General features: G+C 54.3%; 3 protein-coding genes across 8 annotated transcripts; 2 read left to right on the forward strand and 1 right to left on the reverse strand.

The window, feature by feature from the left end:
* Positions 1–35,356: 35,356 nt before the first annotated feature.
* Positions 35,357–100,410, forward strand: AGRN (agrin). 4 transcript variants are annotated; one of them, XM_058039218.1, is made up of 37 exons: positions 35,357–35,477; positions 41,744–42,005; positions 55,057–55,077; positions 63,664–63,711; positions 66,684–66,899; positions 67,529–67,753; positions 68,698–68,922; positions 69,770–69,976; positions 74,575–74,796; positions 76,680–76,874; positions 77,639–77,839; positions 79,507–79,652; positions 79,743–79,848; positions 80,381–80,494; positions 81,720–81,884; positions 82,582–82,725; positions 83,009–83,133; positions 83,371–83,476; positions 83,654–84,031; positions 84,210–84,344; positions 85,213–85,340; positions 85,826–85,940; positions 86,647–86,766; positions 87,086–87,430; positions 87,967–88,159; positions 88,853–89,068; positions 89,384–89,613; positions 90,074–90,208; positions 90,297–90,393; positions 90,824–90,988; positions 92,036–92,147; positions 94,091–94,207; positions 94,710–94,899; positions 95,161–95,248; positions 97,706–97,930; positions 98,606–98,709; positions 99,128–100,410. In XM_058039218.1, the coding sequence occupies exons 1-37, from the start codon at positions 35,439–35,441 to the stop codon at positions 99,283–99,285; spliced, it is 6,018 nt and encodes a 2,005-aa protein (XP_057895201.1). In that variant the 5' UTR covers positions 35,357–35,438; the 3' UTR covers positions 99,286–100,410. The 4 variants fall into 4 exon arrangements, with proteins under 4 accessions (XP_057895201.1, XP_057895204.1, XP_057895203.1 ...); XM_058039221.1 differs by lacking the exons at positions 35,357–35,477; positions 41,744–42,005 and adding exons at positions 42,099–42,155; positions 93,295–93,306; XM_058039220.1 differs by lacking the exons at positions 35,357–35,477; positions 41,744–42,005; positions 55,057–55,077 and adding exons at positions 60,282–62,094; positions 93,295–93,306.
* Positions 100,411–102,876: 2,466 nt separating this feature from the next.
* On the reverse strand, positions 102,877–104,622 carry RNF223 (ring finger protein 223). Its single transcript, XM_058039169.1, has 2 exons — positions 104,501–104,622; positions 102,877–103,721 (listed from the first exon to the last, which is right to left on the reverse strand). Exons 1-2 carry the CDS (start codon positions 104,553–104,555, stop codon positions 102,877–102,879), a joined length of 900 nt encoding a protein of 299 aa, XP_057895152.1. The 5' UTR covers positions 104,556–104,622.
* A 6,037-nt stretch (positions 104,623–110,659) lies between these two features.
* On the forward strand, positions 110,660–121,563 carry C22H1orf159 (chromosome 22 C1orf159 homolog). Of its 3 annotated transcripts, XR_009115505.1 has the most exons (12): positions 110,660–110,702; positions 112,255–112,330; positions 113,968–114,097; positions 114,478–114,568; positions 115,006–115,081; positions 115,771–115,875; positions 116,089–116,148; positions 116,646–116,780; positions 117,103–117,128; positions 117,426–117,456; positions 118,447–121,096; positions 121,342–121,563. XR_009115505.1 is itself a non-coding variant. In XM_058039319.1 (11 exons), the coding sequence occupies exons 4-11, from the start codon at positions 114,497–114,499 to the stop codon at positions 118,524–118,526; spliced, it is 585 nt and encodes a 194-aa protein (XP_057895302.1). In that variant the 5' UTR covers positions 110,660–110,702; positions 112,255–112,330; positions 113,968–114,097; positions 114,478–114,496; the 3' UTR covers positions 118,527–121,563. The 3 variants fall into 3 exon arrangements, 2 of the variants coding, with proteins under 2 accessions (XP_057895302.1, XP_057895303.1); XM_058039319.1 differs by having other exon boundaries at positions 118,447–121,563; XM_058039320.1 differs by having other exon boundaries at positions 116,658–116,780; positions 118,447–121,563.
* The last annotated feature ends 333 nt before the right edge of the window (positions 121,564–121,896 follow it).

The following is a 121,896-nucleotide window of genomic DNA, read 5'->3' on the forward strand; positions in this document are numbered from 1 at the left end:
GCGGGGGGTGCGGGCGGCCGCGCGGGCGCTCTGCGCTCCCATTGGCTGGCGCGGGCGCCGCTGTCAATCACGGCCGCGGCTCGCGCTCTCCCTCACGGTTCCCTCCGGTTCCCCCGTTCCCAGCGCGCTCCCCCCGTTCGTTCCCATCCCCATCCCCGCCGCTCCTCCCCACCGCCCCCCCGTTCTCCCGGCGGAGCACGTGCCGGAGCGCTCCCGGCTCCATGGGAAAACCCCGCCCCGCCGCCGCCCGCCAGCGGCAGCCGCCCCGCCGCCCCGCCCGCGGGGCTGCCGCCTTCCTGCGCTGCCTCCCGGCCCGCTTCCCGCTCCCCCCGCTCCCCCGGCCCCCGGCGAGCCGATCCCGGCCGTGGCGCAGCGGGAGGAAGCGGAATCAGCAACCCCCAGCGCCTTCCCGCACCCCCGGTGGTGCCCCCCGGTTTTACCGGTCAGGAAGGGTCAGCACCCCCCGAACTCTTCAGGGACCCCCGTTCTGCCCCCCTCGCCCTTATTTACCCCCTGTTCTCCCCACTCCCGGAGCAAATCTACAAGAATTTGGGAAACGCCAAAAGCTGTGGCGCTTCATGAAACCCCAAAAGCTGTGGGGCTTTGGGAAGCCCCAAAATCTGCAAGAATTTGGCAAACCCCAAAAGCTGTGTGTTTGTGCCGTGGCTGAGGGGTCACGGTGCCCACTGGGCTCAGTCCTGTTCCCATGACCCAAAAAATCCCTTTTAAGTGGGACCCCCCTCACGGAGCAGCCCCGAGCTCTGGCTCATTTCAAGCCCTGCCTGTCTGAGGCCTTGCTGGGAATGCAGCCCTGGTGTGAATCTCGCTGCTGCAGGCTTTAATCTTTTAATAATGATAATAATAATCTTTTAATCAGAAATTGGGAATTAGCTCCGCACAGGCTGATGGCTCAGAGTTGGGTTCCTGGCCTGGAAAAGCTCTGCTCCTTTCCCCCCCCTTTCCTCACCCATTCTGAGGGGGAAAAAAATGAGATCTTTTTTTCGTGGAGACTCTCAGCAAAACACGTCCGGTTTCTGCCGCTGAAAACCTGAGGGCGACCCGGCTGAGTTTGTGGGAATTCTTTGGGAGGAGAAGGGAACCACGCGTGGAATTTAATCCTCACTGTTGGCCTGAATCCTGCTCTGCTGTGAATTCACTGCAGGGAATCATTCCCAGAGGAAAGGGAATGGAAAGGGAATGGAAAGGGAATGGAAAGGGAATGGAAAGGGAAAGGAAAGGAATAGGGAGAGGAAGGAAGGAAGGAAGGAAGGAAGGAAGGAAGGAAGGAAGGAAGGAAGGAAGGAAGGAAGGAAGGAAGGAAGGAAGGAAGGAAGGAAGGAAGGAAGGAAGGAAGGAAGGAAGGAAGGAAGGAAGGAAGGAAGGAAGGAAGGAAGGAAGGAAGGAAGGAAGGAAGGAAGGAAGGAAGGAAGGAAGGAAGGAAGGAAGGAAGGAAGGAAGGAAGGAAGGAAGGAAGGAAGGAAGGAAGGAAGGAAGGAAGGAAGGAAGGAGAAGAAAACAAAAAGAAGAAAATAGCTGGGAAACCAGGATGGGAAAAGGGAAAGAGCAGCCCTTGGAAGCGTTCCCGTCCTGGCTGATCGCGCCCCGGCCCTTTCATCTCGGAGCACCCCAGGTGCTGTGCCACATGCCGGGAGCGCCCGGGCTCCATCCTCCCGCAGACATCAAAGGCTCCAGGGGAATTCATTCCTCTCAGGAGCCTTTTCCTCTCCCTCCCCAGGCACACGTGACCGCAGGAACAGCGATTCCGGGCTGAATTATGATTTTTGCCGTGTGGGAGGTGTTGTTTTTCTGGAGGAGTCCGAGCGGCAGCAAAGTGGAGCCCATTCCTCTGGAGGAAGGGTGCAGGTTGTGTCCCTGCGGAGGAATAAATGTTATTAAGGGGCGTTTTGAGTGTCATTGCAAAGGTTCAGGGCTCAGCTTCCTTCTGAGAGCAATAAACTGCACAACAACAGCCCCTTGTGCAATCTCCCTGAAAAATAAGGGAGGCTGTAAAAACCCTGGGAGGAAATAAGTCATGATAATAATAACAATAATAATAAAAAAAATAAAAAACGTGTCCCTCCTTCTGCAGCTCGCTCTGAGCGCATTAATTACATAATTACACTGAAGAAAAAAAAAAAAAAAAAGAAAAAAAGTCACGACTGGAGGATTTCAGCAGAATCCACACACAGTGATGCAATTCCCAGGCTGGGAGCAGCCCTTGCTGGCTGTGCTGCTCTCCGCAGGGAATTCCAGGGCAGAATTCGGGATCATCCCTGGGGCTCTGAGCCCCGGCATCGCCCCCAGCCCTCTCCTCCCCATCCCACCCCTGCCGGGATCCAAACCCCGGAGGAAATCCTCATTTCCTCCAATTCGGATGAAAGCAGAATTCTGTTCTCTGCCAGGACTGGCATTTGGGATTGGGGTTGTTATTTTGGTTTTGGGGTTTTTTGTTGTTTTATCCCCACCTAATCCACATTTGGATGCGCCCAGGGTCATTTCCCATCCCGCGAGGTTTTTCACCATTTAGTGACGATTGATGCCGCACCAAGGGGACAGCGTGGGGACACAAACACCCCCTGCCACCCGCCCAGCTGTGCCCAGCTGTGCCTGCCCAACTCCCACCCCTGCAGCTGGAAAACTCCCAGAAAGAGCCCGGAAATTTCCCTGTTGAAAGGATCCCGAGTGCCAGAATTTTGGGGGCTATCGGGGATGGCAGGGCGGGGAGCGCTGCTGAGCACAGCCTCCCCTCCCCGAGGCTTTTCCAACCCTCTAAGCCGCTTTTCTGCAGCCCAGCCCACATTTTCCATCTTTTCCATCGATTTCATCCCCCCGTGCAATGTCCGCGGGAGAGGCCAAGGAAATGCCAGGAGCGGCGGATCCGGGCTGGCAGCCCTGATCCCGCAGCTGGAATTGCATTTATTTCACCTTCCCCTCCTGCAATTCCCCCTGCTGGCTGCCCCAGCTCGGGGTAATTCGCGTTTCCCAGCTTGGGCTGGGCTGTGAAAGCCTTTAAACAACCTCTGGGATTTTCCTTCTTATGGCTTTGTGCGCAAAGTCCCTCTCTGGGCATGGCCTATATATTTAATCTTGATCCCTTAGAAAAAAAAAAAAAAAAAAAAAAAAAAAAAAAAAAAAAAAAAAAAAAGATAAAACCCCCTCGCGTTCACACTTGTTTTTAAATAAAAACAGCTTAAAAGCTTTGAGTTCTGGTGGTGTGAGCCGGGTTATTCATGCCCATACCGGGGCTGGGGACACGAGGAGGGGACAGGGCAGGGGACAAACGCTGGTGGCCGTCCCCGCTCGTCCCTTTGATCCCAAGCCCGTTTTATTGCATGCAGCCCGCTCCAAATCTGGAAGCGCCGCTGAAAAGCCTCGCGGCCCACGGGGAAGGGGCTCACAAAAGGCGCCGGGGCCGAGCGGGTCTGTGCGGCTGCCCCGGCCCCTCCCGGCGCTGTTTGCTCGCCCATTGTTGGGCACAGCTGCGGCTCTCGGCCTCTCCGGCGCTGTTTGCGCAGGGACGGGCTCTAATCCCCCGGGATTTCCCGGCCTTGATCCCATCCATCACCCCGGGATGTGGCACAGGGAACGCTGCGCCACAAATGAAGACATTACGGGCTGGCAGCTCGCGAGCAGCTTTTTTCCTTTTTTTTTTTTTCCTTTTTTTTTTTCTTTTTGGCCGCCCATAATGGGGAACAAATTACAGCGCAGCCTCCAGCCCCGAGCATCCTCCCGTGGCCTCTTTTGTCCCCGCGGAGTTTCCAGCTCTAATCAGCTGAAATTAATTAGCAGGGGTCATGCGGCCGCCAAAATCCCCCTCCAAACAAGCCCAGGGCCAGGAAAGGGTTTGGGGAAATTGTGGGGGAAGTTTTTGTGTCCTGATCTCTGTCCCGCTCCCGTCCCAGCCCTGCTGAGCTCTGCTTCTCCAGTGCCAGCTGAAATCATTCCCAACAGCAGCAGAGCAGGGAAAATCCCCAGGGATGGCTCCAGCTCGGCCAGCTCCCAAAATCCCATCCAAAACATGGATATTTCCAAAGCTCTGCAGCCAAGGATGGGTCTCATGGGCCAGAGGCTCTTCCATCTTTTATTTAGATCTGATATTGGCATGAAAAAAGTCATGGAGAGGGCTGTAAACATTGGGAATGGGCAATGGGGGAGCCCCAAATCCCTGGAATTGTTTGGGAATCCATGGAAAATCCCCAGGGATGGCTCCAGCTCAGCCAGCTCCCAAAATCCCATCCCAAACCTGGATGTTTCCAAAGCTCTGCAGTCGAGGCCGGGTCTCACGGGTCAGAGGCTCTTCCATCTTTTATTTAGATCTGATATTGGCATAAAAAAGTCATGGAGAGGGCTGTAAACATCAGGAATGGGCCCCAAAGCCCTGGAATTGTTCGGGAATCCGTGGATGCAGCTCAGGGACATCACAGGGTGGTGATGGTTGGGCCTCGAGGCCTTTTCCAACCTTTAAGACTCCAGGATTCCCTGATTCCAGGGATCCATAGCGGTGCCCCAAGGTGTGCCAGGGGCCTCCCTCATTGCTGAGTTTCTCCCTGGATTCCAGGAGCTTCCAGCCCAGCTGAAAGGGGAAATATTTCCAAGAAAATTCCTGTCTGCACCAATTAACTCCTCTTCATCCCACCCGCTCCTTTTGAGGGCTGGGAAGGAATCTCGCCCCATTAGAAATGGAGATTTTGGGGGTGTTTTTTCCCCTCTTTTTCACGAGGAAGCAAATGGGCTTTAATTTCTTTTCTCCCCTCCTTTCCTCCTTCCCCGCCCTTGGAAACTCTCCTAAAAGGAAATTGCGGCGGCGCAGACAAAACCCCTTTTTGGGAGGTTTTGCCCCGGTTTTGTGTCTCTCGGCGCTGAGAGCTGAGGAGGAGCCGGCGCACAGAATAGCCCAGCTGATTGAGACAGATGTTCCCTTCTTCTGCAAGTGCCAGGAACTCTGCCCAGGCGCGGATCTGCTGACTTTCCCTTCCCTGGAAAACATCTTGAAAAGGCGGCGGGGATGAAAAGAGGGATTGCAGCCCGCATTTTGCACAGCCCGGGGTCCCTTTCGGGGGCTCCTGTTCCTCTGGGGATGCAGAGAAGGGGCTGAGCCTCGGCCCTGGTGTGCAGGAGCAGAAAATAGAGTCACTGACAGCGCTGGGGCACAAAATCTCCCGCCACGCCTGGCACTGACATTGTTCTTGGTTATCTGAGGGGTTCCAGCCCAGCACAATCCCAGCTGCTCCCGAGGCAGAGCTGAAAATCTCTCCCAGGAGGTGGGGATGGGATGTTCTGGCGGGGCTTTAAGGAAGGTTTTTGGTTGGCACTCTATAAAATGTCCCCATGAGGTGGGGCGATGGTGGCACCGTCCCTTTTGTGCCTGGCACGGCTGCCCAAGGGATTCATTCGCGATGGTCCATTCCTCCTTGGGTGGGAGCTGCTGTTTCCAGAGCTTGGAAAAGCCCCGTTGTCGCTGGGAGCGGGGCGGTGGTGGCTCCTAAGGGACACAGCAGCATGAAAAACTCACAGAAATCCCTTTATCCCTCGGGTTTTCCCACAGAGCAGGTAAAGCCCACCCTGCTCTGCCATCCGCAGTCCCCCAGCCCCTTCCCTCTGAGCTCCCTCCATCCCTGTCCCCATACCTGGGCAAAAGCCACCACCTCTATTTGCTTTGCTTTGAGCAGATTTGTCATTTTGCCATCTGCAGGCGAGCGTGCTCCCCCACAATGGGATTTGTTTGACTTTCCTGCTAAAAGAGTCCCTGGTTTGGGGTTTTTTTTGGTTTTTTTTTTTTTTCCAGGCCCTGTCCAGGGCTTTTCCCGCCTCATTCCTTTCACCGGGGCTGTTGATGAGCTTGGCCTAATCAGATTAACTCAACCCAGACACAGCAGTGGCAGTTTATTCTCTTTTAAAAGGACTCCACGGCTTCCTCCAAACTTTTTGTAAGCTCTTCATCTCCGGCTCAGCTCCTTTGTCAGCTCGACCCAATGGGGCCTTTGAGAGCCGGGCAGTGAGGAGCTGTTAGAATGGGTCACTAATCCAGAAGAGGGGAGAAATTCCTTTAAAGCCGCGCACTGAGGCATCGGGAGCCCCCGCGGGAACGGGGATGGAGCCGGCACATTCCATTCCAGGCCCGAAATCGAATTTTTGGGGAAAATTTTGGGGAAGTCCAGCTTGTTTGCACACCTGGATGCGTCCCTGGGGGCTGGGACACGCTCTGGGCTCGGTCCTTTGCCCCCTCCCATCAAACAACCCTCGGGAGGAGCAAGGAGAGCAAAGCAACAGCTCCAGGGGGTTGGAATTTGGGGTCTTCATGATGTTCTTCTTCTGGCAGGCACCAGGAAAAATCTGTGTGGGACCTTCACAGAGCAGAATTCCGGATCCAATCCAGAATTCCGGATCCAATCCAGAATCCCAGTTGAGAACTTCACACAGCACAATTCTTGATCCAATCCAGAATCCCTTTTGGGACCTCTATACAGCAGAATTCCTGATGCAATCCAGAATCCCTTTTGGGACCTCTATACAGCACAATTCCTGATCCAATCCTGATCCGGAATCACCAAGGTTGGAGAAGCCTCCCAAGGCCACCAAGTCCAAGCTGGGCCCGGTTTGTCCCCACCTTGTCCCCATCCCCAGGCAGATGTTCCTTGGGATGGGATTCCAAACCTCCTTGGGTGGCACATTCCAAACTTGCATATTCCTCCTGATGTCCAGGAGAAATTCCTCTCATCCCATCGCTAAAACGAGGGTGGGGGCTCCTTGCTGGGATGTGTTTGGAGATGGATCCTGGAACCTGGGGTAGTGGGACATGGAATGGGAAGAGCTTTAAGGTCCCTTCCAACCCAGATCATCCCGTTCCCTCGGTTCCCCATTCCTCCACAGCCATTCCTCCTTGTAAAGAAAAATCAAAATTATTAAAGTTCCTTCTCTTTGCATCATTCCAGACTTTTCGCCCCAATATTTCCCTTCCGCGGCCGCCGTGACTTTGTGATTGGCACCTGGGGGCGGGCTGGCTGTGGCGAGCATTTCATGGCATTCAGGGCAGTTCCCACCTCTTTGGAGCAGATTAACGTTGTGACTTCATCCCGCTGCCATTGTCCCCGCGCCTTTGATAAACCCTGCCCCAGCCAGAACCCGGCTAAGAAAACCCCACAAAGCGCACAAAGGGCGCGACAACTCCCTGAAAAATCCCCCATTGTCTTGCCGGCGAAAAGATGCTCATTTTTCATGGTATCAGCTTTATATGAAAAATTCAATGGGATGGCAAAGAGAGTTGTCTGGGCTGGGAGGGACGGACAGGACACTGTCCCTGTGGTGACAGCGCTGTCCCTCCCTGGCTCCGGGGCTTGGATGGGGACAATGGCACTCGGCTTCTCCTGGAGGTTTCACTCTCCAGGCTTGGAACCTGAATGCCCCAAATGTCCTTGGAGAGGGGGAAATGTTCATTTTTGTTCGTGTTTCTCTTCCTGAAGAAATGATGGGTGAAAGCTGCTGGAAAATAAAACGGGAACAAGCGAGTGAAGGGTTTGGGTTTGGATTTTGGGTTGTTCTTAAACTGAGCTTGACGTGGCTGCTGGCTCCAAGGGACGTTGTGGAGTATGGGAGGAAGGAAAATGGGCAAATCCAGAGAGAAGTGGCCAAAATCCCGGCGCAGTTTAACTCATGAGGCCCCAAAAATCTGCCCATGGAGTGGTGGCATCAACCCAGCACCCCCAAACCGTGTCCCCAGCAGGGTTGGTGATTCCCACTCCCCTGAAAATGGAATTACTCCCACTGTGGAGGGGCTTCTCCAGCATGGAAAACTCAAGCAGCCCCTCTGGAGAACGCCAGGACCATTCAGCCAGCTCGAGGGGACACGGAATTCTCAATTTTCCCAATTTTTCAGGCTCTTCCCAAGTGTCCCAGCAGCTCCCTGGTCAGTCCTGACCCTGGATCCACAGCCTGGTTCTGAGCCCCGGGTTTGAACAACTGGAAACCTTTTGTTAAAACAAAAATAAATAAATAAAACAGGGAAAGAAAGGAAATTGTGGCTTGGGAAAGCCGGGACTTGTCCCTCATTATATGCTAATTGGGATTTTAACGAGGATTGCCCAGTGCCGAGCAGGTGGCCGGTGACAATCGGTGACAACGTGGCTGTGGCCGGGGAGGGAGCGGTGACATCAGGAGAGGCCGGGGATGCTCCGGGCTCCTCCCGGCCCGGCTCTGCCTGCCCGTCTGGCGCCCCATGAATAATTAATCCATTAATGAGACACCTCCGAGCTGGGCAAAAAACGGGAGCTGGGATGGCGCGGGAGTTCGGGGGAACGTTTGGGGATTAAACACCAGAAGTGGGGTCGGGATGGATATTTGGGATGGGGATACATGGAAACCATGGCCATGGAGAGGGAAAGGAGCTGGGAGAGAAATGCAGGAGGAGATGGATGGAAAATGCAGGAGGATATTGATGGGAAGTGCAGCAGGAACTGGATGGGAAATGCAGCAGGAGATGGGAGGGAAATGCAGCAGGAAATGGACTGGAAATGCAGCAGGAGATGGGTGGGAATGCAGCAGGAAATGGAAGGGAAATGCAGCAGGAAATGGAAGGGAAATGCAGCAGGAACTGGATGGGAAATGCAGCAGGAAATAGGAAATACAGCAGATGCATGGGAAATGCAGCAGATTCATGGGAAATGCAGCAGGAACTGGATGGAAATGCGGAACCAGCCCGTGGGGAGCAGAAGGAACCTCTCCTCCAGGCACTTCCACCCCTCCGAGCTCCCCGCAGGCTCCTCCCGCCCCGGGGCCGCCCAGCACGGAACGAATCCCGGCTCGGGCGCCGAGCTCTGGCCTTGCTCCAGCCTCAGACCCCGGGATGCTCCCAGCGCTGCCGATCCGAGACCCTGGCGAGGCCGCTCCGGGATGGAGAGGGCACCGGGGTCCGGGGATTCCCGGCAGGAATCGGGAGCTGCGAACAGAGGCTGCGGGCTCTGTGAAATCCTCCATCCTCCCCCGGCACATCGACGCCCCCCTGCCCGGCTCCGCGCTGCCTGGCAGGGGGAGAAAGGCTTTAATGAAAAATTTAAAGGCCGGCGTCTTAAAATAAATTCCAATCCCGGCTGAAATTTCACAGCGGCTGCTAAATGTCTCCGTCTCTCGCTCCAGGACTTGGAACGGGGGAGAGGAACAATTGCTGCGCTTGCAAGGGGGTGGAAATGGGCCGTGCTGGGCTGGGGGACCCGGAGCCGGCGGGTCCGGAGGGCTGGGGGGTGATGGATGTAATTAAAAGCCCTGGGGGAGGCAGAACGGGAGGAGGGAGAGACGGGAGAACAATGAATGGACGCCGCTTATCTGGCGGCTGGGAGCTGATCTTCCTGGACGTGGAACATATGGGATTTTCAATAATGGATAAACACTTCCAGGGGGACCTGCAAATGTGGGCTTTTAACGAGCTGCGCCTGAATCTCCCTCGCGAATTCACCTTTTCCCTGCTGCCCCAGCAGTGCCAGGTCCTGGCACGGCCGCCACAGACCCCCAGGGCTCCAGAGAGAAAATGAAATTCCCCCGAGGTGGAATTGGGCCAGGCCAGCAGGGCCAGCTCCCCTCCTGTGCTGGGGGGTTTAATTCCCCTGGAATTCCCAAAGCCTCCCCAGGACAGAGCTCCGGACTGTGCCTCTTTTCCCTCTGGAAAATGGATGGGATTGGGAAATGGCGTTGGGAAATGGGATTTTCCCCCCAGCAGGGCTCAGGTTTTGCAGAGCCCCGGAGGTGACAATCAGGAGGAAAAGTCCTGGAAATTGTCCTGGCGCTGCCCTTCTGCTGCCCCAGGATCTCCATCCCAGCTCCCAACACCCCTGGGCACCGGGGAATTCTCATCCCATTAAAAACGCGGCTCAGCCCCCCAAACCTGAGCAGCTGGAGCCCGGAATGCCACCAAAGCCATCCCCAGATCCCAAACCAGGGAGTGCCTGAGGAGCAGAGCGGGCCCCTGGCTCCACTGGCTCCTTCCCTGGGGCTTGTCCATGCGTGGTTTTCACCATTGAAACCCCAGGATTTTCCCATTCCCCCCAGAGGAAGCTGTGCCCACCTAGCAGAGCCCCTGGGAACGGGCACAGGGGGAGGGAATTCAGGAAGGGTTTCCCTCTCTCCCCACGGGGAAAATCCCACCCAAACCCTCCATCACAGGGGATCACCCAGCTGCTTTTCTTTGGAATTGCAAAAAGAAAGAGAATTTGGGGGTTTCAGCTCCAGAGGAGGAGGCGGCTGGCCGGGAGTGGGCACAGGGTGGGTTTGGGCACCTCCATCCCCAGCCCTGGCAGCTCTGGAGGAAAATCCACATTTTAATCATCTGGAGCAAGCGCAGGGGGAGGCAGCAGCGCCCAGCTCGTCTGCAGAGGGTTAAAGCAAATCCACTTTGGAGCTCAGCTTTGAGCTGGCACAAATCCCCCGGCGCCCCCACGCTCCCTTTTCATGCCCGGATCCCTCCCTGTGTGCTCGTGCCCGGCATTGTTGGGCATTTGTGCCTCTCCTCCTTCCCCTGGAGCCCACCTGGGCTCCCTCTGGGCTGAGCTGGGGGCTTGGGTTGGTTTGTGTGGGGTCGGCCTGGCGCCTGACAGCCCCTGGGGAAGGGAAAGCGAGCTGGAGCTCATCCAGGTTTTATCTGGGGGGTTTAAAGCTGGAAAGCTCCCAAACAGGGCTTGGAAAACTCTGGAGGTTATTCCATGGGGATTTAAATCTGGAGAGCTCCTGAGCTGAGCTTGGGGACCTCTGGAGCTCATTCCATGAGGATTTAAATTGAAGAGCTTCCAAAAAGGGCTTGGGGAGCTCGGGGGCTCATCCCACGAGGGTTTAAATCTGCAGAGCTCCTGAAATGAGTTTGGAGAACTCTGGAGCTTATTCCATGGGGATTTAAATTGGAGAGCTCCTGAGCTGAGCTTGAGGAGCCCTGGAGCTCATCTCATGTGGGTCTAAATCTGGAGAGCTCCTGAAATGAGTTTGGGAACCCCTGGAGCTCATCCCACGTGGGTCTAAATCTGGAGAGGTCCCGAATTGAGCTTGGGGAACTGTGGAGATCATCCCATGAGGATTTAATCTGGAGAGCTCCCGAATTGAGCTTGGGGAACGGTGGAGATCATCCAATGAGGATTTAAATCTGGAGAGCTCCCGAATTGAGCTTGGGGAACTGTGGAGATCATCCCATGAGGATTTAATCTGGAGAGCTCCTGAAATGAGTTTGGGAACCCCTGGAGCTCATCCCACGTGGGTCTAAATCTGGAGAGGTCCCGAATTGAGCTTGGGGAACTGTGGAGATCATCCCATGAGGATTTAATCCGGAGAGGTCCCAAACTGATCTTGGGGAACCCTGGAGCTCATGCCATGTGGGTTTAAATCTGGAGAGCTCCTGAGCTCATCTTGCGGAACTCTGGAGCTCATCCCACATGGGCTTAAAGCTGGAGACCTCCTGAGCTGGGCCTGTGGAACCCTGGAGCTCATCCCATGAGGATTTAAATCTGGAGAGGTCCCAAACTGATCTTGGGGAGCCCTGGAGCTCATCCCACAAGGATTTAAACTGGACATCTCCCGAGCTGGGCCTGGGGACCCCTGTAGCCGCTCAAACCCCCCATCCCCGGCCCCTCTGTCCCCCCAGGATCCCCCATCCCCGCCCGGGAGCCCGGGGCCGTCTGGAGCGACCCCCAAAGGTGCCCGTGGGGTTGGGGGCGCTGCCCCTTTGCGGCAGCTCGCGAGGGGCCAGGGGCGGCCCCTGCCCATCTGTCAGCCCCGGGCACCACGCTGGCACCGGCGCTGCCAAGGAGGCGCTGGAGGAGCCTTAATCCGCTCGGCTCCGCAATAATTACAGCCCGGTGACAGAGGCACTGACTGGAAATTGATGAATGTAATTAAAATCCCAGGGGGAGAGAGCGCGGAGATGGGGAGGGAGGGAGGAACCGGGGGAGGTGTGGGGAGGGAAACCTGGGCTGGTTTTTAATTAATGAAAAACAACAAAAAATACAACTTATTTTTGAAAAATTCTTTGATAAATAGGAACTCATTGTTGATAAATTCTTATATTTTATTCTCTTAAAAATTTAAAAAATCAGGGCCTGAAGGACAAACAGACCCAGCAGCTCTGAGCTGATGGGGGAAGCCAGGATTGCTCCAGCCCTTCCCTCCACAGAATCTGGGGTGCCCAAGGAAGGGGCTGCAAAGCCACGATCCTGATCTTTGGGGTGCCTCAGGCTCCCGGGCAGCCCTGACTGGGATCATTCCGAGCTCTCCCACAAATCCCAGAGGATCCCATGGAAATTCTGTGGGTCCTTGGCAGGGCTGAGCTTGGATTGCACTGACCAGGCCTGGTTGTTCTCCCTCTTCGTCCCTCTTCAAAATCCCCTTTTTTACCCTTTTAAGGACTTTTCCCCTCCTGTGCAGCCCCTCTGCAGAGATGGGGTGGGTTTTTTGCTGGCTTTGCCGTGGATGAGGCTGGTGCTGAACAGGTTTTTCCTGGAGAGAGATATCTCCGGGGGAAATCATGGAATACTCGGGAATGGGGCTGGGGTGGGAATTCCGAGGGGGATAAAGGAGCTGGCACGGAGCACTGCTGTGTCCCAAGCACCTCATTTCAGTGCCCGGGGGGCTCTGGGTTCCATAGGGAAGGAGGGAAAGGACGGGCAAGGGTTTGTGCCCTCACCTCCCGGAGAACTTTGCCGCCCCACGGATCGGGACGGGGATTAGCTGCCCCCCGCCCCTGTGCCCCTCCAGAGGGAGATGCTGTCCCCATCCCCCGCGCTGGGGACGGACGGGAAATGCGAGGAATGCTCAGATTTGGCTCATTAGCCCGAGCTCCCGCTGGCCCCGGTTTAAAACAACCGGCAGGGGCTTCCCTTGATCGGTGATGGATGCGGGCAGGGCAGACACCGAGCCTGGGGCCGGGCGGCCTCCGCTGCCCTCCCCGGCCCGGGGCTGGCACCATGGGGCTCCGGGCATCGGGGCTGGCACCGTGGGGCTCCGGGCATCGGGGCTGGCATTGCCGGGGCCAGCTCGGACCGTCCCGGCTGGTCCTGCCCGGGTCCCCTTTCCCTTTGCCCGGGGCTCTGGGATGGAAGGGGAGAGGCTGTCCAGAGAGAGGAGCACCCGACGGAGCAGGGAGGGCACTGGGTACTTGTCTGGGCACCCCAAAGACCAGGAAGAGTAGTTGGACCTTGTTTGAGCACGCCAAAGATCTGGGAGGGCAGTTGGACCTTTTTCGAGCACCCCAAAGATTTGGGAAAGCAGTGAGATCTTTCTGAGCGCCCCAAGATCAGAGAGGCCATGGAGCTGGCGTTCCACGAGAGCCCCGGCGCTCGTTGCTCAGCGCTCCAGCCCTTCACTTGGTTTCCTTGGGTTCCCTTCGATGCTTTTGCTGCGGCGCGCACGGGGAGCCGCTCTGCGCTCCACCTCCCCGGGGCTGCCCCGCTGTGATCTCCGAGCGCCTCCTGCCCCTGCCCGGGCATCCCTGCATGCCCTGCACGTCCTGGGCATCCCCTGCATCCCCTGCATCCCCTGCATCCCTGCATGCCCTGCACGTCCTGGGCATCCCCTGCATGCCCTGCATCCCCTGCATGCCCTGCATGTCCTGGGCATCTCCCTGCATCCCCTGCATCCCCTGCATTTCGGTGGTTCTGTGCCCTCTGTGCCCTCCAATATCCAGGGTTTCTGTGGCTCTGCGCCCCCAGGTATCCGGAATTTCTGCGTTTCCCTCTCCCTGCCAGCCCTTTCCGGAGCGCAGCCAGCCCTGGATGAGCTCCCCCGCTCCCAGCGGGGCTGTGCGGGAGCAGCGGGAGCGCCGGAGGTGTCGCGGAGCTGCCGCGCCTCCCCTCGGTGCCCAGTGTCACCCGGGGACACGCGCGGGCGGCGGCGGCTGCCGGGGCAATGCGGGCCGGGGTCCGTCAGCATCCATCGGGAACGGCTCCGGGATAAATCCCGCTCCAGCGGGGCCGGGACCCGCCCCAGAGCGGGGCTGCCGGGGAGCCGGGGCGGCGATAGCGGCGCTTATCAGCTGCGGCAGCGATAACGGCGCTTATCAGCTCCGGCAGCCGCTGAGGCAGCGCCGGCATCGCCCCCCGGCCCGGCGGGGGCTGCTGGGCGGGATCCGAGCCCATTCCCGCTGATCCAGCCCCCGGAACCCCCCGATTCAGCGGCACCCCCGATTCCCAGGGAATTTCTCCTTTCTGCCACCCCTCCCATTCCCACGGGAGCACGGGGAGCCGGTCCAGTGGGACCCCATTATTCCCATTGCTTTCCCATTGCTGGGAATGACCCGGGAGAGGCAGCTGGGAGGGCTCAGCGAGGTTGGGAATGCTCTGGGAGGCCTTGGGGTGTCTGATTTCCCTGCAATATTTCAATATTTACTGTCCCCACCTGGCACTGCTGGATGGGGTCGGGATGCTGCTTTCCCAGGGCCTGCAGTTCCCAAATTTCAGCTCCAGTTCCCATTTAAAGCCGTGACCCGCGGTGCTTTGGAGCTGCAGCAGCTCTGGAAAAGGCAGAGGTTTTGGTTTTATTGCAGAGCACAAACTCAGCTCCGTTTCCTTCCTGCTCATCTTTCAAACCTCCTCAGGTTCTCCTTCCCCAGCGAGCTTTGCTGCGAGCCTCCCCTTCCAATCCATCACAATTGCCGGGGTTTAGCAATGGGATGTGAGACAGATCCAGGCAGGAAAACCCCTGGAACAGAAGAACGTTCTCAGTGTCTCTGCAGCTGGGGCTGGGGGGGAGCAGAGAGGGTGGAAATTTCCCAGCACGAGAAAGAAAGGGAAAAAAAAAAAAAAAGAAAGAAATTTCAAATTGCGTGCTGTAAAACCCAGTGGGAAAAGCAGAAAGCAGCAGCATGCAGGGTGGTGAGAGGGGCTGGGGACTCGGAGCAGCTCATTCATGCCAGGGGATCCCAGCCAGCACCTGCACATCGTTCATCTTCCTTTATTGTCCTTTTAACGCAGAGCCCGACACCCCCTTTGCAAGGAGACATTTTCCAGGCCTTCCTGAGGCTTGGGAACGCTGCTGGTCCTGTCTCCCGGCCAGACAAACAGGCCAGGAGAGGGATTGGGGAGCAGGGAGGGGATTGAAGTGTTTTCCCCATCAGAACCTCCCTTGGGTTGTCCCTGGCAAAGCCTCTGTGATCCAAACCCAGATTCTCTGGAATTGCACCTTGGCACTGCCCAGCCCCGAGGAACCACTGGAGTTTGGTCTGAAAATCAGGATTTTCTTCCACTTCCAGGGTATTTTTGTCCTCACAGCCTTCACCCTGAGCTGGGGCAGGCAGTGCTGGGACTCCTGGTCCCCAGTGGGGCCATGCTGGGATCCAGTGCCCAGCACAGGGGCAGAGCCCCATGGAGGGCAGGACTGGCTCATCCCAGAGGCTGGAGGGGCTGGCATTGGGGATAATCCTGTCCCCAGCCCTGGGAGGGGGCAGCAGGTGTGCTGTGACACATTTGGGGCTAATCCCTTGTCCTTATTTTCTCCTCAGCATGGGAAAGCAAATCGCTGCTTTTAATCCCATTTCCAGCTCCTGCCCCAGGGGGGAGCAGCCCCAGGTGAGGAGGGGGCTCGGGGTGAACCCACAGGTGGGACTGGGGCACGCAGGGGATGGTGACAACGCTGGGGACATGGGGTGACACGGCAGGGAAGGGGAGGAACAGCCCCAGGGGCTCCTCTGGGATGGTGGGAGGGGAATGGGAATGGATGGGATGGGATGGGATGGGATGGGATGGGATGGGATGGGATGGGATGGGATGGGATGGGATGGGATGGGATGGGATGGGATGGGATGGGATGAGATGGGAATGGGATGGGATGGAATGGGATGGGATGGGATGGGAATGGATGGGAATGGATGGGAATGGATGGGATGGGATGGGATGGGATGGGATGGGATGGGATGGGATGGGATGGGATGGGATGGGAAGGGAATGGATGGGAATGGATAAGAAGAATGGATAGAATGGGAATGGATGGAATTTAAGGCCCTTCCACCCCAAACCACTGCATGACTCCACGATATGGAATGTGGCGAGGATTTTCTCTCACCTGTGCGTGCTGAACCTGAATTTTAGCACCGACAGAGGCTCCTGCACCTCTCACCCCTCCCTGGCCTCGACCCCAGCAGAGCCTGGATCCCCAAAATTGCCAGAATGGGGAGAAGATAAAAACGGGGAGCTACCCTTTGCCCGGCTCTCCCCTCTCATGTCCTTGTCCCCGGTGACCCCAGCGCCTTCCCCTCCCTCCGCAGCTCCTCCCGCAGCCGCGATTTGCAGCAGCAGCAGCTCCAGACGCATCCTGCGGCCACACGCAGAGCCAATAATCACTGCGAGTCTGGCCCCGGCGCTGCCACCAGCCTGGCTGGCTCCGGGCACGGGCGGTGTCACCTCTGCCACCCCCCCGGCAAGGCTCGGGGAGCAGCGGCATTGAGGAGCAGCGGGGATTGGGGAGCAGCAGGGATTGGGGACGGGGAATGGGGAGCAGAGGGGATTGGGGAGCAGAGGGGATTGGGGAGCAGAGGGGATTGGGGAGCAGCGGGACTGGGGAGCAGAGGGGCCCCTGCAGCCCCACACGGGCTGGAACGTGACTGCGCAGGGTGGGTGGGATGGGAGCGGCACGACCCGGAGCCAGCAGAGCGTGGGCAGCGTCCCGGGGATGATTAATGCGGGGAGAGGCGGAGAGAGCCCCAGCCCGAGGGAGGGAGGGATGGCAGCGACAGCGGCAGCGACAGCGAGGACCCGCCCGCAGGCACGGCCAGAGCTCCCCCCCTCGGGAGATGACAAATCGGGTTCGCCACCTGCTCCCACCTCTGCTGACTCACACATGGGGTACCTGCGCTCCCACGCCGAGATTTGCCGGGGTTTGTTTACTGGGGGATCGTAATTGACAGGAGAAAATGGAAAATCTCCCGTCGCAGCCGAGGGGGGCTCTGGCTCCCGCCGGGCGGGATTCCCGGGGGGCTCATTCCCGGTGGGCTCGGCAGCCGGCCCCTCCCCAGCGCGGCTGCGTTTGGAACAGAGGAACATCGGCGGCTCCTGAGGGTCCCGTCCGGGCCGGCTCGGGGGGAGCAGCGCTGGCAGGGACGGAGCTGTCCCGGAGCCGTCCCGGAGCCATCCCGGAGCCATTCCCGAGCCCCGGCCGGGCTGCGAGTGCCCCCGCGCGGTGCCGCGATCGGGATGGAGCCGGGAAAGGGGCGGAGATGGGAGGGATGGAGCTGGGATGGATGGATGGATGATGGATGGATGGATGGATGGATGGATGGATGGATGGATGGATGGATGGATGGATGGATGGATGGATGGATGATGGATGGATGGATGGATGGATGATGGATGGATGGATGATGGATGGATGGATGGATGGATGGATGGATGGATGGATGATGGATGGATGGATGGATGGATGGATGGATGGATGGATGGATGGATGATGGATGGATGGATGGATGGATGGATGGATGGATGGATGGATCCATGGATGGATGGATGGATGGATGGATGGATGGATGGAGGGATGGACGGATGGATGGATGGATGGATGGATGGATAGATGGATGGATAGATGGATGAGGGATGGATGGATGGATGGATGGATGGATGGATGGATGGATGAGGGATGGATGGATGAGGGATGGATAGATGGATGGATGGATGGATGAGGGATGGATGAGGGATGGATGGATGGATGGATGGATGGATGGATGGATGGATGGATGGATGGATGATGGATGGATGGATGATGGATGAGGGATGGATGGATGGATGGATGGATGGATGGATGGATGGATGATGGATGGATGGAGGGATGGATGGATGGATGATGGATGGATGGATGGATGATGGATGGATGGATGATGGATAGAGATGGGATTTTGGAGGTGTTTTACAGCCTTCCCTCCTCCAGGCTGTTCCAGCCAGAATTCCTGGTGGGGATCCCAGAAGCTCCTGCAGGGCAGGGGGAGCTGGGAATGCCCCATTGCCCCTTCCCTGCGGGCAAACCCAGCAGTTCCACCCCAGCCAGCAGGGACAGAGGGAATTCTGCAGGGAAGGGGCTGCGGTGCCTCCACCCCCAGGACTGGATTGAACCCGATCCTCATTAGCCTGAAACCCATTTCAATTCAGCCAGGCCGGGCTCCTCCTTTGTCTTTCCTTTAATTGGATGTTCCCGCTGCTAAATGGGCAGCTTGAGCACGGCCAAGGCCCTGAGAAAAGGGGTTGGGAAGTGCAGGGATAACAGAATTCCTGGTAAATAAGGGGAATAATCAGGCTCTTCCTCTTTGTGGCCACCCCCGATTCCCGGCGCTCACCTCCCATCCATTTCTCCCCCTCTGTGGGGTTTCGTGGGCCCTGTCCCCATTCCTGTCCCCATTCCTGTCCCCATTCCCCCATCCCCTGTTCCTATTCCCTGTCCCCATCCCCTGTCCCTTCTCCTTCTTCTCCTCCCTTTGGCCTTTGTGCCCGGCCTGGAAATTCCTCCCTAAAAGGAGAATATTGGGAATGCTCCGCTCTTTATCTCATGCACTGAGATAAATGTGTGATGCAACCGGGGACCCACACATCAATTAATTAATTAATTAATTGGGCTCTCACGCACAAATTAATTGGCTGACACCAATAAATTAATTAATTCTGCACCCATGCATAAATTAATCGGGCACCCATGCACGGAATAGCTGTGATGTAATCGGGCATTCATGCGTAAATTAATTGGGCACGCGTGCATGACGTCATTGGGCGCTCATGCATATGTTAATTGGGAAACCATGCATAAATTAATTGGGCGCCCAGGTGTGATGCCAAGGTGGTCCTAAGGAGTGCGGCCTAATTAAGCAATCAGACATGAATTAATTGCTGGAGCTCATCAGGTGCCCTGCCTGGACTAATTGGGCCCTCGTGCATAAATTAGCGAGGGTGGAGCTTTGGGGTACAGGGGGGTGTGGGGATGGGAAGGGTCTTCATCCCACATCCCACAGGGAATGGCCCAGCTGGAGCTGCTGGGAGCTGTGGTTCCCTTCCAGGAGGGGTTTGGGATCCCCCCCAGATTCCCATTTTGGGGTTTGGGCAGCAGGAGCTCCCAAGCATTCCCTTCTCCAGGTGCATTCCTGAGCTGTCTGTGATGGAGAGGTCAGGGCTCAGCTGGAAATTTGGGAGTCTTCATTAATCAATCCACAATTCTCATTTCAGGGCTCATCCGCAGCCCCTGGAGCCTCCCCTGTTTTCAGGAATCTGAGAAAAACCCACCCAGGCCTTCAAACCAACTCAGCGGCACTTGGGGAGGGAAAAGCTCAGTAAATTACACTTAATTAACATTTAATTAATGCGTTTGATGGCTTCCTGTGTTTCCACGCAGCACCCTGGATCGGCCTGCAGGAGAGGCTCCAGAAATTGTGGAGGTGGAAATTTGGAACATTTCTGTGTTTTCCAGGGGGTTGGGTCCCTTTTCCACCTTTGCCATGGGCTGGGAGTCCCGGGATGGTGGCGGCTGTCCCGCAAATAAATTATGAATAAAATTACGACATAATTTATAAAATAATTTATTTAAAATTCTTATACATTTATAAAATGATTTATAAATAAAATTATTAAAATGAAATTTATAATTTATAAATAAACATCTTGTATAATTTATAAAATAATTTTATAAATAAAATTCGGATAGAATTTATAAAATAATTTATAAACAAAATTAGTATAAAATTTATAACATAATTTATAAAGAGGGGGAACAGAGAGGGAACAGAGAGGGAACAGAGGGGAACAGAGAGGGAACAGAGGGGAACAGAGGGGGAACAGAGGGGAACAGAGAGGGAACAGAGGGGAACAGAGGGAACAGAGGGGCTTTTCCCCAGTAATGGAAGCACCCCTGGAGCTCCATGCAGCCCCATCCTTTCCCTGCTCCCTTTTTATCCTTCCCTCCTCTCTATTTTTCTTTTTTTTCTTTTTTTTTTTTTTTTTTTTTTTTTTTTAGTTATTCGAGAAATTAATTTTAAAACCCGGAATCACTTCTCCCTTCTGGCGGGATTAACCCCCTCACCATTCAGAGCAGGAAACAGAGCGGGTTTTATTTTAATTTTCTTTTTTTTATTTTTTTTATTTTTTTTAATTCCAGCTCGGAAAGGCCCCGGCTCTGAATGAGCCCTGAATGAGGAGCCTCTCAATTAAAAGTTTCCCATTGACGCCACCTCAATGAGAGCGCGCCGGGGAATTCTCCGCGCCTCAATGGCCCCGGCCCTCGGAGAGCGTCGAGGGGCCGATGGATTTCCCACAATGTTTGCACACCTTCCTTTGTGGGGGATTTTTCCCTCCGCTGAGCCAGAAACCTCGAACACATCCGCTCCCGCCGCGCCGCTCGTTGGGGACAGCGGGGACAGCGGTGCCACCGCCTCGGGATGATGGCGCCGAGCCGGGAATTCCATGGGAAAATTGAATTTTGGGGAGCGAGAGGAGCTCAGCGCCGCCCCAGGGCGAACCCCGGGGTCGGGGAAGGGTTTTGGTGGCGCTTTGGTGGCGCTTTGGTGGCGCTTTGGTGGCCCCAGGGAAAGCAGAGCCTCCCCTTCCACTCCTGCCCTCACAAAGGGGGCTCAATTCGGGCACAAAAAGCCCCCGGGACGCTTCAGCACGGCCCAGGGCCCGGCTGGCAGCTCTGATTGTCACGGTCTCATTAGCCATGCTAATTAGCGGGCTGCCGGGGGCGGGCCCTGCATAATTTATTCGGTTTAATCTCATTAAAAGCGGGACGGGGAGCGCGGGGAGGCACGGGAGGAGCCGCTCCCGCTCCTGGGGCGCGTCCCGGTGCTCCAGGGGGGACAGGAGGGATGCAGGAGGGAGCTGGGGGCGCTCAGCGGTTATGCCCATCGTAGGTGGGAAATAAAGGAGTTATTCCCATCACAGGTGGGAAATAAAGGAGTTATTCCCATCACGGGTGGGAAATAAAGGAGTTATTCCCATCACAGGTGGGAAATAAAGGAGTTTTTCCCACCCTAAGAGGAGAATCCAGGGGTTATGCCCATCCTAGGAGGGAAATCAAGGACTTATTCCCATCCTAGGAGGAAAATCATGGAGTTATTCCCATCCAGCCCAGTCTGAGGCTTCAAACCAGGGTTATAACCCCTGGATTTCCCTCCTAGGATGGGAATAACTCCTTGATTCCAGGCCTAGGATGGGAATAACCCTGCATTTCCCTCCTAGGATGGGAATAACCCTGAATTTCCCCCCAGACAAGCCTCTGCCCCCACTGAGTGAGGGGTGCAGCAGGTGCGCCCTGGATGAAATTTGGAGTTTAATCTGTTCCCAGAAAAAATCCCAGGCAATTCAGGCACAAATCAGGGTCGGAGCAAAGCAAGGTAAGGAAGTCCTATTTAATTTTTGTTTCATTTTTGCCTTGCTCTGAGAACCTTCCCTCTGTTCCACAGGGGCATCACTCCACGAGCTCGGCACCGGCCTTGGCAGCTGGAGCGTGAAGTGGAAAGGGAAGAGCTTCTCCCAGGGGCTCTGGGCAGAGAATTTCCTGCAGAAATCCCTGGAGAAGGGCAGGGAATGAAGGGCAGGAGCAGCAGCTGCTGCCTGACACCCCTGAGGTGTCTCTGCGGTGGGTGGCAGATCTCTAGCATCCATTCCAACCCGAATTTCCCCATTATTTTATTATTTTCTCTGGGTTTTTTTGTGCACTGCTTTTCTTCTGCCCTCTTTTGGGGAATGTGGGGACTGAATTTTCCCGTGATTTTATGATTTTCTCTATTTTTTTTTTCTTTTTTTTCTTTTTTTTTTTTTTGTTTTGTGCACTGCTTTTCTCCTGCCCCCCTTTGGGGAATGTGGGAACTGAATTTTCCCATGATTTTATGATTTTCTCTATTTTTTTTTTTGTTTTGTTTTTTTGTTTTGTGCACTGCTTTTCACCTGCCCTCCTTTGGGGAATGTGGGGACTGAATTTTCCCGTGATTTTATGATTTTCTCTAATTTTTTTTCTTTGTTTTTTTTTTTTTTTTTTTTTTTTTTGTTTTGTGCACTGCTTTTCTCCTGCCCCCCTTTGGGGAATGTGGGAACTGAATTTTCCCATGATTTTATGATTTTCTCTATTTTTTTTTTCTTTTTTTTTTTTTTTTGTGCACTGCTTTTCACCTACCCTCCTTTGGGGAATGTGGGAACTGAATTTTCCCATGATTTTATGATTTTCTCTATTTTTTTTTTGTTTTGTTTTTTTGTTTTGTGCACTGCTTTTCACCTGCCCTCCTTTGGGGAATGTGGGAACTGAATTTTCCCGTGATTTTATGATTTTCTCTATTTTTTTTTTCTTTTTTTTTTTTTTTTTTTTTTTTGTTTTGTGCACTGCTTTTCTCCTGCCCCCCTTTGGGGAATGTGGGAACTGAATTTTCCCATGATTTTATGATTTTCTCTATTTTTTTTTTGTTTTGTTTTTTTGTTTTGTGCACTGCTTTTCACCTGCCCTCCTTTGGGGAATGTGGGGACTGAATTTTCCCGTGATTTTATGATTTTCTCTAATTTTTTTTCTTTGTTTTTTTTTTTTTTTTTTTTTTTTTTTTTTTTTTTTTTTTTTTTTTTTTGTGCACTGCTTTTCTCCTGCCCCCCTTTGGGGAATGTGGGACCTTTCCCAGCTGGAATTTGTGCCTGCTCTCAGGGATGAGGAGGGGTCTCGGAGCCACCCAGCGCTCCCTGAATTTGCCTCCAGGGCCGTGCTGGGCGCTGGCAAAGCCACATCCTGTGGAGCAGAAGGAGCAGGAAATTGGGAGCACGTTCCTGCACCAGGCTGCTCCTTTTAGGGATGATCAGCCCTAACCCCGTGCTGATCCCACTGTGGGCCCCACGGGTGTGGGAGGATCTGGGAATCGGCTGGGATGGAGGAATGTCAGTCTGGGGTTGGGGAGCAGAGCCAGACCAGATCTGTTCCCACCCAGAACCAGGCTGGGATAACTGGGGGGGCTCCAGGGGGATTTTGGAGCCTCTCCTTGTGCTTAAAGGGGGCTTCAAACCAGAGGGAGCCCCTTTTTCCACGGGCTGGGGGAGACAGGATGTGGGGAAGGGGTTTGAACTAAAAGAGGAGAGGTTTAGGTGGGTTTTGGGAAGGAATTCTTCCCTGGGAGGGAGGGGAGGCCCTGGCACAGGTCATTCCATGGATTCCCCATCCCTGGAGGTTCAAGGAGTGTTTGAGGTCCCTTCCAACCCTTTGCCCACACACAGCTGGGATGAAGGAGCCAAACGGGAGCTGGGGATGGGAGCCAGGCACAATTTCAGGCTGGGGTCCCTGCTCAGGGGGTCCAACAGAAGCCCTGGCAGAGTCTGCAGGCCTGGGGAGCATCCATGTGGAATTGCCTGCTCCATGAGCTCTGCAGGCCTGCCCTGCCCTCCCTGGGGAGCATCCATGTGGAATTCCCTGCTCCATGTGCTCTGCAGATGGCTGCAGCACGTGCAGGGGGGGATTCCAAAGGCAGGGGACGCAAATGGAGAGAGAAATGGATTGAATTGAATTCACGCCCGTGTTGGAAAAGCTTTAATCAGCCCTCCCCCCGCCAGGCTTTGATGCCTCCCTCGGCCTTTGGAGTTTTGAGGGATGGGGCTTGGAGCGCCCCAGGGAGGTTTTGTGGAATTGGAAATCCCGGATCCTGCCGTGGGGGGAGTTGGGAAGGACGGGGAAACCCTGGAGTCTCCATCCCAGGGCGCGGTGGCACCCTCAGGGGTCTGCAGGTGCGACAGGGATCCACGGGGACCAATCCCACCCCTGCCAATGGCTGACACGTGGGGAACACGGGCTGCTGCAGCTCCGGGGAACAGTCCCGCTTTTCATGGGAACACACGCCCACAGCTGGAGCCAGGGGTTGCTGCAGCTCCGGGAAGGCTCCCGGGATCGGGAACAATCCCGCTTTTTGTGGGAACACACGGCTGACATCCGGGAGCCAGGGGCTGCTCCAGCTCTGGGAACAATCCCGCTTTTTGTGGGAACACACGGCTGGCAGCTGGGGGAGCAGGAAACAGGAAACTTCCCGGCAACGGCGTGGCCCTGCGACATGGGGATGTCACTGGAATGGCACGGGAATGCCATTGGGAATGGCACTGGGAATGCCACGGAGCTCAGGAATTCCAAGCCATGGGCCGGGCTCCGAGGGGAGGGTGGGGTCCCTCAGCGGGCCGGGGGCGCCCCATCGGTGTCACCGCCCCGTCGGTGTCGCCTCCCGGTCCCTCCCCGCGGCTGCCCCGGGCCGCTCGTGCCCTCTGCCGGCCCCTGCCCGGATGGAGCCCGGCTGGGAAATCCCTGCAGCAGCCCGGGAGAGCTCGGGAGGGCAGGGATGGGTTGGCATGCAGGAGGGCAGGGATGGTCCATCCCGGTCCCGGCCCGGTTGGGATGCAGGGAGGGCAGGGCTGGTCCATCCCGGTCCGGGCTCGATGGGCATGCAGGAGGGCAGGGATGGGTTGGGATGCAGGAGGGCAGGGATGGGTTGGCGTGCAGGGATGGTCCATCCCGGTCGGGGCTGGGTTGGCATGCAGGGAGGGCAGGGATGGGTTGGCATGCAGGGAGGGCAGGGATGGGTTGGCATGCAGGGATGATCCATCCCGGTCGGGGCTGGGTTGGGATGCAGGAGGGCAGGGATGGGTTGGGATGCAGGGATGGTCCATCCCGGTCCCGGCCCGGTTGGCATGCAGGAGGGCAGGGATGGGTTGGCATGCAGGGAGGGCAGGGATGGGTTGGCATGCAGGGATGGTCCATCCCGGTCCGGGCTGGGTTGGGATGCAGGGATGCGGCAGCCTGGGAGAGCGGAGTGACGGAATCCCAGAATGGTTGGGATGGAAGGCACCTTCAATCCCACCCCATTCCCTGGGCAGGGACTCCTCCCAGCACCCCAGGGCGCTCCAAACCCTGCCCTCGGACACTCCCAGGGATGGGACATTGCTGGGCAGCCCCTTCCTGTGTCCCACCGCCCTCACAGAGCAGAATCTCCTTTCCCTGCTGTCCCCACCCGCCTCTCTGCTGCTCCACAGCTTTTCCCCCCATTTTTCCTGCCCTTTTCCTGGAGCTGCAGCGCAGTTCCCATCCACGAGAGGCCACTTTCCTCTCGCGTTTGCTGCTGCGGCGCCAGGAAAGGCTGGAAGAGGAACCTGGATGTTTCTCCCGGTTCCTGTGGATGTTTCTCCCAGTTCGTGGCTTTTGGGGATTTCCTGCCCAGCTCCTTCCCAATTTTTCCTCGCTTCTTCTCGCCAGGAAGAGAGGAATTGGTGAGAAACTTCTCTGGAGTTTTTCCTTGGGCCCTGCTGAGATGGGCTCTGGGGTCCCTGCCGGGATTCTGCGGATCTGCAGGGCAGCAGAGGGAGGCTGGGCTGCTCTCACCCTCCCGGTTCCTTCTCCCCTCCTCTCCCCGTGCCAGCACCTTCCTCTCTCATCCCCAGTCCCCCATTCCCCTCTGCACTGCTGGATCCATTGATTTTCCAGTCACTGGGAGGGACACCTGCTCCCATCCTGGCTGTTCCCCACTTTATGGGATTTCACTGCGCTCAGCGCTGCTGCTGCCAGGGGCTCCAGCCAGCCCTTCCATTAAATCTCCTGTGCTGATCTCTAATTGAACGTTCCCTGCCTGCTGCTCATCCAGCCTTGGGAGCCTTCCAGGGCTGCGGGAAGGGAAGGGAAGGGAAGGATGGAGGTGGCACTGGCAGGGGGACCCGGCCTCAGTGGGGTGAGGAGTCAGGTGGGAACTTTCCCTCTGCTGCTGCATCTCCAGGGGATGGATGGAAATGGATGTGGCACGGGGAAATCCACTTGGATGGGATTAAAATGGAAATCTTCCTGACTAGAGGAGGGGAGTGAAGGGGAAAGTCCTGGGGAAAAGGGATCAGGTGTCAGCTCCTGATGGCACTGGACAGGTTTCCCAAACATGAGAGGAATAATAATAATAATAATAATAATAATAATAATAATAATAATAATAATAATAATAATAATAAATGAGGGAAAATGGATATCCTCCTGGCTGAAGGAGGGGGATGAAGGGAAAGGCCCTGAAGAAAACAGGATCAGGTGGCAGTTCCCGATGGCGCTGGACAGGTTTCCCACAAATGCTGTGGCTGCCCCTGGGTGTCCCCAGGGCAGGGCAGGCTGGAGCACCCCGGGACAGTGGAAGGTGTCCCTGGCAGGCAGGGCTGGACTGGGACGATCCTGAAGCTCTTCCACAGCCCAAACCATTCCCAGATCCCATGAAAACGAGGGAGGGGTTTCACCTGCAGAGAGCTCTGCCCACCCTGCTCTGGGGGCTCCCTCTGACCCCAAACCAGCCCAGCCCTGGGATTGGGCCCGTCCTGGAGCATCTCCCGGGCTCTGGCAGAGTTTTGGGAGAAGGGGAAGGGGCAGAGGTGCTGCTCCCACCCCCCTGCCCAGCTCCTGCTCTGGGCTGGGGGCCTGGACCCCCCAAACCGGGGCAAAACCAGTACAGGAAGGATGAGCCCAGCTTCAAACTGGTTTCTCACTGGGGTAGAGCAGGATCTCAGAGGAGGACAGGGTTCCAGCACCAGCCAGCCTGGTTTGGCCACGTTTGCCATAGAAAGCAGCAATTTAATGAATGTTTGTGCCCTGCCAGCCTGTCCCAGGCCCAGCATCCTCGCAGGAGCTGCCTGCCCCTTCCCGTGGAGATTCCCGGGGCACTCCTGGCCTCCAGCAGGGCTCGATTGACTCAATTACAGAGCCAGAGGAGAGAGGGAGCTGCTTGCAGCAAATCCTGCCTGACTGGACGGGGAGCCAGCCCTGGGCAAGGCTCTGGTCCCAGGCTGAGCTTTGATTTGAGCAGCTTTCCTTCCCTTTCATCAAAGCCTCTGCATTCAAACTCCTGCCTTTTCCATTTCGGGATATCCTCCTTTGTTTGGTTCCCGTGGAAGGGATGGGATCCAAAGCTCTGCAGGGCAGGATCCTGTTCCTGACCCCAGCCCGGTTTGGGGTGGAGGGGGCTTTGAAGATCACCCCATTGCCACGGCAGGGACACCCCCAGCACCCCAGCGGCCGTGGGCATTCCCGGCGATGGGGCAGCCACAGCTTATCAGGAAATCTGCTCCACCCTCACCTGCAGCTCCTGGAATGGGGGAAACCAGCCAGGAGCATTGCTTGGAGTGGGAGCCGGGCTGCAGTCAGCTCCTGCAGCCCCAGAGCCTCCCTGCTGCCCGAGTGCCACTGTGCCAGGTGCCAGGGCACTGACAGGGCACTGCCAGGGTGCCCCCAGCCCCCGGGGTCAGCCGTGCCACTGTCACTGCCCGAACCCCCCCTGTGCCAGGGCACTGCCAGGGTGACCCCAGCCCCACGGGATCAGTGCCACTGTCACTGCCCAATGCCCCCTGTGCCAGGGCACTGCCAGGGTGCCCCCAGCCCCGCGGCCGGCGGTGCCACCGTCGCTGCCCGCCGGGCACACGGGCGGGGCGGCGGCCGCTCCGCTCCAGCCCCGCTCTCCAGCCGGGATTATGTGTCTGGACAGGCCCTCGGCAGCTGTTTGCAGCTCTTGCCTAACAAAGAGCACTTTGATGGCTCCGGGGAAGGAGCAGCAGCGGGGTTTGCGGCTGAGCCAAGCGCGCAGGGGCTCGGGAACGCTCCCAAAGGGGGTGTGGGCACTCGGGGGGGCACCCAGGGGCTCTGTGCCCCTGGCACTGCCCTCCCGGCCCGCCCCAAAACACCCCCAAGCTTGGCTGGACGCTGCACCAGCCCCACTCGTGCTGCTGACACCCAGCCCAGCCAGCCTGGGGCTGAAAATTGGGGTTTTCCCGGTGGGCTCAGCTTTGCCCCCGCCGCCCCTGCTCGTCCCCCTTTTCTCGCCCACGGAGAGCTGCTCTGGAGTGCCTGAGTCAGAGCGGCGCTAATGGATGAGGCCGCAGCTCCGGGAGAGCACTTTGGGTGATTGGGAGGCCGTGCCAGGATCCCCAGCCGCTGGCACAGGAGCCGGAGGCTGCTTGGCTCCCCTCCCGCTCCCTGCAGCAAACGCCGTGGCCTTGGGGGGACAGGCTGGGCCCAGGTGGGTTCGGCTGAGATAAAGGCCCAGGGCAGCTCTGGGTCCTGCCAGGGCTCAGGGAGCTTCCCTTGGCTTCCCTTCTCCCCCACAGCCCAGCAAAGGAGATCTGGGGGGGAAAGGACCAGAGAATCGTGGAAGGGGCTGGGTTGGAAGGGCCCTTTAAGGTCAGCCAGCCCCACTGCCCTGCGCTGAGCTTTCCCCTGGATTTTCCCTTCCTCTCCTGCCCTGTTTTGTTGGGGCTCTAAACTTCGCATTCAGGGCTTTGCAGGGGATCCAAGAGGCAGATCCAGGGAAAGGAGCAGGCTGCTCTCCATCCGTCCATGGATCCCTCTATCCATTCATCCATGGATCCCTCTATCCATTCATCCATGGATCCTTCTATCCATCTCTCCATGGATCCATCCATCCATCCATCCATCCATCCATCCATCCATCCATCCATCCATCCATCCATCCATCCATCCATCCATCCATCCCTCCATGGATCCTTCCACCCATCCATCTATCCATGGATCCATCCATCCATGGATCCATCTCTCCATCCCTCCCTCCTCCTCCTCAGCCTCCAGCTGGCAATTCCTTGGCTCTCCCTGAGGCTGTTCCCTCCTTTCCTCCCCAGCCCCGCTCCCTGCCAGGCCGGCAGGTGCAGAGCACCCTCAGCTCCCCTCTCCCTGCTCCCCTGTCCCTGGGCTGAGCCAGGGAGTGATTCCCGTGGGGTTTGGTGTTTCAGCCTCTCTGGGACCGCATCCCCGGGGTTATCCCGGTTCCAAACCAGGCCGAAGCGGGCGGGGAGTGCTCAGTGCCGTGGGCAGGAAGAGGTTAAACCCGCTGCCCGTTCAGCTCGGTGTGTGTGTGTGTGTGCAGAATGAAGAATGCAGAGCCAGCTTCGGGCACATTCACATCCCAGCAGCGCTGCCTCCTCTCAGCGTGGCCCCGCAGGATGAAATATTCCCCGGTCATCCCCTCTGTGTGACTCACAAACTGATTCCGGAGAGGAGAAAGCTTTTCAAACCTCACACTTTCAATGTCTTTTTTATTCTTTCCCCCCCACACCCTTCTCTCTCTTTTATTTTTTTTTTATTTTTCTTTTGCCCACGCAGCAGCTGCAGGAAGGGTTTGGGATAAAATTCCACACAAAAGCCTCCATCTCCTGGAGAGCCCGGGCCAATAAATCCTGCCTGGAGGATGCGATGGGGTCGGGGCAGTGTGAAAGCACGGTTTGGGTCCCTCTGTGCCCAGCCCTGGGCACTCCAGCCCTGCTGGGAGAGGCTCCAGCAGCTCCCCAGGGTTGCCAAGGGCCCTCGGAGGGACGGGGAAAACCTTGGCTCCTTCAATCCTCCAAAAACACAAAGAGGGAGAAAGGGAAAAGCTGGATCCCTGCATGCTCTGAATGTTAATCTTCGCTCTTTCAGGTCGCTCTGCTTCCCAGCACCATCCGTGTTTTCCATCAGGGAAAGCCCTGGAAGGTTTGGGAGCCTTTGTGGGATGGGGCAGTGCCAGCCCTGGGCACCCAGGGACCCCTGGGATCCCCCCAGAGCACAGGGAATGTCGCTGGAGGGAGCGGGGACTGCCCTGGGTGTGGGATTTCCCTGATTCCCGTGGGTTACAATTCATGGCAGAGGGAAATAAGTGGGGTTTGCCAGGAGGAGCTGTGGGTTCACCCCTGGAATTGTCCAAGAAGCAGCCTGGGATGGTGGGAGATGTCCCTGGGACGCAGGGGGAGGGATGGGATTGGCTTTAGGTCCCTTCCCCCCTCAAACCATTCCAGGATTCCCCATTTCCCCAGGACAGGGCCGGGTTCTCACTCCTTGGCATAAATCTGAGCCAAATTTGACGTTCCAGAGATGGTGACATCCCCCAGATGTCCTTGGCATGGCGTGCCCAGCTGGGAAACCCAGATCCAAACAGCTGGGGACACACTGGGACAAGGCAGGGAATCCTGGAATTTAAAGCAGAAAGGTTTTTGGTGTTTGACTCGAAATATTCCCAATCTCTGCATCCACAGCTCCCACATCAAATCCTGGGAATTCTGGAGTGGGACGACAGGAGTGACTGGGGATGTCCAGTTCCAGCTGGACAGAATTCCCAATGCCCCATTCCACAGAAAATGGGCTCAGAAATTCTCTGGAATTTAAAGCAGGAAAGGTTTTTGGTGTTTGATTCCAAATATTCTTCATCTCTGCATCCACAGCTCCCACACTGAATCCGGTGGGTGGGGTAAGAGGAGCGATGTCTGAATCCCTGGACAAAATTCCCTTACACTGAACGCATGAACCCCTCTGGAATTTAAACCAGGAAAGGATTTTTGCGTTCCACTCCAGTATTCCTCAGCCCCCCTGATGCAACCACGTTCCCACCCCAATTCCCGCTCCACATCCCCCGAGCCTGCCGGGGCTGAATTTCCCCTCGCTGGCAGCGCAGAAACGCTGCGGCTGCACTTTCCCTGCCCAGCTAATCCCATTTGTCTCCTGGCTGCTCCCAAAACGCCTTTTAAGGGTTCCCAGCAATGCAGCAGAGAAATCCATTTGCAGGCGCGAGGCGGCCAGGAGGGGAATTTTGATTTCCCACTTATTAGAGGATGACAAGGTGAGGGAGCCGGGGGGAGATTGATCGCCCAGAGAAGCATTTCCACTCTCCCCAATTAATCCTGGCGCGGCTGTAATCAATCCAGGGGCGGGAGGAGTCAGGTGGGAGCGCTTCCCTGCCGTGGGGGGATGGATGGAGACGTTTTCTCCTGGATGCAGCGCGGGGAAATCCACTTAGGTTGGGATTTCTGGGAGGGAAATAATGGATATCAGGGGCCGGGGCTCTGCTTTCCCCGCAGGGGGAGCAGATTGAGGCCATCAATCCACATTAGGGAGGCTCGGTGGCCACACAGAATTCCAGCAGGAGGAATTGAATTCCAGCGGCCCCCCGGGCGTTCCTGAGGATGGGGTTTGGTCCTGGGGGATCCTTTGCCCTCAGGTTCACGCTGGGTTTTCCTTCTGCTCCTCTCCCTTTTCCCCTTTTGATTGTGGTTCCAAGAACCTCTCCCTTTCTCCCTTTTGATTTTGGCTCCTTGTGGTTCACTGGGTGCTTTTGCCCCCGAGCTGGGGTTGAGTTAAACCCTGCTGGAGACCCAGGGCTGCTAAACCCAGCCCTAACACACCTGTAGGGGTGTGGGGGGCTCTGATCCCCAGGATTTGGAGTAAAAATCCCAGAAATCCCACCCTTGACCCCATTCCAGGCTGAATTCCTGCCACCCTGTCATTAGAGCTCAGAACCCGCCCTGCTTTGGGGTTTTCTCTTGGAGTCCCAGGGATTTGGGCACATTCAGCACAATTCCCTGCTTTTCCTGCCTGTGGGGCTCCCAGAGGCTCCAGGAGATCAGCTGGGAATGTTTAACCCTATTTTCACCCAGTTTTTAACCCAGTTCAGGGCTGCCGGCCTGATTTGGGGAGGAAAACACCAAATTCTTTATTTTTTTATTCTCTTGGATGTGAATTTAAACCAGGAAAGGTTTTTGGTGCTCCACTCCAGATATTCTTCATCTCTGCATCCATCCCACATCAAATCCTGTGAATTCTGAGGTGGGATGAGAGGAGCAGCTGAGGATGTCCATTTCCACCTGGACAAAATTCCCAGTGCCCTTTACACTGAACACAGGAATTCCTTGGGAATTTGGGGAGGAAAAAGCCAATTTCTTGATTTTTTTTTCTCCAGGATGTGACAGCTCCCTGTGAGCTCCTTGATTTTTTGGGGGGAAAGGCCCAAGTTTTCCTGTGAGTTCCTCCTCGATTTTTTGGGGAAAGGCCCAAATTTTCCTGTGACTTCCTTAAGTGTGGGGCTGCTCCCAGCCCTCAGCCCCGCTCTAATTAACAGATTTAGTAATTTGGGTCTCATTATCCCGCAGCATCCCAGGGGCAGCTTGTTCCAGCTGCTCCTCAGTGACATCCAGAGGGTTTCTAACAGCACACAAAAGGAATTTGACAGTGGCAGGAAAGCACCGGGAGGGATTAAACTTGAAAGAGAAATAAGGGGGGAAAATCACATTAAATCATTTTAGAGCTTACGGAGATGGAGCAGGGATGGAAGCAGGGATGGGGAGGCTGGAAATGAGGGATGGGGACGCTGCTGTCACCTCTGGGGCTGGGTTTTCCTCACCAGGGCCTTTATTTGCTTTCCAGGCAAATATTTGGCTCCAAACCCTGAGGGGTTCCTGCCCGGACATGCGGGCAGTGCCAGGCCCTCCCTTCCCTTCTCTCTCCTCTCCTCCCCTTCCCTCCTCCATTTATTCCCCACTCCCTCCAAAAGCACCTTTGGAATTCCCACCCCAGATCAGGCAGCAGCGCGAGGAGCAAACCCTGCCCGGTTCCTCGCGGTTTTCCCGAGGTATTTTGATTTTCCAGGGGCAGACCCAGCCACCTCCAAAGGCGTTTCCAGAAGTTTTCCCGAGCACCAGGTTCACAAGGGAAAGCTGGGACAAACCCCGGTGTTTTGTGTATTTTTGGGAGCTGCTGTTTGTTTGTTTTGGGCGCTGATTTGCCGAGGAATTTGCCTCAGTTTTCCCACAGAAACATCCCAGGTTTTTTTTCTCCTGTTTCTCCTTTTATCAGCTTGAGGCTCAGCAATTCCCTGTGGGAACGTGCTGCTCCCTGCACACTGGCCCTAAAAAAGGTGATTTTATTGTTTTCCTGGCTTTTGGAAAATCCTTGTCCTTCTGAATGCCATGAAACCCCCACAAGCAGATTGAGATCCTCACATCTCACCTCCACCATAAAACCCCTCAAGGCCGAGCAATTCCACTCAAACCACACCAGATTGGGGCAAAAACATAAAAAAAAAAAAAAAGCTGTGAAATCCACTTTTCTCCTCACTCTGAAAACAGATGGAGGGGTGGGGCTAAAAGGAGACAAGTCAAACCCAGAAAATTGTCAAAATTCAGCAGAAATAATTCCTGCCCTTTCCTCCCCTGCCAGGTTCTGGAGCAGGGAGTCCCAGCTGGTTCCTTCCACCTCGAGCTCAGCTTCTTCCTGGGATTTCCACTCCAGCAGTGCTCGAGGAATACAATAAAAATTAATTATTAAAACAGCAGGATAAAAAAAAAAAAATCAGCTGCCAGGGCACTGAAATATTTTTAGCTGATTGCTGGAGTTTAGAACAACCACAGAAGCGGAGTAATGGAGCTCCTCTGTCAGGAGTTGTAGTTGGCTTTGAGGGATGGAGGCTTCCCAGTGCCCCTCGGCCAAAAAAATCCAGGGTTTTGGGGTGAGAAAATTGAATTATGTGGATTTTTTCAGGTCACTTCATCCTGGAACTTTTAGGGGGAATTTTTGAGTGGAAAGAGCTCTGGGATGTGAGGCCTGTGGGGCCTGGCCTTGGCTTTGAGGGACGGAGGTCTCCCAGTGTCCCTCAGCCAAAATCCAGAGGTTTTGGGGAAGTTTTTGGAGAGAAAATAAGAACTTTCTTCAGGTTATTCATCCTGCAGCTTTTTGGTGTTTTACAGCGCAGGGAAGTCTGGTGGATTTGGAAATTATTTACTAAGAGGTTTCCTGCAGGCCTGAAGAGGCTCTGGGCTATTTTCTTGGTGAGAATTATCTCCCTGAAGTCCTTTTTGATAAGGATTTTATCCCTGAGGTGATAAAACCCTGCCTGCTTTTGATCAGGCAGCCTTCCCTCAGTGCCGAGCTGGGAAATTCAGATTTTCAGGGGAGAAATGGAAGTTTTGAGTGGAAAGGGAGCTGGAAGAAGCTGTGGAGTTACACTGTGGGAATGGGTTAAGATATCAAACACCCAAGGTGCTTTCCCTGCCAATCCCACAGGATCTGGGATATTTCCAGTCAGATTTATGGGATCTCTGCTGCTCCATCCTCTTCAGGGACAAACTATGGAACACTCAGCCAGATTAATTTATTTCTACATATTAAACAAATGAGAGAAGGGGAGGAAAAGGAGTGTGGCACCCACAGGGGCAAACAGCACAGAGCGCTCGGGATTTAGGGAATAAATTATTTGAGAATTTCGGGAAGGACAGGAGCACACAGGGGAGGATGCTTACGTGGTCTGAAATTTGTTCATCGCAGGAGGACAGAGGACACCTCGCTTGTCACATCCTCACTGGCAGGTGGTTAAACTTCACCCTGGGACCAGGAGCTCGCCTGGGCCACACCAGGAGATTTTTTTAGGGCCATCAAGTGAAACAAGGAGATTTTTTTAGGGCCATCAAGTGAAACGAGGGGATTTTTTAGGGCCATCAAGCGAAACGGTCTCGTAAAACGCCCCTGGGGGCCGGCTGATTTATGGAGGGCACAAACAACATGCCTCCCCCGGTGCCACTTAACTTTTCATTTTCTGTGTGCCCTAATTGCTGGGACAGGTGGGGAAATCGCCCTGCAGCCCCCGGGGAGCCGGGCCTCGGGGTCAGGGGGCTGGGACAGCCTGGGACGGGAAAGGGTGCGATGAGATAGTTTTAAAGTTATTTTCCAGCCATTCCATGGCTCCACGGGCGGCTCACAGCTGGGGCACAGTGCGTTGACAGTGATGCCCCCAGTGCGGGCACAGGGATGGATCTGTGGGGTCCCAGCGGAGCAGGACCGGCCCTGCCTCAGTTTCCCTGTGGGGGAAACACGGGAGCCTCTTTGGGGTGGAATTGGGGGTGACAGGGAGGGACATGCCGGGGTGTCACCCATCTCTGAGCATCTCGGGGGTGCGGGATGGAGCGGGGACAGCCCAGAACAGGGCTGGGGACAGCTGCCACTCAGAGTGGGGGTGACAGGGAGGGACAAACCCCACTTTGGGCATCTCGGGGGTGCAGGATGGAGGGAAGAACACCCCGTGCCGGAGCCGGGGACAGCTGCCACTCACGGCGAGGGGGCGGCGGGGCCGGCTGCGGTCCCTACACCTTTAAAAGTCTCCTCACGTTGCGGCGCTGATTATCCATTAACCGCGGCTCCCTTTCCTGGGGGCGGCGTTCGCACCGAGCGCTGCCAGCAGGGCGGGCGGGCGGCCGCGCTGCCTTCCTCCCTTCCTTTCTCCCTCCTCCTCTCTCCCCCCTAACCCCCGCTCCCTCCTTATCAGCAATTCAGATTGCATGCAAATCTGCGCGCTTTCTTCCAGGGCCACGGCAGCGAGCGCCGAGCGCCTTCCAGATCTCCTCCTCCTCCTCCTCCTCCTCCTCCTCCTGGGATTTTCCTCCTTCTCCCCTCCCCTCGCCGCCTGCCTTTCCCTCCCTCCCTCCTCTTTCTTTCCTCCTTTTCACCTCCCTGGAACAAAAGTGGCCCTCTCGGCTGCGGCGCCAGCGCTGCCTGCGAGCGGGGCCGCTTTGTCTGCGGGGCCCGGGGCACGGCGGGCGGCCATGGGGACGCGGCTGGCACGGGCGCTGCTGGCGCTGCTGGCGCTGCTGGCACCGCTGGCGCTGCCCGCCCGGGCCAGCTGCCCCGAGCGGGAGCTGGAGCGCCGCGAGGAGGAGGCCAACGTGGTGCTGACGGGCACGGTGGAGGAGATCATGAACGTGGACCCGGTGCACCACACCTACTCGTGCAAGGTAGAACTTTCGCCCCGCGCGCGGTTTGGGCTGGGATCGGGGGTTTTTGAGAGCTGTGGAGAGGTTCCGGCTGTTCTGTGGCCGGGGGGGTGCGGGGGGGATCTCCAGAGGTTGCTTTTTATGGGCATTTCCCTCTCCGGCTGTGGCGAGATGCGGAGCTGCCTCCCAACTTTCCGCGAGCCTCTCCTGTTGACTGGAGCAGCATCTCGAGTTCTCCTGCGGCCCGGGCTATTGTTTAACCACCAACCTGGCCTCGGGCTCCGGGGTTTTCATCTCCCCCCGAAGCGCAGAGAGTCCCGAGCAACCTGAAATCCCATCCGCCCGCTTGACAGAAAACGTGCCGGATGCCTTAACCCTTGCCGGGGCAGGAATCTCGCTTGCAAGGACACGCTCCTCCCTCGCCTTTGCCTCTTCTCCCCGTTCCCCTTTTCCTCCTCAAAACCCTGATTTCGCTTAGTGCTGAGCGGGGCCGGGGGCGATGCTTTGGTGGCAGAGAAGAATTGGAACTTTCCCTTTGGGGAACTCTCCCTGCGGGGCTCTGGAGCATCCCCCGAGCATCCCCCAGCCCCTGCCCGCTGCCAGCGCCCCCCGACCCATCTGCAGCTCGCAGCCCCCCCGGCTCCGTCTGTTTGCGGAGTGTCTGGCACATCCTGGGTGCTCGGCCGAGCATTAATGAGCCGTGCCCGTGGTGGGGCACAGATGGATTGGATGTGGCCACCTGGGGCCGCGGCGAGGTGGCCACGGGAGGCGGCCCAGTGGCGCTGGTGGCCGCGCAGAAACGCCGGGGTGAGAAATAAATGAATGCATTTCCTCGCAGCGAGGTGTGGGCCTGGCAGGAAAATCATCCTGCAGCAGCAGGGCAGGAGGCTGGGATGGGGGAAAAGCCAGGATAAGGAAAAACTGGGATGGGGAAAATCCAGGATAAGGAAAAGCTGGGATGGGGGGAAAGCCAGGATAAGGAAAAGCTGGGCTGAGAGAAGCAGCTCTGTCTTTGCAAGGTGCAATCCAGCCCCAGCTGGAGCAGCCAGCAGTGGGATGGGGCTGCCCGTGGTGCCTTTCTGGGAAGCACAATCTGAATTCCTCGCACTGGGAGGGGAATCTCCTCCCTGCCTTTCCCTGAGCAGTGCCCGGGTGAGGTTTGTGCTGCCGGCTCTGGAGTTTGGGGTTTTGCTCCTGCCCGTTCCTGGTCTCCAAAGAGCACAGAAGGGCCAGGACAGGCTCCTGAGAGATCCTTCCAGCCTTGGAGTGGTGTGAAAGTGAAAGCAGGAAAGCTCCCATCCCATCCCATCCCATCCCATCCCATCCCATCCCATCCCATCCCATCCCGTTGTGGCAGTGCTGGGGCATTCGGGAATTGTCACAGGACAGCAGTTCCCTGTCCCTTTCCCTTTCCATCAGCCCTTCCTGTGTCGTTTTTAGTGGCATTCCACGGTGTCTCTGCAGGGAAAAGCAGCTTTGGGCTGGGATTTGGGGCGTCCCAAGGAGCTGGGAGCTGATGAATCTCCTGTCACTGCAGTGACTTGGGGATGTGCAGCTTTGCAGCAGCTCTTGGCTCGCTGCCCTCCTCACATCTTCCCAAGTCTTGGAACTGTGTGCATTTGCCGTGCCTGCAGTTTTTGTTTATTTTGTTTTGGTTTGTTTTTAACCTAAATTCCAGCAGCAAGCTCGGGATTAAGCCTGACCCCTGGCTCCTGCTGTCCTTGCACTGCCCTCGGGGGAGCTGGGAGAAAATCCAGGATCCTGTGCTGAGGAAATTCCTGCCCCAATTCCTCCTGTCCTGCCCTCGGACCCCCGCGCCGTTATCTCCTGTCAGCCTCTTCCTTATCTGCAGAGGAAAGGGAGCTCTCACACCCAAAATCCCGAGTTTTGCTGGAGCTCTCACACCCAAAATCCCGAGTTTTGCTGGAGCTCCCACACCCAAAAATCCCGAGTTTTGCTGGAGCTCCCACACGCAAAAATCCCGAGTTTTGCTGGATCTGGGTGGTCCGGGCACGTGGGGATCCGTGAATTCCGTGCTCGGGGCATTGTTCTTCCCAAACCCTCCCAGCTGAGCGCTCCGATAGAGGCAGATAAGCACCGGGAGGAGAAATGTGAATTAATGTTAGATAAACAGCCCGAAATAGCTGCCAGCCGTGCCCGGGCTGCCAGGGGAGTGGAGGAACAGCCTGACAGAATTCCCAAAAAGCGCTGCTGGGCCCTTTTCCCAAGGGGTTTGGCACTCCTGGGTGCAGTTTGTGACTTCTGCCCAAAGCTGCTGCTGCTGGCATTGTCCCTTCCTGCCCCCTGAAGTGCCTTTTCTGGGCTGTCCCCATGGTCAGCCAGGCACTGCTATTTATAGGGCAAATCCAGGTTCTGCGAGTGCCCTGGCAAGTGTGGAAGAGGATGTGGATCCTGTCCGGGACAATGGAGGGCAGGTTTTGGGGGGGTTTGTGGGAATTGCTGGGGAAGGGGCAGGGGAGAGGCACAGGGAGAGAAAAAAGGGGAAGCATTGGAAGCAGAGCTGAAACTGGCTTTTATCATCAACCAAATTTTCGTGGAAGCAGAGCTGGTTCTGGCTTTTATCCCCCCAAATTTCATGGAAGCAGAGTTGATCCTGGCTTTTATCCCCCCAAATTTCGTGGAAGCAGAGTTGATCCTGGCTTTTATCTCCCCAAATTTCGTGGAAGCAGAGTTGATCCTGGCTTTTATCTCCCCAAATTTCATGGAAGCAGAGCTGATCCTGGCTTTTATCCCCCCAAATTTCCGGGTGACCCCTTTCGGTGTTTCCCATCCCGAGTGACAGCTCCTCCAGAGGGGACTTTGCTCCAACTTCCCACCTGGCTTTACACAGCCAATCCTGGCATTTCCCGCGGCCTTTTCCTGCCAGGAATGTTCTGTACAGGTGGTCCCCTGCCATATTACAGCACGCACCCCCCTGGCATGTTGGAAACCCCTTTTATTTTGGTTTTTTTTTTTTTTTTTTACTTTTTCCCCCGCCTTTAAAACACCCCCGTGCCTGGATAAAGTTGTGCCTCCGCGGAGCTTTAAAACCCCCTTAAACCACGCAGCGTTTGGTGCTCTCCCTGGGCAAACAGCGCTCCCCAGGGCAGGGTCCTCCTGCAAACAGGTCCCAGCCCCATTCTCCCCGTCTCCCTTCCTTTGCTCGCTGTCGCCGGTGAGTCAGCGGTGACAAAGTCTTAATTGCGGCGCTGATGAATGGGATGAATGGGATGATGCCCCGCAGGTGATTGCCGGGCTGCGCGCCTCGCACATCCATTCATTAGGGTGGGAGGAGGCCGCCGGACTCTGATGTTGCCGTGCCCGGCTCCGAGCGCCCCAGCCACGCCAATTATCGCCAATCCCCATCTGCTGCGGAGCTGGGCAGAATTCAGCTTTTCCCCACCCAAAAAACACAAAAACCCAGACCCCGAGCTGTGAAAATGCCCCGCTCGCCGGAGCCAGCCCCGGGCTGTGTTTTCTGCTGCTGGAGAAGGGGTGGGTTGGTTTTTTTTTTTTTCCCCTATTTTCCCTGCTTTGTCTGGCTGGGGTTTTGCCCTGCTTTGCTGCTCACCTGCCCCGGGGCTGCGGGAGGTGCGGCTGGGGAAGGTGTCTGGGCTTGACTGCGGGGAGAGAGGCAGGAGGAGCGGCCGGGGAGGGAGCGGGGCTGGCTGGGAGCGGGGCCGGGGCCTGCACACCTTCCCCAGATCGGGGCTGTGCACTGCACACCTTCCCCACGCTCACCTGGGCTGGCTGGGAGCGGGGCCGGGGCCTGCACACCTTCCCTGGAGCTCACCTGGGCTGGCTGAGAACCGGGCTGTGCCCTGCACACCTTCCCCAGAGCGGGGCCGGGCCCTGCACACCTTCCCCAGGGCTGGGAGCGGGGCCGGGCCCTGCACACCTTCCCCACGCTCAGCTGGGCTGGCCCGTGGGGCCGGGGGTGCCGTGGTTCCTGTGGGGTCCCTCCTCCAGGCTCCTGCAGGGGGTCCTGGAATGGTTTTGGGGTCGGGGGGACCCGCAAGGAGGAGAGTCTGACTCTGATCCATGCAAGAATCTCACCTGGGCATCCCTGGGAGCAACGGGGGAAATTCCAGTGTCCCGGCAGCCTCTGGGGGAAGGAAATGTCCTGGTCTTCATCCTAAACCTCTCCATCCCAAACCTGAACTTCTCCATCCTAAACCTAAACCTAAATCTCTCCATCCTGAACCTCTCTCCATCCTGAACCTCTCTCCACCCAAGCCTCTCCTGGCACGTTCCTCCAGGTGTTCCCCAGGTGCTGTCCCTGCTCCCAGCCAGCAGAAACCAGAGCTGTCCCTCCTGGGGGAGCTGGAGCCTTTCAGGCCCCTCTCATTCCCAAATATCCGTGGAAAGGCAGGTCCTGCTCCTTCCTCGCTCCGAGGATGAGGAGGAGGATGAGTGCGAGTGGGGCTTTGTTGGGGTTAAACCTCAGCAAGTTTCGGGGGGATTTCTGCCCTCCCTGGTGGGATTTGGGGTTTCACCACTCCTTTCACCCTGCTGGGAGCTGGGCTTGTGCTGGGGAACCAAAAAGGAGAGAAAATCCCGTGGAGACCTCGGAGCAGCAGAACTTTGTCCCCGTCCCTGTTCCTTCCCATCAGCTTGGATCTGGGATGTGCAGGGAGGCACACATCCCACGTGGGAATTTTTCCATTATAATTTATTTTTATAGAAATACATTTTCATAAAAACATATTTTAATAATTCTATTTTTAATAATAATTCTATTTTTATAATTATATTTTTATAATTCTGGTTTTAAAGTCTATATTTATAATTCTATATTTATAATTCAATTCTTATAATCATTCTATTTTTGTATAATTATATTTTTTATAATTCTATTTTAATTCTATATTTATACTTCTATATTTATAATTATATTTATCATTCTATTTTAAAGTTGTATTTTTATACTTCTATTTTTAAATTCTAAATTTAATATTTTAAAATAGATTTCAAATATATTTAATTAAAATAGATTTAAAATATATTTTAAAATATATTTTAAATTTTATGTTTAAAATTCTATTTTTAAGTCCTATTTTAAAATTCTACACTTATGATTCTATTTTTAAATTATATTTTTATACCTCTTTTTTTAAATTCTATATTTAAAATACTAGTTTAAAATTCCATTTTTCAATTCTACTTTTATAACTCTATTTTTGCCATTCTGTGTTTTCCCATATTTTTAATTTCGGAGCCTCGGGGTGGCTCAGCCCCCGGGTTCCCCCCGCCTTTCCTGCCGGAGCACTGGTGAGCTCCGTGCCTGGGAGCAGCCGGGGCATGTGCGGCTGCCGAGGAGCTGTCACAGCCCCGTGCGCACCTGGGCTGCTCCTGCGGCTCAGGTATGCGGCCGGGCAGGGAAGCTGCGGTGCTTGGGAGGATGATTGGGGTAATTTATTGCTTTTTTTTGGATGGCTGCGCCACCTGGGAGGGATTTCAGACCCCCCAGGCCCGGGGTCCTGCTCCGAATATTTCACCAGCAGGAGAAAGTGTGAGGAGAGCAGGGAGAGATAAACTCCTAGACTGGGTTCCTCACCTTGATTTGTGCCTGCAGGCAGCGCTGAGTTTGTGCTGGATTTATTCCTTTTCCTGCTTGGCAGGTGAGGCCGAGCAGGAGGCGCTGCCTTGTGGCCGCGGGGAATGTGGGAATGGCCCCAGCCCCGTCCTCCCAGCCTGCCAGGGACACTCTGGGGGAGTTTGGCTCCAGCTCTGCGTGAGCTTTGAGGCCTTTTTCCATCAGGGCTGAAATTCTGCAGCTCAGGCTGCAAAAAAAAAAACCAACCAAACAAAAAAACCCCTCCAAACAAACAAACACCCCCCCCAAAAAATCAAAAAACAAACAAAAAAACCCAAACAAACCAAAACAACAACAAAAAAAACCAAAACAAAACCAACCAAAAAACCCCCAAAAAACAAAACAAAATATTTCTGAGGTTGATCAGGGATCACAGGATTTGTGTTCCCCGGGGCCCCCAGCGAGGTTTCAGCCCCTGGTTTGAACTCTGCAGCCTCAGATCCGGGAGGAATTTGGCACTGGGGAGAAATCTCTGTCTCTGAACATTCCCTTGGATCCGGGGTGACACCTGAAGGGCCAAAGGAGCACAGGCAGAAAATTGGGAATGGTTCCTTTTGCAAGGGGATAAAATCTGTCTGCCAGGAGCCCAGAGAGGGGGAAAACAGCTCAGGAAGGGAAAATGAGAGCCCAGGGAGCAGAACAGGATCCCCCAAAGCCGCCAAGGTCCTGACCTGTCCCCTCCCCGTGGCAGGTGCGGGTCTGGCGCTACCTGAAGGGCAAGGACATCGTCACCCACGAGATCCTGCTGGACGGGGGCAACAAGGTGGTGATCGGGGGCTTCGGGGACCCCCTGATCTGTGACAACCAGGTGGCCACGGGCGACACGCGCATCTTCTTCGTCAACCCCGCGCCGCAGGCGCTGTGGCCGGCGCACCGCAACGAGCTCATGCTCAACTCCAGCCTGATGCGCATCACCCTGCGCAACCTGGAGGAGGTGGAGCACTGCGTGGAAGGTGAGGACGTTCTGGGGTTTTTCTTGGGTTTTTTTGAGTTTTTTTTGGTAGAGGTTTTGAGGGGTTCACAGCCCCCGAATGGGCAGTTCAGCTCCAGCCTGATGCGCATCACCCTGCACAACCTCAAGGAGGTGGAGCACTGTGTGGAAGGTGAGGCTGTTCTGGATTGTTTTTTTGGGGTTTTTTGAGGTTTTTTTAGGGGCTTTTTTAGGGTTTTTGGGGTTTATTTGAGCTTTTTTTTGTGGGGTTCCCAGCCCCTGAATGGGCAGGGGTGTGTGGTTCAACTCCAGCCTGGTGCGCATCCACCTGGAGGAGGTGGAGCACTGTGTGGAAGGTGAGGCTGTTCTAGGGGGTTTTTTTGGGTTTTTGGGGTTTGGGTTTTTGGTTTGTTATTTTTTTCTTTTGGTTTTTGGGGTTTTTTTGTTTGTTTGTTTTTGGGGAGTTTTTTGGGGTTTTTTTGTGGGATTCCCAGCCCCTGAATGGGCAGGGGTGGTGATTGAGGGGTGTCGTGCTGGTTTGTGTGTGTTTGGGGTGGTAGCACTGATTTTGGGGTCAGTGGATGATGGGCAGGTGATGATTTAGGATCCCTGCCCTGCCCCAGGGTCCCTTCCCTCCCTCCCTGTGGCAGAAATGTGAAACAGCCCCGGGCTGGTGGCAGGAGCTGAGAGGCTCCGTTTGTTCCTGCGGAATTTTAATCTGGAGTGGGAGGCTGGGACGTCCTGCAGCACTTCCTGCAGGATGGGCTCCCGAGGCTGCCAGGCCGTTCCTCCTGCCCAGGAGCCCTGCTGTGGTCAGTCCCTGCCCAGTAGCCCTGGCCTGACCAGTTTCTCTTTTCCCAGTAGCCCTGACTTGTTTTTGCCCAGTGGCCCTGACAAGTTTCTCTCTGCCCAGCATCCCTGGACTGGCCAATCTTTTCCTGGTAACCCTGACCAGTTTCTCTCTGCCCAGTAGCCCTGGACTGGTCAGTTCTTTTCCCAGTAGCCCTGACCAGTCTCTGTCCAGTTTCCTCCTGCCCAGTAGCCCTGGACTGCCCACTTTCTCTCTGTCCAGTAGCCCTGGACTGGTCACTCTTTTTCCAGTAGCCCTGACCAGTCTCTGCCCAGTAGCTCTGGCCTAACCAGTTTCTCTCTGTCCAGCATCCCTGGACTGCCCAGCCCCTGCCCAGCCCCTGCCCAGCTCCCCCTGCCCGAGCTGTGTTCCCATGCCCTGTCCTGGCACGGCTCCTGCCCTACCAGCCTGGAATTCCAGCAATGCCTCCCCTTGGGGCCCTGCCAGCAGCTCCGGGCGCTTCCCGGGAATCTGGGCACTGCCAGGGCTGGGAGAAGCTCCAGGGAACCTGGGCACTTTCCAGCGGTGAGAGGGGAAATCTGGGGAGCCCCGCGGGCGCCTTGGTTCCAGGGAATCCGGGGAATTTCAAGGGGTGCAAAGGGAATTTTGGGGAGGTGCCACTGCTGCCTGCTGCAGGGAATTTGGGCAATTTCCAGGGGTGTGAGAGGATTAATAGGATTATCACTGGTGCCTCGATTCCAGGGAATTTGGGGAGTTTCCAGGGATGTGAGGGGAATATTGGGGAGCACCGCTGGTGCCTCTTCCAGGAAATTTGGGGAACTTCCAGGGGTGTGAGCGGGATATTGGGCAGGGCACCATTGGTACCTCATTTCCAGGGAATTTGGGGCAGTTTCAAGGGAAGCAAGAGGAATTTTGGGGAGGTGCCACTGTTGCCTGCTGCAGGGAATTTGGGCACTTTCCAGGGATGTCAGGAGAATATCAGGATTCTCAGTTCCAGGGAATTTGGGCAATGCCAGAGCTCACCAAGGGATACACAGGGAAAGTATTATTATTATTATTATTATTATTATTATTATTATTATTATTATTATTATTATTATTATTATTATTATTATGCCTCCCAATATATAATAATATATAATACATAACATATTATGCAGAATATATAATAGATAATGTATTATGTATTATATATTATATATTATGTATATTATATATTCTATATAATATATATATTATATTCTATATATTCTATATAGTGGAGGCACCTGCCTGCCCAGAGCAGCTTTCCCAGCTGGTTTTTCCCACCACGCTGGGTTTGGGGCCCTGCTGCCCTGCTGGGAGAGGAGAGCAGCTGTGCTGTGGTTTTTCCAGGGCGCTGGCGCAGCCGTGCCCTCCCTGGCCACGGAATTTTTCCCAGCCCATGTCCCGGACGTGTCCCGTGGCGAGGTTTGTTTGGTGTTTTTATCTCCCGTGGCCCAGCTTTGTTCTGGAGCCGCTCAGTGGAACATCAAAGGCTGCATTTCCCACCCACTCACTTGGGAAAACACTGCGGGCTGGGCTGGTTTTTTTGGGGGTCCAATGCTGTTTTTTGGGGGTCCAATGCTGTTTTTGTGGATGCAGAGCTGGTTTTTTGGGTCCAGGCCTTTTTTTATTTCGGTCCAGGGCTGTTCTTGTGGGTCCAGGGCTGTTCTTGTGGGTCCAGCACAGTTCTTGTTGGTCCAGGGCTGTTTTTTGTGTCCAGGGCTGTTCTTGTGGGTCCAGGGCTGGTTTTTGTGTCCAGGGCTGTTTTTTGTGTCCAGGGCTGGTTTTGTGGGTCCAAGGCTGTTTTTTGGGTCCAGATATACTTTTTTTGGTGCAGGGCTATTTTTCAGTCCAGAGCTACTTTAATCCAGCTCACATCCCAGTCCTGCTGCCTTCTTTTTCCTGCCCTGGACAGACAGACCCTGATCCTGCTCTGCTTCCCCACGATTTGCTCAGGGAAGGGAGCAGGAGCTGGAACTTCCCTGCTGCTGGAGTGGGATGGAGCCCTTTTTGGGATGCAGCACCAGGAACCTGTCAGGCTTTCGTGTCCAAATGGACACAACAGGATTGTTCTGCTTGGGAGTGATGGATAAAAACTGCTGGGAGGTTTGGGAGGGGTTTTGGTGTGCTTCACATTGGGCATCCCTGCCAAATTCCCTTTAAACTCTGCATCCCAAAGTTTCTCCTTCCATGCTGCTGTGGCCCATGGACGCCCCAGTTCCCAGGCACCGAAATCCCAGCTGGAATTGTTGTTCCGTTTCTCCCAGCCCTGCTCAGGCCCTGCATTTGTCCTTTCTGTGCCCAAGGGAGCCTTTTCCAGCCTTTCCTGGCAGTGCCAGGCTGCCCCAGCCGTGTCCCTGCTGTGGTTTGGGGGTTCAGGCTCTGGGATGTGCATGGTGGGGACATTCCCAGCCCAGACCCTCCTTTTCCAAGGAGGTTTGGTCCTTCAGGCTGGGCTTTTCCACCATGGGCAGAGGAGGAGAGGAGGAAGCCTTTAGGAGGGTGGGGGACATTCCTGCTGCTGCATTCTGTGCATTATCCCTCCTCATCCTCCTCCTCAGGAGCATCCCGTGGCGCCTCCCCGGGCACTGGGAGCACTGGGAGCACTGGGCTCTGGTGTTTCCGCAGCCTGTGCAGTGCTGACAGCCCTGCTCCATCCCCAGGGGCAGGATCTTGGCCATCCCAGCCGTGGGAACCCTTTGGAGGAGCTCTGGAATCCATCCCAGAGCAGGCAGAGGGTGGAAGGAAGGAGCAGAGGGGGCTGGAGCTGCTCTTTGGGGACCCTCTGGCCACTGCATCTGTCCTGATAAGAGTAGGGCCCAGCTGCAGATCCAGAATCCTGCGTTCCACACACACTCACACAGAGCCCGTGCCTTTTGCTCCATTTTCCAGCAGGGATTTTTTTCCCTGAGAGCTCAGAAGGCTGACCCCGTGCCCTGGGATCTGCAGGACAGACGCTTCCCAGCTGTCTGTCTGTCTGTCCGTCTGTCCATGGGGTGGCCCTGCCAGGAAAGGGCTGGAATGTGGCGCCAGGAGCTGTGACCTGGCAGTGATGGCCTGGGGGAGCTCGGGGTGCTGAGCCAGGCTGTGGGTGGGGGAAATCACATCTCAGCTCTGGAATGGGTGGAGAATGGGTAAAACATGGATAAAAATGGATAAAAATGGATAATTGGCTCTGCTGGGTCCTTCTGGCTGCACCATAATGAGGTCAGGCCTCAGTTCCTCAGGGAGCTCCTCGTTCCCTCCGGTGGGGAAATTCGGGTTGGATGTTGGGGGAAAGTGTTTTACGGAAAGGTGATAAAGGTTTCTATGGAAAGATGATTAAAGTTTTTTACAGAAAGGGTGATGAAGTTTTTCACAGAAGGGTGATAAATTCTGGAATGACTGCCCGGGGAGGTGATGCAGTCCCCATCCCTGGGTGTGTTTAACAAGGCCTGGATGTGGCACTGGGTGCCAGGGTTGAGTTGAGGTGTTGGGTCAGTGGTCTTGAAGGGCTCTTCCAACCTGGGGATTCTGAGAATCTGGGGGAATTTTGGGAATTCCCAGAGAGGTGGTGCAGTCACCATCCCTGGATGTGGCACTCGGGGTGCCAGGGTTGAGTTAAGTTGTTGGGGCTGGGTTGGACTTGATGGTCTTGAAGGGCTCTTCCAACCTGGGGATTCTGTGAATTCTCTGGGTTATGTGATTCTGTGGAGTCTGTGAATTCATTCTGTGGATTCTGTGAATTCATTCTGTGGATTCTGTGATTCTGTGAATTCATTTGGAGAATACTGTGGATTCTGTGAGTTCTATGAATTCTGTGGATTCTGGAATTCTGGGATTCTGCGGATTCTGTGAATTCTGTAAATTCTGTGACGCTGTGAATTCGTTCTGTAAATTCTGTGTATTCTGTGAATTCTCCGATTCGATGAATTCTGTGAGTTTTATGTTCCTGCTGGCCGTGCTGTGTGTCCCTGCCCAGGGGCTGTGCTCGGGATGCTCTGGGGAGCACCAGGTGCCTCTGCTGGCCCTGGGGTCCCCGTCCCCCCTCTCCTGGCATGGGGACATTCCTGGGCCCTGACTTCAAAGGCTGTTGGTGGATAACAGAGCGCGGCAGCCTTGGCAACCCTGGCACGGCCCTGGCACAGCTGCTGCCCCCTTGGCCTCCTGCTCCGGGACGGGAGCGCAGGAGCCCTGCCCTGCCCCTCTGGGGTCACCCCTGCTCCGGGGGTGAATCTTGGAGGAAACGTAGGATTTTAATGGTGAATCTCTGTGAGGAATTGCAGCTTACTGGGGTGAATCTCTGGGGGGAATTGCAGGATTTTTTGGGGTGAATCTCTGGGGCGAATTTTAGGATTTTTGGGACAAATCTCTCAAGGGAATTTCAGGATTTTGGGGGTGAATTTCAGGGGAAATGTAGGATTTTTGGGGGTGAATCTCTTGGGGGAATCACGGGGTTTTTTGGGTTAATGTCTGGCGGGAAATGCAGGTCTTTGGGGGTGAATCTCTGCGAGGAATCGCAAGGTTTTGGGGTGAATTTCTGGTGGGAAATTTAGGATTTTTGGGGTGAATCTCTAGGGAGAATTGCAGTTTTTTAGGGGTGAGTATCTGGAGGAAGCAGCTTTTGGGGGTGAATCTCTTCCCTAAGGAGCTGCAGCTTTTTAGGGTGAATCTCTGGGGGGAAAATGCAGGATTTTTGGGGTGAATTTTTAGGGGAAAATGCAGGGCTTTTGAGGTGAATCTTTGCCCTGGGGGGCTGCAAATGTATTGAGTGACCCCTTGATCTACGACACTGCAGATTTTTTGGGGTGAATCTCTGTGGGTGCAGCTTTTTTTGGGGGGGAAATTTCTGCAGGGTGGGCTGGAGCCTTTTTGGGGGGAAATCTCTTCCCTGAGGTTCTGCACCTTTTTTTAGGGCAATCTCTGCCCTAGAGGGAGGAGGGGGCTGCAGCATTGTTGGGGTGAGGGTCCAGCTGCTGCCCATGCCCAGGCAGGAGCAGGGCTGGGCCCTTTTCCTGAGCAGGATTTCCCCTGTTCTGATCCAGCTGTTTTTCCCTGTGTTTGTTTTTCTTTCCATGTGCTGCCCTGTCCCTGGTGGATTGTGGATTATTCATTAGGTAAGAACATCGTCGCTCTTCTCTTTGGGATGGAAAGTGGGGCAGGAAAAGCCACACGGGGATGGTTTGTGTGGTTCCTGAGGCTGTGAGATGGATTTCCCTGTTCCTTGGACAGGATGAAACCCCTCTGTCCCCATTACAGGGGCGTGGATATAAAACATTCCCTGGCAAAGGGAATCTCAGGGATGCTGAGGATGGAGTCCCTGTGCTGGAAAGGGAGGTGTGAACTCCTTGGCAATTCCCTCCAGGAAAACAAACCCCACGTGGCCCTGGATTTATGGAGCCTGTTCCAAATCCTCGGGGTCACTTGGTCAAGTGGGGTGAATTGGGAGGGCTTTGCCCAGGGCTGTGACAGTTAATTAACTCCAGCTTCCCTGGGAAACCCGAGCTGCCCTGCAGCCTCTGGAGGGCTGGCAAGCAGCTGGGAGGCACAGGGTGCTCCCAGAAAAGGGATTGGTGGCTTTGGTGGCGTTTTAACAGCGCTGAAAGCAGCTCTGGCCTTTATTTTTTACTGATTTTTTTAATGTTGCATGATGGTTTCCTGAGGTTATTCCTGAGGTTATTCCTGAGGTTATTCCTCAATTATTCCTTAGATTATTCCTTAAATTATTCCTCAGTTATTCCTCGGGGTCAGGGAAGAAGGGATGCACAACAGGACTAACTGGGGATGAGGGATTTTGGGAATCCCAGCCCACAATTCTTGTGAGGAAGGGGATGAGAGGCTGCAGTCCTGGATCAGAGCAGGATCCCGTTGTCCTGGGAATGCAGGGAAATTCAGGATCCCATTATCCCGGGAATGCAGGGAAATTCAGGATCCCATTATCTTGGGAATGCTGGGAAATTCAGGATATCATTATCCTGGGAATGCAGGAAAATTCAGGATCCATTATCCTGGGAATGCAGGGGAATGCAGGATCGTTAGGGGGCAGGAGGAGGCAGAGCTGCAGGATTGCTGCTGGGATCAGGAGGGATGGGATGAGCAGGCTGATGCTGATGGGATGCAGGATGCTGTTTTGGGGAGGGATGATGGGGAGGGGTGCAGGATGCTGTTTTGGGGAGGGATGCAGGATGCTGTTTCGGGGTCTCCATGGAATAATTCTGAGGGAATTTGCTCAGGAGGTAAATCCTGGGGAGGGAGGCAGCTGCCCTACATGGGACTCTGGCAGTGGCAATTCTCCAGAGGGGAAGGGAATGAATTTTAATGGGATCTTGAAAGAGTTTAAATTTTCATGTTCCTGTCAATTATTCAGGGCGGCGGAAAAGCGGCTTTAGAGCAGCGAAGGAAAAGGAGAGGCCGGTGGGATTCCTGGGGGGAGCTGGCATTTGGGGACACTGCAGGGAAATGGGGACGCTGGAGAGGCTCTGCTGCTGGGGAGGGGGGATTTGGGAAGCTGGGATGAGCTGCCTGGGGTGGGCAAAGGGGCTGGGTCTGTGCAGGGAGTGAGGGCTCAGAATTGCCAATGGGAGCTGATCCTGTCCAGTTTGGCATCCCCAGATCCGTGCCAGCAGCAGGAGGGATTTGGGGTGTCTGTGCTGGAATGGTGGGGACAGGGATCCATCCTGGACCCATCCCCAGCTCCTGCCCTGGCAAGGGAAGGGTTTTTAGGGATCCTGGAGCTGCCCATGCCCGTGGCACAGCCTTTCCTCAGCCCAGGCTGGCTCCTGTCCCCATCTGTGTGCAGGGCTGTGCCTGTCCCCATGTACCCATTCATGTGCAGGGCTGTGCCTGTCCCCATGTCCCCATGTACCCATTCATGTGCAGGGCTGTGCCTGTCCCCATGTCCCCATCCTGTCCCCATCTCTGTGCAGGGCTCTCCCCATCCTGTCCCCATCTGTGTGCAGGGCTGTGCCTGTTCCCATGTCCCCATCCTGTCCCCATCTGTGTGCAGGGCTGTGCCTGTCCCCATGTCCCCATCCTGTCCCCATCTGTGTGCAGGGCTCTCCCCATCCTGTCCCCATCTGTGTGCAGGGCTGTGCCTGTCCCCATGTCCCCATGTACCCATTCATGTGCAGGGCTGTGCCTGTCCCCATGTCCCCATCCTGTCCCCATCTGTGTGCAGGGCTCTCCCCATCCTGTCCCCATCTGTGTGCAGGGCTGTGCCTGTCCCCATGTACCCATCCTGTCCCCATCTGTGTGCAGGGCTGTCCCCATCCTGTCCCCATCTGTGTGCAGGGCTATGGCTGTCCCCATGTCCCCATCCCGTCCCCACCTGTGTGCAGGGCTCTCCCCATCCTGTCCCCATCTGTGTGCAGGGCTGTGCCTGTCCCCATGTCCCCATCCTGTCCCCATCTGTGTGCAGGGCTGTGCCTGTCCCCATGTCCCCATCCTGTCCCCATCTGTGTGCAGGCTGTCCCCTTGTCCCCATCTGTGTGCAGGCTGTCCCGGCAGGCTGCTGTGGCCTTGCCTCCCTGCGTGGGTGCCCCAGCCGTGCTCGGGGGGCTCTGCAGCACAAGCAGGGCTTTGATTGCTCTGCTGGAGCTGCCAGCCCTGGCTGCGTGCCCAGGGAGCAGCGCCAGGCTGCAACACAGGCGCCCTTTGTGCTGGGGACAGCGACGCCCCGGAGGAGCCCCACGGCTCTGCTGCTGGCCCCCCGTGCTGCTCCCACCAAAATCAGGGGCTGCAGCTCCTGCTCTGAGCCACCATCGCTCTGTCCCACCCGGGGCTGGTGACAGGCACGGGGTCCCAGCAAAGGGGACAACAGATGGGGACAAAATGGGGACACAGGGACAGGCACAGCCCTGCACACAGATGGGGACACTTCTGGTGGGGTTTGGGATTCAGGGAGCTGCTCCCTGGATTTTCCGTGATCCCCCCTCAGCAGGGCTGGGCACAGCTCAGCCCCATGGAAGGGATGGAGCCAGGGCTGGGGACAGCAGGGTGGCTCTGCTCTGCTCCCTGAGGGAGGACGGATCAAACCCAGCGCTGGTGGGGAGAGCTGTGGAGAGATCCGTGCCACAAATTGGGAATTCTGGTGGTTTCATGGGGATCCGTGCCATAAATTGGGAATTCTGGTGGTTTCATGGGGATCCGTGCCATAAATTGGGAATTCTGGTGGTTTCATGGGGATCCGTGCCATAAATTGGGAATTCTGGTGGTTTCATGGGTAGCAGTGGGAGCTCAGCCCAGGAACAAACAGGTGATCTAGGGAGCAGGTGGGAGGTCACACCTGGCGTGGGAAGCCTGTGCAGCACAGGGAGGGATTGGCCCTGGGTGCCACGGGGCCTTGGAAGGGCTTGGATCCCATCCAGACCCACAAACCCCGAACCCTGCCTGGGTTTGGGGGTCCCTACTCTGTTCCCTGCCAGGACCTGCCGGCTCTGAGAGCTTGGATCAGCCCTGGCACCCAAGGAGAAAACCAGGGATGGGTCAGGGACGCCTGGAGCTGCTCTGGAGTGTCCCAAACTTTGGGAAGGAGCTCCTGGCATGTCCCGTGCGTGCTTTCCCCCTCTGAAAGCCAGGAGGGTGCCAGGGCCTGAGCTCTGAGCCCATTTCACGGCTCATTTGGCCCTGCTGAGGCAGGAAAGTGGGATTTAGGCCGAGTTTTTCCAGCCAAAGTGGGATTTAGGCGGAGTTTTTCCAGCCTAATCTGCCGGGATGGTTTCAGATCCCTCAGCCTGCCGCCAGCCCCGGCTGGACAAACTTTGCCCAAACGTTTGTGCAGCACAAGCTCTGCCTCGAGGGGTTGTTTTTTCCCCTTGTCCCGCTCCTTCCAAGGGTTTTGGTGGTGGTGGCAGAGAGGGGAAACCTCAAATCCTCCCAAAGCAATTACAGCTAATGAGACGCTTCCGACACATCTGGTTCCAATCCTGGCAGCCCTTCGGGGACTTGCAGAGCTGGGGAAGGGAGGAAGGTGGGGCAGTGCCGGCCTCTTCCTCTCCCTCTGTCCTGATGGGGCTCTGGGGATGCTCCTGAGCTCCCTGGGATGCTCCTGAGCTCCCATCCCGGCTCTGGGGATGCTCCTGAGCTCCCATTCCAGCTCCCAATCCCAGAGCCTCCTCTCCCAATCCCACAATCCCAGCTCTACAAGGAGGCAGGGTCGGAGTTTGGTGCTGATGTGCTCTAACGTGCCTAATTAGTCTGTAATTAACAAAAGTGTGCCCCAAACTTCAGAAAATTCCTCAGTTCCTTGCCAGGCTCGAGGAGAACTCTCCGAGGGATTGCATGATGAAATCGCTGGAGCTGTTTGTGCCTGTCCTGGCTTTCCCAGCCCCTTGTGCTGGCTCTGGCTGTTCCCAGGTGCCCAATCCCATCCCTGCGAGGAGCAGCTTCCCCTCCTGGGATAATTGGGAGCAGGGCGCTTTCTAGGCCGAACAGGAGGAAGAGGATGGCTGCTAGAAGGAGTGGATTGAGAAGGAGAGTCGGGCAGATCCCAGGGGGTCGAATCCACGCTCGTATGGGGATGTTTTTTCTGAGTCTGGGGTTATTTGGGCGAGTCAAAAGTTCAGTGCAGTCAGGAGGCTACTTAGGGTTAGCAATAGGGTTAGTATGAATAAGGTTATGTTTATTACTGTTCTCTGGATTTAAACCAGATTCTAAGGATTGGAAGTAGATTGTAATTCATATACTAGAAGAGTAAGATCCTCACCAGTGGATAGAAATGTGGAGGAATAATCATAGGATCCCTACAAAGTGTCAGCATCAGGTGGCTGCTTCAAATCGCGAGCGGTGCCTGGATGTGTCCTGGCTTTCCCAGCCCCTTGTGCTGGCTCTGGCTGTTCCCAGCTGCCCAATCCCATCCCTGCAAGGAGCAGCTCCCCTCCTGGGATAACCGGGACAGTCACCCCTGCCCTGCCCGCGCGTGGGTTAAATCCATTCCAGATCCTCCTTTCCAGCTGGGATCCGTGCAGGCTTTGCCCGGCTGAGCTTTGCCCTGTCTGGGTTAAACCCTGGCAGTGACTCAGGAGCAGCCCCAGGGTGGCTTGGCCAGGCCACACGTGGCTTCCCAGCAGTGCCAGTGACTCATGGCACGGCCTGGACGGGCAGGGAAGGGCTGGGGATGGCCCAGCACCATCCTGCCCTGCCCTGCTCCCTGTGCCCAGGGTGGCTGTGACCGTATCGCAGGGTTTTCACATTGGGAAAGAGATGAGGATCTGACTCCATGCTTCAAACCCTTGATTTATTATTTTATGATATATATCACATTAAAACTATACTAAAAGAATAGAAGAAAATGTTTCAGAATGATAGCTAAGCTAAGAATAAGAATAGCAAAGAATGATAACAAAGCTTCTGTCTCTGACAGAGAGCCCGAGCCAGCTGGGCTGTGATTGGCCATTAATTACAAACATCCAACATGAGACCAATCACAGATGCACCTGCTGCATCCCACAGCAGCAGATAACCATTGTTTACATTTTGTTCCCGAGGCCTCTCAGCTCCTCAGCAGGAAAATCCCTAAGGAAAGGATTTTCCATAAAAGATGTCTGTGACAGGAAACTTCCCCCAACCTTGGCACGGAGCCTCCCGCCCTCCTTTCGGGTTTGGATTTATTTAACCTGGGCCAAAACAAACTTCTCTGCCTCTCCTCGATGCTCACAGCTGTCCCACGGAGCTGCAGCTCCAGCGAGGGGAAAATCAGAAATCTGGGGGAGTTTTGCAGGGGTTGGAAGGAGAGGCAGGCTGGGCTCAATGGCACTTTTGTTCTGGAAGTCAGAGGGGATGTGGGAGCCCTGCTGGGCTGGGGAGGGGTCTGGATGGGAATTGTGTGGGAAGGGGCTGGGATGTCTGTCTGGAGCTGTGGCTGAGCACAGAAATTGTCTGGAGTCATCCTTGTCCTGTGGCTGCGTGGGGTCAAGTGTCCAGTCTGGCTGAAGGGTCTCTGAAGGACAGGGGGCCGTGGAGAGGGCAGGAATTGTCTGGAAAGGGGCTGGAGTGTCCGTCTGCAGCTCTGGGTGGATTTGGCTGAGCACAGGAATTGTCTGGAGTCATCCTTGTCCTGTGGCTCCATGGGGTCAAGTGTCCAGTCTGGCTCGTGGTCAAGTGTCCAGTGTGGCTGTGGGGTCTCTGAAGGACAGGGGGCCGTGGAGAGGGCAGGAATTGTGTGGGATGGGGCTGGAGTGTCCATCTGCAGTTCTGGGTCAATGTGGCTGAGCACAGGAATGGTCTGGTGTCCCCACGGTGACCCTCAGCTCGTGGTCAATGCCCAGCGTGGCCGAGGGCCCCCCAAGGCCCTTTTAACCCTTGTGGGACCGCGTTCCCCACCCTGCAGCAGCCCCAGCAGCTCTCCCAGAGCCCCCTGACCCTTTTCCCCATTTCCCCCTCTCTCCATGGGCTCTGAGGGCAGGTTTGGGGTTTGTCCCTCCCGTCCCCTCCCGGTGCTCAGAGCTGCTGTTCCCATTCCCTGGGGGAATTCTGGGGGCTCCTGACCAGGCAGCTCCATCATTTCCCTGCCCTGATTTCCCTGGATCCTGGTGAGGAACATTCCCAGCTGTCCACACCGGGAGGTGGCACTGTCACTTTGTCACCAGCCCCGAGCCCTGGGGCCACCACAGCCCGGGGGGACGTGGCTGGGGAAGGTTGGGAATGCCCAGGAATAATGGGGCTGTGTGCCCTGGCCCTGCTCCTGCTTGCTGGCCTTGGGCACGTGTCACCTGTGCCGTGTCATTGTCCCCTGTCACTTGTCCCGTGTCATTGGCTCGTGTCATTGGCCCGTGTCACCTGTCCCGCATCACCTGTCCCATGTCACCTGTCCCGGGCACATCCGGGCTGCCCTCAGGGGTGTGGTGGCGTGCCAGGGGACACCAGGGAGTGCCAGGGGTGGTGACAACAGCTCCTGTGCCAGGCACAGCTCCGGGAGCGTGGCCCTGATGTGGCACCGGGCACTGTGCCACTGTGCCCAGGGTGACAGTCAGAGCTGACACCCCCCAGCAAACAGGAACGTCCCCAAAACCACAGCAACCAGCCCTGCTGTGTCCCCCTGGTGTCCCCTGAGGACAGTTCCTTCCTGTCATGGGAAATGTCCCCAGAACCACAGCAGCCAGCCCTGCTGTCCCCTCCTTGTCCCCTGGTGTCCCCTGGGGCACTTCCTCCCTGGCAGGTGGCAGAGGGGCTTGGGGAGGAGCAAAGCTTGGGGGCTGCTCCTGATTTTCCTGCTTCTAACCTGATTTCTTCTCTCCTTTTTCTCCTCCTCTGCTTTCTAAAGAACATAGGAAGCTTCTGGCCGGTAAGTGGTGGGGCTAAAAAATAAAAACCCAAAATTGCCATTTTCTCCATCCACCATCAGCCTGGCTGGCCTCGTCCCTGTCATCCTCATCCCTCGGGATGTGCTGGAGCAATGGGAGCTCCTCACCTGGTGCTTCCCTCATCCTCCTCTCCATCCTCACCTGGTGCTTCCCTCATCCTCCTCTCCATCCTCACCTGGTGCTTCCCTCATCTTCCTCGCCATCCTCGTGCTTGCCTCATCTTCCTCTCCATCCTCAGCCTCTCACCTCCACCAGCGGCCTGGGAGGGCGGGCACTGGGGCAAACTGGGAGCACTGGGCAAGGCTGGGGCATTGCTGAGATCCAGGGAATTCCTGTCCTGCTCCTGGCTGCGCTGGGGAGCTCCAGGTGTGCAGGAATTCCTTGGGAAATTTCAGGGAAAAGCAAAGAGAGGCAGGGATGGGTTCAAGCTGGAGGAGGGAGGGTTTAGATTTGATAGAATAAATAGAATAAATTTTAACAGTGAGGGTGGTTAACGCTGGCATAAATAGAAATATAAATAGAATAAATTTTAACAGTTAGGGTGGTAAACTCTGGCACTGGTGCCCAGAGGAGCTGGCACATCCCTGGAAGTGCCCAGGGCCAGGTTGGACAAGGTTTGGGTGCCAAAGGAGCTGAGGAGAAGGGATTGAACCAGGAGTACCCCAAATTTGGGGCTGGAGCTGCTCCCCTTCCCTTCTCTGCTCACCCCAGGACTTTTGGGACCATTTTTTGGAGTGGTGTGGGACAAAGCAGTGCCAGCTCTGCCCTTGGGTGCCAGAGGAACTGAGGAGAAGGGATTGAACCAGGACTGCCCCAAATTTGGGGCTGGAGCTGCTCCTCTTCCCTTCTCTGCTCACCCCGGGACCTTTGGGCTCACTGCCAGCCCAAAGCAGCTTTTTGGGGTGGTGCGGGGTGGGACGAGGCTGTGCCAGCCCGGCTGCCCCTCGTTGCCAGGGGAGCAGAGGGGATTGAAGCAGCCCCAGCTGTGGAGGGAGCTGATGAAGCCGGATTGCCTCGCTGACCCCGAGGGATGGGCTGGGAACGAGCCCCGCTGCCAGGGGTACACGGGGACCCGGGGAGGAGCACAGGGACATTTCCCGAGCCCACAGCATCCTCTGCTGGCTGCTGCTGCCCGATCCCCGCGGATCCCGGGAATCCCGGGTGCTTCCCGTGCCATTCCCGGTGCCAGGGGTGCCGCCGCGGTGGGAGCAGGGCAGCGGCCGGGGCTGGCTGTCCCGAGCTGGGCTGGCTGCTCGCGGCTCTGCCGAGCCGCTGGAAAAGGAGCTGGAGCGCTGGGAATGCCCTGCTGTGCCCCGTGCAGCCCCTCTGGGTGCGATGGGCAAGGGCTGGAAGGGTCCTGTGCGTCCCTCTGTGCGTCCCCCGGTTGTCCCCTCCTCCGTGCGGGTCTGTGGAGCTGCTCCGGGCTCTGCCCCGCTCCCTCTGGAGCTCCTGGCGGCGGGAGAGGCTCGGTAGCGGCGGCAGGTGGCGGTGCGAGCCCGCCGAGCAGCCCAGCTTCCCCTCCGGGCGGCGCCGGGCTGCGCTCCCGGAGCGCCGCGGGGGCACGGGGGACGGCACCGGGGGTGTCACGGTCACTGCTCTGTCCTGGCTGCTCTTGGGGACACCACCGGGGGTGTCACGGTCACTGCCCTGTCCTGGCTGCTCTTGGGGACAGGGGACAGCACCGGGGGTGTCACGGTCACTGCTCTGCTCTGTCCTGGCTGCTATGGTGCAGTGTTGGATCTGCTTGGCCAAAGTTCTTCAGTGGGGGAAAAAATCCTCTTTTTCAGAGGCAGCGCTCACCCGGCACTCTGGGAGTGGCAGCGTTTATTGGGAATGCGTTTTGGGAATGTTTCGTGGGGAAAATACCATTTTTCTGAAGAGGCAGCGCTTATCCAGCCCTCCAGGAGGGGCAGCGTTTATTGGGAGCGCGTCTTGGGAATGTTTCCTGGGAATGGTGTGAATTACCATCCCCACCCCTCCCCGCACACGCCAGCCCCGCTCCCTCCTCTCCCGCCGAGAGCCGCTAAAAGCTCTTTATTCCCCTAAAAGCTCTTTATTCCCCTAAAAGCTCTTTATTCCTTTAAAAGCTCTCTATTTCCAGGCGCTGCTCAGCGGGGAGTCAAGCTGGGTCCTGCCAAGTGTTAAATGAAATAATTAAAATCCCCGCTTCCCCCCCCCCTTTCCCCGCTCCTCTCTCCGGTAATTAGCCGGGAAAAACTGCGGGCGGGGATGGGGAAAGGGAGAAGGAGCGAGCGCCTTTCGCAGGCTCCCTCCTCCTCCTCCTCCTCCTCCTCCTGCTGCTGCCTCGGGGAGGAAGCGCGGAGCGCTCGGCAGGCCCTGGGCGCTGCCAGATAAATCCCAATTAGCTCCCTGCCAAACAGGATTAGCGGGAAGGCAGCCAGGTGGGGAATCAGCCTGGCAACAGCAGGAGCCGCGCCTCGGAGGGCGTGACTGACAGCTGTCAATCATCCTCCCGAGCAGCAGATCGGGGTTTTGGGAGCTGGGAGGAACGGGAGGGAATTTAAGCTCAAGCTCAGGCTGCTGCTCCCATGGAGCAGCATAAGTATTCTATATATAATATACATAGTCTCTATATATATTCTATATACAATAGACTATATATATTCTATTATATATAGAGTATACATATATAATATATAGTATTATATTATATATTCTATATATCAATTATACAATAGATATTTATAGATAATATATGCATTATATATATTACTACATATATAATATTATAGATATATAATAATATTCTATATCTATAATATTCTATATATTATATAGAATATATAATATTATATATATTCTATTATATATTCTATATATAATAGAATATATATAATGTATATTCCTGGCAGCTCAGGAATATATAGAATATATATTCTTTTTTATATATAGATAAATATAGAATCTGTATAGAATCTATATATCTGTATTTCAGGAATTTTGGGATAACCCCTCCCTGCTGTCCTCAGCCCCCCTGTCACCCTCTGGCCCGGCTGTGACACCTGAATTGGCTCTCCCAGCTGCCCCTTCTGGAGCCAAAGGTGGCTTTTACGTCCTTTGTTTTTGCTTTTATGGCCGCTTTTTGCTTCTATGGCTATTTTGACTTTTATGGCCATTTAGGCTTTTATGGCCATTTTGGTGTTTTTTTGTTTTTTTTTTTTCCTTTTTGCTCTCTTTACTTTTTTTTTACTTTCTGGCCTTTTTTGCTCGGCCATCTCTTGCTGGGTTCTCCTTCCTGGCCGAGGTGACAGGCCAGGAACACACCTGGCTGGGTGCCCCTGGCTGGCCAAGGGAGCAGGTGACACTGTCCTGTGCCTGCTGTCAGTGTCACCAGAGAGGTGGCAGCTCTGGGGCAGGGACACTGATGGACCCCAAAGTCACTCTCATTGTCACCAGAGAGGTGGCAGCTCTGGGACAGGGACACTGATGGACCCCAAAGTGACCCCACTGGGGTCACAGCAGGGCAAAGGGACCCGGAGAGTGTCAGATCCCATCCCAAACCCCACAGGGACGCAGTGTTTGGGATTCCCAGGAGGATGAGGAGCCAGCGTGTCCCTGCTGGGGCTGGGGACACAAAAGCTGCCCCTCAAAGTGGCCCCGCAGGGGACAGGGAGGGACGTGGCTGATTTGCATGTGAAAGCAGCTCGGGGAGGAGGCAAAGCTCGGTTCCCTCTGGGAACTGTTCACAGCCGGGGCTGGGCCCTACCCTGGATTGCTGGGCTGGCTCTGGAGCCCTGCCCTGGGGCTGTGGAGGGGACAGGGATGGGCACAGAGTGGTGACAGCAGGGCAGGAATTGGGCACCTGTGGCACAGGAAGGGTGGAGGGGCTGGGACGGGAAGGATGGAAGGGGAAAACATGGGAAGGATGCAGGAGAAGGCACTGGAAGGATGCAGGAGCAGCAGAAGGATGCAGGAGCTGGGATGGGAAGGATGCAGGAACAAACAGGAGAAGAATGCAGGAAAAGGCACTGAAGGATGCAGGAGCAGCAGAAGGATGCAAGGGAGCACGGCAGGTTTAAAGAGGAGCAATCTCCTGGATGTGACTTTGGGTTTTCCCCCTTTTTTCTCTGATTTTTTTCCTTGGATTTGCACCTCAGGATGCTCCCAGCCCTCGGAGAGGAGCAGGGGGGTTTGTGGGGTGGCTGGGGGGCAATTTGTGCCCATCCTGCAGGGGTACCCTGCCCTGCTGGGGACCACCCAGTGTCCCCCCGTGTCCCCGTGGGAGGGGAGGATTCTTTAATCTCCGTGTCCCTGGGGCTGCAGGTGCATTGCCAGGGTGAGGAGGGAAGGATTCTTGGGAGGGCTGGGAGCAGAACCTGCCCCTGGTGGAGGTTTTTGTCCCGAGTTGTTGCTTTTGGGAGGAGCAGCAGCCCCCAGAGCTGCCTCGATGGAGCCACAGCCCCCAGACCCCCAGGGGGAGAAGGGGAGGGAATGTTTGTGTTCTGCCATCCTGGCAGAGCCTCCACCCGAGGCAGGGCAGGGCGAGCTCCTGGGTTTGTGTTCGGGGCAGCAGCTCCCAGCCCATTGTTGGACCTTCACCTTCCTCTGGCTTCCACGCAGCCCTGCTGGTGAGGGATGCAGGAACAGCCCGCAGGGTTGGGGCAGTTCCATCCCTGCTCCTTTTTCCCGGCTGGTTTTGGGGAGCCTGTGCCGGTAACACCCTAAAAACAATAACCGGGTTTTTCCATGCTGCTCTTTCAGGCTGGTTTTGGGGAGCCTGTGCCGGTAACACCCTAAAAACAATAACCATGTTTTTCCATGCTGCTCTTTCAGGCTGGTTTTGGGGAGCCTGTGCCGGTAACACCCTAAAAACAATGACCGGGTTTTTCCATGCTGCTCTGCCATCCCCGGGGGTCTCTCGGGGGGCGATGCCGGCAGAGGTGCGCGCAGCCGGAGGCGCTGAGCCCCCTCTCCCCTATCGCACCCCTCCGTGCTGATCCCGGGGGTCCTGGGGAGGGTCCCCGCCCTTCCCTCGCCGCGCCCGGGTGGGGAGCGGCTCCTGCGCGACCCCCGCCGCCCCCGCCCTTTGTGTGCGCCGCGCCCCTGCGCCCCCGCGCCCCTTTGTTGGCTCGCCGGGGTCGGGCCGAGGGGCGGGCGGAGGGAGGGAGAGGAGGGTGGGGAGCGAAGGAGGGAGGGATGCGGGGCGGGGGCAGCTCCGGGCTCGCTCCGCGCTGCCGCTCCCTTGTCTGATGCTGCGCGGCCCCTTCCCCGCGCGGGGGGCGCACGGAGACCACCGGGAATAGGATCCACCCCCCACCCATCCATCCCACCCACCCATCCTCCCACCCATCCATCCCATCTCATCCGTCCCAGCCGCTCCATGCCGCCGAGCCGCGCTCCGCCCGGGAGGCACCGGCATGTCCGAGCGGCGCCAGGCGGGCACTGAGCCGAGCCGAACCGAGCCGGGCCCCCGCCCGCCGGGCCGAGCCTCGGCTGGGTCCTGGAGAGCCGGGCTGGCCTGGGGAGGCAGCGGGGATGGAGCTGAGAGGAGCCTCGGAGGGAGAGAGGGAGTGTCTGCCTCGGGCTGAGCGCGGCGCGGCTGAGCCGCAGCCCTGAATCCTCGGGCTGCTCCCGAATCCTCGGGCTGAGCCCGGAATCCTTGGGCTGCTCCTGAATGCTTGGGCTGAGCCCGGAATCCTTGGGCTGCTCCCGAATCCTCAGGCTGAGCCCGGAATCCTTGGGCTGATCCCGGAATCCTCGGGCTGATCCTGGAGTCCTTGGGCTGAGCCTGGAATCCTTGGGCTGCTCCTGGAATCCTCGGGCTGCTCCCAAATCCTTGGGCTGCTCCCGGAATCTTGGCTGCTCCCAGAATCCTTGGACTGATCCTGGAATTTTGAGATTCTCCTGGAACCCTTGGGCTGTTCCTGCAATCCTTGGGCTGCTCCTGGAATTTTGGGCTTCTCTGAGAATCCTTGTGATGCTCCTGGAATCCTTGGGCTGCTCCCGAATCTTGGCTGCTCCTGGAATTTTGGGTTTTCTCTGGAAATCCTTTGGGCTGCTCCTGGAAATTTGGCCACTCCCAGAATTTTGGGTTTCTCCCGGAATTTTGGCCGCTCCCAGCTGTGAGGACCTGCAGAGGGTCAGAGGCTGCCGGACAGCGGAGGGAGCTCCGTGTGCCCCGAGTGAGACTGGCGAGGATCTGAGAGGTGATCCTGGGGGATCCCAGAGATTATCCTGAAGGATCTGAGGGGATATCCCAGAGAATCTAAGAGGTGATCCTGGGGGACCTGAGAGGACATCGTGGAGGATCTCGGCAGTTATCCTTGAGGATCCTAGAAGATATCCCAGAGGATCTCAGCAGTTATCCCAGAAGATAGCCCAGAGGATCTGAGAGGTTATCCTGGGGGATCTCAGCCGTTATCCCAGAGAACAGCAATATTCCCAAGCCTGGGAGCACTCCTGTGCTGGCACTGTCCCTGTCCCCGCTCTGCTCCTGCTGTCACATTCCCACCGTTCCCAGCCCGGCGTGTCCTTGTCCTGCTGGGCTCAGCCACGGATTTGGAGCCCTCGGCGCCAGGATTTTGGTTTGCTTTCCGGGCATTTTGCTTTCCTTTCTGGGCATTTTGGCTTGCTGTCTGCGAGCACCCATGGATTGACGCCTCGGGGCTGGCTGAGTGTCCCTGTGCCTCCGGAGCTGTCCCCAAGCTGTCCCCAAGGCCACACCTCTGCCATGGCACCGCCGGGCACAGAGTCCTGAAGGTGCCCCCACCCTGCTGCCAGCCGAGATGGGAACCTCTGGGAAAACCTGAACTGCCAAAAGCACGCGGGGGCAAGGACAGGGATCCCTGCGAGCCTGGGGGTGCCCAGCATGACAGCGTGCCAGTACCCCATGGCGCCGGGGGCCCTGGAGCGGGACCGGCTCTACCAGCACAAGGTGTCCCTGGTGGTGAGGTATTTCATGATCCCCTGCAACATCTGCCTCATCCTGCTGGCCACCTCCACGCTGGGATTCGCCGTGCTGCTCTTCCTCAATAACTGTAGGTGTCCCTGAGCGGGCAGGATGGACCCCAGGGTCACCAGGCTGGGCTCCTCCCGGAGCTCCTGGCTGCCCTGGGGACAGTCCTGGCATTGGGGGTGCCCTGGGGACAATCCCAGCATTGAGGCTGCCTTGGGGACAGTTCCAGCATTGGGGCTGCCTTGGGGACAATCCCGGATTGGCAGCTCCCTGTCCCACTTTTCCCTGGCAGGGAAGAGGGAGCAGAGCTGTGAGGGTGGCTCTGCGTGGGCCAGGACAGCTCCCACCTGCTGCTGCTGCTGCTGCTGCTGCTGGCAGCTCCATCCCTAATCTGGGTGGGGATCCGGGAATGGGGGTTTTGGAAGGGCTGGTGACGATCCAGGGGATGTGAGGGTTTGGGAAGGGCTGGTGCAGGTGATGATTTGGGGGATGTGAGGGTTTGGGAAGGGCTGGTGGTGATTGGGAGATGTGAGGATCTGGAAGGGCTGGTGCAAATGATGATACGGGGGTTGTGAGAATTTGGGAAGGGCTAGAGATGACTGGGGGGATGTGAGGATTTGGAAAGGCTGGTGCAAGTGTTGATTGTGGGATGTGAGGATTTGGAAAGGGCAGGAGATGATCCAGGGAGGGCAGGGTTTATAAAAGGGCTGGTGATGATCCAGGGGATCTGAGGATTTGGAAGGGCTGGTGCAGGTGATGATTGTGGGATGTGAGTATTTGGAAAGGGCTGGTGATGATCTGGGAAATGTGAGGATCTGGGAAGGGCTGGAGATGATTGGGAGATGTGAGGATCTGGAAGGGCTGGTGTGAATGATGACTGTGGGATGTGAGGATTTGGAAGGGCAGGAGTGATGCAGGGGGCTGCAGCGTTCCTGCTCTGGGCTGAGCTGCTGCCTGCGTGCCCAGGTGTGTGTGGGGTGTGATCCACAGCAGGATTGGCCCCAGAGCCCCCAGGAGATGGGGCAGGGCAGGCTGGGGCAGGGCCAGCCCTGCCAGGACTGGGGGCTGCTCCCAGAGAGGCTCCCCTGGTACCTGGGGCTGCCCCAAACTGGCTTTGGGGGGATCCTGGCACCTCCTGGGAGCCAGATCTGCTCATGGAGGGGTGAAACAGCATCCCAAGGAACCCATGACAGCTCCATTGGGACCTGGGGCTGCCCCAAACTGGCTTTGGGGGGATCCTGGCACCTCCTGGGAGCCAGATCTGCTCATGGAGGGGTGAAACAGCATCCCAAGGAACCCATGACAGCTCCATTGGGACCTGGGGATGCCCCAAACTGGCTTTGGGTGATCCCGGCACCTCCTGGGACCTCCTGGGAGCCAAACCTGCTCAAGGAGGGGTAAACACCATCCCAAAAAGGGCTGGGAGCAGGGTTGTGCCTGAGGAACCCATGACAGCTCCATCACTACCTGGGGCTGCCCCAGACTGGGTTTGGGTGATCCTGCCTCCCCTTCCTGCCATTCCCTCCTGCTTCCAGGAGCTCCTGGGAGCCAAATCTCCTCAAGGAGGGGTGAAACTCCATCCCAAAAAGGGCTGGGGCAGGGTTGTGCCCGAGGAACCCGTGACAGCTCCCTGGTTTTTGTTTCCTTGCAGACAAACCCAACAGTTACTTCACGCAGACGCCACCGCCGCCGCGGGATGGTGAGTGCAGAGTGTCCCCAAAGCCATGAAACCCCTGGGGCTGAGTGTCCCCAAACCCCTGGGGCTGAGTGTGTGAGTGCAGAGTGTCCCCAGTGTCCCCAAAGCCCTGAAACCCCTGGGGCTGAGTGTCCCCAAACCCCTGGGGCTGAGTGCAGAGTGTCCCCAAGCCTCTCAGTGCTCCCATTTTCCAGGGATTTTTTTGGGATGCGGGATTTGCGTGAGGAAGGAAAGCAGGTGCCTCTCAGTGCTCCCTTTTTCCAGGGGCTTTCCTGGGAATTCAGGATTTTGGTGAGCAGGGAATGCAGGAGCCCCTTAGTGCTCCCTTTTCCCAGATATTTTCCTGGCTGGAAGCAGGGAAGGGCTGCAAAAGGTGAATTTCTGCAGCCTTGCATTTTCTCCCACTTTTCCTCTGGTTTCACAGAGAACTTTGGGTTTGGTTTTTTTTGTTTTTTTTTTTGTTTTTTTATTTTTTTCTTTGTGAGGTTCTTATCAGCTTCAGGAGCTGCTGGATGCAGGGCAGGCAAGCCCAGGCTGAGATAAAACCATCACAGGAGCTTTGTTCCCTTTTTAAAACCAGGCTTAAACCCCCTGCCTTTGCTGGCAGCTCTTCCCCCACCTCCACGTGCGCAGATAAGAGCCCAGCAAACAGAAAACAGCAGCCAATTAATAACCTGCTTGTTGCCTTTTTAAAATTATTATTTTATATTTTTTTTCCCTCATTTTTGCCTCCCCTGCTGGGGGTGGGGGAGAAAAGGATGTGAGATAAAATGTGATTAGTCTATAATTGGCCCGGGGAAAGGCATCTCGAGCGAAAAATAAACTCCCACGTGGGTGGAACTCCTTGCTCAGGGCTCCAAAACATGAGCAGCCCGGCCCAGGCAGATGCCAGACCTCCAGAAGATCCCCCAGGAGATGGAGAAGGGCCCGTTCTGGGGGGTGCCAGGGTGTAGGAGGGGTTTTGGGGGGGCCAGGGGACACAGGGAGGGGATGGGTTTGTGCTGGTTGTGTGCCTGGGGTGGGCTTGGTGTGGTTTGGGACAAGGTCTGGGCTGGGACAAGGCTGGGATTTGGATGAGGTTTGCTCAGGAGCTGGGGGATCAAGGGTTGGATGAACCTGGGGGTTTGGGGAGGTCCCTTCCCCTCCCAAAGCTGGGCAGGGTCACTGTCCAGCCTAACAAAGCCAGGGCTCAGGTTTGGGGTGAAGGAAGGGGCTCCTCCTCGCTCCCCACCCTGGGTGATGCGATGAATATTTGAATATCAGTGGGGCGGGGCTGAATATTTGAATATTGATGAGCAGGGCTGAATATTTGAATATTGATTGGGCGGGGCTGAATATTTGAATATTGATTGGGCGGGGCTGAATATTTGAATATTGATGAGCAGGGCTGGGTGGGGGACAGGAGCACCAGCCCAGCCGCTCTCCATGGCAACGGGCACCTCACCCAGCCCAAATTAATTAATGCTCACTCCAAATTAATTAATTAATGCCCAGTCTGAATTATTAATGCTCACCCCAAATTAATGCCCAGCCCGAATTAATTAATGCCCAGCCCTTCCATTCCCACTGCCCCTTTTGGGCACAAGGGTTTTTTTGCCAATATAAGGGTTTTTTTGAGCACAGTAAATTTAACAGATTAACCAGGTTAAAACAACATAGTTCATCTGTGTGAGTAAACTGCAAACTAAATAATTTAAACCATTCATTCAGATGAATGGGAATAATCCCATTCTCCATTTAAATCTGAAATAGATTTTTACTTCAAATTAAGAATTAACTCTGTGTCTCAGGGCATGGCCATGGCCAAGCCAGCCCCAGCTCCATTCCCACACCCCATTCCCTTCCCTTGGGATGAATCCCACAATTCCCATCCCCTGGAATTTTTACATCTCATCTGCATTTTAAAAACCCCAAAGCGAGGGAAAGAGCAGGTCTGGGAAGTGCAGGAGAGACTCAGACTCTTCAGAAAATGATGAATCCCTTTAGATACCACTGGGAGAGGAGGAGAATCCTTTTCCTTTTGATTTCCCAGGATTTATGGGATTTATCTCGTGCTGGGGCAGGAGAGGAGGAGAATCCTTTTCCTTTTGATTTCCTGGGATTTATCTCTGGGTTTGCAGCTCCAGAATCTCCAGGCAGTCAAAGGCAGACACCTGGGAATTGAAGTGTAAATGAGGAGTTTGATTTTAGGATTTCTCCTTTCCCTTTTATGTAGGTCAGGCTCTGGTTCTGACGTCTGGGGGGCACTGGGGCACCCTGGGAGGGGGTACTGGGGAAACTGGGGGGCACTGGGGCAGGGAACACCTCCAGGAATGGATGGAGCTGTTGCAGAATGAGCCGTTTGTCAGAGATGAGCCATTTGTTGGGTGCAGGGAAGACCTGGGACTCTCAATATGAGATCAGCAAGCTCTGTTTATTGAAGAGAGCATCAGACACTTATACAGCAAGTAATAAGCTCATGAATATTCTGTAATTTACACCGTCCATTGGCCACACCACAACATCAGCTCTTCCCCATTCCTTAAGAGTTACATCTCTCTTTTCTCATGTCTCTAGTCTCTCAACCACAGCACTTTGTTATGGTAACACAGCTACGCTCAAGGACAGTGTCCTTGCAGGTGCAAGACTTGGAATTAGCCACGGCCTTGAACTTTTCCCATTCTTAGCTACTCTCCCAACACGGAGCTGTCCCAGGGAAGGGGGAAATTGGATTTTAGGGAAAGGTTGGGGGTCCCCTGTGTGTGTGTATCCCTGTGCCCCTCATGTGTCCCCATGCCAATGGGATGTCCCTGTGCCCTCAGGGTGCCAGGGGATGCTCTGTGTGTCCCTCTGCCCCCTGTGTGTGTGTCCCCATGCCCATCTGTGTGTGTGTCCCTGTACCCATGGGATGTCCCCATGCCCGCAGGGTGCCGGGGGATGCTGTGTGGGATTTGGTGGGTTTGGTGACCCCTGTGTGTGTGTCCCTGTGCCCTCAGGGTGCCGGGGGATGCTGTGCGGGTTCGGGGCCGTGTGCGAGCGCAGCCCCTCGGAGCCGGGCCAGGCCTCGTGCGTGTGCAGGAAGGGTCCCTGTGCCCCCGTGGTGGCCCCGGTGTGCGGCTCCGACCACTCCACCTACAGCAACGAGTGCGAGCTGGACAGGGCCCAGTGCAACCAGCAGAGGAGGATCAAGGTGGTCAGCAAGGGACCCTGCGGTGAGTGAGGGACCCTGGCTGTCCCCAGGGCGGGCAGGGACACTTCGGGGTGGGCACAGGGCTGGGGGCATCAGAGCCGCTTTGGGTGTCAGGAGAGTGTGGTAAGGAGGAGAAATAGTGGGGAAATGATGGAGAAAGGGTGGGAAAATGATGGAGAAATGATGGCCATGGACTGGGCCAGGGATGCCAAAGGCTGGGAAGGGAAGCTGAGGAATCACCAGCTCTGCTTTGGAGGTCAGCAAACTGTGATCAGGGGGAAAAGTGATAGAAAAATGATGGGAAATTATCCATTGCTGCTGAATCAGGGCATTTGAAGGGATGGATTTTGGGGATATTGGGATATGTTTGAGTTATTCCATGAGAGAAATGCCCCTGTGCTGCATTCTCACCAGTGCCATGCTCTCACCCGTTCCATGCCCTCACCATGTCCCCTCCTGTGTCCCTCAGGCTCCAAGGATCTACTGAAGCTGTGGAAAATTATCCATTGCTGTTAGATGGAGACATTTAGAGGAATGGATTTGGGGGATATTGGGATATATTGAAGTTATTCCATACGAGGAACAGGACATGCCGTGCCGCGCTCTCACCCGTTCCATGCCCTCACCCGTGTCCCTTCCCGTGCCCCCCAGGCTCCAAGGACCCCTGTGCCGAGGTGACGTGCAGCTTTGGCAGCACGTGTGTCCCCTCCCCTGACGGCCAGGGCGCCAAGTGCGTGTGCCCCTCGTCGTGCAGCGGCGTCCCCGAGAGCCCCGTGTGCGGCAGCGACGGCCGCGACTACCGCAGCCAGTGCCACCTCAACAAGCACGCCTGCGACAAGCAGGAGAACGTCTTCAAGAAGTTCGATGGCCCCTGTGGTGAGCAGGGGCTCCAATGTCTCGGGGAGGAGGGGGTTAAAAAATATGCCCTTCTGGGGTGGGGGTGTGGGGGGAAGGAGAGGTGGGAGAGCGGAGGAGGAGGGGGGTGGAGGGTCAGGGGGTAGGAAAGGGGTGGTTTGGGCAGGGAAAGGGCAGAAAAGGGGTGGTTTGGGTAGAAAAAGGGGTGGTTTGGGCAGGGAAAGGTCACTCTGGACAGTGAAAGGTCACTCTGGGCAGTAAAAGGTCACTCTGGATAGTGAAAGGTCAGTTTGGACAGGAGAAGGTCTCTGTGGGCAGTGAAAGGTCACTGTGGTGACAGCTGCTGAGCCAGGAACCAGGCAGTGCCTCCTTCCCTCGGGTGTTTGTGCTCCAGCCCGGCTGATTCCAGCACCGGGGTCAGCTCCTCCTGCTGCTGCCCTGGCCCAGCTTTGGGCAGGGAAATGCTGCTGCTGCTGCTGCCCGGCTTCCCAAAGAGATCCTGGAGCCAACACATCCCAAACAGCTCCTGGAATCAAAATATCCTGGAATTGGAGCATCCCAAACAGCTCCTGGAGCTAAAATATCCTGGAATTAGAGCATCCTGAACAACTTCTGGAATTAGAGCATCCTGGAGTTGCAGCATCCCAAAAGCAGCTCAGGCTGGGGGAAAAGTTGGAGTTTATCCCAGTGCTGTTCCCTTTGGAAATGGGCTCAGTAAGGACTGAGTCCTTAGCAGCACAAAGGAAGATTTTGGGGGCTCTTAGGTTAATGCAGGGATGCAGCAGAGCCTGAGAAGCCCCGGTTTGGGCAGGGAGTGAAGGTGCCAGAGGGCAGGGAGTGACTTTGGGGCACAAAGGAAGATTTGGGGGCTCCTGGGGAAGGAGCAGAGCCTGGGAAGCGCGGTTTGGGCAGGGAGTGACCGTGCCAGAGGGCAAGCAGTGACCCCCGCCTCCCGCCCGTGCCAGACCCGTGCCAGGCCGTGCCGAGCGAGCCGGGCCGCGTGTGCCGGGTGAACCCGCGGACGCGGCGGGCGGAGCTGCTGCCCCGGCCCGAGGGCTGTCCCCCGGGCAGGGACCCCGTGTGCGGCGACGACGGCGTCACCTACGAGAGCGAGTGCGCCATGGCCCGCTCGGGCGCCATCCGCGGCATGGACATCCAGAAGGTGCGCTCGGGGCAGTGCCAGCCGCAGGGTGAGTGCCCGCCCTCCTCATCCTCCTCATCCTCCTCGCTCGGAGCATCCCTGGGTGCCCAAAGAGGCTGCCTAGAACAGAGGCTAGAGGCTGTATTCTGTTTAAAATAGTAATAGTTCTTTGCTAAATGTATTAATATGTTCTTCTTAATATATTCTTTTGTTTATCAATATAAAATATATATATTAATATAGATTATGTTATTATAGATTACGTACTTTTTATAAAGTATAATATTAAATATAGAAAAGCACAATTGTGTTGTAATATATAAATATAAGAATATATAAATACACATTATACAATATATTAATAATATAATATAATATAATATAATATAATATAATATAATATAATATAATATAATAATCAAATATATAGAAATATATAGAGAAATAATAATAATATAATATTAAAAATATAGAAATAAAAGATATATGTTACATTATATATTATATAATGCATTATATAGATACACATAATAAAGATATTACATATATATATATTGTATATACAATATATATACAAATATATATTACATATATTTAATATAATGCATAATTGTATAATGTATAATTATGCAGTTACATATATTATGTATAATTAGTATAATTTATCATAACACACTGTATATTAATCTAAAAGCCTAAACTTAAGGCTTTTATATTAATATAAGAAAAACATAAAAGTTTAAACTTAAAGCATCAGTACAGAACCTTAAAAGTATTGAAGAAACAAAACTAAAGCATCAGTATGGAACCTGAAAAATATATTAAAAAAATCAGTAGCGAACCTGAAAAATATTTTTAAAAGCCCCCACTAACTCCTCCCGTGCCGTGTCGCGCAGACCAGTGCCCGGAGCCGTGCCGGCTGGGCGCGGTGTGCCTGAACCGGCGCGGGGCCGCGCGCTGCTCCTGCGAGCGCATCGCCTGCGACGGCGCCTTCCGGCCCCTGTGCGCGCGCGACGGCCGCACCTACGGCAGCGACTGCCAGCGGCGCCGCGCCGAGTGCCTGCAGCAGCAGCACATCCCCACGCGGCACAGCGGGCCCTGCGGTGAGCACCGGGCACGGCGGCCGGGGGCAATGGGGAGGGTGGGCACCAAGCCGGCCCGTGGGCGTGGGGTCATGCGGGCGTGGTGGGCCCTGAGTTGTCCTGTAGACGTGGCATCATGTGGGGATGGTGGTCCCCGAGTTGTCCCACAGGGGTAATGTCATGTAGGAGTGGTGGGCCCCCAGTTGTCTTGCAGGGATGATGGTCCCCAAGTTGTCCCACAGGGATCGTGGGCCCCAAGTTGTCCACTAGGGGTGATGTCATGTGGGCGTGATGGTCCCCAGATTGTCCTGTAGGGGTGGTGGGCCCCATGTTGTCCCATAGGGATGGTGGTCTCCAAGTTGTCCTGTAGGGTGTCAGACCCCAAATTGTCCAAGGGGGATGCTGTCCCATGGGGATGCTGGTCCCCAAATCATCCCCCAGTGATGCTGCTCCCCCTCTCCTGTGGGAATGCTGATCTCCCCCACCCCTGGCCCTTCCAGCCCTCTCCAGGCAGGGTGGCACGCTCAGGGCTGCAGTGGGTGCCCACTGAGCGGTCCCTGGGCTCCGCCTGGCCCGTCCCTGCCCCGTGTTTCTGTCCTTCCAGCAGCCCTGCTGTGTGCACGTCTCCTGTCTCTGTGTGCTGTGTGACACTGGGGACACCCCTCCGTGTCTGAGCCACGCGTCTGTGACCTCCTGCTGGTTTCTGTTCCCCTCAATCCATGCCATCCATTGCTCCTCCCGGGGTAGTGCCAGTCTCCAACCTCCATCCATGCTCTCCCTTCCATGCCTGCCTGCCTCTCTCCACCAGGAGCTCTTCCCTCTGTGCCCTCTGTGCAGCTCTCACCGTGTCTTTGTCTCGTCTCTAGGAGAAGCTCCCCATGGACCTTTCTCAGCAGGATGGGATAGGATGGGATCCTTAGGAGTGTCCAGGTGTGAGGTTCTCCCCCAGGAAGTGCAGGAGGTTGAAGCAGCCCCTGCACTCGTTTGGATGAGTTACAGGTTGTTCATTCCGGCTCAGTTTGGGTTTCTCCCACCTCTGGAACTGCGTCCTGTTCTTTTAAGCTGATGTTTGATCAGGTATCAGCTGGGCTGAGCCTCCTGAAGTGCTTGGCAATCAGGATCCCACGCTGGGGATGTGTTTTGTTGGCTCTGTGCTCCTGCTGGAGGATTTTGAGGCTGCCAGACCCAGCTGCTGGAAAAGAATTTGTCAGGCTCCCAAAAACCCACTCAGAATAATCACAGCTGTTATTTTTAAGCCTCCATTTCTCTGTGTTCCTGGTGGGGGAATGGCTGGGAGTCAATCCCCCAGGTTTTCCCTGTGGGAAGGGCTGTGATCCCATCAGGGGGGATTTTTTGCAGCCCTGGCTAGAGGGTTGTATTCTAGAGGCTAGAATATTAATGTGTTAATATTAACATCTAGAACATTAATATGTTCTTTTTAACAGATTATTTAATATATCAATAGAAAAGATACATTAATATAGATTATATTATTATAAATTATGCATTTTATATAATGCATAACATATATAGAAAAATATAATTGTATGATAATATATAAATATAAGAATATATAAATACATGTCATACAATATATTAATTATATTATATAATATACTATATGAATCAAATATATAGAACCTGAAAAATATTTAAAAAAATTCCACTGAAGCCTCCCCCTCCCCTGTGCCTCCTTGAGAGGCTGAAAATTCCCAAATTTCTGGGACGAGCAGGGAATTCACGCTGCTCTGAGCATCAGCTACGCATCATTTCCACCGTGTTCCATGGAAAAGGGCCAGGAGCAGCAGGGTGAGCTCCTGGTGCACCTGCCATTCCTCCCTCTCCTTGATTTCAGCTCCCCTCCCTGCTGCCCAGCACACATCTGCTTCCAGGAGCTGCGTCCTGGTGGGGCGGGAGCAGAAAATGGGGGAATGGATCAAACCCAGGCTCTGCCTGCCGTGCTGGGACTGCAGCGTGCCTGTGACGGCCCCAGGCAGCCCTGGAGCCCAGCCCCAGGAGGTGTGGGAGGATTTTTTTAGCCCTGTCAGCTCTGGAAAGGAGCAGGAGAAGCTCAGAGCTCAGGGCTGGGGAGCTGTGGGAATGCAGAGCTGGGGAAGGGCTTGGCAGCACTTTAACCCCTCTTTAAGGAGCGCCTGCCTAACAAACCCTGAGCTCTCCCGCCTTTTCCAGCAGCCAGGCCAGGGAGGCAAAGCCAAACAAAACCATCCAAGCCATTAAAAGGGAGGAAAGTGATTGGGAGAACAATTGGAAAGCGCATCTCACAGGAATTTCTATTTTGTAGCTAGCTGTTAAGAGCTCGCTTGTTTGTTTGTTTTCAGCTCCGGTCTTCATTCAAAAACAAGTTTTGCAATTTCAATTGGTAAAATAATAATTGTTGATAAGTATCCATCATCAAATTTATTGGTTTGAACCCCTCTGGGTGCTGCAGCTCAGAAAGAAGGGATGGCGTGAGGCTGGTGTGGCCAGGCGTGAAGGAAAGAAGGAAGAAAGGTGTCTGTAGTTGCATCTGTCTTTTCCTCTCTCTGCTGTCCTCTCTTTCTCTCTCTGTCTTTCCTCTTTTGTCTGTGTCTTGTGTTTTACAGTGTTGCCTGTGTGGAGGAAGGAGTTCTGTCCTGGCACCACCCTCCTGCTCCCTGCCCGGACACCTCAGCTGGGAGCTGCCCTTGCTCCGTGGCCCCTCTCACTGCTCCCACCTGGCCCTAGCTGGGCCTGAGAGCCCCCAGGATGGAGAGCTTGCCCTGGGCTCTGTCCCACCCCTGGCCCCAAACCCTGCTGGAGTGGAAATTGCTCTTGCCCGGTGCCCGCTGTGCCCTCCAGGCAAAGGAGAGTGGGAGCAGAGGTGGGTGCTGGGAGCCCCCCACTCCTCAGCCGGCCCCCCCAGGGCTGCTGCATCACCCTGGATGCTCCTGGTTGATCTTCCCTCTCCTTCTGCTCCCAATGACCCCCATGGCTTCCCCAGATCCTCCTGCCTGGAGCTGTGCCGCCCCAGCCGTGCCGTGTGTCCTGCTTGTCCCCTGTCCCAGCCCAGGGCTCCCTCCCAGCTCCCTCTGCCAGGCTCACGGGAGCTGGTTCTGCTCGCAATTGGCTCCTCCCTGGGAATGTTCCCTGTGGAATTGGCAGCTCTGTATGGGGGACATGGTTAGGGGACAAAAAAGGGACACAAACATGGGGGCAGCAGCCCAGGGAGCAATTCCTGGTGCTTGGGAAGAGCTCAGAGCTGCAGGGAAGTTGGGGACAGAGCTGGAGTTGTGTCCTTGTGCCAGAGCTGGAGCTGTGTCCTTGTGCCTGAGCTGAGTTTGGGGACAGAGCTGTGTCCTTGTGCTTGAATTTGGGCACAGAGCTGTGTCCTTGTGCCTGAATTTGGGCACAGAGCTGTGTCCTTGTGCCTGCAGTTGGGGACAGAGATGTGTCCTTGGGCATGAATTTGAGGACTGAGCTGTGTCCCTTTGCCAGAGCTGTGTCCTTGTGCCTGAATTTGAGGACTGAGCTGTGTCCCTGTGCCTGAGCTGTCCCCTGTCCCCGTTCCTTTGCAGACCCTGGCCCTAGGCTGGGTTAGGTGGGCAGATCCTGCTCCAGGCCCTTCCTGGCTGCCTGGCACAGGGTGCCACAGAGGTGCCACCGCCGTGCTGGTGCAGGGGAGGTGCCCAGGGCATGCAGAGGGACCTTGCCCAGCTCTCTGCCTGCTGCCAGGGCTGTGCTGTGTCTGCTGTCGCTCCATCTCCTCCAGGCTGCATCGTCTGTCCCCACCTGTGTCCTTGTCCTGTGTCCTTGTCACTGTCCACCCCAGGTGAACCCCATGGTGTCCTTCCCTTGTCCCAGAGGGTCACAGGGCAGTGCTGGCTCTGTCCCCAGCAGCACGGCCACCCCTTCCTCAGCTCTGGGTGCTGGGGGGACTCCTGGCTGGGAGCTGGGGTGAGCCCCTGGGCTGTCCCTGCCTGCAGGGAGCAGGACACAGCCTCTGCTGGCACTTTGTCACTGCTGGGCATCCCCTGGGGAGGTGGCACTGCTGGGCTGGGGCTGTGCATCCAGGGGGAATCTGGGCTGGGGGAAAGATACAGGGTGTCCCCATCCTTCCCCACAGCAGCTCCCTGGGAAGAGGATGGGGTGGGGATGAGCAACAGGGTGGAACCAGGTGTGTCCTCCCCAGCCAGCTCCTCTTGGCTGGGAGCAGTGGGATCCCAGGGATGGGAGCTTTTCAGGGAAGGGAGCTTTTCAGAGGGCAATGTGGTTCCAGGGAAGAAGGCAGCTTTTCAGGGAAGGGAGCTTTTCAGGGGGCAGCGGATCCCAGGGAAGGGAGCTGTTTTTCAGGCAGCAGTGGATCCCGGCAGTGAGCCCTCCCTGTGGGAGCTCTCTGGAAGGTTCTGCCAGTGCTGCTGCTGCTATCATTTCTGGCAAGGGGACCATCCTGTCCCTGTTCCTGTGCCCATACCTCACCTGTGCCAGGCACGGGGGCCGTGCTGAGCCGGGCATGGCAGGGTGGCAGGAGGGCACAGAGCCCAGCAGCCCTGACACCCACCACACCTCAGGGTGGGCAGGTGCCCCCATGGGGCACTGTGACATCCCGCCCGTGCCAGCCGTGCCATCCCTGTCCCCTGCAGACCTGGGCGCTCCCAGCCCCTGCCTGAGCGTGGAGTGCTCCTTCGGGGCCACGTGCGTGGTGAAGAACCAGGAGGCCGTGTGCGAGTGCCAGCAGCAGTGCCAGGGCCGCTACGACCCCGTGTGCGGCACCGACCAGCGCAGCTACGGCAGCGCCTGCGAGCTGCAGGCCATGGCCTGCCTGCTGCAGAGGGACATCGGCGTCAGGCACAAGGGGCCCTGCGGTGAGACATGGCCAAGGGTGGGATTGGGGTGACTGTGTCATCAAAGGGACTTTGGCATCAGGGACAAGGGGACCTTGCGGTGAGACATGGCCGGGGTGGGACTGGGGGGACATTGGTGTCAGGCACAAGGGACCCTGCGGTGAGACATGGCCAGGGGTGGAATTGGGATGGGTGTGTCCTCAAAAGGGACATTGGCATCAGGGACAAGGGACCCTGCGGTGAGACATGGCCAAGGGTGGGACTGGGGTGGCTGTGTCATCAAAGGGACATTGGCATCAGGGACAAGGGGACCCTGCGGTGTGACATGGCCAGGCTGGGATTGGGATGGGTGTCCTCAAAAGGGACATCAGCATCCGTTACAGGGGTCCCTGTGGTGAGATCTGGGCTGGGATTGTTGCGTTGTTGTTGTTGTTGTTGGCCTGTGTGTGTCGTCGAAAGGAACACCAGGGTGAAGGACAAGGGATGTGATGAGATTTGGGCAGGGGGATTATTTTGTGGTTGTTAAAAGAAAAGCCTCTAGGGCGGGAAAAAACCCTCCAGGCCAGGATGAAAATATCCAGGCTGGGATGAAAATGTCCAGGCCAAGATGAAAACCTCCTGGTTGGGATAAAAACCTTCAGGCCAGAATAAAAACCTCTAGACCGGGATAAAAAACACCAGTCCAGAATAAAAACCAGAACAAAAACCTCCAGGCCAGGATAAAAACCACCAGGCTAGGATAAAAACCAGGACAAAAAATCCCATTCCAGGATAAAAACCAGAATAAAAACCTCCAGACCAGAATAAAAGCCTCCAGGCCAACAGCAGGAGCTGAGCAGGGGGCTGGCGCCTCCTCCTCCCCCATGCCAAGGCAGCAGCTGCTGTGTGCAGGAGAAAAGCAGGAAAAGCACCTTGGAGCCAAATTCCTGGTGAAATGACTGGCAGGGAGGGAGGGAGGTGTTGGGAGGGGAGGATGAATCAGTGAATCCCCAGGAGTCAGGGGATGTGCTTGCTGCTGTCTCCTGCAAGGAGGGAGAGCTGCTCAGAGAGGGCTTTTCTTTTTGATACAAAATCAAGGTTTTTTGTGCCCCCAGAAAAAAAAACAAATGTGAACCTTAATGCGAAGCTCAGAACTACACACGACAGCAGCACGGAATCTGAAAATTAGAAAAGCTGAAACCTGAGGCATCTGTGCAGAATCTGAAAAATAGAAAAGCCAAAACCTGAGGCATCATTTCCCTGCTTTAGAAACTCGACAAGGCCTTTACCTTGTTGAGTCTCTATTATAAAAATTTCCTAGATATTAGGAAAAATATAATAATTTTATATAAATATTAATATATAAAAATACAATATTTCCTAATACTAGCTAATGATAGGTATTTAATAACAGATAAGTGGGGAGGTTGCCAGAGAATCTGTGCCTGCCTCATCCCTGGGAGCATCTGGGTTGAAGAGCAGAAGCTGTCCCTCAAAAATGAACTTTAACTCCAAAACAGACAATTTATATAAAAATATATACAAATATAATAGTATTTCCTAACAACACCTAATAATACGTATTTAGTAACAGATTGTGGGGAGGTTGCCAGAGAATCTGTGCCTTCCTCATCCCTGGGAGCATCCAGGTTGAAGTGCACTCAAAAATGAGCTTTATCTCCAGCCCAGACAATAGATAAATATATAAAAATATAATAATGTTTCCTAATAATATATAATAATATTTCCTAATAATAGGTATTTAGTAACAGGTAAGTGGGGAGGTTGCCAGAGAACCTATTCCTGCCTTATCCCTGGGAGCATCCGGGTTGAATCGCACTCAAAATGAGCTTTACCTCCACCCCACAATGACCAGCCCGGCCTCCGGAGCCGCTCTAACCGTGTTTTTGCCCTGCCGTGCCCAGAGCCCTGCGGGAAGTGCCAGTTTGGTGCCATCTGCGAGGCGGAGACGGGGCGCTGCGTGTGCCCCACCGAGTGCGTGCCCTCGGCGCAGCCCGTGTGCGGCACCGACGGCAACACCTACAGCAGCGAGTGCGAGCTGCACGTCAGGGCCTGCACCCAGCAGAAGGACATCCTGGTGGCTGCCCAGGGCCCCTGCAGTGAGTGTCACCACGTCCCCTTTGTCCCCTCTTTGTCCCCCTCTTTGTCCCCCGTGTCACTGATGCTCGGCCCTGAGCGGATTTGGTCGCTCTCACGCCCTGCCTGGATGATTTTGCCTTTTACCTGGGGGATAATTTGATATTTCCAGGCTCTCCAGCAGCTTTGGTTTGGTTTCCCCCCATCACTGGAAGTGCCCTCTGTGTTATTTGTCTGAGCCAAGCAGAGAAATTGGATTAATGTCCGTGGGGCCAGGGTAGGAGTTAGGATAAAAATGTGTTAACAGCCAGCAGCAGAAGTGAGAGCAGAGCTGTGTTTGATCCCCTCCATCCCCTGGGGTCAATTCCTCTTTGTTGCTGCTTTCCTCCCCACTCCCCAGCCCAGGGAGCTGTCTGGGCTAATTTCTTAATGAATTAAAAGCCCTGCTCAGCTCCTTCGTTATCACAAAAGCTGCGATGATGATTTCAGCCTCGCACAAACCTGTCCTCAGCTGGGCTGAGATTCCCCAACAATTCGGGGGAGGACGGCTGAGGGTGGCAGAGTAAATGATGAAATGGGATTTATTTCCCTCCAGAAAGAGCTGCTGGGAATCCAAAATACTCAGGGTGGGCACCCAGTTTGCAGGGATTAAATTAGGAACAACAAATTAAATTAATAATGAATTAATAACAAGCTAATAACGATAATGGTGCCAGCTCTGTGCCAACGCCCCGGTGGCCGCGGGAGCCGCTCGGGGTGGCTGAGGGTGTCCCTCCCTGTGCCCCAGAGTCGTGCGGCAGCTCGGTGTGCTCCTTCGGCAGCCGCTGCGTGGCCGGGCAGTGCCTGTGCCCGCGCTGCCAGCGCCAGCCCCCGGCGCCCGTCTGCGGCACCGACGGCGTCACCTACGGCAGCCCCTGCCAGCTGCAGGAGGCCTCGTGCCAGCTGCAGAGGAGCATCGAGGTGGCCAGGATGGGACCCTGCGAGGACGGTACGTGGGTGCTGCTTCTGCAGGGGTGGGGCAAAGGGAGGGAGGAGGGAGGGGAGCTTCACTTGCTGTGCCCTGTGAGACCCCAGACCCCTCAGAGCATGTCCCTCTGTGCCCTGTGAGACCCCAAACCCCTCAGAGCATGTCCCTCTGTGCCCTGTGAGACCCCAAACCCCTTAGAGCATGTCCCTCTGTGCCCTATGAGACCCCAAACCCTTTAGAGCATGTCCCTCTGTGCCCTGTGAGACCCCAAACCCCTCAGAGCAGCAGGTCCTGTGCCAGCCATGCTTCCCTCACTGCCCAAAGGACCCCCAGCACCCCCAGTCCTGTGCCAGCCCCCTTCTAATTCCAACCCCCATGCCACTATCCCAGTTTTTTCCAATTCTAGCCAAACTACAAGGAGGACTCTTTTCCCCATTTCCCACCTAAATTTCCCAATTTTCAGTTGGAATCCATTCCCCCTTGTCCTGTGTAAATTTTCCCTCTTCAATGCCATCCCTGGCCCCTGGCAGGGGTTTGGTCCTGGATGGTTTTTAAGCTCCCTTCCATCCCATCCCATCCCACAGCTCTGTTGCCTCAGCAGAGCTCCAGGGAAGGTTTTGGGGTCGGCTTGGTGAGCCTAAAAATAAAAACGCGCCGAGTTTTCCCACTCAGGGGAAGCTGTGGGCTCTGCTGGCACAGGAGGGAGCTGAGGGTGCCTGGCACACGTGGGGAGGACGTCAGAGCAGGGCACAGGGAGAGCGCAGAGCAGGGCGTTTGATCACAGCCCTGCTCGGGGGATTTCAGGTTGCTGTCCCTCCTCAGGCAGAGCCTGAATAATTCTGTGTGTAATGCCAAAGCCCAGCCTTTGATCACGCCAGAAAAAGGGCCAGGTTCCCCTTCCCCCATCCCTTTTCCCCTTCCAGCAGCCTTTGAAATCAGCCACATCTCTGCTGCTGCTGCTGCTGCTCATCCTGCAGAGCTTCAGCAGCTTCAGTCCTCTCCCAGCCCCAAATCCCAGCCCCAAATCCCAGCCCTTCCCCAGCTCCACGTCACCCACAATCTCCCGGTGCACACTTTGGGGTGTTTATTTGGCATTTAGGTTTCTGAATAACTGGGATTTAGGTACCTGTATAACTGGGATTTTGGTTCCTGTCTGTTTGGTGTTTTAGTTCCCGTTTATCTGGGATTTTGGGTCCTGCACAGTTGGGATTTAGGTTCCTGGATCAAGGCATGGAGTAGAACAAAAGAAATAATTACTTTTGTAGAGTGTTTTAGCAAGAGGAAGAACCTCTTCCCCCTAACTCACGTTTTTCTCTGTAAAATTTTTGTTACGTTACCTTTTATTAAACCTTTTCCCATTTCCAACACAACCTCCAATAATTCTACACCATCCCAAGCAGCAGTACTGTCTCCAGTGTAACAAATTCACCTTAAATCTCAATAAACCAAACTCAGGGATTAACCCTTCCTTCTGTGTGTTCCCAGAGTGTGGCTGAGGGGATGGCAGTGACCGTGAGCAGGATCCAATCTCAGGGATTAACCCTTCCCTCCCTGTGTGCACCCAGAGTGTGGCTCAGGGGGTTCGGGCTCAGAGGATGGCAGTGATTAACCCTTCCCTCCCTGTGTGCGCCCAGATTGTGGCTCAGGGGATTGCAGTGATTAACCCTTCCCTCCCTGTGTGCACCCAGAGTGTGGCTCGGGGGGCTCGGGCTCGGGGGATGGCAGTGACTGTGAGCAGGAGCGCTGCCGCCACTTCGGGGGCTGGTGGGACGAGGACGCCGAGGACGAGCCCTGCGTCTGTGACTTCACCTGCGTGGCCGTGCCCCGCAGCCCGGTGAGCCCTGCCCTCCTCTTGTCCCCTGCCCGGGGGGCACAGCCCTGCCAGGCGCTGCCCTGAGCTGTGCCCTGGCCCTGCTGCTGGCAGGTGTGTGGCTCTGACGGCGTCACCTACGCAAACGAGTGCGAGCTGAAGAAGACGCGGTGTGAGAAGCGCCAGGAGCTCTTTGTCACCAGCCAGGGAGCCTGCCGGGGTGAGTCCCCTCCTGCTCCTGGGTGCCTCCCCTGGGGAGGCCACTCCTGCCTCTGGGTGTGTCCCCGGGTGTGTCCCTGGGTGTGTCCCTTGGGAGAAGCCATGCCCTCCTGACTGGGTGTGTCCCTGGGTGTGTCCCCTAAAGGAAGCCATGCTCTCCTGACTGGGTGTGTCCCCGGGTGTGTCCCTTTGTGTGTCCCCTAAAGGAAGCCATGCCCTCCTGACTGGCTGTGTCCCTGGGTGTGTCCTTGGGTGTGTCCCCTAAAGGAAGCCATGCCCTCCTGACTGGGTGTGTCCCTGGGTGTGTCCTTCCAAGGCAGGCGCCCCTCCCTGCTGGCTCTGTCCCCAGCTCTGTCCCCACCTGTGTCCCTGCTGTCCTTTCCCTGTGCATAAGCAGGAATTGCTCTCAGGGGCCATCCCCTGTCCCCGTGCTCTGCTGTCCCCTGTCTCGGCCTCCCCTGCAGTTCCCAGCACCTCCAGGAGCATTTATGGGAATGCTGAGGTGACCCTTGTGTCCCTGTCCCCCCCTGCAGCCCTGGCCACCACCCCGCCACCCCTGCTGGTCGTGCACTGCAGCCAGAGCGTCTACGGCTGCTGCCCCGACAACGTCACCCTGGCGCTGGGCGTGGGAGCTGCTGGATGTCCCAGTGAGTGCCACCCCCGGGGACCTCGGGGGGCTGCAGGGAGGGTCTGGGGTGTGTCCCCGGGAGATGAGCCTGGACCCTCCCCAGATGTGGGATTGTGGGGTATTCAGGTTGGAAAAGCCCTTCTGAGCTGCAGCACCACTGTGGTCACCACAAAATCCTGTCCCCAAGTGTCACATGCCACCCCTGAGCCACATGCTCAGGGTTTTGAGCATTTCAAGGGGTGGTGATTCCAGTGCTTCCCTGAACAGCCCATTCCTAACCCTGACCACTCTTCCAGTGAACAAATCTTCCCAAATATCCAACTTGAACCTCCCCTGGTGCAGTTTTTCCTCTGGTCCTGTCCCTTGTCCCTGAGAGAAGGGACTGACCCCTCCTGCCCCACAACCTGCCACTGCTGGTGATCCTCCAAAAATCCTGAGCACCTCCCAGGCCTCAATCCCTTGGGAATGCTGGAAGGGACACTTTGGGTGTCCCCAGAGGTGCCTCCAGGGCCTTGGTTCCACTGGGCTCAGGCATTTCCACCTGCCAGAGTGACAGGATATTCCATGGAGGGGAACGTGTCACCTGGGACCTTCCAGAGGCCCAGTGACAGCTGGGTTACCCCCTGAGCAGGAAGCTGAGCTGGCCAGGGGCTCATTAATATTTATTCACTAATTATCCGAGCCAGCAGGAGCGTTTTAAAGGCTCTGAACAGCTGAGGCTGTGGCTGCCTGATGGGGGAAACATCAGCCCGGAGACACAGCTCCAGGGTGGGGTAATGCTGAGCAGGCAGAGCTGGATAATGCGGGAAAAACAGCTGGAGAATGGGGGGAAAACACAGCTGGAGAATGGGGGGAAAGCAGCTGGAAAATGAGGGGGAAAGCAGCTGGATAATGGGGGGAAAGTCAGCTGGATAATGGAGGGAAAATCAGCTGGATGATGGGGAGAAAACACAGCTGGATAATGGGGGAAAATCAGCTGGATGATGTCCCTTTCTGTCCCCTTCCCGCTGGGACAAGGACAGCGCCTGGCTGTCTATCTTTGGCTGCCTCCCCTCCATCAAGCTGCTCGTTAATGAATTAATAATCACCCTCTAATAGCTTCCTTCCCCTTTGATGTTAATGAGAGACGAGCTCTTGATGGCATCGAGCTCCTGGTGGCAGCCTGGGGGCCGATGGCGAGAGCAGCTGGTGGCACAGGGTGGCACAGGGCGGTGACACGGGTGTCCCCGTGTCCCTGCCCTCAGGCACGTGCCAGTGCAACCCCTACGGCTCCTACGGCGGCTCCTGTGACCCGGGCACGGGGCAGTGCTCCTGCAAGCCCGGCGTGGGCGGCCTCAAGTGCGACCGCTGCGAGCCCGGCTTCTGGAACTTCCGCGGCATCGTCACCGACGGCCGCAGCGGCTGCACCCGTGAGTGACGGGACAGGGACAGCGAGGGGACACTGCCCAAGGGGGACAGGGTGGCACCTGTGAGGGACAGGGACAGGGACAGTGCCCAAGGGGGACAGGGTGGCACCTGTGAGGGACAGGGACAGTAATGGGACACTGCTGGGTTACAGGGTGGCACCCGTGAGTGACGGGACAGGGACAGCGAGGGGACACTGCCCAAGGGGGTCAGGGTGGCACCTGGGAGTGACCGGGACAGGGTGGCACCTGTGAGGGACAGGGACAGTAATGGGACACTGCTGGGTTACAGGGTGGCACCCGTGAGTGACGGGACAGGGACAGCGAGGGGACACTGCCCAAGGGGGACAGGGTGGCACCCGTGAGTGACCGGGACAGGGACAGTGCCCAAGGGGGACAGGGTGGCACCTGGGAGTGACAGTGAGGAGACACCCCTGAGTGACAGGGATGAGGCACCCCATGACTGGGACAAGGGTGTTACCCCCTGAGTGACAGTGAGGGGACACTGCCCGGGGGTGGGACAGGGGTGGGACACTTCCCTGAGTGACAGAGATGTCACATCACTGTCCCACTTCCCCTGTGGCTGCCAGGCCCCCCTTTCCCACCCTATAACGGCATTTTCCTCTTTCTCACCCCATACCTGTGTTTTTCCCACCCCATACCTGTTCTCCCCGTCCCACTCTGTGCCCTGTCCCCGCTGCAGCGTGCCACTGTGACCCCGTGGGCTCGGTGCGGGATGACTGCGAGCAGATGTCGGGGCTGTGCTCCTGCAGGACGGGCATCACGGGCATGAAGTGCACCCAGTGCCCCGACGGCAGCACCCTGGGCACCGCCGGCTGCCACAAGGGTGAGGGGCTTCAGGGTTTGGGGTTTGGGTCCTGCTTATTTGGGGTTTTGGGTATTGGTTATTTGGGGGTTTGGGTCCTGCAGCACTGAGGGTTTCTGTCCTGTTTATTTACGGGTTTGGGTCCTGTTTATCTGGAATTTGGGATCCTGTTTATTTGGGGTTTTGGGTCCGGCATAACTGGGATTTACACTCCTGTCAATTTGGGATTTTGGCACCCGTCTATTTGGGATTTTGGCTCCTGACTAACTGGGACGTTTCCCCACTCCCCTCTCGCCCTGCCCAGACCCCTCAGCCCCCAGGTCGTGCGAGGAGCTGAGCTGTGACTTCGGGGCCTCGTGCGTGGAGCTCAACGGCTTCGCCCACTGCGAGTGCCCGTCCCCGCTGTGCCCCGAGGCCAACACCACCAAGGTTTGGGGACACCCCTCTGGGGGGCTTTGGGGTGGCACTCAGAGTCCTGCAGGAGCTGTTCCCTGCTGGGCAAGGGGGACACACGAGTCACAGATGTCCCCTGGCACCCCTGAGCTGCCCTGGGTCCCTCTGTGCCCCAAAGGAGGCCCCCAGAAATGCTGCCAGTGTTCCCAGTGACCTGTTGGTGTCACTGGGAGGGGCCCAGAGGTGCAGCTCCCGTGTCCCCTGTGTCCCCAGGTGTGTGGCTCTGATGGTGTCACCTACGGGGACCAGTGCCAGCTACGGACCATCGCCTGCAGGCAGGGCCAGCACATCACGGTCAAGCATGTGGGGCAGTGCCACGGTGAGTGTCCCCTGGGCAGTGCCACACTCAGTGTCCCCTGGGCAGTGTCAGCCCTGTGTCCTCAGGCTGGCCCTGCCACCCCATGGGACATCCCCTGGCACAGCAGTTGCCCTTCCCAAGCTTTGTCCCCCCCCTACCCAGTGCCACCCCCTCACCTCCGTGTCTGTGTCCCTGCAGAGTCCATCACGCACACGATGGCCCCGGTGTCCCCCACGCCACTGCCCACGGTGCCCCCGGAGCTGCCCGCGCCCCCTCGGGCCACCCCGCGCTCCCCCCTGCCCACCGGGGCGGCCACCAGCCCGTCACCGCCGCCAGCCAGGCCCACGGAGCGCGGCCACCCCACCACCAGGCGTGTGACAACGGCCAGGCCGGCCACCACCACGGCCTGGGTCACCCACGGCGTGCACAAGGCCACCGTCCGCCCGCTGGCCACCGTGCCCGTGGTGGCGGCCACCAGCCAGCCCGGCTACGGCGAGTCCGGCAGCGCCGAGGGCAGCGGGGACCAGGACATGGGCACCAGCGGGGACCAGGAGGCCAGCGGGGCAGGATCTGCTGGTGAGTGCCACCCCCGGGGCTCTGGGGGGGCTCTGGGTGTCCCCTGGGCACCGGGTGTCCCCAGAGTAATGCCACTGAGTGTCCCCTGGTAGTTTCAGCTGCCCCTTGGGTGTCACCATGAGCAGGGTGGGTGCCATGCAGAGGTGTCACTGCTGGGTGTCCCCTGTGTGTCCCCCAGGTGAGGAGGAGCCTGACGAGGGCCAGGTGACAGCCACGCCTGCCATCGAGAGGGCCACGTGCTACAACAGCGCCCTGGGCTGCTGCTCCGACGGCAAAACCGCAGCCGCCGACGCCGAGGGCACCAACTGCCCCGGTGAGACTGGGAATGGGGGATTGGGGCTCCTGTGGGCCCCTTGGGGTCCCTTTGGGGTCAGGAGTTTGGGATCTCTCAGGGTGGGAGGACACAGAAGTGCCCAGCTGGATTTGGGGCTGAAGGAAAGGTTTGGGATCACTCTGGGGTCAGGAATCAGGGGCCACATCACAGATTTTTCCTCACTCAAGTTCTTCCTTGTTCCTTGGGGTTTCCAGTGGAACATCCCCTTTGCCTCTGGGAAAAAAACCAACACTTTCCCTTTTAACCCATAAAGGGTTAAAAGTCCTGTGAAGGGAGAGGGAAAAGGGAAAGGGAAAGTGAAAATGGAAAGGGAGAGAGAAGGGGAAAAGGAAAAGGGAAAGGGAGAGGGAAAAGGTAAAGGGAAAATGGAAAGGAAAAGGAACCTCCTGAGTGGTTCCCACAGCAGGATCTCTCCATCCTCTGCATCCCCAGGGCAGGATGCAGCCCTGGCACTCCGCTGCAGCTCCAGGCTGGTTTGGCAGGGCTGTGGCTGCCCTGTGCCAGGTGTCCCCCTGGCCCCCAGCCCCGGGTGGCCCCGCTGTGCCCCGTGGGTGCCCCCGGGCCCTGGCGTGTCCTCTGTCCTCTAACGTGTCTCTCTTGTCACCCAGCGGTGCAGGGGGGCTGCTCTCCGGGCCGGAGCTCGCAGGAACCCGTCTGGTAAAAGCTGCCATCTCCAGCCTGGTCCTTGCCATCTGCTCCAGCACTAATCCTCCATGGCTGTGCCCGTCCCATCCCGACTAACCCGGCACTGGCACTACCCTCACACTGCCATCCCCCCCTGCCAGGGACCCTCCCTCGCCGCCCCTGCCCAGCTCAAGGCTTTGTCTTGTGTTCCCTCCTCCCCCAGCCACCAAGGTGTTCCAGGGAGTGCTGATCCTGGAGGAGGTGGAGGGCCAGGAGCTGTTCTACACCCCGGAGATGGCCGACCCCAAATCCGAGCTCTTCGGGGAGACGGCGCGCAGCATCGAGAGCGCGGTGAGCGCCGTGCCCCTCGTGAGGGCACAGCTGGCACCTGGCACCGAGGGGAGGGGCACCGCAGAGGCTGCCCCAGAGCAGAGTTACAGAGACAAGCAGGGGTTTGTTAAAAGGATCTCCTCAAGGGATACCCTTGGGCCCACACCCAAGATGAACCCAAAGTGGTCACAAAATCGACAATGGTTCCCTGTCCCACTTGATTTATGGATCCTGTTCTTCCCTTGTCTCTAAAGAGCAGCTGGAATTGTTTATGGATCCTGTTGTTCCCTTGGCCATAAAGAACAGCTGGAATTGTCACAAAACATCCCTGTTCCATTTTGTGGATCCTGTTTTTGCCTTGGCCCTAGAGAGCAGCAAGAATTGTCCCCTGTCCCCCGCCTGTCACCGGGCTGCCTTGCAAAGGCTGGGAAGCAAATCCAAGCCTGGATCTTTCCCTGGCAGGATCCCCGTGCCAGGATCTCCCCGTTAACCCTTTCCTTCCCCAGCTGGACGAGCTGTTCCGGGGTTCTGATGTCAGGAAGGATTTCAGGAGCATCCGAGTGCGGGACCTGGGCCAGAGCAGCGCCGTCAGGGTCATCGTGGAGGCCCACTTTGACCCAGGTGGGGCCAGTCCCTGAGGGAATTCTGGCTGGGAAATCTGCCTGGGGAGGAGAAGGAAAGAAGCATCCTCAAATTCACTGGGGTTGGGTCTTCTATCCTGCAAAATTTCTGTGTGAGCAGAGATGGGAGGAGATGCACACTAAGGAAGCTGGAAGGGCTTTCCTTGGGAAGGAAGGGTTATTTTCCTTGGGAATGGAAGGATTATTTTCCTTGGAAAAGGAAGATTATTTCTATGGGAAAGGAGGGATATTTTCCTTGAGAATTGAGAGATTATTTTCTTTGGGATGGAGGATTATTTTCCTTGGAAAAGAGGATTGTTTTCCTTGGGAAGGAGAGTTATTTTCCTTGGGAAAGGTGGTTTATTTTTTTGAGAATGGAGGTTTATTTTCCTTGGAAAAGGAAGATTATTTTCCTTGGGAAAGGAGGGTTATTTTCCTTGGAAAGAAGGATTATTTTCCTTGGGAATAGAGGTTTATTTTCTTTGGAAAGGAGCGTTATTTTCTTTGGGATGGAGGATTATTTTCCTTGGGAAAGGAGAGTTAGTTTCATTGGGAAAGAATTATTTTCCTTGGGAAGGAGAATTATTTTCCTTGGAAAAGAGGATTATTTCCTTGGGAAAGGAGGGATTTGGGGAGGTCAAGGGAAGGAAATTCCCATTGGAATGCTCACTGTTGCCTCCCTCATTTGCCCTCCTGGCTGGGCTCAGCCACGTCCTACACGGCCGCCGATGTGCAGGGGGCCCTGCTGAAGCAGCTCCGGGCTGCCAAGAGGAAAACCATCCTGGTGAAGAGGCCCCAGCAGGAGCACATCAAATTCATGGATTTTGGTGAGTGCCCCTCGCTTGCTTTGGGGTTTCAGAATGCCTGGGGGGCTCTGCGCGTCTTGCCAACCCCTCAAAAGCTTCCCCAGAATGTTTGGGTTTGGGAGGGATCTTTCAGAGAGTGCTTGGACACTTCCAAACCCACACCTGACCCTAAAACTAACCAATACCTGACACTAAACCTAACGCACACTTGTCCCTAAAACAAACCCATACCTGACCCCAACCCAAACCCACATCTGACCCTAAAACCAACTCTCAGCTGCCCCAAACCCACACCTGCCCCCAGTCAAGCCCAGCTGACCCCATCCCTGCTGTGTTCCAGACTGGATCCCTCGGCTCTTTACCACCACAGTCACCACCACCACGGCCACCACCATGGCCCCTGGCACCACGCGCAGGGTGCCCGCGGCCACCGCGGCCCTGGGGCAGCACGGGGAGCCCGCGGGCAGCCCCGGCCCCGTGGGCACCACCCGCAGCCCCACGGGCACCACCCGCAGCCCTGGCAGCAGCAGCAGGAGGGGGAAGCCCACCCAGCTGCCCCCTGGCACCCCCCCGGCACGGCCCTGCGAGTCCCAGCCCTGCCTGCACGGTGGCACCTGCCAGGACGACGGGCACCGCTTCACCTGCAGCTGCCCTGCGGGCACAGGAGGGGATCTCTGTGAGAAAGGTAGGTGGTGATGTGAGAAATCACAAATTTGGGGGCTTAAAAGTCACTTCTCACCCCGTAATGTGGGTAGGATGCCACCCGTCCTGTGCCAGGTTGTGCCAGGCTGGATTTGGGCATTTCCAGAGATGGGAAAACAGCTGAAAATCCACTCACCTGGAGCCCTCCAAGTTGTGGGTGTCCAGCCCTGCTGGTTTAATGGGATTTGACCTCCTAAATCCCATGGAAAATGACAGTGGGTGTCCAGCCCTGTTGGTTTTATGGGATTTGGAGTCCCAGATCTCCTCAAGGGAGGCACAAACAAGTTGCCCTTTTTATGAACCCAAGCTCAATAAAAGCTGCCTTTTTCCCCCTTTCTCCCCTGCTTTCCCCTCCCTTTTTCCCCCCACTTTCTTTCTTCTTCCTTTCTTTCTTCTCCCTTTTCCCCCTCTCTTCCCCCTCCTGTTTTCCCCTTTCCCCCCATTTCCTCCCTTTTTCCCCCCGTTCTCTCCCCGTTCTCCCCCCATTTCCCCCCCCCTTTCCCCCTGTTTCCCCCCTAGCCCCGAGTGGGTCCGTCCCCAGCTTCGGGGGCAGCTCGGTGCTGGCGTTCCGGACCATGCGCGCGTACCACACCGTCAGGATCTCCATGGAGTTCCGCGCGCTCGAGCCCCGCGGGCTGCTGCTCTACAACGCCCAGCGCCACGGCAAGGACTTCATCTCCCTGGCGCTGCTCGGCGGCTTCGTGGAGCTCAGGTCAGCCTGGGATGGGGATAGTGTCCTCAAAGGGGGGATCTGTGTCCCAGCGGGGGAATTGGCATCCTAAAAGGCCTCTAAGTGGACAAAAATCCGGATTTTTTTGGGTGTGTGTGGCTGGAATACTGAGGGAGCTCATTCCCTCTTTTCAGTGAAGTGAACTAACTTTGAGTGAGTTCAGAAAGCTCTGCAGTGTGGGAGGTTGGGTTTTTTGGCAGGTTGGTTTTTTGGCAGGTTTGGGGTTTTTTTGGCAGGTTGGGTTTTTTTGAGAGATCTTTTTTTGGTAGAGTTTTTTTTAACTGGGATGAGAAATGTGGAGAGGGGGGGAAAAAAGGGAAGGGAGGAAAGAGCCAGAGTGGCTTTTTTTGTATTCCAGAATCTAACAGGGAAGGGAAGGGAAGGGAAGGGAAGGGAAGGGAAGGGAAGGGAAGGGAAGGGAAGGGAAGGGAAGGGAAGGGAAGGGAAGGGAAGGGAAGGGAAGGGAAGGGAAGGGAAGGGAAGGGAAGGGAAGGGAAGGGAAGGGAAGGGAAGGGAAGGGAAGGGAAGGGAAGGGAAGGGAAGGGAAGGGAAGGGAAGGGAAGGGAAGGGAAGGGAAGGGAAGGGAAGGGAAGGGTCCCCAAGAGCTCCCAGTGCCAGTCGCGCCTGGCACAGCCCAGCTGGCACCTTGAAGAACCCCAAGCCGTGTTTTGTCAGGTTTGACACGGGCTCTGGCACGGGCACGGTCACCAGCCGCGTGCCGGTGGAGCCAGGGCGCTGGCACCGGCTGCTGGTGACGCGGAACCGGCGCACGGGCACGCTGGCCGTGGACGGGGAGCCCCCGGTGAGCGGGCACAGCCCCCCGGGCACCGACGGGCTCAACCTGGACACCGAGCTCTTCATCGGGGGAGTGCCCCACGAGCACATGGCGCTGTGAGTGTGGCATGGGGACAGGAAGGGTGGCACTGCTACTATGAGGGTGACACTGGGGCTGGGAGGATGGCACTGCCCCATGAGGGGGGCACTGGGCCTGGCGGATGGCACTGTGAGTGTGGCATTGGGCCTGCAAGGGTGGCACTGCCCTGTGAATGTGCCGCTGCCCCCGAGTGGGGCCCTGCCACCCCCTGGCTACAAACCCTGTGCCCATGTCCCCTCAGGGTGGTGGAGCGCAGGGGGGCTGTTCTAGAACCCCCTGCCACCCCCTGTGCCACCCCTGGGTACAAACCCTGTGTCACCGTGTCCCCTCAGGGTGGCGGAGCGTACGGGTGTCACCAGCGGCCTGTGGGGCTGCGTGCGGGCCCTGGCCATCAACAACCGCGGGCACGAGCTGCACCCGGGCTCTGCCGACGTGCTGTACGCCACGGCCGTGGGCCAGTGTGGCACCGACCCCTGCCAGCCCAGCCCCTGCCACCACGGCGGCACCTGCCACACCAGGGAGGCTGACATGTTCCACTGCCAGTGCCCCGAGGCCTACACGGGTACGGCGTGGGCACCGAGGGGGTTTGGGGTGTGGGGACTGTGGGGTCTGAGGGGGGTTTGCGTGTGGAGTGGGCACTGAGGGGAGTGCTGAGGGGCTTTTGGGGGTAAGGGGATGGGCATTGCGGGGTTTTCACTCCTCTGCAGGGTCTGAGGGAGTTTTTAGGGTACAGGGATGGGTATTGTGGTTTTCACCATTTCTGGGGGGTTCTGAGGGAGTCTTTGGGGCTGTTGTGCCAGTGCCTTGATGTCTGCATGCCCATGAGGGACATTGAGGACATGAGGGACACTGGGGACATTGGATACTGGGGATATGTGGGACACTGGGGCACTGGGGATTGGTGACAATGTCCCTGTCCCGCAGGCCCCACGTGTGCCTTCAAGAAACTGTGGGGACCATGGGGACATGGGGGACACTGGGGCCATGTGTCAGGGGTTGGTGACAGTGTCCCTGTCCCGCAGGCCCCACGTGTGCCTTCGAGAGGAACCCGTGCGAGCCCTCTCCGTGCCACGCCTCTGCCACCTGCCTGGTGCTGCCCGCCGGGGGGGCCCTGTGTGCCTGTCCCATGGGCCGTGAGGGGGACCTGTGCGAGCGAGGTGGGACGGCAGGGCTGTCCCCAGCCCGGTGTGACCCCTGGGACACCTGCCGTGCCCCTGTCCCTCACACTGCCCGCTTTGTGCCCAGTGACAGAGCAGGACCAGTCCATGCCCTTCCTGCCCGAGTTCAACGGCTTCTCCTACCTGGAGCTCAACGGGCTGCAGAGCTTCGTGCCCGACCTGCAGTGAGTGCAGGGACAGGGAGGGACAAACCCCTGCCCCACAGCAGGCAGGGCTGGCATGGCTGCCACACCCACAGCCTCGGGGTTATCCTGAGCAGCTGGATGGGAGGGAATCCATAATCCACAATATGTAATCCATAACCCATAATCCTTGATCAATAACCTATAGTCCATAACCCACAGTCCATAATCTATAACCCATAATCAATAATCCATAACCCACAGTCTACAATCCATAATCCATAACCCACAATCAAAAATCCATAATCAATTATCCATAAACCATAATCAATAATCCACAACCCACAATCCATAACCAATAATCCATAATCAATAATCCATAACCCACAATCCAAAACCCACAGTCCACAATCCCTAACCCACACTCAATAACCCACAATCAATAATCAATAAACCCCCCCTGCTCTCCCAGGGACAAGATGTCCATGGAGGTGGTGTTCCTGGCCAAGAAGCCCAGCGGGATGATCTTCTACAACGGCCAGAAGACCGATGGCAAGGGGGACTTTGTGTCCCTGGCACTGCACGAGGGCCACCTGGAGTACAGATACGACCTGGGCAAAGGGCCAGCCCTGCTCAGGTGAGGGCACTGGGGGCACTGTGCCCTGCCCAGGTGAGCCCTGGCTGATGCCTTGAGAGGCTGCCTTAGAGCAGAGCTAAAGAATAAAGCAGGGATTTATGACAAGTTTCTCCTCAAGGGATCCACCTTGGGCAGCACAGGAGCCCAGCCAGGGCTGCACCAAGATGAACCAAAATGGTCCCAAAATGATCCCAGGATGAATCAAAATGGTCCCAAAATGCACGGCCGGGCACGGGGTCTCTCACTTTGATCAGTTCTGCTCCATTTGCATCTTGGAGTGAATTGTCCAATTCCAGCTTTAGCCCATGCAGTCCCATCCTTGTTTTTCTCTCTCCAGCCCACGCTGTTTGTGCTCCTGGCTGAGATTTGGATCATTTGTCCTTGGTGCCCAGCTGGAGCAGGAATTGTTTTGTCTCCCTGCTCTGTGCACAGAGCTCACCATCCCATGATGTGAACCCAGACTCACACACTAAAGCAGCACAGCACGTGAAAAATAGAAAAGCCAAAACCTGAGGCATCACCTGCTCAGGGCACCTTTCCAGGCTGGTTTTGTAGGTTCTGAGGGCAGAGTTTATAACTTTGGCAGCAAGTAATGACATTATTCAAAGTTTCAGCAGCAAAAGCCTCACTTTGTTGTTACAGCCTGTTTGTATCCAGTTTTCCAAGTTCTTGTGTTTAATTTCTAATTTCAGTTATTGTGTTTTTTCTAATTTCAACTTGCTTGCTGCTCCGTTCATTGCTTAGGAGGTGCTTGTTTGTGTATGTGCTGAGACTTCTTTACACAGAGAGATATTATATTTTTAATATTATTTTTATATTTTTAATACTATTTTTCTATGTTTTTAATATTTTCTTCACAGATTCTCACAGACTTTTTAATTTGCCACAATTGCAAGCCTGCTTTTCTTACCAGAACAGATTGTTCTGCAAACTGATTTTCATTCTTGCGATTCTTTCTCATGGGAACTTCACATGTTCACACATTCAGCTGAGCAAGGCCTGATTTTAGAGGTTTTTTTAAGCTTTTTTTCCCTTTTCCCCCCCCAGGAGCAAGGAGCCCGTGCCCCTGGACACGTGGGTCAGTGTCCTGCTGGAGAGGAGCGGCCGCAAGGGCGTCCTGAGGGTCAACAATGGCCAGAGGGTCACAGGGGAGTCCCCGGTGAGTGGGGGGACCCCAACCCTGCCCTGCTCACCTGGGGAGGAGCTTCTGAGGCTCCTGGGCTTTAAATCGTGAGTTTGAGGGTGGAAAAGTGGAATTTCTCAGGCTCCTGGGCTTTAAATTCTGGATTTGAGTGGAATTTCTCAGGCTCCTGGGCTTTAAATCATGGCTCGGGTTCCTGAGCTTTAATTTGTGGATTTGAAGGTGGCGAAGTGGAATTTCTCAGGTTCTTGGGTTTTAAATTCTGGATTTGAGGGTGGAAGAGTGGATTTCTCAGGCTCCTGGCTTTAAACCATGAATTTGAAGGTGGAAAACTGGAATGAAGGTGGAAAAGTGGAATTTCTCAGGTTCCTGGGTTTTGGATCATGGATTTGAGGGTGGAGAAGCACCTGTCCCTCCCTGTCCCCCCCGTCCCTGCCCAGGATCTCAGCCAGGTTTCAGGGATGCCTTGGATGAGCCCCCCAGCCTCTCCTGGAGCCCCATCCCTTATTCCAGGTCCTCCCCTGTCCCTGTTGGAACAGCTCCATGAGGCACCCCTGGGTCAGTAATTAATGGTTAATTAAGAGCCCCCCAGCAGTGAGAGGAGCTCAGGGGGCAGGAAAGCCCCAGGCCCTGCTGCTGCTGCTGCATCCCTTGGTGCTTGCTCTGCTCTCCTCCCAGCTGGGAATTCTGCAGTTCCAGCCTCTCCCTGTCCCTCCCTGTGCTGTGCCTGCATTCCTGGGGCCCCTTCCCTTCATTCCTGGGGTCCCTTCCCTTCATTCCTGGGGCCCCTTCCCTTCATTCCTGGGGTCTCTCCCTTCCCTCCATTCCTGGGGCCCCTTCCCTCCCTCTCCAGGAGAAGGCAGGAAAATCCCTGCTGGCTGCTGAGCTCATCCCCAGCCCCACGGAGCCCAGCCTGGCATTTCCCTGCCCTCGCTCTCCTCTCTCCAAGCTCCTCTGAGCAGAGCAGGGCCCTGGGTGGCAGTGACCCTCCTGCCACCTCCTGCCGCCCCCAGAGCCACCAGCGCTGGTGGCAGCGGGGCTGTGGCAGCCCTGCCCATTGCAATGGCACCCCACTGATGGCCCTTTTCTCTCTTTTTTGTTTTTTTCTTCTCTCTCCCTGTGATTTTCCTTTGTATTCTCCCCTCCCCTGCTGTCTGGATCCCAGAAATCCCGTAAGGTACAGATAAGTATGACCCCCCACGCCTCCATCTCATCTGCCATTGGCACCTCCTCCCTTCCTTCCTGCCTTCCTATTTTTGTGTTTTTCATCTTCCCCATCTGGTTTAGGATCCCTGTAGTTTAGTCTTTCATTCCCAGCCAGTTGTCACCTTTTGTTTTTGGGACCATTTCAATCAATTAATCTGGTCATTTATTTTGTGTTAATCCCACACAGCATTAGTTAGTGCTCCATGTCACCCCGTCCTTGCTGTGACCCTGCCTCCATCCCAGAGAATTCCCAGCAATCCTGGGGCTGGTGACAGCAAGGAGGGGATTTTCTCCTCCAGAACCACCACGTGGGGTGCAGGAGAACCTCCTCAAGCCATGGGGTGCAGGAGAAAACCTGAAGCTGCTCCCCAAACCTTGGGGCGGCCAGGCTGGATCCCTCTGGAAGGGGCTGGGATTGAGCAGCAGCCCTGCAGGGCTCTGAGTGATGTCTGGGGACCCCGATTTGGGGGGCACACCAAAGCAGAGCCCCCTCCCCAAAAAACTCAATCCAGGGGAAGCCTTTCCCAGGTGCCTGCTGGGGGTGGGACCTGGCAGTCCTTGGCATGAGGAGGTTTCCTGGAGGCTCCATCCGTGGAATCATAAATAAAATATCATCAATAAATTACCATAAAATAAATTACCATCCAGCCTCCCAAACGGAGAGAGCCACGGGGACCATCAAGGCCAGCTCCTGGCCCTGCTTGGGACACCAGGGACGAGCTGACCCCTTGTCCTTGCTGTCCCTGTTCCCCCAGGTGCCTCACATGGTGCTGAACCTGAAGGAGCCCTTCTACGTGGGGGGAGCCCCCGACTTCTCCAAGCTGGCTCGAGCAGCTGCCATCTCCAGCGGCTTCGAGGGAGCTGTGCAGAAGGTGAGGTCCTGCTGGATCAGCCCGGTGTCCAGCTGGTCGTTCCAGTGTCCCACCTGTCCTGGGATGGGCCTGGGAGCTGTCCTGGTGGTGGAAAAGTGGCACCAGTGGGGAACAGAAGGGGAGTTTGGGAACACTTGGATGGGTTCCCATCATCTTAGGGATGGGTTCCCATCATCTTAGGGATGGATTCTCATCATCTTAGGGATGGGTTCCTACCCTTGGGATGGATTCCCACCTCAGGGATGGGTTCCCATCTCTTGTCCCCACGGACACTGCCTGGTGTCCCTAGATCACCAGAGGTGGATGGGCATGGACCTTCAGAAGATCCCAGCCTGGTTTGGGTTGGAGGAACCTTCAGGCTTCCCGTGTGCCATGGGCAGGGACACCTTCCACCATCCCAGCCCCATCCAGCCCAGCCTGGGACGCTGCCAGGGATGGGAATTCCGCGTTTTTGGGTTTTTGGCCCTGAGCAGCTCCTGGCTGACCCTTCTTGCCCCTGCAGATCTCCGTGGGTGGCGTGTCCGTGCTGAAGGAGGAGAACATCCGCAGTGCCAGGGAGGTGTCCCCGTTCCAGGGGCACCCCTGCACCCAGAAACCCAACCCGTGCCAGCACGGGGGCACCTGCAGCCCCAGCCTGGGCAGCTACCAGTGCTCCTGCCACAGGGGCTTCTCGGGGGCACACTGCGAGAAAGGTGGGTGCCAGGGGGAGCTGGGGATGGCACAGGGAATGTGGAGGTGGCCATGGAAAGGTGGAGGTGGCCCAGGGGCTTGGAGGTGGCCATGGGAGGCTGGATGAAAAACCTGGAAAACCTCCACCAGAAGTTCAGCACACCCAGCAGGGGTTTCCTGGCCATTCCTTTCCCATCTCCCAGGAACTCCCTGGCTTTCCTGGCCATTCTTTTCCCAGGAACTCCCTGGGTTTCCTGGCCATTCTTTTCCCTGTTTCTCCCCAGTGATCATTGAGAAGGCAGCAGGGGACGCCGAGGCCGTGGCCTTCGATGGCCGCACGTACCTGGAGTACCACAACAGCATCACCAAGAGGTACCTGCCCCGCCAGGGAGGAAAAGCTGGGATCCAGGAGCTCCAAACAGGGCTGAATGTTCCTGGCACCCCCCTCTTGGTTTCCCCCAAATTCCCAGCTCCAGGCCTGGCTGTGGGGCTGGCAGTGGGGTGGAGGTGGATCCTGACTGTCCCTCGGGGATGCAACACGTGGGATTGTCCCAACCCCATGCTGGGGAGGATCCTGGGGTGTCCATGGATGTGCTGCTCCTTGGGAATTCTCTCTGGGAATGAGCAGAGCTGCTCCAGGCTGGAAATTCCTCTTCATCCTTGGGAATTCTCTCTGGAATTCTGGAATTCCCTCTGGGAATGAGCAGAGCTCCATTTGGGCTCCTCCAGGCTGGAAATTCCTCCTTCAGGAGACTCCCGTGTCCTTCTGCCTGTCCCAGTCCCAGTGTCCCAGCCCTGCTGGGGGGTGTGTCCATGTGGAGCTGCTGTCTGTCCCTCTCTGGGTGTCTGTCCGTCCCTCTCTGTCTCCGTCCCCTCTCAATGTCACTGTTTCTCTGTTTCCAAGCCACCTGAGCAATGAGATCCCAGCGTAAGTACGGCCCTGCCACCCTCACCCCATGTCCCCATTGTCACCCCAAACCCCGGGGCAGCTCAGGGCAGGGCTGGGGGGAGGAATCTGGGGCCTCTCCCAGGGTTTTGGTGGAGGGGGAGGAGGGCCCAGGTGCTGCCAGCAGCTCGTGGGGCTGAGCAGGAGCTGCCTCACCTGTGTCACATCCAGGTGTTGTCCCCGCCCTGCCGCCCCCCAACATGCCTCAAGGGAATTTTTAAGCATGATTTTAATAAGGATGAGCACAGGGAAGGGAAATTCCTGTGGCTTCCTGCTCCAGCAGCAGCCTGAGGTGTTGGAGATGGAAACTGGGGGTGCTGATCCTTGATTTTTCCAGTGTGGATGTGGAACCCCTCAGAACATCTCCAGTGTGGATGAGGGGTCAGAAAAAGGGTCAGGGCAGGAGGATGGGGACAAATCCCAATCCCTGGACAGCTGAGGTTTGCTGTGGGTCTGTCCTGCATGGAAGGGAAGCCCTAAAAGGGTTCCTAAAATTCCCTGCTCTGTGCGGGAGCGTTCCCTGCTGAGGGAAGGGGGGGATTTGGGGGGATCCCTGCCTGTCCCATCCCACCCCATCCCATCCCACCTCATTGTGTGGGGGCTGAGCTGTGCCTGTGCATGGGGGGCCGCAGAGCCGCCACCTGCATGTCCACACTGTTGGGAGGGGCTGCAAAGGGATTTTTAGGAATTTCAGAATTATCCTGAGCATCCTCCTAGGCTGGGCAGTGCCCTCCAGCAGTGTGAGCTCAGAATTGTCCCTGTGTCCCCTCCCCGAGCCACATCCCTGCTGCCTTGTGTCCCTGCAGAGGGAATGTCACCATTCCCAGCCTTTCCCCAGCCAGTTTGGACTGTGCTTCTCCCACATCCCCTGCTGGGTTTGAATGCCCATAAAAGTGGAGCTTTCCTCCTCCAGGGAAGCTCTAGGTGATAGGAAAGGAAAAGGAAAAGAAAAAGAGGAAAGAAAGGCAGGCAGGGTCTCCTCGCTGTCCCTCGCTTATGGCTTGCTCCCCTTTTCTCCCATCCGAGTCCCGAGGCGCTGGATTTCCCCTCAGAGCCCAGGTGAGTGCCCAGGTGTGCCTGTCCCCTGCTCTGCCCGTGCCCCAGCATGTCCCTGTGTCCCTGTGTGTGTCCTCTGTGTCCCTGTCCTGGCTTTTTATCCGCGAGGGATGAGCTCTGCACAGGGGGGACGGCAAAGTGCCCCCAAGCTGAGGGACTCTGCAGGGACAACTGGGCTGTGTCCCACCCTCTGGATGCAGTATCCCTCAGGAATAAAAGGCTCTCTGTGGTGTCTCTGTGTGTCCCACTCCAGCTGTTGCCAGGAGCCTCGTGCCTGTTCCAGAGGCAAAAATCAGGATTCCAACCTGGGGAAAATCCCATCTTTTTGTTGCCTCCATGCCCTTCCTGTGACCGTCCCCAGGGTGCCACTGCTGCTGTGTCACAGCTGGCAGGGATTGATCCTTTTGTCCCATGAGGAGAAAAGCAAGGAATCTCCAAAGAATCTCCTTCCTATGCATCCCAACCTAGGAGTGGGATGGAGATTGTCCCAAAATCTGCCACCTTTAGGGCAGCAGGTGGACACAGACCTTTCCTGTATATCCCAGGAGTGGGATGGAGGCTGTCCCAGCTCCGAGCTGTTTGGTGGGATGGAGATTATCCCAAAATCTGCCACCTTTAGGGCAGCAGGTGGGCACAGACCTTTCCTGTATATCCCAGGAGTGGGATGGAGGCTGTCCCAGCTCTGAGCTGCTCAGTGGGGTGTAGATTATCCCGAACCCCATGACCCTCCAGGCCAGCAGGTGGGGACAGGCGGGGGGTTCATCCCCGGGGGAGGAGGAGGAGGAGGAGGATGAGGATGAGGAGCTGCCCGTGGCGTTTCCCCGCAGTGAGAAGGCCCTGCAGTCCAACCACTTTGAGCTGAGCATCAAGACGGAGGCGACGCAGGGGCTGCTGCTGTGGAGCGGGAAGGGGCTGGAGCGCTCGGACTACATCGCCCTGGCCATCGTGGACGGGCGCGTGCAGCTCAGCTACGACCTGGGCTCCAAGGCCGTCACCCTGCGCTCCAGCGTGCCCGTCAACACCAACCAGTGGGTGCACATCAGGGCCTCCAGGTCAGACACGGCGGGACTGGGGATCGGGATCAGGGTCTGGATCTTGGATCTGGACTGGGGTCAGGATCAGAATTGGGATTGGGATCTGCATTGGGGTCAGGATGAGGATTTGGATCGAGATCTAGATTGAGATCGAGTTTGGGATCTGCATTGGGATTGGGATCAGGCTCTGGATTGGGATTGGGATCTTGCTCTGGATTGGGATCTGGATTGGGATCGGGATCTGGATCTGGATTGGGATCAGGTTGGAAAAGCTGGGAATGAGGCAGCTGAGCCTCGTGATCCCCAAGGAACTCTCTTTGGAAAAGAACTCTCAGAGCTTTGGGTCTGGAAGCCAAAGCATGGAATTAAACCCAGGATTTGATCTGAGATCTTGGAAAAGGCTTCCAGACTTAGGTGCCAGAAGTGAGGATGTGGATTTAGAGTTTAAAGCAGAGACATGTTAAGTAAAGGAAAGTTTTAGAGTTTAAGATACAGAAAAAATAAAGTAACTACAGCCCTGTAGCTGGAAAAGCACTGGTGGGGATATCCCAGGAATGGGGTGGGGATTATCCCAAAATCTGCCCCCAGTGGTTCTCAGGGTCAGGACTTGCAGGGAGCAGCTCTGGGCTGGCTCTGGGGGCTGTTCCTGAGCTCCTGCTGTTGCTGAACTCCTGCTGTTCCCCTCGGGAGCAGGGTGCAGAGGGAAGGCTCCCTGCAGGTTGGGAACGAGGCCCCCATCGCCGGCTCCTCTCCCCTCGGGGCCACCCAGCTGGACACGGACGGGGCGCTGTGGCTGGGTGAGTCTGGGGGGGACATCCCCGTGTCCCCTGGGGGGGCTCAGGGCTGCAGCGGGCTGGGGATGTTGGGGGTGTCCCTCCCTTCCTCCCTTCAACACCCTCAGGTGGCTGAAAAATGCCCTGTCCCCTGTCCCCCTGTGTCACGTCTGTCTGTCCCCTGCCCTGTTCCACAGCTGATGCTGTGCCATTTCAGGGGGGCTGTCCCCTGTGCTGTCCCCAGTCCCAGCTGACCCTGCTCCGTTCCAGAGGGTCAGCTGTCCTGTCCCCTGTGCCATCCCCTGCTCTGTCTCTTGTGCCCTGTGCAGTCCCCTGATTTGTCCTCAGTCCCAGCTGACCCTGTGCCATTCCCAGGGATGCTGTCCCCTGTCCCTGTCCCCTGCTCTGTCCCTGTCCCAGCTGACCCCTGCTCTGTTCCCAGGTGGGCTGGACAAGCTGAGTGTGCCCCAGCGCCTGCCCAAGGCCTTCAGCACGGGTTTTGTGGGCTGCATGCGGGACGTGCTCGTGGACCGGCGGGAGCTGCACCTGCTGGAGGACGCCCTGAACCAGCCGCGGATATTGCACTGCTCGGCCAAATAGAGCCCAGGGACCTCCCTCCCGCCTCCCTCCTCCCTCCCTCCTGCCTATTGCTGTAATTATTTTCTATTTTTGTAAACTTATTGCTTTTTATATTTTTGGGGGGGACAGGGAGGGCAGGAAACCCTTTTTGCTTTCGGGCTCTGGGCCCGAGCAGCGGGACAAAGCTCGAGAAGTGACACCAGAACTCTCCCACTGCAGCGTCGATCTTCTTCATACTTGAAGCTTCTTTTGTTTTGGGGTTGTTTTCCCCCTTTTTTCCTGCTGTTTTTGGGGGGTTTGTTCCCAAAAACAACCCTGTTTTCCCGTGGGGGAAACGCTGCTGGTGCTGGCGAGGCCTTCACGGATTGGCGGGGTGGGAATTCCCGCCCTGCTCCGGGCTCTGGCTCTTCCAAACCTTCTCTGGCCCCGTGTTCACCTGATTCCTGCTGCCCCCGTTCCTCTCACTGTAATTTATGTGTGTAAGGATCTCAAGTGCTTTTCTCCTCCGAGCTCTGCTCAAATCAGGGATGCCACGCACTGGAAGGGAGAGAGCCGGGCCCAAGCTTCGCTCTGCGCTCTCCTCGGGACTCTTTGCTGGACTCAGAGGTGCTGGGGAGGCAAAAATGTGGATTTTTCCAGCGGTTCTCCTCCTCCTCCTCCTCTCGGACACGTGCAGGAGCAGCTGTGAAACCTCATTGCCACATTTTGTGTTCATCCAGACGTGTCCTGACCCCTCCCCAGCCACCGAGCCTTGGCCTCCCTTGTGCTGGAGATCACTTGGAGCTCCTCTCCAAGAGCTGGGAATTCTCTCCCTCTCCCAAGAGGACCAGGAGATTCCCTGTTCCTCCTCAGAGATCTCCTGGACGCGTCCTTCCACGCCCCACAGCCTTCTCCAGCCTCTGGCTCCCAGCCTGGCAACGCAGAGCTGCCACTGGAGCCTCTCCCACCAAGAAAATTGGGAATTTTTCACCTTGGACTTGGAGTTTTTGGGTCTTCCACATCCTCTGGATGCTGCCAGCCCTGCAGGAACGGCTCCAACGGGAGCAGGAGCGGGGCTGGGGAGTATTTGGGGGGAATTTGAAGCATTTTCTTCCAGGAAAGGAAAGTTTTGGGGCCAGTTGTGAAGTTTCTGGGGTGTGGCTGCACCTCTGGGTCCTCTGGATGTGGAGAAGAACAGAGGCATCCCAGCCCTGGAAGAAATCCCATCTTCCATTGGGATTCCTTCTCCATGGAAGGATTTCCTGCTGTTTGTGGCCTCTGTGTCCCTTTCCCACCCTCAGCTGGAATTCTCTGTGGAAAAACAACTTTGGGGATTCATCTGCAGGATCCCACCAGGTCCTGGGTGGGAGTTCCTGCCCAAGGTGCCAGAATTTGGCTTTTTTTCCCCTAAATTTCTACCCCACCTTGCAGGGAACCCTTTGAAATGGGAGTTTTGGCACCAACTTTTGAGCCAGGAAAGGTCAAATTTCGTCTCTCAGGGTGAGCTCTGAACAAAGGTGGAACCAAGAGGGAAAACCAATGGAAAAACCACTTGGATCTGCTTTAATTTTGTTTATTTGATTTTTTAAAAAAATAAATATTTCCAACCTGTGAGATTCCTGTGGAAAATGCAGGGTTAAACATTCCATGGGGGCTGTGCCCTGTGTGGGATGGGGGCTCTGCTGTGCCTGGGGGTTCTGTGAGTGCCAAAATTCCCATTTTTTGGGGCTGCTGGGTCCAAATTGGGATTCCTGGTGGGAAATGCTGGGCTGGGACGGGAGGGAGGTGTATGGGAGATTCCCCAGTCCCAATTTTGTGAATTTGGAATGGCATTCCCAGCTGGGCTGGTGTTCCAGCTAAATCCAGAGGGATGGGGAAGCTGCTGATTTTCAGGATAAAGTCAAAGAGCAAAAAAAAAGCCCCAAGAATGAACAAAAATAAATATAAAATCTCATTCTGCTTTCGCTGGGGCTTGGAAATGCCTTAAACCAGGATTTGTGTCCTCATGGGTGAGCATTGGGAATTTCTAGCAGCGCCTTCACCTGGGCTTTATTTTTAACAACATTTCTACCACAGAACGTGCCAAAAAAAAAAACAACAACAAAAAAAAAGAACATCGAGGTTGGGCTTTTTTTTCTGGATTTGATTTTTTTTTGCTTTTTTTTTTAATTTAAACCCCTGAGGTGTCCATGGAGAGGGTGAATTCCTGACCTGGGGAGCTGCTGGCTGAGCTGTGGCGGGCGATGCGCAGTAGAGGAGCAGCATGATGTAACCATTACTAACTCGTGTCTTTCGTCAAATCACCCAGAAATAAAAGTTTGGAAACGATTAAAGAGGTTTTTAAGGGGCCTGCTGCTTCTTTTTTTTCCTAGGATAAAGGAGAATCCTGCTTTTCTCGGTGCTGTTTGCCGGGCAGAGGAGGGGGAAGCTCCTGCGTCTCCTCAATTCAGTTGTTCCAGGAATTCCAACCCCAATCCCAGGGGTTTGCAGGATTTTTGTGTCTTTCCTTCCCCTCCTCTGTGGTTTCAGCTCGTGGGGGCACTTTTCCTTCTTTGTCTCTTTTATCCCCCCCAGCACCAGAGAACCTTCCCAGCCTCTGGAATTCTGGTATTTCACCTTCCCAACCTCTGGAATTTGGGTTTCACCCTCCCAGCCTCTGGAATTCTGGGGTTTCACCTTCCCAACCTCTGGAATTCAGGATTCGCCCTCCCAGCCTCTGGAATTCTGGTGTTTACCCTTCCCAGCCTCTGGAATTCTGGTGTTTCCCATCTGTTCATCCAGCCCTCCCCATCCCAGCTCCTCACAGGAATAATCACGGAGCTGCTCCAGAAAAAAAAAAAAATCCCTTTATTCCCTCAGGAGCTGGAGGAAGGGGGAGCCTGGGGAGCTCTGGGTGCATTCCCAGCCCCGGAGTCCATGGAGAGCCCGGCAGCAGGATGGATGCACGGGGACATTCCAGAGGCACGGAAGGACATTCCAGAGCCCTGGGAAGGACATTCCAGAGGCATGGAGCGCGGTGAGCGGGATGTGGGATCTGCCGCAATCCCAGGAATGCAGCAGGTCCTGCTTGGCACCGGATGGAGCCGAGATCCAGGAAAGGCTTTGTCCTGTCCCTTGTCCCTGAGCAGAACCAGGAAAGGCTTTGTCCTGTCCCTTGTCCCCATGGAGCTGAGCAGATCCAGAAGCTCTGACTCTACTGGAATGGGGATTTTGCCCCAGATTCTGTGAGGACAACAGGTTCTGTTCCTGTTCCTCATCCCTGAGCAGATCCAGAGGCTCTGGCACTACTGGAATGGAGATTTGGTCCCAAATTTTTTCAGGACATCAGGTCCCATCCTTGTCCCCATCCCTGAGCAGCCCCAGAGCCCTGACCCTAGTGGAACGGTGGCCGTGTCACCACAGTGGTCAGTACAGAATGTCCTGTCCCTATTGGAACGGTGGCCGTGTCACCGCAGTTGTCAGGACAGAATGTCCCTATTGGAACGGTGGCCGTGTCACCGCAGTGGTCAGGACAGAATGTCCTGTCCCTAGTGGAACGGTGGCCGTGTCACCGCAGTGGCCAGGACAGCAGGCCCTGTCCCTAGTGGAACGGTGCCTGTGTCACCGCAGTGGCCAGGACAGCAGGCCCTGTCCCTAGTGGAACGGTGGCCGTGTCACGGCCGCGGCGGCCGCGGTGGCTTTGGGGGGCAGCAGCTCGGGCCGGCTGACGGCCGCAGTCCGCGTGAAGCAGCGCAGGTTTCCCGTCTTGAGCGCGCACTGCACGGGCCACAGGATGATGCAGAAGAGGATGATGAGCAGCGCCGAGAGCAGCACGATGCGCTTCCAGTCGTCGCACAGCTCGCAGCGTGACAGCCGCCCCGCCAGCCCTCCCGGGGCCGCCTCGGCGCTCTCGGCCTTGCTCAGAGCCACGTCGATGGACACGCACGACTCGGGGTCCTCGGGGTCGCCGTCGGAGGCGCGGCGGCAGCAGAGCTTGGTGCCGTCCATCCAGAGCTCGCGCTCGCGCTGCAGCTCGGGCGGCAGCGTGGCCAGCAGCTCCTTGCTGGTGCGCAGGCCGGGCGCGCCCTGGCTGGGCAGGTTGGTGGGCTGGCGGCAGAAGGGGCACGGCAGCAGCTCCTGGCCCGCGCCCAGCGCCGCACTCAGCCGCGCCACGCACTCCAGGCAGAACACGTGCGAGCACTGCAGCAGCTTGGGCGTCTTGAAGGTGTTGTCGTAGGTGTTGAAGCAGATGGAGCACTCGACGGGCGAGGCCGGCTTGGGCGAGCCGGGGCTGGCGCAGCTCGGGGAGCCCGCGGGCGAGCGGCCCTTCCTGCGGGCATCGCCCGGCGACGGCAGCACGATGGGGCTCAGCGGCACCGGCACCGAGCCCGGCGAGGCGGGCACCGGGCTGGACGGGGACTCCGGCGTGCTCGAGTGCCACAGCTGCGGGAAGCAGGACATGATGGAGCCCCCTGAGAGGAACTGAGCCCGGGGAGACTCTGCGAGAGAACAACAGCACGGGATTCATTTCATTTCATTTCATTTCATTTCACTTCATTTCATTTTTTAAATTTTATCTCATTATTTTATTTTATTTTATTTTATTCTATTTTATTTATATTTATTTTATTATTTTATTTTACATTATTTTATTATTTATTTTATTCTTCTATTCTATTTATTTATTTATTCAGAATCGCCCACTTTTTATTTCATTTTATTTATTTTTATTTTATTAAAATTAATTTTATTTATTTATTCAGAATCACCTCCTTTTTATTTAATTTATCTATTTATTTACTCAGGATAATCCACTTTTTATTTTGTTTCATTTATTTCATTCTCTTTCTTTTATTCTATTTATCTATTCAGAATCACCCACTTTTTATTTCCTTTTATTTATTTTATTCTATTTTATTCTATTCTATTTATCTATTCAGAATCACCCACTTTGTATTTTATTTATTCTATATTATTTTATTTTATTCCCTTATTTATTCAGCATCACCCACTTACTATTTTATTTATTTAACGTTATTTTATTTTATTATTTATTCAGAATCACCCACTTTTAATTTATTTTAATTTACTTTTTTTTTTTTCTCTTATTCTCCTAGTTTTGTCTGGCCCCTTACCCTTATGTAGCCCCAAAAAACCCATTAAGAAAAGCCAAGAGCCCTCAGAGATCCCCCCAGACCTTTCCCAGCAGGAAATCTGCTGGAATTGCAGGGACAGGAGCCAAATTCCCACCAAATTCCTCCTTTTGGGGCAGAAAAACCAGAACTGGACCTACCCCGGGCGCTGGGAGCTGGGAGGAGAGCAGAGGATTCCATGGGGGAATCTCTAAATCCTGGGCTTATGGAGCTGAGCCCGGCCTAAGAGACAGACAACATTTTCAGTGGGGAGATAATGGGGAAAAAAGATTTTTTGGGAGATTTGGGCCGTGATCCTGGCTCCTGTGAGCTGGAATTTGGGGAAAAAACGAGGGAAGGGAGGAAATCCAGGATTTTCCTGTTAAAAGTGTGGAATTCTCGGCCTGGAGCTGCAGCTGTGACAGCGAGGAGGAAACGGCTCCTGTCCCTTCATCCCCCTCAAAATTCCCCAAAATTTGGGGTAGTTTAGGCAACATCAGCATCCAGAGCCAAATTTCAGCTCCTGTTCCTTTATCCTTCTCAGAATCCCTCAAAATTCAGATTATTTTAGCTCCACCTGCACCCAGACGCAACATTTCAGCTCCTGTCCCTTCATCGTTCCTGGAACCCCCCAACATTTGGGATATTTTAGGGATCACCTGCACCCAGACCCAAATTCCATCTCTTGTCACTTCATCCTTCCTGGAATTCCCCAAAATGTGGATTATTTTAGCTCCACCTGCATCCATACCCAAATTTTGAGAATCATCCTTCCTGAAATCCCCCAAAATTCAGATCATTTTAGGGACCACCTGCACCCAGCCCCGAATTCCATCTCCTGTCCCCGAAAGCTGCAGGAAATTCCTGGTGACAGCTCCGGGCTGGATTTCCCAGAACATTTCTCTGGGTTGTGTCACCGAGATTTGCAATGCTCAGCTGGTTCCTGTAATTACAGCTCGCCCCAGCAATTAAATCTGAATTTAAATTAGGAAACACCAAATATTCCTGACATTCCACAAGGAAAAAACAAAAAAATCTCCATTATTTATGGTGTATTATTTATAATTATTACAATTTATAATTTTTAATTTATAATAATTATATTATTTTCTCATTATTTCTATTTTTATCTCAGTATCTATTTATCTAAATTATTTATATCTTTATATAGTGTGCATATATTTATTTATATATTTATATTAAAGATATTTCTATTTATAAATTTCTTTATGGATTCATATATTTAAATACCTATCTAAGTATTTATATATTTATAATATTAAACGTATATATTTATTTATTATGTAATTCCGCTCATAACTACCCTTCAGAACTTCTCTTTTTTTGTGCTTCTCTTCATTTAAATACGGATTTTTTTTTAAGGGGCAGCTTCTCCTAAGGTTAAATTTTTTGCATTTCCAGCTAATTTTAATGATTTTTAATCTATTTTTAAAATTTTTTCCTGCTTACAGATAAATCACAAATCCAAGCCCAAACTGGCCCAAAGATGAGGAAAACCTGAGGCAGTTTTTTCCTTTCAATCTTTATTTTCTTGCTAAATATTCCCTTTTTTCCCATCCCCTAAATGCAGATTTTTGCAGTTCCTGGGTGTTTTTCAGAGATTTTCAGGAATTCTGAGCAGCTGAGAAAGGGAGAAGCCTTGGCTTGCCCAAGTTCTTATTGCACAATTATGAATTATGAAATTATTAATTATTAATGATGAATTAGGAAATTTCAGCTGCTCTCAGGAGCTTTTTATTGGTCTGGCCTACATCAGCTCCAGCACAGCAAAAATCCTGAATTAAACCAAAATTTACCCCAAAATTTGCTTTTAAATAAAAATTTAAACTTTCCCATTTGCTAAATACAATTGTGGCATTACAGAAGTTTCTTGGTTTGATTAAATTGAAATTTTTATTATAGAAATTGAAATTATTTTTATCCTTTTATTCTGCTTATATTTTGTTTGATATTTTGATTTTTGGGGTTTGTGGATGAGTTGGAATGCAGAGATTTGGATCAAGCTGAGGATGAGACATTTTAAATTCCTTAACTTTCCCCTCCTGCACCTTTTTAGCAGAATTATTTGATTTTCTGATTTTTTTCAATTCAGAGCCTCTCCTTTTGCCAAGTATTTACTGGGGTTTTCCAGAAGCTTCAGGAAATTAGGAAACCATCCAGGAGAGGGACACAAAGGGAGGAATTCCATGATTTTTGTAAATTCCAGGAATCGTTTTGCACCATAAAAGCAGAGAGAGAGGGGTCACGTTTAGGATGGGGTTTGGGATTTAGGAGTAGGATTTGTCCTGTCCCAGTGATCCCAGTCCCACTGATCCCAATTCCAACAATCCCAGTTCACTTCCAACAATTCCTGTACCAGCGATCCCAGTCCCAGTGATCCCTGTTCCACCGATCCCACTCCTACAATTCCAGTTCCAACAATCCCCGTCCCAGTGATTCCAGATCCAACAATCCCAGTTCCACCGATCCCAGTTCCACTGATCCCAGTCCAACAGTCCCAGTGATCCCAGTTCCAATCATCCCAGTCCCAGTGATCCCAGTACAGTTCCAACAATCCTTATTCCAGTTCCCCAGTTCCAACAATCCCCGTCCCAGTGATCCCAGTTCCAAAAATCCTTATTCCAGTTCCCCAGTTCCAACAATCGCTATGCCAGTTCTCCAGTCCCAGTTCCCCAGAGCCACTGATCCCAGTGGTTCAGTTCCAGTGATCCCAGTCCCAACAATCCCCGTCCCACTGACCCCAGTTCTAAAAATCCCAGTTCCAGTTCCCCAGTTCCGCCGATCCCCGTCCCACCGATCCCAGGAGACGGCTCAGTGGCATTTCGCCCCCAGCCCCACGAATACCTGTGCAGGTGCTGTTAGAGGAACCAAAGCATCTCCTGCTCCCCCGGAATCCTCCAGGAACCCCCAGGAACCCCCGGAATCCGGCAGGAGCCCCGGGAGCGCGGGCCGGGCTCCCAGCGCCGAGCCGGGCTGTGCTGTGCCTGGGTTTCCCGAGCAGGAAACCGCAGCGCTGCCAGCCCCGGTGAGCTCTATCCCTTCCTGCCCAGGTGAGCTTTATCCCTTCCTGCCCAGGTGACTTTTCCTGCTCCGCCTGCCCGGCCCCATCCGCTGAATCACGGCCGGGATCGCTGCTGGGAGCGCGCCCGGAGTCACCCCCGGCCGGCCTGGAATGCTCGGGGCCGCGGGGAAAACACCCAGCGAGCCCGGGCTGCGCCGGGAAACCCGAGTTTGGAGATGTTCGCAACATTTCCCTTCCTTCTCCATCCATTCCGTCTGTGGTCCCTCTTTTCCAGCCCAGGAAATTCGATTTTTGAGGGTTTTTTTAAATTTTCCATAATTTATCCCTTTTTTTTCTAGGGTCCCTGGAAGTGTCCAATGCTGGGTTATTCTAGTTTCCAGGAGTGTTCCAAATTTTCAGTTGTTTTCCATCAATTTCCATCATTGATCCCTCTTGAGATTGTCTGGCAGGAACAGAGCAGGGGAAAATAAAATACAATATAATACAATATACAATATAATAAACAATACAATTTAAACATATATAGAATATAATATAAAATCTAAAATAAAGTAAAATAGAAAATAATATAAATTTTAAGTAAATGTAAAAATAAAATAAAATATAAGATTAAAATAGAATAAAATAAAATATAGCATTAAAATAGAATAAAATAGAAAAATAAAATAAAATAAAATAAAATAAAATTAAATTAAATTAAATTAAATTAAATAATAAAATCCATGCCAGGGTCAGCTCCAGGTTGCTCTGTGACTCACCAGCTCCTTCCTGCCAGGAGCCAGCACAGCCTCTGGAATTCCCACTGGAATTTGTCATCCTGGGAACTGCAGAGCCAACCCCAGCGGGGAGGGAAAGCCTGGGAACCGTTCCCTGCTGGGGCACCGGGAATCCCGGGAATGCTGCAGGGACAAAGAGCTGGGAATTGTTGATCTGGGAGCAGGAGGAGAAAAGTTTGGGAACCATTCCCCATTTCCCATTCCTGGAGCAGGAATTCCCGGCCTCGCATTTCCGGGAACGCTGCAGGGACAGAGCTGGGAATTTTTTCAGGAAAAGCTGCCACGAGGGAGGAGGAGAGCTCAGAGTGTTTTCCCTGGACATTTCCCGTGTGTTCTCCCTGGACATTTCCCGTGTGTTTTCCCTGGACATTTCCCGTGTGTTTTCCCTGGATATTTCCCTTGTGTTCTCCCTGGACATTTCCCGTGTGTTTTCCCTGGACATTTCCCGTGTGTTTTCCCTGGATATTTCCCGTGTGTTTTCCCTGGACATTTCCCGTGTGTTTTCCCTGGATATTTCCCATGTGTTTTCCCTGGACATTTCCCGTGTGTTTTCCCTGGATATTTCCTGTGTGGTCTCCCTGGATTCCAGGAGCCGGGGAGCGCGGATGCAGGAACTGCTGGAAAATCAGAAATAAATCTGAAACAAATCAGAAATCAATCAGAAATCAATCAGAAACATTAACTATAGAATTAGTCCAAAGTATTTGTGATATTGTTGTTTATTAACAGGACGTGTGGATGATGCTTTAGCTCCTCCCAACTCCTGCGTCTCCCGCTTTTCGCAGCAGGTGCTGGGGGCCCTCTCACTGTCCCGTGCCTGTCCCGTGCCCGTCCCGGTGCGGTGCGGCGGCCCTGAGTCACTTCCCTCCGCCGGGAATGGCTCGGCAGTGACTCTGGGATGGGGAATGTGCGGCGGAGCCTGCAGGGCCCTCCCGCTGCTCCTCTCCCGCTTTTCCTGCCCCGGCCAAACCTCCGGCCCTCTGCCGGCAGCATCCCTGATTCTCCGGCCCGGATCCAGGGGATCCTCATGGCAAAAGGATTCCCCGTTCCTGCTTTTCCAGCCTGGATCCAGGAGATCCCACTCCTAGGGATTTTTTTCTCCCTTTATTCAGGGAAGTAAGTCGGAAAATCCTCCATGGATTTTTTATTTTTACATTTATAATTTTTTTAGATTTAATTTTGGAGCTTCAGGGGTGATTCCCCATCTCCTTTTCTCCCTCCTTCCCTTTTATTTTGAAAAATAATATTTACAAAGCCATGGAAATGAAGCAAGATTACCTCGTTAGCTGTAATTGGGGTTATTATAATATTTTTATGAATATTCATGGAATTTTCACCTCCTACCTTTACAAATATTTGCATTTTGAGGCAGTCTTGATTTAAAATAAAGAAAAATCCAATAAAACCAATCCATATTTTGTGTATAATTTGCAACTTCCAGTACTAGAAAAGTTTAGTGAAGACATCTAAAACCCCCAGGAACGTTTTCCATGATAATTTAAGCAGAAAACCATATTTTCCTCAAAATGAAGGTGAGGAGCAGCTCCAAATTTGTCTAAATGAGGCCTTTGACGTTTATTTACGCTTTTGTCAGAAAAAAACCCCGAGGGAATTCAGGAGCTGGCTTGGAAATGCCAAATTTAAATGGATTTGTGCTCCAAGGAATGAGGAAAATTCTGGGATTGCGGAAGAAGCTGCTCCTCATCCGTATGCAAAATAACAAGGGGTTAAAAGGGGAAATAAACCACATGAAAGGTGATTTTTAGGGGAAATAAACCACATTAAAAGGAGATTTTTAGGGGAAATAAATCACATTAAAGGAGATTTGTAGGGGGAAATAAACCACAGAAGAAGGAGATTTTTAGGGGAAATGAACCACAGAAGAAGGCAAATTTTAGGGAGAATAAACCCCACGGTTTCCTTTATGGAATTATGGAATGGTTTGGGTGGGATATTAAATCCCATCCAGTCCCACCCCTTTCCCTGGGCAGGGACACCTCCCCCTGTCCCAGGTTGCTCCAGGTTGGGCCCGGGCACTGCCAGGGATGGGGCAACCACATCCGGCACAGCTGTTTTTCCCGATTTTCCCGAATTCCCGGGATTTTGGGGCGCGCAGGCCTCAACCCCGCCGCCTCCTCCCTCCCGCCGCGTCAGCGTTGCCAGGCAACGCCTAAAATGGCGGCGCGCGCGGGGCACGCCGGGAGTTGTAGTGCGGATATCCCACCGCCCCCGCGCCCCGCCGACCAGGAGGGACTCGCTTTCCCAGCAGGCACCGCGGCGCCGCGGGAAAAAGCTGAGAGAGCGTATTTACCTGCGGGGAGTGGGGTACAGGTGGGGCGCGCCGCGGGTGCTGTTGGGATTTGTGGTTTTTGGCGGAGCGGCCGCTAGGCGAAGCGGCGAGGCGGGCGTGGCCGCGGGACTACAGCTCCCAGGGTGGCGCGGGGCGCAGCGGGCTGGGCGCCGGTGGAGGGCGGGGGGTACGAACGGGAACCTCGGCGGTGGCGGGGGGATGCTCGGGGGAGCCCGCAGGTGAGGAGGAGGAGGAGGAAGCGGGAGGGAGAATGGGCGGCGAGCGCCGGGGTAAGCGGCGAGCCCTGGGTGGGGCCCCATTGTTCGCAGTGGGCAGCGGTTCCTCATGGAGTCACCGAGTTCTGCAGGGAGATCGGCACCAGCGGGTCGGAGGGGTTTGGCTTTGGGATTAAAAAGATTTAGGATTAAAAGGCTTTGGGATTAAAAGTCGCCCCTTGTTCCTGCTCCTTGTCCAGCGCTTTTGGGGCCAGCTGCGTTTGGAAAGGAATTCTCTACTTATCTCCCCCCGAAACTTTTATTTCCTAATAATTTAACTCGGTTGAAGAGGATTTTTTGCCAGTCTGAGCTTGTTGGGGTGATGGGTGTTTGGTGATATTATTTTGGTGTGTTTTGCCTGGCTGAGCTTCCCCAAATGCACATCCCAATAATACGGGTGTCGGTGCACCGTTTAGGGATGAAAAACCCCAAATTTATCATAGAAACATTGAGATTGCTGAGTCTGGAGAGGGGAAGCTTTGGGGCGGCCTCGCTGTGACCTTCCCGAGCTGCAGGAAGGGGAATGTCCAAGGGATGGAGTAACAGGACAAAGGGGGATTAATTCCAAGGGACAAGGAGCGGGTTTAGGTTGGGTTTTGGGCAGAATTCCCTCCCTGAGAGGCTGCTGGGACCCTGGCACTGGTTATCCCAAGGATATCCCATCCCTGGGATGCCCCAAGCCAGGCTGGACAGGGCTTGGAGCCTCCGGGGGCACAGCAAGGTGACCCTGAAAGCCCTTTAAATCCCTCCCAGCCCATTCCCTTATCCCATTCCTAAAACACTTTTCCCTGTGGAGTTTTCATTTCTTACCAAACCACTTTTCCCTGTGGAATTTTCACTTCTCCTTCCCAAAACCACTTTTCTCTGTGGAATATGAATTTCTCCTTCCCAAACCACTTTTCCTTGTATAATATGAATTTCTCCTTCCCAAGCCACTTTTCCCTGTGGAATATTCACTTTTCCCTGTGGAATTTTCACTTCTTCTTCCCAAACCACTTTTCCTTGTATAATATTCACTTTTCCCTGTATAATATTCACTTTTCCCTGTGGAATATGAATTTCTCCTTCCCAAAACCACTTTCCCCTGTAGAGTATTAATTTCTCCTTCCCAAACTACTTTTCCCTGTGGAATATTCAGTTCTCCTTCCCAAAACCCCCTTTCCCTGTGGAATATGAATTTCTCCTTCCCCAAACTGCTTTTCCCTGTGGAATATTCGCTTTTCCCCGTGGAATATTCATCTCTCCTCCTGATTCTTCGTGCTGCAGGGAGTGCTGTAAGAGCAGAAGGTGTCCCGGCAGTGAATATGAATGAATGTTTGCTCAAGGCAGGCGTGGAGCAGCTTTTGCAGCAAGGCCTGGCTTAAGGTGGCTCTGATTAAACCCAGCCTTTAATTGCCGAGCGCTGTTACAAAACCGCAGCCGTGGAAAGGGCAGGACTGAGCTCAGCCCTGAGCTGGAAAAACGAGTCCTGCTCCAGCTGGGATTGATAAAAGATTGTTTTGTGAAACCTCTGCAGGTTCCTGGTGCGATGAGCAGCACGGCAGCAGCCTCGGGGCTTTGCTGGCAGCTGGGCAAGGTGCACGGGGCTGCAGGTGAGTGGCACTTGCAGCTCTTGAAACCTTCCATTCCCTTCTGCTTTATCATTTCAATGTTTGTAGCCCTTCCGTTCTTCTCTGGTTTATCATTTCAGTGTTTAAAACCCTTCCATTCTTCTCTCAGTTTTATAATTTCATCTTTTAAAACCCTTCCATTCCTTTCTGGTTTATCATTTCAATGTTTAAAACCCTTCCATTCTTCTCTGGTTTATCATTTCAATGTTTAAAACCCTTCCATTCTTCTCTGGTTTATCATTTCAGTGTTTAAAACCCTTCCGTTCTTCTCTCAGTTTTATAATTTCATTGGCATTTTATCATGGCCAACTTTTCTCCTCAGTTTATTACTTTCAACTTTTAAAACTCTTCCATTCTTCCCTCAATTTTACAATTTCAATGTCTAAAACCCTTTTCTTTTTCTCTCAGTTTTATAATTTCAGTGTTTAAAACCTGCTTTTCCAACCCTAGTTCCTCTCTCAGCTTTATAGTTTCAACTTTTCTCCTCAGTTTTATAATTTCAACTTTTAAAACCTCTCTGGTTTTGTTCTCAGTTTTTGTCATTTTAGCTTTTAAAACCTTTCATTCTTCTCAGTTTTATAATTTCAGCTTTTGAAACCCTTTAATTCTTCACTCAGTTTTATAATTTCAGCTTTTCCAACCCTTTAATTCTTCTCTCAGTTTTATAATTTCAGCTTTTCTCCTCAGTTTTACCATTTCAGCTTTTCCAGCCCTCTCTGGTCCTGCTCTAGCTTTATTATCCCTTCAGAATTAAGCAGCTTTTGGGTGTGATGTGGTTTCAACCCCAGGGAATTGTGAAACCACCTGGATTTCAGGCACACGTTCTCTGCACTTCCATCCTTTCCCAGCTGCTGAATAATTCCCAAGCTCCAGCAAGAAAAATGCTGATAACGCAGCAGGAAAAATGGAAACTGTGGAGATAATGCAAACATTTTGCTTGCAGGAGTGGGAGGGAAGCCCTCGGTGTTCCTGAGTTGTTTGTGTTGCTTTTGAGGCACAGCGAGAGGCAGAATTCCCTGTGGGATTCATTCCCATGGATCCGAGCTGGCAGAGATTTGGGATTTGTTCCAGACCTGACACCCGGGCTGTGAAATCCGTGTTGGAATCCTGAAATCTGCCTGCCCCAAACTGAGCTGGCAGGGAAGTCCTGAGGGAAAAAGATCTTCTAATTCAGGCACAGGCTTCATATTTATATTCATATATATATATAATTTATTTTTTCCAAATCCACATAGAAAATGCTGCCAGACATGGAACAGGTTTTTGGGCAAATTTATTTTGCTGTGGGTGTTTGATCCTGAGGAAATTTGTCAATTTTGGGATGGCTTGGAAGGAATTAAGTAGGAATAAAGTAATTTTTAAAATTGAGTGAAAATCAGGTTAAAAACACCAAATATTTTAAGTGTTTAGAAGCTCTAAAGCAGATTTTGAGCTCGGCTTTGCTTCCAAACTGGTTCAATAAAAAAGCCCAGCAGCTCCAGATCCATCAAATGTTTCCAAATTCTCTCTGGCTGATGGAAATAAAAATTATTGGCTGATGGAAATAAAAATTATCGCTCAGAGTCTGGGATGGCTGCAGGGCTGGGGTCAGAAGTCCTCAGTGTCCTGATGTGTTCCAGGGATGGGAATCCAGGCAGGACTGAGCTGAGGGAGCTGCGGCCTTCAGCACGAGGACCCAGCACTCCCAAGTGGCTTTTCCACCCAAACTTCCCCTTTATTATGACCTGTTCCTCAAGGGTGTTCTTCTAGGTAAGAACAATCGACTTTTAAATAATAACTTAGTTTTAGTATGGTTTTTAAAATCAATAATCCTTCGTCAACTGTATTTTCTTACTCTTTGAATAAGCAGGTATTGACAAAAATCTGAATAATAATTTAATTTTATTATGGTTTTGTAATCAATAATCCTTTTTCATCTGTGTTTTCTTATTCTTTGAATATTCAGATATTGACAAAAATCTAAATAATTTAATTATATTTTATAATAAACAATCCTTTTTTCATCTGTGTTTCTTTACTCTTCCCACCTCCTTTTTTTCTCCCCCTTTTTCCCCTAAACGTCTTTAAAGGGAAGCAGACTTCCAGTGTCATTAATAAATAATTTGAATTTTTTCCCAAATTTTCTCCAGATCTGTGTTTTCCCTGGGAATGGAGGTGCCCTTCGTGCTGCTCCTGACCAGGCTCGTGGCAGAAGTTGCAGGAAAATCCACAGAAAACTCAGTGGGTGCTCCAGGAATTTAATATAATTATTAATTTTTTTTATTTTATTTGTATTTTATTTTATTTGTATTTTATTTTATTTATTTTATTTTTTTAATCCCAAATTTTCTATATTTTTATTTAGAAACTAAAAATCAAATGGATTTAGAAAAGAAAAATAAAATTGGTCTCTAATGGCAAAATAAAATAGATTTTTAAAAATAAAATTTATGTCTAAAATAAAAATAAATTGATTTAGAAAATTAAAATTGATTCATAAAATAAAAATAAAATTAAAAATAAACCAAGTTTTCTCCTTCTTGCTGGAAAAAAAAAGTCCAGTGGGTTTTAAGTGTATTATCCCTTAATTTCTGTGGAGATTTTAAATTTTTTTTTTTATATTTATTATCATTTCCTCGATGGAAAAGTGGGAATTCCTTGGGAGTTTCTCTCCTCAGGTGCCAGACCCAGAATGTTGTGTGGAAATGTTGGATTCCAACAGCTCCTGCCCAGTCACCCAGCAGTGCAGCCCAGGTAGGAATTATTTGGGATCAGCCCAAGGAGTTTGGTTGGAAAAGCCCTCAAAGATCATTTATCCCATGGGCAGAGACCCAGCTGGCCTTGGGGAACTCCAGGGAACAAAAATTCCCCGATTTTCTGCACTTTAATACCAAAATCCAGCAGCTGGGGAGTGAAAATTCATTCATTAATTAATATTGTTCCCTTCTAATTCCTCCTCCTTTTATCCCCTTGGAAATTTTATTTTTCTGGGGTAAACACTGGGAGAATTCCAGGGATCAGAATTTCCCAGACTTTTGTTATTCCCTTTTCATTCTGCTCCTTTTTTCCCCTTGGAAATTTTATTTTTCTGGGATAATCACTGGCGCATTGGAGAATTGCAGGGATAAAAATTTTCGGATTTTTCTGGACTTGAACACCAAAATCCAGCAGCTGGGGAGTGCTAATTAATTCATTAATTAAGTAGTATTATTTCCTCATAATTCCTTCTCCTTTTTCCCTTTGGGAAATTTTTGTTTTTCCTGGGATAAAAATTGGGAATGAAATTTGAGGATAAAACCTCTTTATTGTGGGAAAAGGGGAATCAGGTGCTGTTTGCAACCCCCAAAAAAGGGAATTTCTGCTTTTTTTCCCCTCTAAACCCTGGGAATTGCCAGAAGATTGGGAATTTTGTTGGTTTATCCATTTTCCATGGTTTTTGGCAGGATGCTACAGGAGGTGGAATGAGGATGGGAGCAGCAGCTGCATCAAATGCAGGAACGAGACCCTGCCCAGCCCCTCTGGGCACAACCTCAGCGAGTGCAGGAACTGTGAGTTTTTAACCCATTTTTATTAATTCATTTAAATTAAATTAATTTAAATTAATTGTAATAATTTTTCTCAATCAATTGCTGTCAATTACTGCAAAAATTCTAGCAAAAGGCAGCAAAGAAAGGAGATTTTTATTCCACATCCTGGAATTAATTTGAGTTTAATTTAATTTATTTTAATTTTTGGTGTAAATTTTCTGGTTTTTTCCCCAGCTGGGAGCAGAGGGATGAACTCCCACGTGAACATGAGCTCTCCTTTCATCCAGAACTTTGGTGAGAACCTGGAATTTTGGAAGGATTTGGGGTCCGAAAGAAGGGATTTGATGAGTTAAATATGTTAACATTAGTTTAAAAAGGGATTTAAGGAGTTTAAAAGGGAATTTAATGACTCTAAAAGCATTTGGATTTCTTAAAATTATTTTAAAAAGTAATTTATTGAGTTTAAAAAGGGATTTAATGAATTAAAAAGGACTAAATTTGTTAAAATGAGTTTCTAAAGGGATTTTATGAGTTAAAAGTGTTTGAATTTGTTAAAATTAGTTTTGAAAGTGATTTAATGTCAAAACTTATTTAATTGATTAAAATTTGTTCAAACTGATTGAATCCCTGGCAGCTGCCATTGAAACTGAAACTCAATTTCAGGCACTGGGATGATCCAGCAGCCCCTAAAAATCAGGATTTGCTCTTTATTTGGATTTAATCCTTTGATAAAAAGAGATTTTTGTTTAAAACCAGATTTCCTCTCTTTTTTGATAACTCTTTATTTCCAGGGGGCCCCGAAGTCGCCGCCTCTCTGATTCTGGGGACGTTTTTCCTCAGTTTATTCCTGATCCTTTCTGTGGCTTCTTTCTTCTACCTCAAACGAGCCAACAAACTCCCAAAGATTTTCTACAGAAGGAACAAAGGTAAAAAAATCCCTTTAATTGTCCATTAATTACTGAATTTCACTCTGTTAATTGACCGAAATGGAGATTTTTCCTTGAAAATTCCCCATTCTGTGGAGAAAATCCCCATTTTGTGCCAATAAATTCTCCAGTCTTGAGAGTCCTATACCAAATAAATTCTCCAAATGGGATTTTTGAATATTTTGGTTGGATTTTGAAACAAAATTCCTTTTTTTAACATGAAATTATTCCCTTCATGGCTGTATTTTTGGAAAATGAACAATTCCAGCCTTCACATTAATTAAAATAATGTTAATTAATCTTTTTTTTCCTTCTTTTTTAGCATCTGTTCTCCAGCCCAGTGAAACAGTGAGTGAATTCTGCTTTTATAAGAACATTACACAAATGATAATTTCCATTTTAATTAACTAAATTGGGACTTTATTAAGCAACTCCCTAATTGATGAATGAGGCTGAAATAAAATTAAAGATATTTTGGGGTTCTTTGGATCCAAACTGGGACAAAAATGGAAAACCAGAGTTATTTTTCCAAGAAAAAACTCTGTACACAGTGAAAATTATAGGAATCCTAAAAAATTCCTATATTTTTTTAAAGAAGAACTGTTAAAATGTGGGGTTTTTTGACACTGTCCTTCTGTTCCACAGGCATCCATGATCTCTCCTCCAACTTCTTCAGGTGAGGAAGTTTCCCCTGGAATGTGCTAAAAATAAAGGGAAAATCCCAGAAATTCCCAGGATAAGGAACAGAAATCCATGGGATTTGATTTTTCTAATGGGATTTGTTGCTTTAATTCATGCAGGGCAAAATATTGATGGGATTTCTGGTGGGAAATCCATTTTTGGGGTTCTGGTTGGGTTTTGTGGGGTTGGGATTGGGTTTTAGGACTGGATTTTGTGGGCTTGGGGTTGGGTTTTGTGGGTTTAGCTTTGGGTTTGCAGTTGAGTTTTGTGGGCTTAGTTTGAGGATTGGGTTTTGGGGATTTAGGCTTGGTTTTGTGGGTTAAAAACCACAAAACACAACCCCAACCCCTCCTGCAACTCAATCCCCACATCCCACCCCCTCCTCCCTTTGGGATTTCCCTCCCCAGTCCCATTCCCAGGGATTTTTTTGGGATATTTCGTCTCCGGCAGTGTGGAAGCTGCGCTCAAACCCGAAACCCAACCGCAATCCCAAATCCCAACCCTAAATGCCCAAAACCCAACCCCAACCCTTCCTGTGCCTCAATCCCCACATCCCATCCCTCTCTCCCTTTGGGAATTCCCTGTGGGACCCCATTCCCAGGGGTGTTTCTGGGCTGTTTTGTCCCGGCAGTGCGGAAGCTGCGCTAGAACACAAACCTACAAACCCCAACCCCAAACCCAAATCCCAAACCAGAACCCAATCCCTAACCCCGCTGTGCCTCAATCCCCACATCCCACCCCTGTCCCCCTTTGGGAATTCCCTGTGGGACCCCATTCCCAGGGGTGTTTCTGGGCTGTTTTGTCCCGGCAGTGCGGAAGCTGCGCTAGAACACAAACCTACAAACCCCAAACCCAAATCCCAAACCAGAACCCAATCCCTAACCCCGCTGTGCCTCAATCCCCACATCCCACCCCTGTCCCCCTTTGGGAATTCCCTGTGGGACCCCATTCCCAGGGGTGTTTCTGGGCTCTTTTGTCCCGGCAGTGCGGAAGCCGCGCTACGTCCGCCGCGAGCGCGCCCTGGTCCCGCCCGGCACCGCCGACAGCCGGGTCAGCAACGTGTGAGCCCGAGCCCGGAGCGTCCCCGGGACACCCCTGGGAGCTGCTGATCCCACAGGAGCCCCAGAGGGCTTGTGCTGAATCCCTGGGAGCTGCTGATCCCGCAGGAGCCCCAGAGGGTTTGTGCTGAATCCCTGGGAGCTGCTGATCCCGCAGGAACCCCAGAGGGTTTGTGCCACATCTCACCCCCAGCTCTCGGCGGCGCCGGCCCGGGGACATTTGGGGGCTTTGGAGAGTCCTGGTGCTGCTCCAGGGGGTTCCTGCCCCAGGATGGTGGAATTCCTGAGGGATTTGGGGGATTTTTCCTCTTTGGGGAGAATTCCTGAGGGATTTGAGGGATTTTTTTTCCTCTTTTCAGAGAATTCCTGAAGGTTTTGGGGGATTTTTGGTGTTTGGGGAGAATTCCTGAAGGATTTGGGGACTTGTGGAGAGAATCCTTAAGGAATTTGGGGGGTTTTCCCTGTTTGGAGAGAATCCTTAAGGAATTTGGGGGTATTTTCCTGTTTGGAGAGAATTCCTGAGGGATTTGGGCGATTTTTGGTGTTTGGAGAGAATCCTTCAGGAATTTGGGGGAGTTTTCCTGCTTGGGGAGAATTCCTGACGGATTTGGGGACCTGTGGAGAGAATCCTTAAGGAATTTGGGGAGTTTCACTATTTGGAACAAATCCTTAAGGAATTTAGGGTGTTTTTCCTGTTGGGAGAGAATTCCTGAGGGATTTGGGGACTTGTGGAGAGAATCCTTCAGGAATTTGTGGAATTTTCCTTGGGATGTGACCCCAAAACTGGAGCTGGGATTTGGGATGTGGATCCATCCTGGGCTGGACACTTGGCAAAGGGATCCTCTCAAGTGCCACTGCTTTAACCTGGGACAGCAATTAATTATGCTAATTAATTATGCTAACTAATTATGACAATAATTAAGATGCAGAATCCTTTGGAAGCAAATCCCAGATCCCACTGGGAGCTCTCCTGGTGCTCAATCCAGGCCTGATCCCAAATCTTGGGATTTTTTGGGGAATTTTTCCAGCTCAGTCCTTGGATTAAATGTTCTCCAAGGGATAATCCATTCCTGGAATTGGGAATTCCTGCTTTTGGGGCACTCAGGGATTTTTGGGATGAGCCACAGGGGTTGGGACAACTCCTGCCAGTGGAAAAAAGGGATTTTGGTGTGGGAAATGCCTGGAATTTGAGCTCCAGAGGCATTCCCCAATTCCAGGCAGCCTCAGCTTCTCCCATGGACCTCATTCCTGCCTGAGGAATTTTGGGAAGCTCAAAGAGCTGGAAAAGGATTTTTTCTCCTGGCTGGGTCTCTCTCCTGCAGCTTTTCCATCCAGGCCTGAGGGTCCTAAATCCATGGAGAAGTCCTAAATCCGTCCTAAATCCATAGAATTTCACTGTCACCCCCTGGAATTCCAACTATTTTCCCCCTGGCTGGGCTGGTTCTGGGATCCATCCCAAACCCATCCCAAATCTATCCCAAATATCTGGAATTTCCCTGTCACCCCTGAATTCCAACTCTTTTCCTCCTGGTTCCGGGATCCATCCCAAACCCATCCCAAATCCCTGGAATTTCCCTGAATTGCAGCTCTGAGCATTCCCACAGAAATCCTTTGGCTCCTCAGCATTCCCTGCCAGGCATGGGAACGGGAACTTTGCTTCTCCCCTTTTTTTCCCAAATTTTTTAATGGGAAAATGAGACCAGAACTCTTGCATCTGCCGCCCACCTGGAGAATCCACATTTCCCTGGGGTTCCAACCTTCCTAGAGGAGAATTTGGGATGGGAAGAAATCCATTTATCCCATGGAATAATCCCATTTTTTCTGGGAACTTTGGGGCAGCTGGATTTGCTTTTATCTCCTTAAAAAAAAATGAGGTTTTGGTGGAATTTTTAGGGGTAAAACCCAAATCATGGAGAGGCTCCTGTGCCAAAAAATTCCAAATTTTTCCTCTTTATTATGAGAAATAAAATTCTTTTCCTCCTGGCCAAGGAATTCCAGTTGAAATTCCCTTTTTTTGAGTATTTGGGAAATTCCAACTTGGAATTGTGATCATTTCCATTTTTTGTGTGCTGCTGAGATTTTTTTCCCTTCCCAAGTAGGAAGGTTTTATCCTGGAATTCAGAATTCCTGAGGATTTTCCAAATTCCTGAGGATTTTCTGGATTCCAAAGGGGAAAAAAAAAAAGGAGGAACTATGCAAATAATTCCAAGGAATTGCACCTCTGGAGCTGGGAATTCCTGTGTGTTAATTCCTGTCCTGCTTAATTGCTGAGTTTTAATTTATTGAAGGATCAGCTCCTTTTTCTGTCTCTTCTCGTGTGGGATTTGCTTTAGTTGTTGTCTAATAATGGATTTGTGACATTAAAAGTGGGATTTGTGTAAACATCTAAAAATCTAATTCTGTGTGTGATTAAAATCAAGTTTTTCTCAGTGATTTTTACCCAAAATCCTGAAATTTTTACCCAGAAAATGTTGAAATCCCCAAATTTTTACTCATTTTTGGGGTGTGGTTCAGCTTTGTCATTGCTGTGAACTCCTGCTTGAGTTTGGGGGGTTTTGGGGTTGGGTTTTGGGTTTAGTTTGGGTTTGGGGTTGAGCTTTGGGTTTCAGTTTGGGTTTTGTGGGTTTAATTTTGGGTTTTGGGGTTTGATTTTTTGAGTTTAGGTTTGGTTGGGGGTTGAATTTTGGGGGGTTTGGGTTTTGTGGGTTTGGGTTTGTGCTTGAGTTTGGTGGGTTTAGATTTGGATTTGAGGTTAAGGTTTGGGTTTAATTTGGGGCTTTGTGGTTCAGTTTTGTGGGTTTAGTTTGGCTTTATGGGTTTAGTTTGGGGTTTGGGGTTGAGCTTTGTGGGGTTAGTTTGGGTTTGGGTTTCAGCTTTGGTTCTGTGGGTTTAATTTTGAGTTTTCTGGGTTTCTCCTTCATTTCCACCATCAAATTCCTTTTCCAAAGTGCTGCTTTGGGTTGAAAACAATAAAATTGTGCTTTAAAACTCGGTTTTAACCCCCCAATATTTCCTGCATTTGTACCTTTGTAAACAGTGCCAAAATAAAGAGATTTAAACTTTTATTTTTTGGCTTTTCAGCTTTTTTGGGAGTTGATTAGAAAATCAAGCAGGGAAAAAATGTTGGGAAAATCAAATTCCAAGCCTGTGCTGGCTCTCAGGGAAAGCTGATCAGGGAAATCTCCTTAAATCCCAAAATTCCAGGAGCTGCAATTCCAGAGGCTCTGGAACTGGGAGAGCTTTAATTAGGAGTGAGCAATTAGCACGGGCTTAATTAAGATGTTTATATCGAGCAGGTAAAGCTGGGCTTTAATTCCCTTTTTCCCTCCCAATTCCCCACTGGGATTGGATTCAGGGTTTTGGGGTTGGGATTGGGG

This window comes from Melospiza georgiana, chromosome 22, assembly GCF_028018845.1.
Source record: "Melospiza georgiana isolate bMelGeo1 chromosome 22, bMelGeo1.pri, whole genome shotgun sequence".
NCBI lineage: Eukaryota > Metazoa > Chordata > Aves > Passeriformes > Passerellidae > Melospiza > Melospiza georgiana.

Coding starts and splice junctions, on each gene's coding strand:
- RNF223 (XM_058039169.1), bottom strand. CDS start 104,555: ATGGAATCCTCTGCTCTCCTCCCAGCTCCCAGCGCCCGGGGTAGGTCC. Junction 103,722..104,500: donor CCGGGGTAGGTCCAGTTCTG/GTTTTTCTGCCC, acceptor GTTCTCTCGCAG/AGTCTCCCCGGGCTCAGTTC.
- C22H1orf159 (XM_058039319.1), top strand. CDS start 114,497: ATGGAGGTGCCCTTCGTGCTGCTCCTGACCAGGCTCGTGGCAGAAGTT. Junction 114,569..115,005: donor GAAAATCCACAGAAAACTCA/GTGGGTGCTCCA, acceptor TTCTCTCCTCAG/GTGCCAGACCCAGAATGTTG. Junction 116,149..116,645: donor TCCTTTCATCCAGAACTTTG/GTGAGAACCTGG, acceptor CTTTATTTCCAG/GGGGCCCCGAAGTCGCCGCC.
- AGRN (XM_058039218.1), top strand. CDS start 35,439: ATGAACGTGGACCCGGTGCACCACACCTACTCGTGCAAG. Junction 80,495..81,719: donor GGGAGCTGCTGGATGTCCCA/GTGAGTGCCACC, acceptor CCCTGCCCTCAG/GCACGTGCCAGTGCAACCCC. Junction 84,032..84,209: donor CAGCGGGGCAGGATCTGCTG/GTGAGTGCCACC, acceptor TGTGTCCCCCAG/GTGAGGAGGAGCCTGACGAG.